The sequence below is a fragment of the Carex rostrata genome, chromosome 2 (genome assembly GCF_964058835.1).
Source record: "Carex rostrata chromosome 2, lpCarRost1.2, whole genome shotgun sequence".
Taxonomy (NCBI): Eukaryota; Viridiplantae; Streptophyta; class Magnoliopsida; order Poales; family Cyperaceae; genus Carex; species Carex rostrata.
Window position 1 is genome coordinate 8,673,855 of NC_135919.1, and position 142,436 is coordinate 8,816,290.

At 35.2% G+C, this 142,436-nt stretch overlaps 12 protein-coding genes, 5 long non-coding RNA genes, 1 other non-coding gene and 1 pseudogene across 30 annotated transcripts in view; 12 read left to right on the top strand and 7 right to left on the bottom strand.

The window, feature by feature from the left end:
* The window catches only part of LOC144572833 (Josephin family protein), a 3,496-nt gene extending 2,120 nt beyond the window's left edge, over positions 1-1,376 (top strand). The window contains exons 2-3 of the mRNA XM_078322510.1: positions 1-21; positions 711-1,376. The exon at positions 1-21 is cut by the window's left edge and continues 247 nt beyond it. Coding sequence (XP_078178636.1) covers positions 1-21; positions 711-1,105 — 416 coding nt within the window. The 3' untranslated portion in view covers positions 1,106-1,376. The remainder of the gene's footprint in view (positions 22-710) is intronic.
* A 12,327-nt stretch (positions 1,377-13,703) lies between these two features.
* On the top strand, positions 13,704-18,455 carry LOC144572942 (O-fucosyltransferase family protein). Its single transcript, XM_078322590.1, has 8 exons — positions 13,704-14,317; positions 15,781-15,853; positions 15,973-16,046; positions 16,145-16,233; positions 16,325-16,457; positions 16,538-16,767; positions 17,374-17,850; positions 17,947-18,455. Exons 1-8 carry the CDS (start codon positions 13,919-13,921, stop codon positions 18,149-18,151), a joined length of 1,680 nt encoding a protein of 559 aa, XP_078178716.1. The 5' UTR covers positions 13,704-13,918; the 3' UTR covers positions 18,152-18,455.
* An 18,935-nt stretch (positions 18,456-37,390) lies between these two features.
* On the top strand, positions 37,391-38,633 carry LOC144549469 (uncharacterized; annotated as a pseudogene). Of its 2 annotated transcripts, none has more exons than XR_013509687.1 (2): positions 37,391-37,594; positions 38,179-38,633. The product of XR_013509687.1 is annotated as an uncharacterized LOC144549469, transcript variant X1 (transcript). The 2 variants fall into 2 exon arrangements; XR_013509689.1 differs by having other exon boundaries at positions 37,391-37,572.
* A 367-nt stretch (positions 38,634-39,000) lies between these two features.
* On the bottom strand, positions 39,001-39,753 carry SOUL-1 (SOUL heme-binding family protein). The gene has a single exon (XM_078322521.1). It carries the CDS (start codon positions 39,688-39,690, stop codon positions 39,094-39,096), a length of 597 nt encoding a protein of 198 aa, XP_078178647.1. The 5' UTR covers positions 39,691-39,753; the 3' UTR covers positions 39,001-39,093.
* A 4,919-nt stretch (positions 39,754-44,672) lies between these two features.
* Positions 44,673-48,904, bottom strand: ILR1 (Peptidase M20/M25/M40 family protein). The gene is made up of 5 exons (XM_078322614.1): positions 48,585-48,904; positions 47,445-47,570; positions 46,597-46,911; positions 45,942-46,073; positions 44,673-45,233 (listed from the first exon to the last, which is right to left on the bottom strand). The coding sequence occupies exons 1-5, from the start codon at positions 48,840-48,842 to the stop codon at positions 44,835-44,837; spliced, it is 1,230 nt and encodes a 409-aa protein (XP_078178740.1). The 5' UTR covers positions 48,843-48,904; the 3' UTR covers positions 44,673-44,834.
* A 2,212-nt stretch (positions 48,905-51,116) lies between these two features.
* LOC144547541 (uncharacterized) lies at positions 51,117-52,325 on the top strand. Its single transcript, XM_078296218.1, has one exon. The coding sequence runs from the start codon at positions 51,117-51,119 to the stop codon at positions 52,323-52,325; it is 1,209 nt and encodes a 402-aa protein (XP_078152344.1).
* A 10,101-nt stretch (positions 52,326-62,426) lies between these two features.
* Positions 62,427-67,644, bottom strand: LOC144573010 (uncharacterized). 3 transcript variants are annotated; one of them, XM_078322680.1, is made up of 10 exons: positions 67,416-67,644; positions 67,201-67,309; positions 65,937-66,080; positions 65,796-65,854; positions 65,639-65,706; positions 65,472-65,523; positions 65,041-65,169; positions 64,660-64,790; positions 63,738-64,197; positions 62,427-62,870 (listed from the first exon to the last, which is right to left on the bottom strand). In XM_078322680.1, exons 1-10 carry the CDS (start codon positions 67,509-67,511, stop codon positions 62,655-62,657), a joined length of 1,464 nt encoding a protein of 487 aa, XP_078178806.1. In that variant the 5' UTR covers positions 67,512-67,644; the 3' UTR covers positions 62,427-62,654. The 3 variants fall into 3 exon arrangements, with proteins under 3 accessions (XP_078178806.1, XP_078178801.1, XP_078178815.1); XM_078322675.1 differs by having other exon boundaries at positions 65,041-65,172; XM_078322689.1 differs by having other exon boundaries at positions 65,041-65,172; positions 65,937-66,076; positions 67,416-67,515.
* Positions 67,645-67,762: 118 nt separating this feature from the next.
* On the top strand, positions 67,763-67,835 carry TRNAR-UCU (transfer RNA arginine (anticodon UCU)). Its single transcript has one exon. It is a non-coding gene; the product is annotated as a tRNA-Arg (tRNA).
* Positions 67,836-71,029: 3,194 nt separating this feature from the next.
* Positions 71,030-77,397, top strand: LOC144573027 (CMP-sialic acid transporter 4-like). The gene is made up of 14 exons (XM_078322703.1): positions 71,030-71,381; positions 71,984-72,017; positions 72,149-72,200; positions 72,533-72,683; positions 72,868-73,023; positions 73,237-73,337; positions 74,132-74,209; positions 74,533-74,578; positions 74,675-74,716; positions 74,991-75,112; positions 75,210-75,269; positions 75,963-76,011; positions 76,448-76,542; positions 77,060-77,397. Exons 1-14 carry the CDS (start codon positions 71,355-71,357, stop codon positions 77,118-77,120), a joined length of 1,074 nt encoding a protein of 357 aa, XP_078178829.1. The 5' UTR covers positions 71,030-71,354; the 3' UTR covers positions 77,121-77,397.
* A 229-nt stretch (positions 77,398-77,626) lies between these two features.
* Positions 77,627-84,394, bottom strand: LOC144572995 (protein HAPLESS 2-like). Of its 3 annotated transcripts, XM_078322658.1 has the most exons (18): positions 83,880-84,390; positions 83,657-83,800; positions 83,284-83,372; positions 83,129-83,168; positions 82,962-83,019; positions 82,813-82,873; positions 82,638-82,716; positions 82,114-82,248; positions 81,510-81,707; positions 80,258-80,338; positions 79,707-79,807; positions 79,488-79,605; positions 79,356-79,388; positions 79,180-79,273; positions 79,013-79,101; positions 78,789-78,904; positions 78,451-78,551; positions 77,627-78,287 (listed from the first exon to the last, which is right to left on the bottom strand). In XM_078322658.1, the coding sequence occupies exons 1-18, from the start codon at positions 84,057-84,059 to the stop codon at positions 77,860-77,862; spliced, it is 2,145 nt and encodes a 714-aa protein (XP_078178784.1). In that variant the 5' UTR covers positions 84,060-84,390; the 3' UTR covers positions 77,627-77,859. The 3 variants fall into 3 exon arrangements, 2 of the variants coding, with proteins under 2 accessions (XP_078178784.1, XP_078178775.1); XM_078322649.1 differs by having other exon boundaries at positions 79,356-79,605; positions 83,880-84,392; XR_013517857.1 differs by lacking the exons at positions 77,627-78,287; positions 78,451-78,551 and having other exon boundaries at positions 78,844-78,904; positions 79,244-79,273; positions 83,880-84,394.
* Positions 84,395-86,460: 2,066 nt separating this feature from the next.
* On the top strand, positions 86,461-87,528 carry LOC144547558 (uncharacterized). Its single transcript, XM_078296236.1, has one exon. The coding sequence runs from the start codon at positions 86,461-86,463 to the stop codon at positions 87,526-87,528; it is 1,068 nt and encodes a 355-aa protein (XP_078152362.1).
* A 410-nt stretch (positions 87,529-87,938) lies between these two features.
* On the top strand, positions 87,939-88,344 carry LOC144571328 (uncharacterized). The gene is made up of 2 exons (XR_013517487.1): positions 87,939-88,109; positions 88,193-88,344. It is a non-coding gene; the product is annotated as an uncharacterized LOC144571328 (long non-coding RNA).
* Positions 88,345-93,161: 4,817 nt separating this feature from the next.
* LOC144573033 (uncharacterized) lies at positions 93,162-97,079 on the bottom strand. The gene is made up of 7 exons (XM_078322715.1): positions 96,919-97,079; positions 96,292-96,544; positions 95,996-96,211; positions 94,475-95,914; positions 93,664-93,863; positions 93,501-93,585; positions 93,162-93,407 (listed from the first exon to the last, which is right to left on the bottom strand). The coding sequence occupies exons 2-6, from the start codon at positions 96,496-96,498 to the stop codon at positions 93,516-93,518; spliced, it is 2,133 nt and encodes a 710-aa protein (XP_078178841.1). The 5' UTR covers positions 96,499-96,544; positions 96,919-97,079; the 3' UTR covers positions 93,162-93,407; positions 93,501-93,515.
* A 5,087-nt stretch (positions 97,080-102,166) lies between these two features.
* LOC144549483 (uncharacterized) lies at positions 102,167-104,573 on the top strand. Of its 2 annotated transcripts, XR_013509696.1 has the most exons (5): positions 102,167-102,269; positions 102,866-103,003; positions 103,386-103,546; positions 104,081-104,156; positions 104,319-104,573. It is a non-coding gene; the product is annotated as an uncharacterized LOC144549483 (long non-coding RNA). The 2 variants fall into 2 exon arrangements; XR_013509695.1 differs by lacking the exons at positions 104,081-104,156; positions 104,319-104,573 and having other exon boundaries at positions 103,386-103,946.
* A 5,892-nt stretch (positions 104,574-110,465) lies between these two features.
* Positions 110,466-117,218, top strand: LOC144547571 (protein HAPLESS 2-like). The gene is made up of 9 exons (XM_078296246.1): positions 110,466-110,516; positions 112,968-113,111; positions 113,396-113,484; positions 113,600-113,639; positions 113,908-113,957; positions 114,054-114,132; positions 115,280-115,414; positions 115,822-116,019; positions 117,189-117,218. Exons 1-9 carry the CDS (start codon positions 110,466-110,468, stop codon positions 117,216-117,218), a joined length of 816 nt encoding a protein of 271 aa, XP_078152372.1.
* Positions 117,219-119,977: 2,759 nt separating this feature from the next.
* LOC144573093 (uncharacterized) lies at positions 119,978-123,378 on the bottom strand. 4 transcript variants are annotated; one of them, XR_013517878.1, is made up of 10 exons: positions 123,266-123,378; positions 123,032-123,094; positions 122,421-122,529; positions 122,230-122,318; positions 122,052-122,145; positions 121,847-121,872; positions 121,600-121,694; positions 121,350-121,449; positions 120,798-121,229; positions 119,978-120,345 (listed from the first exon to the last, which is right to left on the bottom strand). It is a non-coding gene; the product is annotated as an uncharacterized LOC144573093 (long non-coding RNA). The 4 variants fall into 4 exon arrangements; XR_013517879.1 differs by having other exon boundaries at positions 120,742-121,229; XR_013517881.1 differs by having other exon boundaries at positions 119,978-120,357; positions 120,742-121,229.
* A 5,277-nt stretch (positions 123,379-128,655) lies between these two features.
* On the bottom strand, positions 128,656-130,994 carry LOC144549489 (uncharacterized). Its single transcript, XR_013509697.1, has 5 exons — positions 130,960-130,994; positions 130,226-130,363; positions 129,683-129,843; positions 129,073-129,148; positions 128,656-128,910 (listed from the first exon to the last, which is right to left on the bottom strand). It is a non-coding gene; the product is annotated as an uncharacterized LOC144549489 (long non-coding RNA).
* Positions 130,995-131,260: 266 nt separating this feature from the next.
* Positions 131,261-134,318, top strand: LOC144573042 (uncharacterized). Of its 3 annotated transcripts, none has more exons than XR_013517866.1 (2): positions 131,261-131,429; positions 131,830-134,318. It is a non-coding gene; the product is annotated as an uncharacterized LOC144573042 (long non-coding RNA). The 3 variants fall into 3 exon arrangements; XR_013517868.1 differs by having other exon boundaries at positions 131,853-134,318; XR_013517863.1 differs by having other exon boundaries at positions 131,868-134,318.
* Positions 134,319-136,443: 2,125 nt separating this feature from the next.
* LOC144550648 (uncharacterized) lies at positions 136,444-137,996 on the top strand. Its single transcript, XM_078298634.1, has 3 exons — positions 136,444-136,523; positions 136,818-137,153; positions 137,881-137,996. The coding sequence occupies exons 1-3, from the start codon at positions 136,451-136,453 to the stop codon at positions 137,994-137,996; spliced, it is 525 nt and encodes a 174-aa protein (XP_078154760.1). The 5' UTR covers positions 136,444-136,450.
* Positions 137,997-142,436: the final 4,440 nt, after the last annotated feature.

Below are 142,436 nucleotides of genomic sequence, written 5' to 3' on the forward strand. Positions count from 1 at the left end.
GGACCATCTTCACCGTCAAAGGTTCCTCTTTATTTTGTTCCTTCATTTTTTTTCTTCTTATTTTCTTTTCTTTTTATTCTTTTCCTTCCTTGTTTTATCAATTTCGATAGTTTGCTTCCATAACAGTAGTATACGACCTGAAAATATACCTCATATGTGTGCTATTTGTAAAAATTTAGGATTCCATGTATGAGCATGACACTGCTGTTTACAGCTTAGATACCCTTGCTTGCATTGTGTATACAAAAGGCTCCTGCATTTGTTATATTCTTTGCATTATTTTAAAAACAATTTGGGTGTAGGTGCATAAATCTCGTACTTGTTTTAGAAAGAAATTAGTAGAGGAAGGTTTTTAGGTGATATCAGCTATTTTTTGTAGGTAGCTGTTGTTTTCTCTGCTTATCAGCATTAGGAGTAACACTTGCACAAGTTATTTTGTTTAAATCTTCTGTACTATAGGCTCAATGTTTTTTTTCTTCCTAGAATTAGACTACCCAGCAACCATGTAGTGTGAAATATGTCTCCACTAATCCACATCTTCACTGTTTCTCTCCGCATTAAACAATTAGGTGATAGTTTCCATTCCTATTAGGGGTGATATCTGTTAATCTTTAATTGCTAATTATGCTGTTCAAAAGACTTCTAACAGAAAATTGCTAATTGTGCTGTTCAAATATATGATAAAACCTAACAGAGAAAACCTAGTGCAGGTAATTTTCCCAAGGAGTGCAATTTATCTGCGGAAGCAGGGAGCGGGTTTGGGCAATGGCTGATGCCTGATGATGCAAAGAATATAACCGCCTCGTGCAACAAACAGCAAACGACTCGAACCCGAACTGCAGATATTGAAAAGCAGGAAATGGACATGCTCCTTGCAACAACAGAGGATGAGGACCTCAATGCAGCCATACTCGCTAGCTTGATGGATGCCAACAACAACAATCCAAGGGATGGGACCCACTTGTCAGGAACAGGTGAGGGTAGCGGCACAGTGGGGTCCGAGGACCCTGCGTCAGAAGCCGTTGAGGGTAGTATTAGACATGACAGAGACAATATTGAGGAGGGATATGCCTCAAGCGACCCTAAACCCCGATATGACCATTAAAATTGAAGATGATCCCATTATTCATGGTTAATTTCTTCTTCTTTTTTTCTTTCACAAGAGATAGGTTGCTTATTTTTATGGTCAAGCCTGTAGCTAGTTTTCTATACCGTGCTCAGATAATGCATATGATTGCATAGAACTTGCATGGCATTGCTAATAATGCGGATGATTTTCTTTGTCTTTTCCATTCATTCTTTCATAGGGATTTGGATGTACATAGATGTTAATTGATTGTTCTAATTCTGAGGATATTTTTGCTTGTTGCTGGAAATATACCTTGGTGATTGATGAAAACAAGTTTAAGTTTGACATCTGACAGTAATAATGAGATCCAACATGCTAAATTGCTAATGATATAAGAGTTCTTCTCATTTTTTTAGATTATCGAAATCTCGTATGCTTAAACAAAAGTCGCAGCTGATAAATTAGCATGTTTTACCAAACAAATGTTTATTGGGTTTTTTTCTTTTTTACTTGGGTTCCTATCAACTAATTGACTAGTGGATCCCCAAATACGATTTGGATCTTTAATATTTCATATTTCATATTTAATAAGCCACAACAGCCAACAGGAGACTTATTTAATACACGGAATTCAGAGAAATACATGTATAATATTTCCCTAGTTTATATCTGACCAGATTACCAGTTTGTATTTTTGGGTGTAAAAAAGTGCTTTCATTTTTCCACTACATCAGGTTTTCTTCTTGACAGTAAATTCTCACTTTTCTCCTTTTGTTCGCCATTAGTGCCTCACCAATGAATGACTGAACACATCATCTCATATCATTTTTTGATGATCCATCGTATAAATTCCTCTCCAATGAATGTCAATTCTAAAAGCGGTAATCAGCAGTACACAATCTCATTCTTTACTTTATCGTCTGTTAGTTAGGATCTGTTCATCTTTTCTAAATTAAATTCGGTCTATATTTTATTTTATGGATTGATATCATACATGCTTTACAACGCATCTGATCAAACATTCATCATATTTGTATCAAAGGTGTTGCTTCTCTTGATTACAATTCTGTTCCTCTGGAACAAAACTGCTAGAACACTTATTCAGCGATTCTTTTCTTCACTGTTTGCGTATGTTTGACGGGTTAATTTATTCATGTTTGGATTTAATTTTGGATGAAATGTTTCTTCGGGTCACTGCCGCTGGTACCAAAGATGAACATCTCGCAAGAAACGATCGACCAATTGGCAACTGAGGTATGTGCATTTTTTAATAAAGTTCTTTTAGGACCGACTTTAAGAGTTTATGCACTTTCCAGCATATTTTTCGGTTGGACGAACAACTGGACATGGGCTTATAATGGGCCTTCTAATTTTGGGCCTTATATCAATTCATTATTTATTTTTTTCATGATGTTTACAAAACATACGAGGAAGCAAAAATTTTGGGGAGAGTTAGGTGCTATGGATAGCATAGTGGCCTCTATGCTACGGCTCAATATTCGAGTTTTCAAAATCCAAATGGTCGATCCGAACTGTTCATCTTATTCTCCATATTAATATCTGCTTGGAGACCAAATTTTACATTTTTCTGAATTTTTTTACTATTTATTAAGTATTTTACAAAATTGTTGATCCAACGGTGGCTGCACAAAACAGTAAAACCGTTGGATTAGCGATTTTCAAAGTGGCTTAATAAATAGTACAAAAATTCAGAAAATTATAAAATTTGGTCTCCAAGCAGATATTAATATGGAGAATAAGATGAACGGTTCGGATCGACCGTTTGGATTTTGAAAACTTGAATATTGAGCCGTAGCATAGAGGCCACTATGCTATCTATAGCACCCCAGCCTAACTCTTTTGGGGACACAGCAAAAGAAGAAAATGTTTGTGAAAGGTGTTCCTGTGGTTTTGAATTTTTTTTTTTAGAAACCATAAATAAATAAATATATTTAACCAAACCAACTTGATTGCTTTGTTTTTTACAAAATCCATAAAAACCAAGATGCCATTTCGGTCCCATTTTTTTTTAGGACCGAAATGATAATTCAGTCCGAGACATTTTCACAGATTTTGAGAAAAAAATACTTTAAAAAATTGTGAAAATATCTCGGACCGAAATAAAATTTCAGTTCTTATAGGTTTTGTAAAAAAAAAAAAAGTAATCAAGTTGGTTTCATAATTTTTTTTTTTATTATGGTTTATAAAAAAATTCTGTGGTTTTAGCGGATTTTAGATAAATCACGAGGGATTGGGATTGATGTGATGTAACAACATATACAGGCGCATGTATATTCATATCCTACTAGTACCAAAGTACAAGCTAGGGCTTTGATGTTTGCTAGTTGCTAAAGTTTGTATATATTTGGAAGTTAGCTGTCATGTTTTTCTTATGAACTCAAATTGAAAATGAAAGCATATAGAGTATGGGTTAAACTCAGCTATTAAAATTGGAGCTGCCTAGCTAGAAAATGATATTATGCCTAGAAAAAAAAAACATAATTTATAGAGCCGTTCATGACAAGAAATTCAGTTGTGAGTTGTAGGTTGTGACTAGGGATTTATAGTGTGTGCTATAGGTGGTAAGTAGTTATCATTCCAATGAGGATTTTATATAGGCAGTAGGTACTCATTTTTTGTCTACCACCAACTTCAAATGCAATACTGTGATAGAGAATTAGAGATGTATACCTACTTGTTGTTCCAAGAGCAATTTAAGGTAGGTTCAAGGGTGTTAAATTGTCAATATATTACTAGAATTTAATTTCTTGAGAATTCTTGAGGAGGTTTGCTTAAGAAAATTAGATCAATTTGGATAACAAAGTTATTTGATAATATGAAATGATGAAATTTGATACAATTTTGAATAAAGATCCGGATTCAAATAAATAAAAATTAGGTTATCTCATAACATACTCACCTAATGGCTAATGGTAACCATAGTAACAAATGAATTATTTGGGTTCGGTTTGGCGAAGTCAAAAATTCGTGATTCGGGAATAATTTGGAAATAATTCGGGAATGATTCAGAATTATTCAAATCAGATATCTCAGTCTTGCAAGAGAGCAAAAAAATATTTAGGAAAAATTCGCGAATAATTCATAAAATTCGAAAAAAAATCGTAAAATTCGCCAATTATTTGGATTTAATTCGGTTAAAGTTTAGTTAACCGAATAATTCGACGTTCAGTTCGGCATCACCAAAAAACGAATTATTCGGATTTAATTCGCCAATCTGACTATGATGGTAACAGTGTCCATGCTGAGAAGGTCACCCCAAACTCCGTGTACTCTATTCCAAATAAAATAATCAATTAATTGATTGATTGTCTCAATTAAAAGTAAATTAATCAAATCATTTTAGTGCTTAGTGCTTAAGACTTAAAAAGTAAATGTCTTGGCCGAACATAAAACGAGTCAAACGTCAACGTCAACGTCACCTTTCAGAAATCAAACAATATCATCTCCAGTCGTCAATACTACAGGAATTTGAAAAGGACATCTCCAGTGATAGCGTATCTTCCGGAGAATTCTTAAATATTACCGATACTATTTGCTGGTTGACTATTTAATATTTATATTCCGATTGAAACTATATTTTACATTAATTCTCATTATACATAATTTTGTGTACAAGGATTTTCTTCATTGCTGCATCTTTTTGTACCCCGTTAAATTTTTATAATTTTTCACTGTTCATCTCAGAATTTTTAATTTAGAAATAAAATATTGTTTTTTGCTAGAAAGGAAAAGAGTCGGGTAGGTTTTCAAAAATTTGCAAACCTTTTTAATGTACTAAAAAATCATTAATTAGTTGCATTTTATTTTATTCCCTTACAATTTTATATGTTGGAACTAACAATCTTATATATTTTTTATTTGAATAATAAACATCACTATCATAAAATTTCAGCCATCTCACTTTCAAAATGTCTCTCCAGTCTATTTACAAAATTTTGTTGATTCTGCCACAAGCCCACAACCCTTTTGACCTAATTACCAAAAAAAAAAAAAAAAAAAGCTTCCAAGCTATCACAGTCTTTTTTACGTGTGCCGACTTGAAACATTTAATATTGAGTGTTCCCAAAATATCACTTTGTGTAACGAATCATGGCAGCGACCAACAAATATATTTGATCTTAAGTTCTACACACAACTTAGCGGACCCCACTCCCAGTGAACTGGAATTTTAGCAACAATACAGAGGTTGATGCAGAATTAAAGCTGATCCGACACGGACATGTGGACACTTTAATATCTCTCCTCCTTATTAAGGAGCTTAATGTCTAGATTCTGCAAGGGTTCTGATTTTTTTTTTTTTTTTTATAATGATGCTCAGCCGTTGAATTTTCAAATTGCACATAGATGAAATTTTCAAATTATGAGCTTCAACACTTAAGTATGCATTGGTCGCGCCACATATGGTCCCAGTGCTGTGCCGCATATGATCCCAGTGTCCGTAGACCGCGCCTCTGAACCACACACGGCACCTGCGGACCGAGCGTGTCCACCGCGCACCCTTTTTCTTTTTTTTTCTGCTGAAGGCGGGATTCGAACCCAGTTGGGTTCTGTTGGTGCCAAAATTCTTACTACTACACTAGAGTTCACATGTGTTATCTTTTAGATAAATATAGTATTTAACTATTTTTCTCTACAAATTTGATTTAAATTATCTCTCCTCCTTATTAAGGAGTTTAATGTTTTCTACTACATAATTTGCTCCCGTTGCTGTGCGCGGGCACGATTACTAGTAGTTAAGAGTGGAGCTCCAGTGGTCGTTGTTTCTATTTTTGTATTTTTTTTCGTTAAAATTTATATAGAATTAAAAATTGTGAATTTAGCGTAGTGATACAAGTCCTATCTTTTCTTGAGAGATAGATTTGAGAATAGCATCTAAAAGATACCTAAATTTATTCAGAGGTGGAGTCAGACTTTCAAACTATAAGAATTAAACATAAATGTATGTCAAGTATATTAAATTTTTCTACTACGAATGAGAATTAATTTCACACTATCCATAATATTTTAGTTTAAATTATATTATAAATAATATATTAATTAAAAATTAAAAAATAGAGATCAATTAACCTCATTCGTTATAAGTAGATTTGTCTCTTATTGTACTGATATCTTTAATATAAATGGGAATTATAAAAGTTGAAGAAAATACTCGATTTTTAGAAAGAATGAACAACAACCCTCTAGTTATATTTCAACCATATAAAAGAAATCAACGGTCAAAAGTGTAATTTCTTGTTTTGTTTTTTGGAATGACTTAGGTGTAAATTTAGGTACCTCAGTAATCATGAGGTCTCCGTTGATCACCATTATTATTATTTTTTTTATATATTTAGCAAATGGTAGTCAACTAGATCTAAGATCATCTACATTTTTAGTATTATTAGAGTTTTTAATATGATGTGGCAATTTTTAATCTTTGTCAAATATCTGAGAGAATTTCTTATTTAGAAATTATACAGTAAATTTTTTTACTAAGAAATTGTTTATAAACTTCATGCTGGCTAAATAATTAGCTCAAATTATTAATAAATTATTTATAAACTTCGTCAATTTTTAGAAAGAATGAACAATAACTCTCTAGTTAAATTTCAACCATAGGAAAGAAATCAACGATCAAAAGTTTTTATCAAGTGTAATTTCTTGTTTTGTTTTTTGGAATGACTACCTCAGTAATTATTAGGGGTGTCAACAGGTACGATAAGAGTTAGGTGAAAGTATTTTTATATCTGTATCCATTACAAATTGTTCTTACTCGTACTCTTTCTTTATCCGCTACGAATTACCTTATTCCCACCCTATTCTTATCCGTTATAGATGTCAGATAACGAAACGATAATGGATAAATAACAGATAATGCTATTACAATAAAAAAAATCATTATTTATTAGATAATACATTAAAACATTCATTTCACAAATATATATACATGTTTTATATGTCTAAATTTTATCGGAATTTGCTGAAATTTATTTACATGATTTAATAGTTAATTAAGTGTAACACAACTATCAAGAATAATTAGAGAATTAATATTCATTGCTCATTAATATATATAATATATATAATTTTTTAAATAATTACTCGCACGGATACATAATAGGCTTTATCTCTACTCTTACCTGTTTAGATAACGAAAAAAAATCTTTACCCGTATCTGATAAGTTTACGAAAAAAAAAATCTTATCCGTACCCGTTTTATCGAATACGTATAAATTGAATCGGATAAACAGATAAAAAAGGTGTCATTGTCACCCTAACGTTCATCACCATTTTTTTTTTCTTTTTCTTTCTTACATTTAGCAACCGGTAGTCAACTTGACCTAATCATCAGTCAACACTCCAAGTCTCCGATTGATTAATTCTTTCTTACCAATTCTACATTTCTATTTTAAACAAATTCACCCACCCAAATCTTGTCAACAGTGTCTAGAGAATTGCACTTATTAATGTCTGGAGAATTTTAACAGTGTACTTTTTCAAAGCTAATTGCATTTTTCTGCACTGTAATTGCCGCTAAAAAAATGCACTGGTAAGAATGGTTATTTTATAATATTGTGAGAAATAAAGTATGCCTACGGGCTTTGATGAAAAATATATATATATATATATATATAGAGTAAAACTAGCGTGTGACATGCTCACCAAGAAAGTTTGGTGAGCATAACTCCAAAAGTATATCGGATCGACGTCAAATGTCAAATCCAAACCGTTGAAATCCATGTACTTCATGAGTGATGCATATACATGCAAAATTTTGAAAGTTTCGAGTTTATTTGCTACACGGTCAAGTGGTCAAAGAAATAATAAAAATTGAATATATAAAATAACTTATAATAAAATGTTCATTTCTTTGACCACTTGACCGTGTAGCAAATAAACTCGAAACTTTCAAAATTTTGCATATATATGCATCATTCATGAAGTACATGGATTTCAACGGTTTGGATTTGACATTTGACGTCGATCCGATATACTTTTGGAGTTATGCTCACCAAACTTTCTTGGTGAGCATGTCACACGCTAGTTTTACTCATATATATATATATCGCAATATAGGTAATGGAAACAGAGTAGGTTCGATGGGCATCGGACCTACTTTGGTTCCAACAGGTTCAATCATCGTCGGATTGGCTTTAGGATTCGCGTCAGAACTTTTGCGTATGCTTTAATATTCGTGCGCACAAATCCTGAAACAAATTAGACGGTATATCTACCCATCGGAACCAAACTAGGTCCGATGGGCATCGGACCTACACCTTTCTCATAGGTAATAAGGGTGTGATATGTTTATCAAGAGAGTTTGGTGAGTACAATTCTAAAAGTATATCGAATTGGTTTGAAACGACGAATCCAAACCATTGAAATCCATGTATTTTATTAGTGATGCATGTACATGCAAAATTTTGAAAGTTTCGAATTTATTTGCTATAAAGTCAAGCGGTCAAAGAAATGATGAAAAATAAATATATAAAAAACAACTTATAAAATATTTATTTCTTTGACCGCTTGACTTTATAGCAAATGAATTCGAAACTTTCAAAATTTTACATGTACATACATCACTCATGAAGTACATGAATTTCAACAGTTCAGATTTTTCGTAAATGTAACGTTTCATACGGATAACATTGCTCTTTATTACTGGACTAATTAAATACAAATTAAATTGTGTGTTTTTTTTTGTTAACCAATACATTAAGTTAAATAAACAATAATTCAAAATACTTTGTTCTTCATAATTAAGAGAAAATTCAATTATTAATATTCTGTGAACTGTATATTTTAATTTTATTTTTGTACAACAAATATCAAACTGGAAATAGAATGAGTCTGAGGTGAACCATAAGACTTTCGGACTTAATTTAATTATAAAGGTCTCACTTTAAGATTCGCGCAACTTATATCGAATGATTCGGATCTAATCTAATTCTTGTCTGATCCGAATTCGTCACAGGCGTGGCCTTGTGGGTTGGTGGTGAAGAAAACGGAGGCTGTTGGAAGGCAATCATCAGTCAACACGTTTTCAAAATTCCAAAATTCCAAAAGTAATTAATGATCATGTACGATCAAATTAAATTATGCAAATGCTCTTAGTCTGAGCCTCTGAGGTAGTTGGAAAATAAAACTTTTCAGCTATCCTAGGGGATTGAATTTAAAAAAAAAAAAAAAAAAAAACGAACAGAGAGAGAATTAAGCCATGAAACTTGTCATCTCCCACTTAACAATCTCTAATTGTCGGTGCGGTTTCCACTGATTTTGTATCAATTTTTGAATAATTTGGACTCAAAAATCCAAAAATAAATTAACATGTTTTAATCTATGAAGTGACTCGTAGCTAATGTTTTTTTTTTATATAAACCATAATTTAAAAAAAAAAATTATGAAACTAACATGATTACTTTTTTTTACAAAAATCATAAGATTTGAATGTCATTTCGGTCCGAAATTTTATTTTTGGGAACCAAAATGGCAATTTGGTCCCATAAAAATGGCATCTCGGTTCTTATGATTTTTGTAAAAAAACAAAGCAATCAAGTTGTTTGGTAAATTTTTTTATTTTTTATTTATGGTTTCTAAAAAAAACTCATAGCTAATACCTGTATAAATTGAAACTAGTTAGGTCAACAAAGATGAAAGGGAAGATTTTCCTTGAAAAAAAATGGTAGAATTCGAGACGTGTTGGATTAAAATCAATGAAAATATCGGATTTCTTTTAAGTATACATCAGCCACATAAGGTAAAACTTTACTATTATATAGTCAGATTTTTATGAGGATAGATAATATTTATTATTAATTTTCTTTTTGTATTATATATCTTTTTTTTTAATATATTATTATATTCTCATTGGAAGCAAAATTGGTAAGTTTATTATGAAATCGGAATCGAGAGAATCAGTAGAAATCGGATAAATCAGAGAAAACTCGAATTTTTTATAAAAGATATGTCAAGATAAAAAAAAAATTGATATAAACTATTAAAATATTAAATTTTACTTTGAACATAATCAATAGTCTTAATTGTTAACTTTTAATTTTTTTTAACGGTCACGTCAGTAGTTTTTATTGCAGAAGAGAAGAGTCAATATAACAATGAAATTAACAGAATTAATTGTTGGCCTTCTATAATATTTTCTTGCAAAGAACATGGCAAGGCGCAAACTTGAAAAGTTGGTCTATAACTCGCTACATCTTCGGTGATACAAACCAAGTAACAAAAGATAATCTCCGAAAGTTGTCTGGATTTGGACCGTTTGGTTTCCATTGGAAAATTACAACAAAAAAAAAAAAGGAAAAAAAGGAAAAAAGGAAAGATAACGCCTATCAATAACAAAATGTCGTTTTAGATTGTAAAATGGGTCCAAATATGAACAGACGACACAATTGGAAAGATCCACATATGGTCGACGCATGATCAAAGAGAAATCCAAAAGACCAAAAGCAAGTCGTTTTTATCAAACTCATACCTCAAGCTTGGGGCACCTAGAGAGTAACCCATGCTTATCTTATTTGCCATTGATGTGATTAACATATCAAGCGTAATTAATTACGAGTTGTTACTATTAAGAATTAATGCAATGTATATTAAAAGTTTAATTGGGAAAACCATCCTTTAATCTCATTGTTGTAAAAAAAACGGCCGTTTAGGCCGATCAATCAACCGATTAATCGTTGGTGGTGATCAAACCATTACGGGTTTTTCCGACTAATCAGACAATTATAATTTCCGATTATAACCGATTATTTCCAATTATTTTCGATTAATTGTTTAACGGTACCATATCCATCTGACGAGTACATACCGTTATTTACAACACTGGTCTTTATTATAGTGGTAAAAGACATGAAGATTTTTTTTAAATATGAATGTTAAAAATTTAATCAAGTTTAATTACATTCTTCAGCGGGAGGTCGTCATGAAGATCGTGAATTTGAAATATGAATGAAGAGAATTTTTATGAATATTAGAATTTAATTAAAAGGCTATACTTTCATTTTTCAGAAAAAAAAGAGAGTCTAATACAATTTTATATAAAAATGTATTGTTAAGTGTATGTCTTATATTATATTAAATCTAAATCAAATTTCAATAGAAACTAAATAAGAGCTTCAATTTTGGATATAATGTAGAACAGTGAGTTTAGTGAAAGTGACACAAGCTTTCAGCTCTTTTTGAAAATACGCGGATTTAATTTTCAAAGATAGCATCTAAAAAATGCTGAGGTGTTAAGGAGCGCTATGATAAAAATAAAAATAAAAAATTGGATAGAATGCACTTGCACTTACATACTTATAATGAAAAAAAAAAAAATCTAACAGTGCATGTTAATAAAAATAAATGTTATCAAAATTTATTTATTTTATATACACGACTGACTCATACAAAAGCTAAAATAAAAGTATGAAAACGCATGTCATGTTTTTTTTTTGTTTATATGGTACGAAAGTTTATTTATTGGCTTGGTTTATTATAAATGAATTAAATCGTTTTCTTTCAGATTTTAGTGATAATGGTATCTTCATTGAAAGCTATAATAAATATTTCCATATAAAGATAGTTACGCATTAATTCAAGATTTTTTAGCCATATCACATCAGTGATGACTTTGTCCATTTGAGTTTATTCTCTCTCCTCTTTTGCTTTAATCACATGATTCATTTAAAAAGATGTGTATTTAGTGTATCCAATGTGCAATGTAAGCTCTAATGAAAGGAACCAAACCTTCTGCCCTTGCATCGTCGTCGGCAGAAAATTTATATCTCTAGAGTCACTGACAGATAAGTCCGGATAGATTTTGAGATAAAACTATATTTAATATTTAAATGTTAAAATTTACTTCGATCCACGTGTCAGTAACTTTAGAGGCAGAAATTTTTTATCCACAGAAGGGCAGGTGATATGATTCCCTAAAGAAATACAACTCTTTTGTGTTCCTCTGAATGAACTACCATGCTACAATATTATTTTTATATTATTCATGTTTTAAACGTTTAAGAAAATAATTGTTCTCATTATTTATTGAATTTGGAACTTATTTGTATAGAAATTGTTCTATTCTAAAAATTGGATTTTTTTAATAGATATTTTTTTCAGAACAAAGACCAAAAACAATTCTAATAAACATAATTTTCAGATTTAGAATAACATACTAAGTTTATAACAAGAAGGTTTTAAAGATTTTTGTATAGATCTTTAATTTTGAATTAAAATAAGTATGATATATATTTCATGATGTATTTGTTGAAGGTGATAGTATGCACTAAGCATCAAAAAAAAATTGATGGCTATCCCTATCTAGCTAATTGTGGAACCTAAAAAGGGTTCATTGGTAACAGGACCACTATATCACTAGAAAAATTAATGGTGCAAAAATAGATGCGACAAGCTTGTTTAAATATACAATCTCCGATTTTATTATTATATATTATATATATAAAAATGTACTGAGGATAAAAAAAATTAAGAATGGTTCCGAGTATACTTAGAGAATCAAAACAATTATGGACAAAATGATAGTTTTTTTTTTAAGAGAAATATTGATAAAATTATGTTTCTTAATTAAATGATGATGATGATGATGATGATATCAATAGGAACTACAAGAATGATATACTTGTAATTATTGGCGTAGTATTAATAAATATTTTTTTAAAGTGATAGTGATTCTAATTTAGATATAGTTTGTAGTCTTGCTCCACCAACCAATATCAATAATAGTGTCCCTACTTTCATGTTAATTTAAGCGTCACATTCCAATTTCCAAGCTTAAACTTTTATAGTATATTTCTCTCTGTGTAACCATAAAGCGCAATATATATTCTCTTAAATATATTAGATCTATACAAAACATGCTATATAATAAGAGGAGGGATCCACTTATATTTTTTTGGTGACACCGAATTATATTGCACATTTTTAAAGTCTTTAAATGTCAAATAATCAATCTGAACTGTTCAACGTGATTGATATATTAAAATGTGCTTGCAAATCAAATTATATATATATTTTTTGAATTTTTTTACTATTTATTAAGATGAGTACAAAAATTCAATAGCTTGAAAACAATGATTTTGTAAAATAATTAATAAATAGTAAAAAATAAAAAAAAAATGTAAAATTTGAGATGCAAGCACATTTCAATATACATCATGTTGAATGATTTGAATTTTAAAGACTTTGAAAATGTAAGATGTAATCGGATGTCACAAAAAACAATGTAAGTGGATCTCTCCTCCATATAAATACAACTAGAAATGTTTTTGGGTGCATTTGTGAATATGCAAAGCGTAGCTCTAAGAGATATATTGCATTAATATTTATTGGTAGAACCCAACAGCTTGTGATGACAGATGGATGCCCACACCCTAGTAAACCTTCAAAAAGATCAACAAGCAGCCTAGTAGTGCGTGCTTCCAATAATTAAGCATTAATTAATTATATATATCATGCATCAAACCATGATTTGTTATAACTTGTACATAACGTGAATCATGACAGTAACATGTATATATATAAATAGAAAGCTAGCATTGATGTATAAACTATCGTGCTGGAGAGGCGAAGCGTCGCTCCTCTCTATATCTAATTCTGGAGGGAGAAACGGTTACCAAAAATATATATATATATATAAGAAAATAAAAGTTGAAAAAGAAATACTAGGAGAGAGAAAAGAGAGAGAGAACCTTATTTCACCGTTTGTTTCCCGGGCTTTTCTCTCCCTCATCCATCTCTTTCTCTCCTCTCCCCCAAAAAAACTACCTAACCACCTCCCGTTAAAAAAAAAAAAAACGGATTAGTTTCCTTTCAAGGCCTTGAGAAAACCGGTACATGGCATCAATTGCTGGCGGCACCACGCCGATCACGCGCCGACGACTCACCGATTGTGAGAAATTGTGTCAGTCATCAGAGGAAGCTGAGGACAATTCAAATCATCAGGATTACTACGGCTATGCACCGTGCGCTTTCTTTAAAGAAAAACCTTGCAAGTGGAGAATTGTTTCATTAGCAAATTTGACCGATTGGATGAGGGGTATGGTGGTGGTGCTACTTTCTCTCCTTGTGTTAATGAGCTTTTTGTTGTGTTCATACCGGATTGGCAGATTTGGTTTCGGTGTTGATAAAGGGAAATTTGTTAGGAAGGTAGGGATTGGAGATCGAGTCGCGCATAGTTCCAGTTGGATGAAGGAGGAGAACTTGACCAGACCTGTCAGGAGACCCGAACCGCCGGTATGCATATATACACCTATATATATGACAGTTCATTGCATGGTGTTCAGTTTGATTCTAATGTCATATAAATTCAGAACAAGCTTAAATTATATGTGATTAATTGTTTCATATGTTATATTATTATGTGGGTCCCATCTTTTTGTGAAGTTCATTGGTAGGTTTGCATAGTAAACTATATTATATATTGCAATATGTGATATTATTATGTGGGTCCCATCTTTTTGTGAAGTTTCATGGATGGTAAAAGCTACTTATCATAGGATGGTTTCAGTGTGTGTTGTTGTAAATATGAATGTCAGCATAAATTGCAACAGTGGTAAGTGTTATAGAAGAACCAAACTTGATGTGGTTGTCACTATGGACGAGTTTAATTAAGCCTATTGTGATCTTGTCATCTTGACTAAGCATTAGATCATCATTCAACCAGTGAAGTATTGTGCACCAGCTTATGATTAGATTCCAGTTGGAATTAATATATATTTTTATGCCTTACTTTATCAGTAAAATTTGAAATCAACTATATATGATCCTATTTCTAGATAATTAAAGTAGTAATCTTGATGAAGTTCTCTAAAAAGCTATTATACTTAATAAGCAAAAGAGATAAGGTTATCAGTAGTATACTTCTACTTTTGGCATATATTCATTTAAACAACAGTATATTTAAAATATATAGTGCACACAGAAAGCATGACCCTTTTGAGTAATATATGGAAACCTGTAAAATAGTAATCATATATTTGCTTTTCTTTTGAGAAGTACCTAGCTGAAGTTAGTTACTTGGTTATTGTGGACTTTGCTTATTCAAGAGGTACTGGTGAAGCTGATTTTTCTCTTAAAAGAGAAAGTACATTTTTAGAACTATAAGCAAAGGGATCTCATTATTGTTAATTTATATATCTAGAAGCTTTTTTTAGATACCACCTGGTGCTTCAAGTTCATAGCAAAAAAAAAAAAAAACGGGGGGGGGGGGGCATAATTAATTGGAGTGGGTCCCACTTTTTAAGCACAACATCAGGAGATAATAGGATAGGGGTTCAGTGGTTCTGTACCAGGAGATATGGATAAAGGAAAATTAATTACCTTAACAAAGACACATTTTATATATTTAAAAGGACTTCTAATTAATGAAAATCAGCTCTTATGATTGGTTATACTTATTCAACGTTTCATGAAATAAATTAGTAAAATATTTGCTGACAATGAGACCCGAAGCAAATTCTCTCTGTTCAACAGATAGCATTCAATTTACAACTTCAGAAAAAAGGAGGGATTACAGTGTTTGGCTGTTTGCATAGAAGAAATTAATCTAGAAATTAAAATCAGCATTTAATTTTGATAGAGTCAAGGCAAAAATGTTTGATAGAGAATCCTATTGAAGATTTAATTGCATCAAAAATGTTTGATAGAGAATCCTATTGAGATTTAATTGCATAACTGACAAATGCTTTCTATGACAGGTACTTGAGATTTGGATGAAACCAAATCCTGATGGTTACAGCAAATGCATCGAACATCCAAAAATTAAACACAGTAGGCTATTTTCCCCTCTTTATTCCCTGAAAATGTTTGTTTTTTCTTAAGCAATAATTAAATTCAGATTAGTTCTTTCATGCATTAACTTGACATTGTATTGGCTAATCACACTCCAGGAACGAGTAATAATGCAACTCTTGGCTATTTGATGATTCATGCTAATGGGGGCTTGAACCAGATGCGAATGGGAGTATGCACTAATTCCCTTCATGTCTTTTTTTCACGCAACATTTAATTGAATTTTGGGTCAAATTTGAAATCTCTCACAATTTTCTTTTGTATACACAGATTAGTGACATGGTTGCCATAGCAAAGCTAATGAATGCTACACTTGTCATCCCAACATTGGACCATGACTCCTTCTGGACCGACCCAAGGCATGTGTGGAAGTCTCATAATATCAGTAAATTTGCTTTAAGAGAAAAATTAAAGATAGAAAATAATATTATCCACGATAAATTGTTGCAGTGAATTCAAAGATATATTTGATTTGAAGCACTTCATTGAAGTTTTAAAGGATGACATTAACATCATAGAATCTATTCCATCAGCCTTAACACGAATTAGGCCTCTAGTGCGAGCCCCTACCTCATGGTCTAGGGTCAGTGCATTGATCTCTGTTTTTTCTTTATTTATTTGAAGTTTCTAACATAATCTAGATTCTGACTTCTTATTATACAGGCCTCTTATTATAGGAACTTTGCAAAAACCTTGAAGAAATACAAAGTGGTTAAGTTTACCCACACTGATGCGCGGATAGGTAACAATGGACTTGCTCCTTCAATCCAACGGTTGAGATGTCGTGCCAATTACGAGGCACTGAGGTATAAGGAAGAGATTGAAGTGCTGGGGAGGACATTAGTTGATAGGCTAAGAAATGGCACCAATCATTACATTGCACTTCATTTAAGGTTGGTGAATTGTCTCAACATATCAGGGGTCAAAATGTAAAAAGCGGAAAAATTTCAGAAATTTTTAATTTTAAGAATTTCTACTAAACATATCATTTATGAAGAATCACTTCAAGATATCCTTTCAATCGTGTGGTTAGCCCAAATCCAAATCATGCCACTAATTTTCATCAAAAATTTCAAAATTCACCCCAAAGGCATACCTGACCGGTAGAATGAGATCCTAACCATTTATTTCAATATGGCACGAATCTCAAAAAAATGAATTCAGGTATCCGTGCATCTAACAACTATTAACTTTATCCACACAGACCAAACTACAGTGGTAAGAAAACAAATCAAGCTCGTATCTTTTGTACATAGTATATGGATGATACCAAACTTTCCTGCTATACTACCAGTAGAGGTCATACCTCTAGTACAAAAATATGCTGTTCCGTCCTACATAGTGCTATCCCTTTTTTCCCCTGCGCATGTATCATCGAGAATGAGTATAGTACCTACCAGTTGGTACGTATTGGTACAATAACAGACCAAGGTGAACGGAAATTTAAATTAATTATATGAAAGCCAGCTTTAATAGGAAAAAATAATATAAAATGACAGGTATGAGAAGGACATGTTGTCATTTACGGGGTGCAGCCATAACCTGACAGAGGAAGAAGGTGAGGAGTTAAGAGAGATGCGGTACCAGGTGCACCACTGGAAAGAAAAAGAGATTAACAGCAAAGAAAGGCGGTTGCAAGGCGGCTGCCCCATGACGCCGCGAGAAGCTGCTGTTTTTCTCAAGGCCATGGGGTACCCTTCAGATACAAATATTTACATAGTGGCAGGTGAAATTTACGGATCCAATAGCATGGATGTATTGAAATCTGAGTATCCAAATATTTACACCCATTATAGTCTGGCCACAACAGCTCAGCTGGAACCCCTTGAACTGTACCAGAACCGACTTGCAGCTCTGGATTATATAGTGGCACTTGAGAGCGATGTGTTTGTGTATACCTATGATGGCAATATGGCCAAGGCAGTGCAGGGTCATAGACGATTTGAAGGGTTTAAAAAGACAATTAACCCCGACAGGTATAATATATTTACATTTGTTTGATCTTTTATCATTTGAAGAAAATAACTATTTTCAACTCACAATGGACAATTTTTGTATCATATTTTTTCCAGGCAACAGTTTGTTCAGCTGATCGACAAATTAGATAGTGGCATCATAACATGGGAAAAATTTCAAAGCAAAGTGAAGATAGATCATAAAGACAGGCAAGGCGGGCCATATGAGAGAAAACCCGGATTTACGCCCAGACAAGAGGAGTATTTCTATGCAAATCCTTTACCAGGTTGCTTGTGTAAAAGATTACACACAAACAAGTGAAACTTGTTCTTTCTTTTTTGAATTAGGAAGGAAAAGAAAATTAGTTGTAAAGATAAACAGTGCATTGGGGCATAAGTTGACAGATTTTATGTGGATATCAGTTGAAAATAGTCTTATGCGTTATAGGGGCTCAAGGAGGGCCAATTACAGTTTTTTCCAAAATATAGTTGTTTATAGATGTAATTAGGTAGTTTTTATACTTCTGTTTATTTTTTTTTTTTCAATTTTCAATTTTGCTTACTTTGGCTAAACTACCCATTTTCCCACTGTGTATTATCAAATGTTGATAGCCTTATTTACTTTATCTTTGTTTCAAAATGGTTACTTCAAATTACAATTTTATTATGGTAGATCCAGGACCTTTAGATTTTAGTTTATTTAAATTATATAAAAAAATGCATAAATTATCGAGTGACAGATATGCAAAAATCAAATATGTATGTTGTACCATAACACTGCACATGCCCCCAATGGAATCCAAATACTAATCATCCCACCACTACCTAATACACTATCTAAAGAAATCAAGACGAAAAGAAACAGAATTGAAGCAGAAAAACCAAGGCCCAAATAAAAATTCACAACAGGAAGGTATATAGACCTGTTCCTTCAAATTGCCTTTCCAGAAAGTCTTGGTTCTTGTAAATTTCTGGCAAAATCAATAACTTTCACATCACCGCGGCTACAATTGCATCTCTGTATCCTGACCGGCCAACGTTGTGTGAGAAGCACATCCTCTGTACTAATCACAAACCCATCAAACTCCTGTGTAGTAATGAATCCTAAAAGTGCCATGAGTCATGATTAGAAGCATTATTATTACACCAAACCGGTGCCAGGTCATCCTTGGTATACCAGTAGTTGTCACTGTTGTAAATTTTCGTCAGTGTAAATGACTCAGCATTGTGGGGGGGGGGGGGGGGGGGGGGGAACAGTTTGTTTTCTGACAAAGTGTGTGTCATCTAACAGGAACTCATGCCCATGATGTGAGACCTCGATTATGTTTGATTCGAGCCATGCCGGCTTGCTGATATCGAGGGTCCTGTCCTGAGATTTCTACATAGGTTAGGATCAAAGAATATATCACCCCAAAAACTTTTTGAGATATTGATGGCCTTGAAAAGTGTCGAGTGCATTGGAATTTGTAGAATTTTCGAGTTGAATCGTGGCCTACAAGTTTTAACAGGGCAGCTTATGTGAATAGAGAGGAAATATACATTAAAAAAATTAAAGCAACTCTCTCTCTCTCCCCCCTCCCTCCTTACTGTTGGAATTTCGGGTAGGTTATAGTGCAACAATTCGAAACAGTTCAAGATTTGTTCACTACCCGAAAACCAGAATCCAAGTATAAAACTAATTCTAGGATTAAAACAGAGTTTACCACTAGACGCGCAGCGGAATCTTCAAGTCTAGCAGTAGCCTTCTTCTCCTTTCCTTCGTGTCAGATCCACGCAACAGCCTAGCAATCACGCCTCTATCAGTATCCACACGAACAAAGCCAAAATCAACAATCAGTCGATATGCTAGTATCAATCTGAAAGCCCCGTCTTTCTCTCTTTCTTTCTCTCTTACGATTTCTGATATCTGTGGAACAGAATTTCTGGAACAAACAAAAACCGAACTGCTGCATGTATATTTATAATACTTATGCATCCATTCAGTTGCACCATCTGGATGCATCTCTTCAGAAAACGTGATCTGATCTGAGATCAGATCAGATCAGATCAAGAATTTGGGCCTAGCCCAATAAGACTTAATATATTAATTCAGCCCATATTATTTGGCCTGTAGAACACTTCTTACAGTCTCCCACTTGTTCTAATTCCAAATATTAATGCATCTAATACATTTGTCTGAAATTAATATATATATTAAATTTGATTTCAACCTTGTTCTTGTGTGTGACCCAATAGGTTCATATAATGTTGGCAGTGAGCTGAAAGTCCTTTTCGGCACACAAATCATAAGCGGTCCCTAGCAGGGCATTATGACTACCCAAATTATATGAATGTCAATATCCGACAAGTACCTCACAATTATTTATGTTAATCCCTTTATCACTTGATATCTTGATTGTACTCAAAGTAGGATATGTGTCAACTTTGTACAGTACAATCTTTGATTTCTCATACCAAAGTTAGATTGACTTTCATATGATTGACTATCAACCATATAGCACGGCCATGCATTTTTCAATCTATCTTTCTAAAGGGGCCCAGAGATATCATACTCTCAATACATGAGAGGGATAAATTCCATCTTGATCACTCACATTTCTTCACATGATTCATAATACACCCAATTACTACCTTTATAGTTACCTGGTTAGGGCTAACGTTTGATAGCATTAAAGTATACAATCCTCATTGAAGAAATCAATGATGATCTCAAGTCAAAGGATTCAACAAAATATTGTATAAAATAAACTTATGACACATAATAATCCATACAGTATTTTATAGCGGGTCTGTCCAATATCATGTTTATCAAACATGTATCCATGTGATTGCATTGGATATCCCATATCAATGATCCGTAAAACCTGATCATCCACAATCAATCCACATACCAGTCCATAAATTATTAGTGTTCTGACTAACAATAAAGACTAGGGACTATTTAGAATAATATTGCATTCCATTATAAAGTTTTACGATCCAATTCATCGAATTGATGATAAATAATAAGCAATAAATTATTCAAGGAACATTATATTGTTTTATTCATAAAACATAAACATACAAACAAACATCTAAATTATAAACCTCTGTAACACAATAATATTCACTAGAGCCAATCACTCATGTATCTAATACCTATAGCTCTAGTATGCATATCATGCTTAACTTGCGAAAGAGGTTTAGTCAAAGGATCTGTCACATTTGCATCCGTTGCTATCTTGCATATTTTAACATCACATCTATTCACAATCTCTCGAATAAGGTGAAAACGTCGAAGTATGTGTTTGGATTTTTTGGTGTGATCTTGGCTCTTTAGCCTGTGCGATTGCTCCATTATTATCACAATACAGATCCACTGGATTTTCAATACTTTTAATCACACCAAGTTCAATAATGAACTTTCTTATCCAAACAGCCTCTTTTGCTGCTTCTGAAGCAGCAATATATTCAGCTTCTGTTGTAGAATCGGCTACTGTCTCCTGCTTGGAACTCTTTCAACTTACAGCTCCTCCATTGAGACAAAATACAAATCCAGATTGCGATCTAAAATCATCTTTGTCAGTTTGGAAGCTTGCATTTGTATAACTAGATACAACAAGCTCTTCCTCACCTCCATAAACAAGAAATGTATCCTTAGTCTTTCTCAAGTACTTAAGGATATTTTTCACTGTTATCCAATGACCCTCACCTGGATCTGACTGGTATCTGCTTATGACACTCAAAGCATATGAAACATCGGGACGTGTACAAAGCATAGCATACATGATAGATCCAATTGCGGATACATATGTGATGTGAATTTTACTACACAAGTAATAAATCCTAATTTACCCTCAATTCGGTTGCAAGTGTACAACCTTGTCAAGTAGTACTTAGGGATCGTCTCCACAGGGACAATTCGGAATATTAAACCTAACCTGCTAATTTAATTTAGTAAAAAGAAATAAAAGGAATTTGTTTGTTTTTATGATGGTTTGGTTTGTTGCTGATCAAATTGAATTAACTAAATTCTAGGTCTAAATGTGGTTTTTAAGCAAGAATGAGAAATCAGGGTCTCTTAGGGTTCCTATCCACTAATGTCACGATTAATTGATTTATTAAGGTTGTTCTTATAATTATGAAGACACAGTCTAATGTTATCGGTATAAAGTGATATCTCTATGTTAATACCGTCTTTAAATTAGCATAAATGTTACCTCTCGGTACTTAGTTACACTAATCCAAAGTATATTAAGTTCTTAACTGTCCCAATTGGTATATAAAGTTATTCGTCACCTCTCGGTACTTGGTACAATTTTCTAACCTATCGGGTTAAGCCCGTATAAGATAAGCGCCGCATCTCGGTACTTAGCCTATCAAATACCCTATTCTTTATGGTCAGGACTAAATACTCAATTTCTCAATTGTAAATACCGAATCCTAGGGTTTCATGCAATTTCGATTAAGTTATCACAATCAAATAATATAAAGAAAAGATCATACCAAGGAACAAGTAAATATAATATAAAATCAACTAATCCATGACATAAGTTTCAAGTCTAACCCTAATCAACCCTAGAAATAACCTTAGCCAATCATGGCTGAAGCACACAAGATAAATAACAAGTAAAAGAGTTCTAAAAGAAAGAAATCAATGTAACCGCTCGAAGAATTCGCTATCTTCTTCTCCCTCTTTTAGTCTCTCCTTTTTCTCCCTATTCTCCTGTGCTTTTTCTCTCTTTCTAATGTCTAAAATTCGTCCCTAAAACAGTTATCCCTTTTTCAGAAAGTAAAAACAACTAATAATAGCAAAAATCTCGCTCTGGAACTGTTTATTGCGGGCCGCAATAACCTCTATTGCGGGCCGCAATAATAATACAAATTTTCTGTTCTGCAAATCAGTTCTGACTAGTTGGTTGCGGCCCGCAATAAATTAATTGCGGCCCGCAATAAAAGTGAAAATTCGCCAGACTTCGTGCTTTCTTGCTCCAGATAGCTCGTTTTCCTCCGTTAAGCTCCAAGCACTTGATTGCCTACAAAATAAACACAGCTAGGGCAGTAACTTGAACTTTTAAATATTTCTAACCTAATTAAATTCTAATTTCAACAAAACTCAGCTTAATTTACACAACAAACCCTAGGTTTCAACATATATCATTTTGGCTTATCAAATTCCCCCAAGCCTAGTCTTTGCTTGTCCCAAGCAAGTCTAAACCCTCACAGGGATTCCCGGGTTTTGTCTATATATTTTAAACCAAGTTATCTAAACTATCCTAAAGACTTGAAAATAAAATTGGTCAGTCAAGGCAATTTAGAGTTCAAACAATTTAATTCAAGGCATGAGGGTTTCAAAAAAAATAAAATTATGCGGGTTTCTTTCAATGATCTTCTTCACCTCACAAACGCACGTTTCGAATTTAATTAAGCAAGTTTATATCTATATGACACTTCAGAATTAGTTAATCCTAAATTTTTCTCCCCGTTCTACAAGTGACAACCAATTCCAGAAAATCCTTTAAAGATTAAATTTTTGTTAGGGGTGTAGACTGTGCCTGATGCTTTGACTTTTTTCACTTGTGCATCTGTCTGTTTTTGGCTCACTCATTTTTTTCACTCATTTTTATTTTATTATTATATATATATATATATATATATATATATATATTTTTTTTTTTTTTATTATTCTTATGCGGATGTATCTGTCCTAAGGACTTCAATCCAACATAACTCACTTTTTTCAGTCTACACCTTTGTTCAATTAAGTCCAATTAGAAAGGATTTCTGAGTCTCGCGCAAAGTCTCCTACGGGCACCAAGCCTTTCGGAAACTCTTGGCATTGCGCGTTTGAGACTTGATTTTCAACATGTAGAGAGGTTCTAATTTAAGACCACAGGTACCAAGGTGTCATAAAACATAAACTTACCAACTATTATTCCAACTTGCGCCATGTGGTTATACCATTTACTTACCCACTTAGATTTTGACATTCTCTCAAGACATTCAAATTTAATTGTTTTTCCCCTAAATAGCACAGAACTTACCATTTGTTTTTTTTTGTTTTTTTTGTTTTTATGCGAACAAACAAATAAAAATAAATAACCTAAGATACAATTCCTACAATTTTACCCCCCCCCCCCAAGCCTAAACATTGGCACCGGCTCGGTGCAATAAACAAGCTAATGAAAGGTAAAAAGATGAGATAAGAGAGACTCACAAAGAAATCAGGCTGGTGGAGGTGGTGGAGGAGGTGTAGCAGTCCCCTGAGAAGATGTACCAGTCGCTGATGGTGATGGACGCGTAGGTCGGCGGCGACGCGGTATCGGGTCAGCAGAAACAAAACCGGAGTCAGACATATGCCCGTAGATGCGGTCCGTCCGATAGAAGGTGGCATGCTGCTGCTCAGCTATCTCATCTACCGTCCCTGCAAGGTCCGTGTACTGGAAATGCATGCGCCCCATCTGATCGGTGAGCCGAGTCATGTCGGAATGAGAAGTGCTGAACTGACCCGTCATGTAGGTCTTCTGCTCAGTAAACTGCCCTCCTATGTGAGTACGGAGGTCTGCAATCTGTTGATCTACAGAGTTGAACTACTCCTCCACATAGTCGCGCAGCTTTGTGATATTGGTGTTCATGGTCTGCATAAACTCGAACATTTGTTGCGGAGTCACTTGGTCAGGACCGGGAGCCCAAAATGGAGGAGGAGGCTGAGGCTGCTTAGGTCCAGGGATCCCAAATGGATCAACAGCGGCTTGTGCGGCAGGATGTTGCGGTTGTGCCATATCAAGGGGCAGAATCCAAGTGGAGGGATCTGCCCTATCGACCGGTATCGGGAGAGGCACGGGAATCTGCCGACCGCTGGAGATGAAGAAGAAGGAGTTTCCGACGTGAGAGAAGATGCCAGCCGACTGAAGGTATGCCATGTCTATGAACTCGGTCTGCTTTTGGAGGCGATGGGCAGGGACTTTGAAAACTGGCCCGTCTGCAGGAATGGCCCCATGGTAGATGGCAAGACGGGTCACAAAGCCCCCGCAGGAGATCATACCGCCCAGAGTGGCATTTGTCCTCACGTTCAGTAGATTGTCAATGAAGAAGCTGCCAACGTGGGGTAATTTCTCGGGACTGGTCAGGGCATGGATCATGGCGTAGATGAAGTATGTCTCGCACTCGCCCATGGTGCCCACTGTCTCACCGCGTGCAAAGATGGTGAAGGCGAGAGCACGCTGGATGTAGCGAAACACCGGGTGGCTGATCTGACTGGCCTTGTATGTCCGCCTCGGACCACCAATCAGCTGGCAGGAGAAGTCATAGAAGCTGGAATCCGGCTCCCAATTTGGCACCGTCACGGCATCAGGCTGGTGAGGGAACCCCAGGAGGTTGCTGAGTTCCTCAATTGTGATCTGGTACTCTGCACCGTCCAGATAGTACTGCAATAAAACGTCATCCTCCATGTGCAGTGTAGACAAAAACTCATAGGTCAAGGTGCGGTATGCAGGAAATGGTCTGGTACAGTAGTCCCAGATACCAAGGGAAGACATGAGGGAATGAACCTCATCCAGAATACCCAACTGCTGAAGGGTAGGTATGTGAACGTATTTGGGCTGGACAACCTTTTTGGTCTTAAGAATCTGAAAATTTGCACGTGCTTGTGGATGCACAAACCTAAGACCATAGTCAGTGTCACGGTTTTCAGGCCACTGACTTTGAGGTAAAGTGGTCTAGTCAGGCCGGTCAGACATTTCGATATCACCAGACCCACTATTGGTACCGGCTCCTCCCCTATATTGTTTGGAACGCTTTGGGGGGGATGAAATCTTCCTCTGCCACCTCCTTACCCTTGCCCCTGGTTTTTGGTGGCATGGTTGGTGTTCAATTGGTTCAATTCAATTACAATTCACAATCAATTCAATTACCAATTTGGTCGGTTGAATCTCAATTCACAATTTTACCAATTTGATTCAATTGAAGTAATTTAAATTAGAGAGAGTTTGAGATACAACCAAATGTTTGCAATCAAACTGATGTGAAGTGATGGAGTCGAGTAGAGCAATCGAGAAGTCCAAACGCCGAGTGTTTGCTCCAAATTCCAGAAAAATTAGCCAAGTAATGCCTTCTGTGAGTTTAATTGCGGGCCGCAATAAACCTGGTTGCGGGCCGCAATATGGCTGTGGAGACTGCTGGATGCTCTGTGTTTGTCGTTGCGGGCCGCAATAAATGGAATTGCGGGCCGTAATGGTTGGTGTTTGTTCTGATTGATGTTTTGCGGGCCGCAATGGTTCCGGTTGCGGGCCGCAATAAGGGTTGCGGTGGAGAAATGGGGTTTCGGAGGAGGGTTTCTGCGGGTCGAAAAGGTGGTGGCTGCGGAGGGGTTAGGGTTAGCGGATCGGGTTAGGGAACAGTGAGAGAAAGTGATTGAGAGAGAGATTGATAGAGAGATGAGGGAGAAATGGATTGAGAGAGAGATTGATAGAGAGATGAGGGAGAAATGGATTGAGAGAGAGATGAGGGAGAGATGAGGAAGAGATGGCGGAGGGAGAAAGAAGAAGAAAAGGCGGAGGGAGAAAGAAGAAGAGAACAAAATTTTTTTTTTTTTTTTTTTTTTGCAGAAAAGCCCCCCCTTTTATCACAATTTTCGCGTCTGTTGGGCCTCCATTGCGGGCCGCAAGATTTTTTTTTTTTTTTTTGACTCTGACTACTTGGTTACGGCCCGCAATAAATTAATTGCGGGCCGCAATTTACTCAAAAATTAAAACTTAAGCTTCAGAATTCTCTGGTTGCTTCATTGCGGCCCGCAATAAATTAATTGCGGCCCGCAAAGAAGGCTGAAATCTTCTGAAACACCTAAATTAACCTATCTAAATGCAAATAAATTTTAAAGTACGAAATTTAAAAATGCAAAAAGGTAAATTGCTTGGGTTGCCTCCCAAGAAGCGCTCTTTTAGGGTCTTGAGCTTGACCATTCTTCCTTTTAGTTCATTTGTGCATCGGTAAGGGAGATGTTAATCTTCCCTTCAACCGGTTCTCCATGATGGTACACCTTGAGTCTCTGGCCATTTACTTTAAATGCGCCAGTTCGTTCGCTCCAAATTTCTACCGCCCCATGTTCAAACACGCGTTTCACCTGAAACGGGCCACTCCATTTGGACTTGAGTTTGCCTGCAAAGAGTTTAAAACGTGAATTGAACAATAAAACATAATCACCAATATTAAACTCCCTTCGTATGATGTGCTTGTCATGCCATTGTTTTGTCTTCTCCTTGTAGATTTTGGCATTCTCATACGCATTGAGACGGATCTCCTCAAGTTCGTGCAAGTCGAGGATGCGTTTTTGTCCGGCTTGGTGCATGTCGAAGTTGAGGGACTTGATAGCCCAGAATGCCCTATGCTCCAATTCGACTGGCAAATGACATGGCTTGCCATAGACAAGCTTGAAAGGGGTCATGCCAATTGGTGTCTTGTAGGCCGTGCGGTATGCCCAAAGTGCATCATCTAGCCTCAAACTCCAGTCTTTTCGGGTCAAGCCTACAGCAGTTTGGAGGATATGCTTAATCTCTCGGTTCGATACTTCAACTTGGCCACTTGTTTGTGGATGATACGGAGTCGCGACTTTGTGCCTTACACCATATTTCTCCATTAGGGCTTGAAAGGAGCGGTTGATGAAGTGAGAACCTCCATCACTGATCACTACCCTTGGAACACCGAATCTTGGAAAAATTATCTTTTGGAAAAGGCGCTTGACGGTCTTTGAGTCGGCCCCTGGGCTTGGTATCGCTTCTACCCATTTGGAGACATAATCCACTGCTACAAGGATGTATTTGTTGTTGCATGAACTCGGAAATGGTCCCATGAAGTCAATCCCCCACACATCGAACAATTCGACTTCTAGGATACTTTGTTGAGGCATCTCATGTCGCTTGGTGATATTTCCCAACCTTTGGCACTTGTCACAAGAGACGACAAATTGCCTTGTATCCTTAAAAAGAGTTGGCCAAAAGAAACCCGCTTGCAGGACTTTGGCGGCGGTCTTGTTGGTTGAGGCATGTCCTCAATATGGTGATGAATGACAATGGTGGAGAATTGATTGAACCTTATCCTGTGGAATGCAACGCCTATGAATCCCATCAACACCAAGCTTGAAAAGATATGGGTCATCCCAAAAATAGTGCTTGGTATCCGCAAAGAATTTCTTCCGTTGTTGGTATGTGAGGTAGGGTGGTAGAACTCCGCATGCAAGGAAATTGGCAATATCCGTGAACCATGGGTATTCGATTTTACCCACTTGGTAGAGCTGCTCATCGGCAAAAGAGTCATCAATGGGTAAGTCTTCATTTGGTTCAGGTTTTATGCGCGAAAGGTGGTCAGCTACAAGGTTCTCGGTACCCTTCTTGTCTCTAATCTCCAGGTCGAACTCTTGGAGTAAGAGAATCCAACGGATGAGACGGGGTTTGGCATCCTTTTTCGTGAGAAGATAGCGAACCGCGGCGTGATCCGTGTAGACTATCACCTTGGAACCAACTAGGTAAGGTCTAAACTTGTTGATGGCGAAGACCACTGCAAGTAGCTCCTTTTCGGTAGTGGTGTAATTGACTTGAGCCTCATCTAGAACTTTGCTTGCATAGTAGATGGTGCACGGCTTTTTGTCAATTCGTTGCCCTAGTACCGCTCCAATGGCGTAATCGCTCGCATCGCACATAATCTCGAAAGATTCGTTCCAATTTGGTGGTTGCAGGATGGGAACGGAGATCAATGCTTCCTTTAACTTATTAAAAGCATCTAGACACTCTTGGGTAAAATCAAATGGAGCATCTTTTAGCAAAAGATTAGTCAAGGGCTTGGCAATTTTAGAAAAGTCCTTGATGAACCTTCTATAAAACCCAGCGTGTCCTAGAATACTTCTAACCCCTTTAACATTTGTTGGTGGAGGCAATTTTTCAATTACCTCAATCTTTGCACGGTCAACCTCTAAACCCTTAGCAGAAATAACATGACCTAAAACAACACCCTCTTGTACCATAAAGTGACATTTTTCCCAATTCAAGACAAGGTTTACCTCTTCACATCTTTGTAGGACTTTAGATAGGTTTAACAAACATCCATCAAAAGTGGTACCATAAACCGAGAAGTCATCCATGAAAACTTCCATATACTTCTCAATTAGGTCAGAAAATATACCCATCATAGCCCTTTGAAATGTTGCAGGTGCATTGCACAAACCAAAGGGCATCCTACGATATGCAAAAGTACCGTATGGACAAGTGAAAGTGGTATTTTCTTGGTCATCAGGGTGAATTGGTATTTGAAAGAATCCACTATAACCATCAAGATAGCAAAAGAAAGAGTGCTTAGCTAGCCGTTCAAGCAGTCGATCAATGAACGGAAGAGGGAAATGATCCTTGCGCGTGCCGATATTTAGCTTTCGATAATCGATGCACATGCGCCATCCCGTCACGAGTCGTGTTGCAATCGGTTCGCCATTCTCCCCTTCTATCACGGTTGTCCCTCCCTTCTTTGGCACCACATGGATTGGGCTCACCCATTTGCTGTCGGAGATTGAATAGATGATGCCGGCATCAAGAAGTTTCTGAATCTCCTTCTGCACCACCTCACTAAGATTCGGGTTCAATCTTCGCTATCCTTCAATGGTTGGCTTGTGTCCTTCCTCCATGAGAATGCGGTGCATGCAGATAGAAGGGTTGATTCCTTTGAGGTCATCAATGGTGTATCCAATGGCCTTTCGGTGCATCCTCAAGATTTGTAGAAGTTGTGAGGTTTGGTCTTGGTTGAGGGATGCGTTGACAATAACGGGATAGGTTTGGTTTGGACCGAGGTATTCATATCGAAGGGTCGAAGGTAATGGCTTAAGTTCAACCTTGGGTGCATCCTTCGAGGGTTCGGCAAAGTTGGGAAGAGTTTCGGTAGTTGAAACCTGAAGAATTGGGCTCAGAATAGGCTTTTTGTCAATCTGGGAAGGGTTATTGCGGGCCGCAATAATTTCTGAATTCTGCAGAGTCTCTGTCTGGATTGGTTGCGGGCTGCAATAAATTTCATTGCGGGCCGCAATAAAGTCTACAGAACTTGTTTGGTCGAATTTTTCGCACTCCTGATCCATCCAGTATTCAAAGGAACCCTTCTCCAAGTTGTTTATGAGTTCCTCATCTATCAACCTATCAAGAATCTCAACACTAAACACGCTTTGATCGTTAGATGGATATCTCATCGATCTTTTGATGTCAAATGTCAATTTTTCTTCACCGATATTCATTGTTATGATTCCATCATGGACATAGATCACAGCTTTTGCTGTATTGAGAAATGGTCTACCCAACAAAAGTGGTGTATGAATATCCTCATCCATGTCTACCATAACAAAGTCAATTGGTACAAAGAATTTACCAATTTGGATTGGCAAGTCCTCTACCACTCCTAGGGGTAACTTGACCGATTGGTCGGCCAATTGGAGAGAAATTCTAGTTGGCTTAAGTTCCCCCACACCTAACCTATCATAAACCGACTTTGGCATAAGACTTACACTAGCTCCTAGATCACATAGTGCACGTTTGAATTGGACATTTCCTATCGAACATGGTATGAAAAATTTACCCGGATCATCAAACTTTTTGGGCAATTCATTCATTACCATGGCACTACCATTTGAGTCTAGGGACACCATTTGGACTTCTTCAAGTTTACGCCTATTTGAAAGGATATCCTTGAAAAATTTGGTGTAAACCGGCATTTGGGTCATTACCTCAGTCAATGGTAGGTTTACATGCAATTGTTTCAACAATTCAAGGAATTTAGCAAATTGCCTATCAGTTCTCTCATTCTTAAGCCTACCAGGAAAAGGTGCAAATTTATGAGAAGGTATGTAGAGAGGTACCTGTGCACTTACCTTTGGTGGCTCATCTTGAGATGGATTCGCTTGAATGGCAGGGTCGCTTGGTGCAATTGGTGTAGCTTCCTTTGAGGCGGAATCCTCGTGTGTGGAGATGTGCTCATCATTGCTTCTTGTCTCTTCACTTTGCGGCTGTACATAGGCATGCTTTGGCATAGGTGGATCCTCATATTGCGTACCGCTGCGAAGCATGTGCCTGACTGCCTTGACATCCCTGGGATTGTTCTCGGGTTTTGGTGGAAGGGAACCCGGTTGGCGGGAGGATTGGGTAGCTTGTTGTGCAACTTGGTTTTCAAGCATTTTGTTTTGGGTTGCCAACATGTCTACCTTTTTGGTCAATTCATCAAACTTTTGGTTTTGACTTGTCATAAATGCTTCCATCATCAATTCAAGATTGGATTTTGGTTGTGCATTAGAATTATACCCTTGGTTACCATAACCCTGATTTGGTTTATTAAAGTTTGAGTTACCTTGGGTATTTTGGTCATTTTGTCTCCATGAAAAGTTTGGATGATTTCTCCAACCGGGGTTGTAAGTATTTGAGTAAGGATTGTTATTTGGTTTGAAATTGCCTTGGTTAATGGCATTAACTTCCTCATGACTAACCTCATTACCTATACCACAATTGAGTGCTAAATGATTGGTCCCACCACAAATTGAACAAGGAAGAGAAGAAGGATAATTTACCGATTTTACGCTCATTTGATCAATCTTGCGATTTAAAGCGGCAATTTCTGCGGCCATGCTTGAATTCGAGTTCACCTCCTTCATTCCCCGTTGCAGGATGACCGGGGTCTCCCTAGGGTTGTGCCATTGGCTTTGGTTGAGAGCCATGTCATCAACCAACTTGTATCCATCAACAGCCCCTTTGTTCATGAGACTACCTCCAGCGGCTGCGTCTAGCATACCCTTGTCTTGTGGCAGAAGACTGTTGTAGAAGATTTGCAACAGGTTCCACCCCTCGATACCATGGTGAGGGCAGCACCTCTGCAGCTCTTGAAACCTCTCCCACGCTTCGCTCATGGTTTCATCTCCTCTTTGTCGGAAATTGTGGATTTGATGGCGCAAGGAGTTTGTTTTGGATGGTGGAAAGAACTTGTTGAGGAAAGCATTCGCCACCTTAGGCCAAGTGTTCATGTTCTCGGGCCGTTGTCCCCTTATCCAACCTTTAGCCTTGTCTGCAAGAGAAAAAGTGAAGGCCATCACTTTAAGATCATCAGGAGAAACAGTTTGTACCTTGATTGTACTGCAGATTTCTTCAAAGTTGGCTAAGTGTTGCGTGGCATCTTCATGAGGCAGACCATGGAAGAGATTTCGCTGCACCATGCTAACCCATGCAGGAGGAATTTGGTATTCCTCAGCATTGATAGTAGGTGCAGTGTACCCCAGGTGGATTTCCTCAGCCCTAGGTGCCGTAAAGTCTCTCAAAGGGCGGTTGGCATCGGCTGCTTCAAGATTTTCTCTCTCTTGGTTAGCTGCCCTCAACCGTTGAAGTTCATTAGCCATCCGATCCCTTTCTCTTTGGAGGTTTTGAAACCTAGCATCATCATTGCCGGACGACATGTCTAGCCGGCGTGGATTCAAGGGAAAGAAAGGTCCCCTTGTCGGGTGCTTGTTTCTTCTATGGTAAAAAAGATGAGTTGATCCTCTCCTCGAAAACCACTCTACCAAATCTGTGGCGTCCGGAGTTGGAGGTTCCTCTGCCAGATTTCAACCTAAATCAAAAGAGAAAGGAAATAAAAGAAAATTAAAAACAATTACCAACTAAATTACTTAGGTCCGAAATAATATTCACCGTTGTCCCCGGCAACGGCGCCAAAAACTTGATGTGAATTTTACTACACAAGTAATAAATTCTAATTTACCCTCAATTCGGTTGCAAGTGTACAACCTTGTCAAGTAGTACTTAGGGATCGTCTCCACAGGGACAATTCGGAATATTAAACCTAACCTACTAATTTAATTTAGTAAAAGGAAATAAAAGGAATTTGTTTGTTTTTATGATGGTTTGGTTTGTTGCTGATCAAATTGAATTAACTAAATTCTAGGTCTAAATGTGGTTTTTAAGCAAGAATGAGAAATCAGGGTCTCTTAGGGTTCCTATCCACTAATGTCACGATTAATTGATTTATTAAGGTTGTTCTTATAATTATGAAGGCACAGTCTAATGTTATCGGTATAAAGTGATATCTCTATGTTAATACCGTCTTTAAATTAGCATAAATGTCACCTCTCGGTACTTAGTTACACTAATCCAAAGTATATTAAGTTCTTAACTGTCCCAATTGGTATAGAAAGTTATTCGTCACCTCTCGGTACTTGGTACAATTTTCTAACCTATCGGGTTAAGCCCGTATAAGATAAGCGTCGCCTCTCGGTACTTAGCCTATCAAATACCCTATTCTTTATGGTCAGGACTAAATACTCAATTTCTCAATTGTAAATACCGAATCCTAGGGTTTCATGCAATTTCGATTAAGTTATCACAATCAAATAATATAAAGAAAAGATCATACCAAGGAACAAGTAAATATAATATAAAATCAACTAATCCATGACATAAGTTTCAAGTCTAACCCTAATCAACCCTGGAAATAACCTTAGCCAATCATGGCTGAAGCACACAAGAGAAATAACAAGTAAAAGAGTTCTAAAAGAAAGAAATCAATGTAACCGCTCGAAGAATTCGCTATCTTCTTCTCCCTCCTTTCGTCTCTCCTTTTTCTCCCTATTCTCCTGTGCTTTTTCTCTCTTTCTAATGTCTAAAATTCGTCCCTAAAACAGTTATCCCTTTTTCAGAAAGTAAAAACAACTAATAATAGCAAAAATCTCGCTCTGGAACTGTTTATTGCGGGCCACAATAACCTCCATTGCGGGCCGCAATAATAATACAAATTTTCTATTCTGCAAATCAGTTCTGACTAGTTGGTTGCGACCCGCAATAAATTAATTGCGACCCGCAATAAAAGTGAAAATTCGCCAGACTTCGTGCTTTCTTGCTCCAGATAGCTCGTTTTCCTCCGTTAAGCTCCAAGCACTTGATTGCCTACAAAATAAACACAGCTAGGGCGGTAACTTGAACTTTTAAATATTTCTAACCTAATTAAATTCTAATTTCAACAAAACTCAGCTTAATTTACACAACAAACCCTAGGTTTCAACATATATCATTTTGGCTTATCAATATGGAATCTTACTCATGCGGTCTCGCTCATCTTGTGTCGAAGGACACTGATTCTTGCAGAGACTTATGCCACTTGACATAGGTAAAGATCCTCTCTTTGAATCTTGCATGTTGAATCTTTTCAACACCTTGTCAATGTATGTACTTTGGCTCAATCCAATTAGCCTTTTTGATCTATTCCTATAGATCCTTATTCCCAATATGTAATTTGCTTCACCTAAATCTTTCATTGAAAAACTATTTTTCAACGAAGACTTTACTGATTGAAGCAATGGAATATTATTTCCAATCAACAGAATGTCATCCACATACAAGACAAGAAAAACAAGTGCCCTCCCACTAGTTTTTTTATAAACACAAGGTTCTTCTTCGTTCTTGATGAATCCAAATTCCTTGACTACTTCATCAAAACGAATATTCCAACTCCGAGATGCTTGTTTCAATCCATAAATAGATTTTCGAAGTTTGCATACTTTCCTAGCATTATTTGGATCAACAAAACCTTCGGGTTGTGTCATGTACACATCCTCATTTAAGTTTCCATTAAGGAAAGCAGTTTTGACATCCATTTACCAAATCTACAACAAAATAAATATGCAGAAATTTAGACTTAAGTTTATGTTTTTAGAAAAACCTTTTAACTAAAGTTTTACTCCCACTATGTGTTTTAATGTCCCATATAAAACCACATAGCGGACCAAGATCCATATTTCACCAAATTCAAGTGAGTTTTGGCATCACTGCTTGAATTTAGTTATTTAGGTAAGCACTCCCATGCTAATTACATCTAATATAACTCTTGGTTTGTTCGAGATGACATTCCATGTCCCGGCTCCTCAAACCTATGCCTCAAGGCCCAAAAACGTTTTGATAGCCTAGTTAAGTGAAACCAATTCTCTATATATAAGTATCCAACACTTACATCCTACCTCATTAAGATAACTAATGATACCTTGCTTTGGCAAGCCCATCAATTAGCGATCGAAACCTTGATAGGTTAGAGATTTTGGAAAGGCATAAAACTTAATTTTTCTTTAAGGGACTTTGTTATTTATTTTGAAAACATGCTATATAATAAACAATTAAATAATAACATGAGCCCAATTCATAAGTGAAATAGTATGATCCATGGCATGACAATCTCCATTGTAAGACTCCACTTGACAATAGCCACCATCCATCCTTCATGTAATCTTCTTTATTCTAACCAAAATAACTACTCTAATGGCAATAAAGAAAATACATACATGTCCTAATTTTAACGGTTCGCAGACCGTATAAATGATATATAATAAGCGACATGCAAGTCACTTTTAATTATATAATAAATTAATTCATGGGGCACCTTAGGCCGCATTTACACACATCATTCATTCATTTATTACAACATATACACACAAGGCAACGGGATCATACTATTCACATATTCCATAACTGCAAAACAAAGTTAGATATAGAATATAATTCTAAATATGGGCTCATGTATAAAGCAATACGAGGGGGTTTCCTTACCCCGTACATAATATCGGCGGTTATTTTTCTGTAATACAGTATATATTACTTAAACAATTTCTCTTCAGATTCATAAAATAATCATATATCAGAATCAGTCTAACTGATTCGGTTTTCATAAAACAGAACTTTCAGATTAATTTTAATTAACCTAAAATTCGAATCAATCCAACTAATTCAATTCTGCCAGAACAATCTAATTGTTATGATTATTTAATTATTCCTTAACCCACACATAAATCGCCAAATTAATTCGTATAATTTTAATCAATCCAATCGATTAAATTGATACGTTAATCTAATTAACAATCAGAAATCCATAATTAATTCTACACAAGTGGCTCTGATACCACTGTTGGGATTTCGGGTAGGTTATAGTGCAACAATTCGAAACAATTCAAGATTTGTTCACTACCCGAAAACCAGAATCCAAGTATAAAACTAATTCTAGGATTAAAACAGAGTTTACCACTAGACGCGCAGCGGAATCTTCAAGTCTAGCAGTAGCCTTCTTCTCCTTTCCTTCGTGTCAGATCCACGCAACAGCCTAGCAATCACTCCTCTATCAGTATCCACACGAACAAAGCCAAAATCAACAATCAGTCGATATGCTAGTATCAATCTGAAAGCCCCGTCTTTTTCTCTTTCTTTCTCTCTTACGAATTCTGATATCTGTGGAACAGAATTTCTGGAACAAACAAAAACCGAACTGTTGCATGTATATTTATAATACTTATGCATCCATTCAGTTGCACCATCTGGATGCATCTCTTCAGAAAACGTGATCTGATCTGAGATCAGATCAGATCAGATCAGATCAGATCAGATCAGATCAAGAATTTGGGCCTAGCCCAATAAGACTTAATATATTAATTCAGCCCATATTATTTGGCCTGTAGAACACTTCTTACACTTACTCCCTCGTTTTGTTTCTCAATGTTTGTTTGTTTCAGCTTTTACAGTGTTGTGATAGATATTTGTTTCATAATTACACATATTTGTTCCGTATGAGAAACTAAAATAGATAAAGAGGGATACGTTTCCTTTCTAATTTCTTCAATTCTTATCACAGACATCAATTGACAATAAGCATTATTTCAGTAAAATTTACCTAAGGAATTAGTACAAGGAGCGAGTTTATATAGGTTCTTTTTTTTCTTCATTAAGTGAAAATGAGCTCTATAAGGCTAAGATCGTAGCGAAGTATGATGCGCTCTTGACACAAACAGAAAAAAGAAAAAAAAAAAAAAAAAAAAAAAAGGGTAGAGAATTTTTAAAGATACCTGTTTTAGCATATCAATGGTGATATCAGACTTCACGAAGGAATCTTGTCACACTTTCTTACGGTACCAGCCACCAATTTTCTCCTGTCCGTTTCATCTGAGTCGTCTTGGAGGAGCTGCATAGGAAAGGGAAGGAGGGGGAAGAAAATGGATTGTATTTGGCAGGAAGCGAGAGACGGAGAGAGGATGGGGAGCATCCCTCAGGTACCGCAACTGGTAGAATGAGCTCCCAGCCAAACGATTGGATTCGAGCCTATAGTGTTTAGCTTTAAGATTCGTTCCAGATTGAAACTGACGACCCAGATCTCATTCTAACCGGTCAGGTATTTCACTGGATCAAATCTGAATTTGAGGATGGTCTTTTCGAGGGGAGTGCGTATTATCTCAACTTTTGCGTGACCGACGTGTCCGGTGCCTATTCGGGGTGATGTAGGGGGTCAGTATTATGTGTGCTTCAAGATTGGTGTAGAACCTATTTAAACGGTTAGGATTTTCCATAAAGTCACGCAAAGTTTGAGATATCTCAGAGGATACGAATTCTTTGGAGGGAGGGAAGCCATAGCCGGGCCGAGTTATGGGCTGAGGCGCGAGAGTTTTATTAGGCTTTTTGGGCTATAATGGGTTTGGATGAGGATCAGTTATCATATAAAACTAAAAATCTAAAACTAGGCGTTCGCTTTGCTCGGCTTATTTAACTTAACTAGCGCTTAAAGAATAGATTTGGGTAGCAAAAGATGAAAAGAGCATCAAAGTTACAGGGGAGCGATATTTGGACTTGGGTTTTTCTGAGCTGATCCTTTATCGCGTCGGCATCGTTCTCTACAACTGACCTCGCCAAGATCGAACCGAAGGCTCAATTCCGATCGCGGGATCTCCAGTCGCTACTAGGAGTCTTACACCGGTGAACTTTCAGTGAGTTCTCCATCTTTTCCCTTGAGATAAATGCGTTCTTGTAAGATCTGATCTGGAGATTCCTTTATCGATTCAAGATAGCATCGTGATTTGCCTGGCCTTTTGAATTAGCGATCGTCCCATTTTGATTTGAAAATTCTAAGTCAGTGCAATTAGTCATTTTCTTGTTCAATTAGGAAATTGATTTTCTTTTCGTTTGTTACATGTCGAGTAACAGATTATTGCATAGGCTAATTCTTTTTTCCTCGGGCATATTACCTTCCTTTCTGTTGGAATTTTGTAACTGGTAGATGTAATTTTTCCGATCTTTGCAAATTTTAAAGGAACAATAAAGATGAGCACCTTGATTCTCTTTCAATCAACTAACATCTCAACTTCATACTCGTTACAAAAGAGTGTGTATGTGTGTGTCAGTGTGTGTGTGTGTGTGTGTGTGTGTGTGTGTGTGTGTGTGTGATAATTGGATGCCATTTCAGTCATAATTTGGACTATAATTAGTCTTTTTTTGGTTGAGTTAATAAGGGCAGCGTTGTAACTTCTACATTTCAATACTTTGAGAGCAATTGAATCTAACAATTTCGTAGGGATGGGTTTGTGGACATTGCTGGAAGGATTCTTACTACTGGCAAATGCACTTGCTATACTTAATGAAGAGCGGTTTCTGGCACCAAGAGGTTGGAGCTTCTCTGTGGTATCAACAAGCGGTGGTGCCAAGTCCTTGAAAGGCCAGATCATCGGTCTCATATATGCTGCTCAGTACCTACGCGTTCCCTTGATTGTTCTCAATGCCATCACTATCTTTGTAAAACTCCTCTCTGGCTAATTTTTAAAAAAAAATTAGCTTTGTTTGATTGACAGTTTACAGTATCTTACATGTAGCAAATGTGAGATATTTGCATTCTGGTGGATTTTTGTTGGATACCAAATGTAGCTTGTTGTGGTTTTTTTCGGTTCTTTTTATTGAATTCAAGTTGGAGGTATTAGTGGCAAATTATGAGATATCATTCATCATATTTTTTTTATTATGGTAACTATGGTTTCATATTTGTTTCTTGGTTTTCTAACATGGCGTAGTGTATAGAAAAATGTTTATGTCAGACAGACTTGAAATTATATTTAATTGTGAGGATATCTAAAAGAGTTGGAAATATTTTTTTGACTGAGGATATCACACTTTGGCTATCAGCACTGTTATCAGATCTGATCTTTTGTCAAATGAACTCTTTTATCAGTTTGATGCGCTAAATCATAATATTTTTGGTCCTCATTCTGCTGTTGTGAATTTAATAGTAAATCAAGACTCAGATCAAACTTCTTAGTGTTACTTGATTTTAATTGGTGCAGGGAATTTAAGCACGAAAACATTTCTATCTCAGAACAGTTTAATCACAAATGACAAAACCAAGAGTAAGAAAAAAAGTAAAGAGGAGATTGATTACATGTACATTACTAAGAAGTTCAGAAGTAAGACAAAAGTAAAAAGGATCTTATGTTACATATCATTCTACTGGAATCATGATCTCATTGGTCCGAAACGGCGGGAGGGTCCATGGCGGGTTATACCTTGCGAGCAAGAAATCGCCTACTCCCTTATGCCCGTCTCTCTCTAAACTCTCTTTCACTTTCCTTACCTTCTCTTCCACCACTTTATCGGTTGCCACGCCACTGAATTTTACAACCGCGTACTTCTTCTCTCCCTCTTCCTTGATCACCACCCTCTCATCCGTCGGTTTCGGTGCATCGTCCACTTTTTGATATTTTGAAGGCAGCACAAACTGCATTGTTACCATACCGTCTCCTTTTGTGATAACGGGTGCAGTCATGGCAATCTTTTCGGGTTCTGGAGAGGTTTTTGTAATGACAGGTGCAGTCATGGCAATTTTTTCGGGCTTGGAGTTTTGGGGTTGCCCTAGTACACCTATGTAATTTGCCAGGATCATGAAGCCGCCGTCTTTGTCGCCTTTCAACTGTTTTGGGTCATATGTGACCTCTGCCACGACCGATGGGCTGTAGCGACGAATCTCGTAATCAGGGCATGAATGGAGAACTTCAAATTTCGGCGTCTCGACTGTGATTTTTCCGAGTATCATACCCATCTTTAAATTGAACCGGGAAACTCTTAAAGTGAATGATTTTGATGTTTAGGAGATGAATTAGGGGTATATTCATAAGTTCTATTCACTTGAGAACTATTTATAATCAGGTCAGGTTTCATTTGTGGTGGAGATAAGATAGCGAGGTGTGGCTTTGGTTGCTCCACGGATACTAATATTCTGTTATACTATTCTAGTGCTTTCTTCTTTGACAAGTCACAACTCTCAACTTTTTTATTTATTTTTTAATCTTAAAGTGGAAAGAAATGATACCTTTGTTTCGAAGTATTCTTTATACGGAAGTCGGGACTCGGGAGGGATCAGAAATAGGGTAATTTCATGTATATCTCTCAATATTACATATTTATCCCTCTAAAATTAATAATTATATAATTATCCTTAAAAATCATACAAACTAACATATTTATTTAATCTAAATCTATGACACTAACACATCAAATATTTCCAAAAATAATTAAATAATATTTTTTTAAACTAAAAATATATATTTTAAGAATTAATTAATAATATGTTGACTATTATGCTTTTCATTTTTATCTCTTTAGTCTGTCTAAGTTCTCTTCTCTCTAAAGCGTCAAACCTCCCGTCTCTCTCCAAATGAAAATAGAAAATAAAGCAGGGAGGGACGGCATAAATCTGTGAGAGGGGAGGCGACTAGAGAAGGCGGGAAGAAATATGTGATTTGGCGCGCTTGGAGAGAGAGGCGAGGGAGGAAGAGAAATCTGTGATTTGGCGCTTTACAGGGAAGAGAACTCAGACGGACTAAAAAGACCGAAGCGCATAATGGTTAACATATTATTAATTAATGTTTAAAAAAAATTAAAGTTTTAAAAAATATTACTTAATTATTTTTAGAGATATTTGATATGTTATAGAGTTAGATTGGGCAAATATGTGAGTTTGTACAATTTTCAATGATAAGTATGTAATTACTGATTTTGGAGGGATAAATACGTAATAATAAAACTTTTGAGGGATATATATGAAATTCCCCCTTTAATAATTATTTATAATGAGTTTTTAAATTAATTTAAATAAAGTTGAAAGTTAAAAAGTAAATATATGTATATAGATTTATACAATTTGAGTATTGATTGAATATTCATAAAAAAAAATCGTTAAATTTCGACGTTGAAAATTCAAATTATTCGATGAACAGTAAAATATACAGTATTAAAATTATAAATAATTTTCAATATTATTAGTTAATCTCTTCATTTAAATTATACTCTAAAATACTCCTCTAGTCCTCTTCTCTATCCTCTTGAACTAATTATCCACGTAAAAGAGTATCTACATCCCAACAACTCAAATGAGTTTCAAAATAACTGTTAACTGCATTATAAAAATTAAGATATTTAAAGTTTCTAACTTTCACATCTTTGAAATTAATTCTAGAGTTTTTATTAAACCACGTCAACAATAAATTCAAATGAGAAATAATTAAGTTAATTATTTAATCAGTATGGAATTTATAAAATAACTTTTTAATAAAAAAATTCTGCATAATTTTTAAATAAAAAAACTCTTTAATATTTCTGAAACTAAATTAAAAATGTCACATCATATTAAAAACTAAGAAAAATTTCCAATATGCCAGTCAAAACTTTTAAAATAGTCAATTTTCCCATGAAATCACCATAATATCTATTATCCCATCAAAATTTAATTTTCTTTCTTTCATTCCCTTTCACTAATTTAACTTTCTATTTAATTATTTTAAAACTTTAAATGACCATTATACCCTTTAACTTTAAACAGAGTGTCCTTCCAATTCTTTTGTTCTTCCGTCTTCTTCGTACTGAGATCTCCATGCTCTGAAAAGCCAACTCTGGCAATTGATGGAGTTCTCTCCGAATAGATATCAACCAATCCGTGAACTCAGTGTTGCACTAACAAGTCGACATGGATTTGGAGAGAGAAGATGTGAGAGTTGGGAGCAGGAAGAGTGTGTGTGTGAGAGAGAGAGAGAGAGAGAGAGAGAAAGAGAGAAAGAGAGAGAGAGATGGAGAATAAAGGCAGAGAAGCAGGTAAAGCATTGATATGGAGAAGAGATTTTAATAGTTGTTTGATGAGTACATATATTATATATGAGGTTCATGAGAAGAAGGAGAGGAAAAAAAATGAAGAAATGATAGTTTTTTTTTTAAATCTGATAGTTGCATGTGAATGTGTACATTTATTAATTTTTTTTTTATTCAAACCCGTAGGCATTCTTGAAAAGTAAAAATAGAGTTTCAAGTACATACTGCTAAGAAATTAAAATACGTAAAGCAAAAAATTAAACCTAGAATAATCTAAAAATATCCTAACGAGCCATTACTGGTAAAAATATCCTAACAAACTAGCTCCTTAGTAGTTTTTACCAGTAATGACTTGTTAATAGTGTTTATCCTAATCAAATTTTACACTTTTTCATAAGTCTTAATAGTGCTTTTAGGATTTTATTGAGGATGGTTCAAGTGTCTCCACCGTGTCTTCATTTTAAAACGTTAATAACTCAAAACTTAAATCATAAACTTGCAAAATAAAACAATTAGATATGATCTATATTATTTTCTCTCTGTGCTCATAAAAAATTATCACATTTCAGTTTTGTTTATATGTGAATCTATAAGTTAAAAAAATCAACGTTTAGAAATTATTCACATTAGTATTTTTTTTACAAACTCTTGATGATAACCAATACAGAGTTGAAATGTCATAATTTTTTTTACACATGCATAGATAAAATGATATATATCATATCTAACGGTTTGATGTTGACTTTTAAATTTTAAATTTTGAGTTATTGAAGATTTTAAAAATGGAGACATGATGGAGCAAAAAAATAGAGTCATTTGAACCCTCCTCAATTTTATTAGTTATTTTAATAATTTTTAGAAAGTCTATTTTACGGACAATTTTATTAGTTATTTTAATAATTTTTAGAAAGACTATTTTACGGAGACCGTGATATTTTCTCTAAATTCTATATCATTCTATTGTCGCAAGTTAAATTTAGTTAAGAATTTTGTAACTTTAAATTTACATTCTTACAATTATCATTACAAAATGACCCTCAATTAACTTGTTGCTATTGTCATGTCACTCTTGCAATTTGTTTTGGCAAACTGCCCGCCCGTAGGACATGTCATCAAAATTTGGCTCACACGAAGACAACAATGCACAAGGGCTTTGCGCGGTCCACAGAAAACTGAATTTTACGGTAAAATGGAAGACAACAGTCTCTCTCTAGCCAAGACCTTGCAAGAGAGAGACTGTTGTCTTCTGTGGTGCGTGAATTTTTCTTTTGACGTGGTCTTTCAGATAAAATTCGTGCACCACAGAAAACTGAATTCACATCCTTTGCGCCTTCGCGTACTGTAAAATAGAATCTTTTAGAATTATTGAATCCAAAACCGTTTTTTTTTTAACTTTGCACGAGTCTTAAAGCCCAAATAATACTGCTGTCTGTCTCAATCTTAAAGCGGCTGAGAGTAAATTTCAAACCGTAAAGTGAAGGAAATCTTTTACACATATTTAATAGAGGAACACAGAGATTATATTAAAAATATTAGTAAGTATAAATTATAGGAATTGATTAACAATATAGTGGTAGTAGATAGAAGATATTTTTAGTGAAATTATTTAGAATTAATCATAGTCAAACATATAAACAAACTTAATATCAATGTAATCAAACACATGAAATCAATATAAATTTTCTCCTTGATGAAATGTTATAATATTGAGGAGGATACTCTTTCAAGAAAATTACCGGAATGGGGATGAGATAGGAATCATATGTATACTCTTTAACTTTGCACAAATCTCAAAGCACAAATAATACTAGCCTTTGTCGCCATCTCGAATAGACATTATTTTTCAGATAATATGAAATCAAGGACTCCACCGTTTAATACTTAAAAGAATACTTGTCCCCGATAGGAAGACGTTGGGGACAGAAAATCTGAGCACCGTCATATTTTCTCTTTTTTTTTTATCATAATCTCTACTAATAAAAGGACCGTGATAATTTATCTTTTCTTTTATCGCAATTTCAATTAATAAATTTATTTGGTTAAGGAAACATAAGCGAACAAGCCAGCCAGAGTGCCACTGCCACCACTAAAAATTATACTAATTACGACATTGCCAGAGAGCGGATTCGGATCTCCTAAAATTAAATCGGAATCATTCGTTATGCTATGCCTTGACACAAATCTCATGTCAGCTTCCTCATAATTTCAAGAGTATTTTATAGCTCTGATCTAAACTAAACAAGAGGTAAAGAACACACATTTTAAATTTCAAGTTCGCGACGTCCTTTTTCAAAAAGGAATATCAAATTCTTCAGATACCAAGGACAACAATTTCTCGTAACAAAGGTCTTCTTGCAAAATATCAGGAATTAATAGGGTCCTTCATCCAATAACTAAGAAGAAAAGGGTTCAATTTGTATTAAACAAAATGAAAGGACAACAGTTCTAGCAACTGAAAAATTGTTTCACCCAACGAAGTAAATAGTAAATGAGTGAAGCTATGGTACTATGCATAGTGCTGATCGATCTGTACTACATGTCAATTTGTTCATTTTCAAAGTATAAATAATCGATTCTAACTACTCAATATGATCTTCATATCAAAACATACATGTAGATCAAATTTTATATATTATTTTTTAGATATATAAAAAATCACTACTTTCAAATAGCCCAAAATCTTTAGACCGAGTGATTTTCTACCTATTTACAAAATTGGTAAAAATATTATAAAAAACGAATATAAAATTTGGTCTACGAGTGCATTTTTATATGGAGATCATGTTAAATAGTTCGGATTGACTATTTCGACTTTAAAAATGAAAATATTAATTTGTAACAGAGATCGATCCACGCTATGCATAGTACCATAGCCTCACTCTAGCAGATTTATTGAAATGCAACTGCAACACCTTGCATTGGGCATTTGGGCCATTCATATAATCTTCTGGTACTAATTTCTTTTTTTATTAATTGCACCTCTTGAAAATTGTTCAATATTACACCAACTGGAGAATTTCTATGTGAACCTGTAATATGAGGCCCTTGATAATTCTTATTTAGCCCCTTAAAAATTTTCATGTAACAATTCTCAAATTCACTTTAGGTTACCTTTTCCTCATTTGAAGGAACATTTTTTAATTTTTTATCCAAATACTCAATTGCAACTGCAGCATGCAAGGCAGCACCTATAGATAAGCTTTTCTCATTAGCAAAAAAGTATGGGGAATGACATGAATGGACTTGGTCCACAGTCTCACTTCCTACACCAATACAGAACATGGCAGCTGGGATCTTCTGTGAAAAGAAACTGAAGTCCTCTGAACCCGTTATCGGGTCCATCAGCAAGACATTGGCCTCACCAAGCAGTCTCTCTCCTACTGCTTTTACGTGGTTGTACATCGATGCATGGTTTATCAATGGAGGGTATGGTATGAGTGTACTCTCCATGAAGTCTACACTTGCAGTACATTGATGTACAGATGCTTGCATCTCTATAATCTAAAAAAAAAAAATAAGTAGGTTATTTTAAAGGTCGATCCAAGATGATTGCATCTCTATAATCTGAGAAAAAAAAAATAAGTAGGTTATTTTAAAGGTCGATCCAAGATGATTGCATCTCTATAATCTGAAAAAAAAAAATAAGTAGGTTATTTTAAAGGTCGATCCAAACCGTTCAACATGGTCTCCATATGAATATGTACTTGTAAACAAAATTTTACATCTTTTAGAATTTTTACTATTTTTTAGATGGATAGAAAATCACTTGATTCGAAAATTCTGAACCATTCAAAAACAGTGATTTTCTATCCTTCTAAAAAAAATAGTAAAAGAATTCTAAATAATGTAAAATTTAGTTTTCAACTACATATTCATATTTAGACATGTTGAACAATTCGGATCGACCGTTATAATTTTAAAAACAAAAAAAAATTATCCATAGTACAGACCAATCCGCGCTATGCATAGTACCATAGCCTCATTCTTAATATTTTTACAAACTTCAGAAATTTGTAGTAAAACAATTTAAAAGACATTTCGTCTCAGATTATTACCTGATAGACTGGTATATAACTAAGAATTGATCTTGTTTAGTAATAATTCTCATTCCTACCTAGTCAATTAAGAATTTACCTTCTTCTTTTTTTTAATTATCATTGTCGTTCTTATCATAGTTAAAAATAAAAGGGATAAGTTATGGAATGGTACCTCTTTGATCCTCTGTTTAAGGTAGGAGAAACCTTCAGTTGAGAAGCTCCTAAATGTACCCCCAAAGGTAGCAGTCTCAGGAATTACATTGTATGCTCCTTCTCCTGCTTTCACAAACCCGACTGATACCACCTGAGCATGAAACACAGGTAAAGTTTAATACAATATGCTCCATATATATATATATATATATATAGGAATATGCTAGCATGCTATGCATAGCATAGAGCCCCTCCATGCAACGGCTCGGATTTCGAGTTTTCAAAATCCTAATGGTCGATCCAAACCGTTCATCTTGTTTTCCATATTAATATGTGTTTGGAGACCAAATTTTACATTTTTTGGAATTTTTTTACTATTTCTTTAGATTTATTGAAAATCCCGGTTTTCAACAAATCTGGACCATAAAAAAACAGCGATTTTTAATAAATCTAAAGAAATAGTAAAAAAATTCCAAAAAATGTAAAATTTGGTCCCCAAACACATATTAATATGGAGAACAAGATGAATGATTCGGATCGACCGTTAGGATTTTGAAAACTCAAAATCCGAGCCGTTGCATGGAGGGGCTCTATGCTATGCATAGCATGCTAGCATATTCCTATATATATATATATATTTGTAATAAGCCAAGTGATCAGTATAACAAACTTACTCTACTTTCAAGTGGGTCAGATTCTCTCGAAACAATTTGCTGCAAACCAAGGATTGCAAAAGAGGCCGCTATTATCGGGTCGATGGTATGATGGGGTCTAGACCCATGGCCACCCTTTCCCTTAATTGTAACATGAAACCTCCCCGAAGCCGCCGTCATTGGGCCCGGCTTTGACTTGATGGTGCCCGCAGGGATATCAGGTTCCACATGCATTGCGAACATGGCTTGCACGTCTTGCAAAGCGCCTTCTTTTATCATGTGGTATGCGCCAGCATGACCTTCCTCTGCTGGTTGAAAGAAGAGCTTCACTGTTCCCTTCATGATCCAAAAAGAAAACCAGGTAATGTTAAAATGATAATAATATAAAAAATACTTTCAAGTTTCAATAAGAAAACTTCAGAGACCAAAATTGTTGATTTTGATTTTTCTCCTATTAATAACAAAATCATAGGATTGTCAAAGGCTGTTGATCTGAGCAGCCATTAGAAGCAAGTGCCTCAGAACAGTTTTAATTAAACAATTGCCTGATTATTTAATCAGTTTTAACCAAATTGTTTCCAGATTGTAAGGACAGTAACATGCCATATCGTGTACTTGGACAGCATCACTGATAGGTTGGCCATAAATTCAGGGGCGGAACGGAAAATTGAGATGGGGGGGTATTTAAAGATGAAAAGTTTCAATTTATATTGAAAATTGAATTTGAGTAAGGGTATTTAAGATGGTATTGGAAATCATTTGAACTAATTTAGTTAAAATGGTATTCAACATAATTATATCATTCTGCTAAGATTAATTAACTAATACGAAAATCTAAGATAATATTATGGGTAGTAACAAGGTTGTACCTTGAGTTGATCCTTGTGTTGCTGGAGAAGGCGAGCGGCACCGAGAAGCATGGTAACATGTAAATCATGGCCACAAGCATGCATCTTCCCATCCACCTTGCTTTTATACTCCCATTCTACCATTTCCTTTATTCATTTATCAATTAAGAGAAGTTGTATCAATCAAATATATCAGCTTCCACATAATTTCAGGAGTGAGGCTATAGTACTATGCATAGTGCGGATTGGTCCGTACTATGGATCAATATATTTGTTTCCGAAGTTTAAATAATCGATCTAAACCGCTCAACATGATCTTGACTAAATTTTATTTTAGTTTTTTTACAATTTTTGTACTGTTTTTTTAAATAGGTAGAAAATCATTTCCATTTAAAAAATTGTAAAAAATGTAAAATTGAACGAGTATGTTTTCATACGAAGATCATGTTGAATGGATGGTTCAGATCAACTGTTTGGACTTTGGAAATAGAGATATTGATCCATAGTCCAAATCAATCCGTGCTATGCTTAGTACCATAGCCTCACTATAATTTCAGAGGAGTTTCTAGTTCTGATCTAAACTAAAAGAGAGAAAAAGAGAACAGCATTTTAAATTTCAAGTTCTTGATTTTTTTTTTCAGAAAGGAATTTCAAAATTATTCAGACACCATTATACCAAGGACATCAATTTCTCATAAACAAAGGTCGTTTTGCAAAATATTAGGAATAAACAGAGTCCTTCATGCAATAACGAAGAAGAAAAGGGTTCAACCTGTATTAACAAAAATGAAAGGACAACAGTGCTAGCAACTGAAAAGTTGTTTCACCCAAATAATTGCCTTTAGAATAGTGAGAAATTTTAGGGGCTTAAATGTAAGTTGTTTGCACTAAAAAGAAAAAAGTTGGACCAAACTGCAAAATGTACTACAATATGTTGGAAGCGTATCTCTGCGGAGTTTTTCTGTGCGGAGCTTTTAATCTTGTCCGTTCGTTTCGGATCGGACGGATCAGATTAAAAGTTCCACAAATTTTGAGAATTTTTTTTTTTAAATTCGGACAAGATCTGATCTGATCCGTCCGATTCGAAACGAACGAACCAGATTAAAAGTTCTGCACAGCTCCGCAGAGGATACGCTTCCACAGTATGTTACGAAGAGCAACCTGTAAAGGAAGCGCATCCATGTCGGCTCGGAGCCCAAAAACCGGGCCTGAACCGGACCCGATGGTCGCCACCAGACCGGTCTTGGCAACAGGCCACGTGTACTCAATCCCTAGCCGGTCTAGTTCGGACCGGATCAACTCGCTGGTTTTCACCTCCTGAAAAGCCAACTCTGGCCATTGATGGAGCTTTCTCCGAATAGATATCAACCAATCCGTGAACTCAGTTTTGCGCGCCAAGTCTAACAAGGAAGTCAACATGGATTTGGAGAGAGAAGATGTGTGAGTTGGGAGGAGGGAAGGAGACAATGAGAGAGAGAGAGAGAGAGGGGGGGGGAGAACAAAGGCAAAATAAACTGAAGAAGATAGTTTAATATTTAGTTTATTAAATTTACATCCAGTGCAATACCTGAGGTGCAATGATTAGATCCTGGACCGTTTATTTAACCTGACACGAATTCAAAGCGGAACCCATATTTTCCATAGGCACTGAATTAAAGTTTGGTCTTGACTGAGATTAATCTGGTCCGTCCATTTTTTATTGTACCCCACCAATACCTGAGGGGGGACACACACTCTGTGAATATGTTTGGATCTGTCAAGAGTAGAAGCTATTTGAGAATATGAGCTATTCGGAATAGCAATATACATTCAAACAATATTTTTGCTATTCGGAATAGTTAGAACAACCGTTATTCTTTATTCTTTGTAAATGTTGAAATAACTACTATTTGAAAGTGTGAAGAGAGAAAAATATTTTTTTATCGGATTTTCGTCAACATAGTTTCGAAATGACAAAATTAGCACTCATTTATGCTATCTCCACATTGTGACAATTCGTTTAAGACCACATTTACCTATATTTTCTCTTAATTAGCACCTTATTAACACTATGACTTCTCAGTTACAGCTATTTACTATTCCAAATGTACAATCCAAACAACATTTCTATTAATCCAAATAGTATCATTTTCACACTATTTTAAAAATCACTATTTTATCTCTATTCTCATTTACTATTCTCAAATTTCATTATTCTAGCTAGTTCTCTCATCCAAACTTACCCTATATTATGTGAATGCGTACATTAATTATGAATCATTAGGTTCGTGAGAGAACAAAAGAACAAGAAGAAATGGATAAATTTGTTTGTAAAGGCAGCAATTTTTATTATTTTTTGATAAAAGGGGCAATAAATTAGCTAAATTTTTGAGTATTTTAAATTTAGAAGGATAAGTTATTATAAAATTGAAATCGTTTTGTCGTATAAGTCATTATAGTAATTAATTATTGTTTTTTTGGGTAAATTAAGTACTTTGTTAATTTGAAATTTGAAATTGTAATTGGCAATTACAAACTAATTGTAAGTCAATCGATATGACAGTTTTAGATATATAGATTATTAATTAAACATGTTACAAAATTAATAATTATTTTACCTATATCCAGACAATTAAAATTGTAATAATTTAATCAGCTTTTACAATTACTTTACTAATGAGAAAAGAAATGTTTCAAAAAAAAAAACTTATGACAAAGCTCAATGATAAAGAAAATTTTGATTGGTTCTTATGCGCCCATTCTACCTTTTTCTTTATTTAATAAAGAGATGTTGTATCAATCATTGCAGTTTTCCTCATAATTTCAGAGTAATTAAAATCATTGATGGAGCTATCTCCTAATTAATGTCAACCAATTTGACATTAAAATCATTGATGGAGCTATCTCCTAATTAATGTCAACCAATTTGACATTAATTTGGAGAGAGAATAAGATTTGGGAGGAGGGAGAGAATTATATAAAGTTAGGTGCGGATACATAATTTCTATCGGGAGGGAGAGAGATAATAAATTTTTGAAAAATTTTCCACTGATGACCGATTTCAATTGGACCCGGAGGACAATCTAGAAGACATTGATGACATTGATATAGATGATCTCAATTTTGATGATCTCGATACAGAAGAGATGGCGGATCCGGATATCAGAAGGGATCCGATAATTGATGACGAGGTCTGATTTTGATTGCTTTGCCTCTAAGTGTTTGTTTTTTCATTGATTGTGCTTATTTCGTTTTTAATGATTTTTGCAAAATTTAAAATTTTCTCATGGAATTGTAGAGGTCTAGGCCTATTAGACAAATGTAATGTTGTTAGAGAGACAATCCGGTCCTCTAGATGTGATATCTGTATGCTTCAAGAAACCAAGTTAAATGAAATTTCATTAAGCTATGTGTTGAAGTTTTTACCTTCTTATTTTAAAACGGATTGTGTATATAACCTTGCTGATAACACGTCAGGGGGTATTTTAATTGCTTGGAAAAAAACATTTTACCTTAATCAAAAGCTGGTCAACCAATCACAGTACATCTGCACTACTGCTAAATCAGAAAACCGGTCTGGAATTCTGTTGTACAGTCGTGTATGGGCCAAGTGTTGATAGTGAAAAACCACAATTTATTGAGGAATTACGGTCTCTTACAAATTTAATTCAATGGCCGTGGATTGTGGCGGGAGATTTTAATTTGGTACGTTGGATGATTGATCGATCAGGGGGTATACGTGCATACCCTCTCATGGATCTCTTTAATGACTTCATTCAATCAGCGGCACTAGTAGACATTCCATTAAAGAACCGATCTTTCACGTGGTCTAATAAGAGACCACAGCCTTCTTTTTCTAAGATAGATAGAGCTCTAACTACACCCGAATGGCAAATTCATTTTCCTGTCATAACTTTAGAAATGCTGGTTTCAGATCATGCCCCTTTGATCTTGACTTTTAAAAACAATGCACCAAAGCCTAGATGTTTTAAGCTTGAATCATTCTGGTTCAAATATGAAATGCCTAAACAAATGGTGCAACTGTTGTGGGAAGGTCAGCCTGGCCGACCTCAAATGTGTGTTCAGAAATTCCATGAAAATACAGAAATTTTACATAGAGCATTGTCAGCATGGCATAAGGAGAATTTTTATGCAATGGAAAATAGACTAATATTTTGCAAAAGTGTTATCCTATTTTTTGATAGGATCGAGGAAAGAAGGCACTTGGCCAGATATGAATTCATGCTAAGATGCAAAGTCAAAGAGAAGGCCTATGAGTTGGCGAATAACATTGAGGAAAGATGGAGACAAAGGTCCCGTTGCAATTGGTTGCAACAAGGGGATAAAAATACACGTTTTTTTCATGCAAAAGCCTCGGGGAGAAATAGTACTAATAGGGTTCTCTCAATTCAGCATGGTGAAAATCTGATCACTCATCCTTTACAAATTCAGGGGGTATTTCTAAACCACCTAAGGCAGCAGCTGGGAACCTCCCTTCCAACCTTGGAATTTAACCCATCAGATCTCTATAATCAGAACATGGATTTATGGAGTTTAGATGATCCATTTACCCAAGCCGAGGTAGAGTGTGCAGTCAAAGACCTTGCCAAGAATAAGGCGTCGGGTCCGGATGGTATCCCGAATGAGTTTCTACAGATTTATTGGCCTCATCTGAAAGGACAAATCATGGCTATTGTTGAAGGGTTCTATAACAACCAAGTGCAATTAGAAGAGATTAATAAAGCAAATGTGGTTATGATTCCCAAGAAGGATTCCCCGGATTCGGTTACGGATTTTAGACCGATTAGTGTGATCAATGTCATTCCAAAATTGCTATCAAAGATTCTTGCTAATCGACTCAAAAACAAGATGCCGAACCTAATCTCTTGCAACAAACCGCATTCATACAAGGTAGGCAAATAACGGATAACTTTGTAGCTACAAGAGAGCTTCTGCAACACATAGCAAATACAAAAAAAATGGCAATCTTCCTAAAAATTGACTTTGCTAAGGCATTCGACTCGATAAATTGGGATTTTTTGCTACTTGTTATGCAAGCCAGGGGTTTTCCATCCAAATGGATGCAATGGATTAAGATCTTGTTGCAATCAGCCTCCTCAAGGATATTAATTAATGGAGGGTCATCGGATTATGTTACTCACAAGAGGGGACTTCGACAAGGCGATCCGTTATCACCCCTTCTATTTAACTTGGCGGCTGATGTATTTCAGCAAATGATCAAGGCCGTTAATACAACCCTACCCGAGGGTATTTCGAGAAAAATAAGAGAATCCATTCTCGCATTTCAATATGCGGATGACACGGCGGTAATTGCCAGGGCTGATGTACTCTCACTAATCTCCCTAAAATTGATCATTAGAATATTTGCCTCAATCTCGGGTCTGAAGGTAAATTTTGAGAAAAGCATCTTCGTGCCATTGAATGTTAGTCAGGAAGATATGCCTTGGGTTGAAGCAGTAGTGGGATGCACTAGATCGAACTTTCCGGTGCAATACTTGGGACTTCCACTAACTGTTAAGAGTCCCACCAGGGAGCTCTTCATGCCATTAATTGAGAGGGTGGAAAGAAAGTTAAGTGGATGGAAGGGGAAGCTAATCTCAAGAGGAGGAAGGCTACAGCTTGTACAATCGGTACTTTCTTCCATCCCGGTTTATCATATGATGTGCTTCCGATTGCCACAGTGGGTCATTCAACGTATCGATAAAATACGAAGATTGTTCCTATGGGGGTCTTCAACGAAGAACAGGAGGGCTATCTCACTAATTAATTGGGCAACAGCATGCAAGCCAAGGAAATGGGGAGGGCTTGGGATTTCTAATCTCAACATCACAAATATTTCATTACTATTAAGGTGGTGGTGGAAGTTATATGAGGAACCTAGTGGATTATGGACAATGGTTATTAACCAAATCCATAGGAGGCAGGTAAGAGATTGTCAGGTGAAATTTTGGTTAAAGGAAGGGTCATTTTTCTGGTATCAATTACAGAAGTTGACCAATTTATTCATTTGGAGTACTTCTTGGAAAATTGGGGATGGATCAGCCATATCATTTTGGTTTGATGCATGGGGGGATCAACCTACAAGACATATACTGACGGGGACTATAACAAGGCCATTTATTTCATTACAAGAGGCATGGCCAGAAAGGCATCGGCTTGATCCAGAGCTAGACAGTACCATTCGGGTAGAGTTTAGTACAGAGACTGATCAAATTAAATGGAATTGGAGCAAGGATACGTATTATTCAGCTAGCTCAGTTTATAGAGTGCTAAGTGGAGGAGGGTTAATTGGATGGCAGTTTAATTATCTTTGGAAGACCAAAATGCCCCCAACAGTGAAATTTTTTGCTTATATGCTATTACAGGGTAAGATACTCACAAGGGATGTGTTAATCAAACGTGGATTTAGGGTTGACCGGCATTGTGTTTTATGTGCTAACTGTCCGGTAGAATCACAGCTACACCTTCTATTTCTTTGTCCTGTGGCAGTGCATGTTTGGTTCAAAATCTCCTCTTTGCTTGGGAGAACCATATATAAATGTGCAGGTTCGGTACATGAAGTACTGGAAAATTCATGGGAAATGGTACATTCGCAAGGGGGTATGTCTCATAAAGAATGGTCGGTTCGATTTATATGCACGGCGTGGAATATATGGAAAGGTAGAAATGAGATAATTTTTAGGGGGATGGCAGCAAGGCCTGAATCTATCGCCTACCGGGCTTGGCAGGAAATGAAGATGTGGATTAAGTTCTGTTAAGCAAATAGCATGTAGATTGACTGCAGTTAAGCAAATAACATGGGGATGTTTAAATTTGTTTTCCTTTTTAATTTCCTTTTAATTCTTGGTCAAGTAGATGTGGCTATTGTTAATCAGTATACATTGTAGGTTGTAATTTTCGGATAATGTAATACATGGCAGCTGCTGCCAAGTTTTTCAAAAAAAAGAAAAATTTTCCACTAAAATAAAAAAGTCGAAATCTAGAGGGGGCAACTACCTTCCGTGGATAAATGTGGGTCCGCCCCGTTATAAAGTACAAAGGGAATTCATATCACCTAAAGTAACTCAAATTATGAGTATAGTTTCAAACCATTGGATTTGCTCTGGTGCGAATATTAAAGAGACCATGTGCATTTCACCTTGGCCGAATTGGTTCATAATCTAATTAGACAATCCGGATCCAGACTCAAAATTTGAGATACTTCGTAGCAGTTTTGTAAAACCCGTCCATTTAGATCGATTAATCGGTTGATTAGTTGTTGGCATTGACCAAATTATCATGATTTTTTCCGAGTAATCAGACGATTATTCCCAATTAATCGCTTAGCGGTACCTTATAGTCCGACGACCACATACCGTTATTTACAACACTGCTTCGTAGTATTCACTCATACAAAGGTAGGTAAATATATCAACAGAGTAGATTTGACTTCATGCAGCGTATCAATATATATTTTCATTTGATTATGTCGTTCCTATCAAGTTAAATCAGCTCCGTCCATATCTTTACCTTAGAAAGGCAGACAAGCAGGTAAGGCAACAAAGTGGAGAAGAAGGTTTAATAGTAACTTGATAGTGTACATTATACTAATGAGGTTTATACAGAGAGAGAAAGAAACAAGTTTATTTGGTGAAAAGTAAAAGTTGATGTGTTGGGACTTGATGAATTATTTGATTAGAGCACTTTCGTTTCAGAAATTTACCAAAGATGATTAATTTGTCATAGCAGTTATTATAGCAAATTAGCAATTACTTTTAATTAAATTTTATATTATGATTATTTTTTGCAATTGATTTTAATTTTAAATTTAATCCTAATTTTGTAATTTAAAATTTTACATTAAAATTGTACGTCGAATGATATTTTAGACAGATTATTAATTAAACAAGTTACAAAGCTAATAATTATTTTGCATTCAGACAATTAAAATTATAATCATCATATCAGATTTTACGATTATTTTCTTATTGAAATATCCCCATCGAGCAGCCCCACCCTCCCAGCTCCAAATCGCAACGAATTTGATTTGCTTTGATTCGAATCTGACGGACCAAATCACATATGATAGTGACAAGAGTGCTACGGTACTATACATAGTGCACTTTGGTTCATACTTCATACTACATATCTATATTTGTATTTTTAAAGTCTAAATAGTTAATTCAAACTGTTCTCCATGATCTTTATATAAAAATGTACTTAAAGACCAAATTTATGTTTCTTTGAATTTTTGTACAACATTTTTAGATAGGTAGAAAATCACTACTTTGGAATAGTCTAGAATCTTTAGATCAAGTGGTTTTGTACCAATTTAATAAAATAGTAGAAAAATGCTAAAAAATGTAAAACTTAGCATTCAAGTACATTTTCATACGGTGATTATGTTGATCGGAATGAATCGACCGTTTGAACTTTAAAAATAAAGATATACATCTATAGTACGGACCAAAATGCACTATATTACCGTATAGTCTCACTCTATTTCCAATACTTTAGCTACTCTTGATGTTTTCAAGATTCCTATTATATCACATTATATATATCTCCATTCCATTATTAAGCACGTTGGGTGTCCGATCCGCCAACGGCTACGGTTGAAAGATGAAACATCGGATTTAATCTCAACCCTCCAAGTACATTATTTGTCTTCTTTTGATTAAATACATTTGATTTATGTATAGAAGTCTAAATTTAGTTAAAAACATACTCACTATTAGTGTAATAATCTAGAAATCAATAATACGATAATTGATTATATATAAAGCTTTGTTCATGAATTGGATGATTAATATCATTTTGTTGCCTTGAGTATTATTGCATTTATGGATCATTTCGAGTTCATGACTGAAATTGTGAAACTCCATAATATAGATGATATATACTCTTAAAAGGTCACTGACCAAGGTAATTAGCAGGAACACTAATTACTGCTGTAAGGTTAGTATGTGGATTAAATGATGGTCAAGTTTTACAGACCATAGACAAGGAGTTGTCATTTTAATCACATAGATATATGTTCCAGGAACATGATATCTGACAGACCCCGAATGAAACATTATACGGAATTGTGTTCGTGTCATTAATGTTTTCATTCAGTGTTAAGTTCTAAAGTATGAGATATTCATCTTTCCTACTAAGAAATGTATATGTGTGATTGTTATCAAACGCTGTCGGTAAAATGCAGTTATAACGGTAGCTCTTCGGTATACATGGCTTAGCTGAGGTAGTGATGGTTTACCAAAAGTACTATTGTCCCTCGTATCTCTATACAAGCTATAGCATCACTGGGCCCCTTGATAGAGTAAGATTATCAGCGCGCGGTATGATTACAAGAGTAATCATATTTGATAATCTGCTCAAGATCAAGAAAAGATTAAGTTTACAAGGATGACACACACCTACCTTGAAACTAATCTGATAGCTATGAGACAGAAGAACAGACACAAGTAAATTGTTTACTGGATCGTGATATTGTACTGTACAGCATCATCTGTGTAATTGGATGGTCATGATGCGTTTTGCCAGATGCCTCTCATGATTATAGAAGTTAAAACAGTTTTAATTCTATTTACCAACATAACACAGATCCTATCGGGTCACACCATATAGGAGTTAATCGGAGAATCTTATTGTGATTGATTATAATTAATTATACGTGTTATAATTAAATTATAAATGTTATGTAAAAATAACAAGCAAAAATATTGGTTAATTTATAAACGTGTGTGACAGTTGTATAAAAGTTAACCGGTTAATTTATAAATGTGCAGGACACGTTGTATAAATTACCGAAACAACAACCGCAAGAAATATAATTGTTCAGAATAATTATATGAATATTATTTGTATTCGGGCCGAGGGCATTTTGGTCTTTTCACATGTCATCTAGACAATTGCTAAAACTCGAACGGGTATGACCCGTTTTACCCGACCCGTACCCGTTACCCGAGGTACCCGTACCCGTGCCCGGGTATAGGCGGGTAAACGGGTACACGGGTACGGGTTTGAGACGGACCGGACTCAAGGATTCGGAAAAAAAACCCGCCCAACCCGTACCCGTCTTACCCGTACCCGAAACTCGCCTACCCGCACCTGTTTTACCCGTACCCGCACCCGTTTACCCGACCAACTTTACCCGTTTACCCGTTTTTTTTAAATTCAAAATTCAAAATTATTTTGTCGCAAAAAAAAATAGTATTAAAAACAGAAAAAAAAAAAAAAACTAAAAAACAGAAAAAACAATATTAAAAAACGAAAAAAACAAAAAAATAAAATAAAATACCCGTACCCTACCCGCCCTACTCGACTACCCGTTACCCGAGACGGGCACGGGTTTGAAACGGGTAGGGTACACTCTTTTAAAAACCTACCCGACCTACCCGTACCCGTCTATCCGACTACCCGTCCTACCCGACTACCCGACCCGGGTATACCCGAGGTACCCATACCCTACCCGTTAGCAAACCACTATTGTCATCCTTATCCACATGACACGTCATCGATCTTATCCATATGACATGTCATCATCCTTATCCATTCAATGGCATATCTTGTAAATAGGCATATGTTGAGGGGTATTTTGGTTTTTTGCGAACCTCCTCAAAAGCCTATAAATAGAGGGGTGCATGTAGAGAGAAAAACCACTAATTCACTCGTATCGTTTCGTGTCGAAACGAATCGGTATTTTCTCTCTTTCTCGGTTTCTCTGCCAAATAGTGTTTCGGTTGAGAAAAGAAAGTTATACGTAGTTGACGTATAATCTTGCGGGTTGTTGTGAAGTATATTTACGGGATCGGTGAATAGTGTTTTCCCGAATTTCGCGGTATGTCAGTTTTGCTTACTTGTGAAACTGAGTAGCTGAAAATTCGTGTTTACGGGTTTTCGTCTTTTCCTCGTGAATAGTGTTTTTGCATAATTTCGCGGTTTACGGTATTTCTGGCAAAAGAAATAAACTGCTCTCTGGTTAGTCCTGGTGGATAACCTATAGAGGCACCATACGTTTGGTGCTCCGAGGAGAATCATTCCCGTGATGTAGCTCTACTCGCTCGGTCTGCATTCCAACTGTGATTTGGAAACAAGGTATAAATATGTTATATTAATCTATTTAATTGGTAAGTAGATTAAAGTTTTAGAAATCAATCATGGAGTAGATCTGTAAAAGGATTAAATTAGGTTTTGATGCCAAAGGAATACTGAAGGTGGACCGCCTTGGAAAGTTTCCTGACATAGCCCGTTTAATCCTTGGCTTAAGTTAGAAGTAAAATTTTTGTTTTACGTTCTTTCCGCAGTTTAAGCCTAAACGGGTTTTGGTTACCCCGAAACCCAACACTCACCACATGTACTGTCACACGATACATTACAATTAAAATTGAACAGACTCTAAAATTTAGCGATATATTTCTCTGTTTTCTTATTTCTTTGTTTCCATATTTCTCCTTTTCAATTGAGCAGACTCCACCTTCTATTTTCTTATTTCTTTGTTTCATTCTTCTTCGTTTCTATACAGATCACAATGGAAATCAATCTTTTTTTATTTTCTTATTTCTCTTTCTTTGTTTCTATATATATTGTTGTGGGCAATTTAAAATATATTTTCAATATAGAATATATCAATGTGTGTGTGTGTGTGTGTGCGTGTGTGTGTGTATATATATATATTCTAAATTGGAAACAAAGAAGAATATAAATTGGAACGTGTGTGTATATATTTCTCTTATAATGTGTGTGTGTATATATTCTATATATACAGGCGATATCACTTTTAATTATGTTTTTTTGACATCATATTATATGTCGATATTGTATTGTTGTACGATATTTGATATTAGATTCGAATCGAACTATTATTTGATACCATTGGTACTTAAAATTAAAGAATCATCACATCATCAAATTATTATCAAAGATTACGATTCAAGTTAATTAAAAAATACAAAATCATATAAATTCTCTGTTAACATATCTCTTAATTTTTCGATAATTATTATTTTCATTGTTATATTTTTTATAAACATATCTTTTTTCTTATAATATGTCCCCGTTGCAACGCACGTGCATGATACTAGTATATATATATATATATAGGGCACGGCTAATTTGCTGCCAGCAGCATTTTTGCCGGCGGTGTTACCGCCGTTTTTTTTTATTTTCTGATGTCCAAACAACAAATCCAAACCGTTAGATGTTTAATCTATACTATAATCTACTTGGAGACCAAATTTTATATTTTTTGGAATTTTTTTACTATTTATTAAGCTGGTTTGAAAACCGCTGATTTCAATGCTGCAAAAATTTACTGAAATCAGCAGTTTTCAAACCAGCTTAATAAATAGTAAAAAAATTCCAAAAAATGTAAAATGTGGTCTCCAAGTAGATTATAATATAGATTAAACATCTAACGGTTTGGATTTGTTGTTTGGACATCAGAAAATAAAAAAAATGGTGGCAGCACCGCCGGCAGAAATGCTACCAGTGGCAATTTAGCCATGCCCTATATATATATATATATATATATATAGTAGAATTAGGGTGCTCTTAAGCTCACCAAAGTTTTGGTGAGCTTAACTCTAAAACTAATTAAATTGATTTCAAATGACGAATCCGAACCGTTGAAACCCGCCTACCTTACGTGTGATGCATCTACATGTGAAATTTTTAAACATTCGAATTAATTTAGTATAAAGTCAAGCGGTCAAAAAACGTTCAAAAATGAATGCACTAAAATTAATTTATTAACCTTCTAATTTTGACCGCTTGACTTTATACTAAATTAATTCGAATGTTTAAAAATTTCACATGTAGATGCATCACACGTAAGGTATGCGGGTTTCAACGGTTCGGTTTCTTCATTTGAAATTGATTTGATGAGTTTTAGAGTTAAGCTTACCAAACCTTTGGTGAGCTTAAGAGCACCCTAGTTCTACTCATATATATATATAGAGAGAGAGAGACTAATGCGCATTTGAATGTATATGGGCCGAAATACATACGGTCCAAATTCGACTTTTCAAAATTCAAACGGTTGATCCCAATCGTTCATCTTATTCTCTATATTAATATGTGCTTGGAGACCAAATTTTACATTTTTATGAATTTGTTTACTATTTATTAAGTATTTTACAAAATTATTGATCCAACGGTGGCTGCTGATGTTACTGTTTTGTTAAGCCACCGTTGGATCAACAATTTTGTAAAATACTTAATAAATAGTAAAAAAATTCAGAGAAATATAAAATTTGGTCTCCAAGCACATATTAATATGGAGAACAAGATGAACAGTTCGGATCGACCGTTTGGATTTTGAAAAGTCGAGAACAAAATGCTTGTTGTAACTTGTTGTAACTTGACCCCTCCTCATAATATATATATATATATATATATTATGAGGAGGGGTCAAGTTACAACAATTTTTGAGTTACAACAAGTTACAACAAGCATTTTGTCCATTTTCAAAGTCCAAATTGTCGATCCAAACCGTTAGATGTGATCTCTACAATAAAATGTGCTTGGAGACCAAATTTTATATTTTTTGGATTTTTTTTACTATTTATTAAGATGGGTACAAAAACTAGTCAAATTCATACCATTGAATTTTGTACCCATCTTAATAAATAGTAAAAAAATTCCAAAAATATAAAATTTGGTCTCCAAGCACATTTTATTGTAGAGATCACATCTAACGGTTTGGATCGACAATTTGGACTTTGAAAATGAAAAAAATGCTTGTTGTAACTCAAAAATTGTTGTAACTTGATCCCTCCTCTCTCTCTCTCTATATATATATATATATATATATATGAGATGGGCTATGGTGCATTGCATTGCATGAACACCCTTGTGCATTGGACTATAAATCACACATTCAAAGTCCAAATGACGGATCCAAATTTTACATTTTAATCACCTTATTGATCTTTTGATCGAGTGAGGCTATGGTAATATGTATTTTACGGATTGGTCCATATTACTATGAATTCATATATTTATTTTCAAAAAGTTGATCCGGATAGTTAAACATGATCAACATATAAAATATGAGGAGGGTTTAAATGCACCCAAATTTTTGTGCACCCAAATGCACCCTATCCCTTTTCTCCGTTTTCAAAGTCCGAATAGTCAATCTGAACCGTTAGATGCGATCTATATATTAAGATGTGCTTGGAGACCAAATTTTACATTTTTTGGAATTTTTTTACTATTTATTAAGCCCCTTTGAAAATCGCTGATCCAATGGTCCAGAAAATATAAAATCAGCGATTTTCAAAGGGACTTAATAAATAGTAAAAAAATTCCAAAAAATATAAAATTTGGTCTCCAAGCACATCTTAATATATAGATCGCATCTAACGGTTCGAATTGACTATTCAGACTTTGAAAACGGAGAGAAAAGATTTGAAATATAGGGTGCATTTGGGTGCACAAAAATTTGAGTGCATTTGAACCCTCCTCATAAAATATACTTACAATATTTTAGAATTTATTTACTATTATTTTTAATAGATAAAAAAATCACTACTTTCAGATAGTCCAAATTTTTTTGACCTATCTAATAAAAAGTAAAAAAAAAAAATGGTATCAAAATGCATTTACATTTTCAGAAGATCATATTTAATGGTTTCTAAAAAAAAATGGTATCAAAATGCATTTACATTTTCAGAAGATCATATTTAATGGTTTCTAAAAAAAAAATGGTATCAAAATGCATTTACATTTTCAGAAGATCATATTTAATGGTTTGAAACAACTGTTTTGAATTTTGAAAATAAATATATTGATCCATAGCAAGAACGGATACGTAATATGCATATTACCATATCCTCACTCCTTTGAACTTGTACAAAACTACAAATAGGAAGCATAGGTTAAATATATTACTACCTTTAAAATTTATGTACATCCGACTCCGAATACATCTCGGGTTTGGTCATACATGTTCTGGTATATGCTGGGTTTGGGAAATGAAACACGGAACAAAAGAGAAAAGAAACCGAAAAGAAGTACAAATAGAAGGATAAAAAAAAAAGCTAAATGGTAAATTACTAAACTAAGAGTTGTATACAAGTACAAATGAAAACATGAACACATAAAAATATTATTATTCTCTGTTTAGGACCGATGGGGACTAAAAAACAAGTATTTATACAGTAAAACAAAGATATAATCTAATAACTGTGATTTGCTATAAATTCATCTGGATTAAAAGTAGTATAGGTACTACTGAACAATTTTGTTTTAAGAAAAAAGGGGGAACTTTTGATCTCCCATTGCATAAGAGATAATATTCTTCTTTAATGGCAGGATATATTGGGCTGCGTGAAAACCCGTTGCCCGTAAAATATTAAGAGGCCAGAAATCGACCGAGTAAGCCCTTTGAAAACCATCAAGAACTGCCATCATAGGTATGTTTGATGTCTTTCTCTGCCTCTCATATTTCTTCAGCAATGTTAGCTGTTACAAAGCAAATAGTGGGTTCAATTTTAAAAGAGGCAAACTCTTGTGCAACAATGCATAAATTTATATATTATATATGGGAAGTGATGCGACAGTACTATGCATATAGCGCATATTGATTCATACTACGGATAAAGTCCAAACGGTCGCCGTTCAACATGATACATATGAAAATGTACTTGTACACTGAAATTTACATTTTTTTTTTATTTTTTTACTATTTTTTTAGATAAGTATAAAATCACTTAATATAAAGATTCTAGATCATTAATAGTAGTGATTTTCTACCTGTATAAAAAAATTGTAAAAAAAATGTAAAATTTAGTTTTCATGTACATTTTCATATGGAGATCATGTTGAACGGTTCAGATTGACCGTTTGGACTTTAAAAACGAAGATATTAATCTATAGTACAGACCAATCTGCGCTATGCATGATACCATAGCCTCACTCTATATTATATATAGGTTTATATTGTAATTCCCTGTAGGTTTTTGCAAGGCACAGGATAAATTTGGGTACTACTAAATTATAAGAAATTTTTCTTAAACCCTTCCTTTATTCCTGGTTTGGTATCAGACCTTAGATAAGGAAAGAACATCATCTTCTGGTTATAGAAATAAAATTAGAAAAATGGAACTATATGCACAAGATATATTTGATATTTTCCAGATGGGCATATGAACTTCTTCGAGTAACATTACAGAGCAGATATAAATTTTAATTTTTCTTATGAAATATTATGAAAAGACGAATTAAATGCATGTTCAAAAATACTCCAGAAGGATACAGAAGATAAAAACATAATGTTTAACAAACTAGAATATTATAAAAGACTATGGTCTCATATATTAAAACATATACCTGGCTGATATCAGCACCGACTGAGACACCTTCAGCTAAAACCCTTGCCAGATCCGACACGTCACCAAACCCTAGATTCACACCTTGACCTGCTAGAGGGTGGACAGTATGAGCAGCATCACCCACTAGAACTACGTTTTTTACGGCATAGCTATTTGCATGTTTCAGCCCCAGAGGAAATGCCATTATATTTGACACCACCCCCAAAACCCTAGGCGGTACCTCAAATTTTTCTTTTGTGGACATCGCTGTACCAGCAATAGAGTCAAGTAAATTACTCAAGCTGTTCGACTCAGGGTGCGGCCCATAGCCATTATTCAATGCATGGTTCACAGAGTTTACAAATTTATCTTTGTCCATGGATTTATGCTGTGTAGCTTGGTCCGGGGACATGGTCCACACAATATTGCTGTAGTTGTCACCAATTGGGAGAAGCGCAATGGGGCCTGCAGGGAGAAACCTTTGCAATGCAAGATTGCGAATCTTATCAGTAAAATTTAATAAGCATTGAGTTTCATCGGTTAATACTTGATATAAAACAAATCTGCAAAATTTTCAACTAAGACCCCCAAAATTTTCTTGATATTTGCACATAAAATCCAATATCAAACTTAAGTGAATTGCTATATAACTGAAACAGGCATTAGGGTTGACCACAAATATGAGACATGCAAGGTTGCATTTGTAAATATTAAAAAATATTGAATTGCAAAATGGTTATGGTTACGTATGCGAGAAAATATGGTTACCAACATTTAACTAATACCATGTCATACAGAGAATCTAACTTTCAACTCAATAAATCTAGTTCCCTTTTGTATTCTGTGAATGCCTCTTTCTGTAAGCTCTTTTGAGTTTTATTGATGAATCAACATTTTGCTGCTTTATTTAGTTTTTATGAAGCGTGGACAATACATTTAACCTTTGCCATGCACAGTGATTTTGTGAAGAGTGTTCAACTGTGCAAATTATGGCACTCTGGGGGTAATTCCAGCCAGTAGTTTTTATACCAGCCGCTTCTCTGACACGCGAGTTTGACCCGTCAGCCCCCACCTGAAATTAAATATACGATGGATAGGTTAGGTGGAACTATTTTCATACACATCCCTTAGAAATTTACTAATAGTAGGTACGCTGATCCATGATTGATTGATTTCATTTGGGATTGCACTTTTAAGGACAACTTCAACTGTTTTGGATTTAGTTTTGTTTATTTGTTCATTTATTCATCAAATTATTTGTCAACAAAGGAAGAAACAGTAAGAGAAAGCATATAGTTAAAGGAAGAAACAAACGAACATACCACCAATTTTGCATGCAGAGTTTCTCCATCAGTCAAATTTAACTTTGCAAATTTACTGTGGTTTACTTCTGACGGTAGAGTCAGTGATACCAATCTAGTGGGGTGTATCATATTCTCAAAGCCTTCCTTCTTCTAATGCAAACAAATAGAAAGCAGTAATAATAATTAAAATTAGATAAATTAAATCTCCAGTGCACTTCTTAAATAATTTTTAATTCTACAAACAACCAAGATTGTATTTACATGGCATTAGAAGACCTGGCGAATATGGTAAATACTGTACAGTATTGTTCACCTCAAAGCTTGAATAACCTCCGATTTAGCAAAAATTGCATAAATTCAACCTCAGATGGGGAAACAAACCTCACAGTAAAAAAGTAGAAAAAACAATGATAGAAAAAAAAAAATTAAGGGAAAGAAATGGTTAAGACCTGTAAAGATAAAAGAAGAGAGTTGCAAAGCACTTTGTTCTCCACAACACACCTAAATCCGCATTGATATTAAAAAAAAAATTGAGCACTTTCAGAAAATCCAGAAAAAATAGAATGCAAGAATTGAAAATTCTGGATTTATGAAAAAGGAGAAGTTTCTAAATTACCCAAGGTATTCTTTTCCCACATCTCTAGCATTATATCTAGTGTACCCCAAACCAGTGTAATCCCACACCTGAAATATCAGTGTAGTTAAAATAATAAATACAATTATGTAGGCAAATAATGTGAGGATAATTGCATAATTTTTACAGAAGTATTAACCTGCATTTGGTCAAAGAAAGCATGCCTCTGGTGTAGAACATGCTCCCATGCATCAATCTCTGTTCAAGAATTAAATAATGTTCTTCAAATGAGTAGAGTGATTAGAGGTTACTAATACAACTTTGAAAATTACGTTCTTACCCTTGAAAAGGTTGATAGTAGCTGGAGTGACCGTACTAACTCTAGAATCGGGCATTTGATCCCTTTTTAAATAGCCTTTTGAAGCCAAGAAAGGGTTATCATCTATTACTGCTACCCTTAGATGCTTTGTCAAAGACATACTAGCTTGTTAAAATAAGAAAAAGAAAAAAAGGAAGGTAATTAGATTATATTCCTGTTCTCTTAGCAAACATTGACAGATGAGTGAGGCTACGGTACTATGCATAGCGCATATTGGACCATACCATCCTAAGACTTGCACGCACTAAGTCACTCTTTTTGCAGCATCTAGATGTGGTAGATATCGATTTTCATTTCCTTGATCAATATCTCCATTTTCAAAGTCCAAGCAATCAATCTGAACTGTTCAACTTGATCTCCATATGAAAATGTGAGACTATATTTTACATTTTCTAGAATTTTTTTACTACTTTTTTAGATAGATCGAAAATCACTTGATCTAAAGATTGTAGACCATTCAAAACTAGTGATTTTTAACATATCCAAAAAAATAGTAAAACAAGTACATATGAAATTTTCATATGAAAATTACATTGAACATTTTAGATCGACTATTTGGATTTTGAAAACGAAAATAATGATCCGCAGTACAGACCAATTTGCACTATACATTGTGCCATAGCCTCACTTCGTCTCATAATGACAGGTGCATTCTAACTTCTAATTCTCCACTGAGTCAATTTTACTTGGACTACCAATTCAAGACCCGATTTTCATTCGGTAGTCTATCGCTCAGCAAAGGTAACAGGTGCAGGTAGAAACCAGCCGGTACATAGATTACACACAAACTTAACAATGGTTCTTTGGACAAATATAAATATCAAACAGTGAATCTCATGAATTCAAATCACCCGAGGTAACATGTAATTTGTGAGTTCGAAACCAGTCCGTTCGTTATATACTAGCACGAATCTTAAAACGGCCCATGCATTACATGCTTGGATTCTGATCTGATGGTCCGGATTGAAATTTAAAAATTCATTTTCAGATGAGTAAGGTATTAAGCCAGCGGTACCATACCAGCTGGAACTGGTACAGACTGGTACTGAAGAACAGACAGACCTGGACCGGATTGGCTCGGATTCTGATCTGACGGTCCGGATTGAAATTTAAAAATACATTTTCAGATGAGTAAGGTATTAAGCCAGCGGTACAATACCAGCTGGAACAGTCCACAGACTGGTACTTTATAAAACAGAATTAAAGTGAAATTAAAAAAACCTACACAAAGAGGAAGCGAGAGCAAGCCCGACCATGCCTCCACCAACAATAGCCACATCACACTCTTCTTGATTTTTCTCAGTTTTCGCACCATCGCATTTCAATCCCTCTTCCTGCAACCACCACACGTAGTTTATATATGCAATTTGCACTACTTTTTCCAGACTACAGTGCAAAATATAAGCATAAATGCGAAAGAGAAAGAAAAGCGAAGCTCACAGAGGAGAGAATCCGAGACGAGTGTAAACCCCTACGCTGCGCAAAGAACAGCTCCCGTAGACCTGACCTCCGCAACATCAGTGTCGCGTACCTCATTCTTTCTTTCTCTCTGTTACTCCTGGTTTAACAAAAAATTGTACCGTGTCTAGGTATCGCCAGTTCAATTTCCGACGAAGGAGAGAGGCTGAAGTTTTGGTTGTTGTCGAGGAGGAAATCAGGCGAAGAGGTGTTAGTCGGTTAATGGGCCGAATTGGAAGTTAAAACCCGAATCCACTTCGACGTGTTGCAGTCTTCCAGTTAGATTAATTTATATTAAATAAAGATAAATCCTTTGAACAAACAATAAAGCGCCCGTGGCCTAATGGATAAGGCGTCTGACTTCTAATCAGGCGATTGTGGGTTCGAGTCCCACCGGGCGTGTTCATTTTTTTTTTTTTTTTTGGTTTTTTCTATTTCTTTTCTATTAATTATTCATCTATTCAAATAGGAGGAGGGTTCAAATACACTATCATTTTGGTGCTCCAATATACTCCATATCTGTTATCTCCATTTTCAAAGTCCGAACGGTCGATCCGAACCATTCAACGTGATCTTCATAATAAAATATGCTTGGAGACCAAATTTTATATTTTTACACTATTTTTTAAGATAGACACAAAATCAAATATTTAAGGAGATTCTGGATCATCCAATAAAGTCATATTGTACCTATCTAAAAAAATATAAAATTTGGTCTCCAAGCATATTTTATTATGAATATCATGTTGAACAGTTCGGATCAACTGTTCGAACTTCAAAAATGAAGATAACACATGTGGAGCATATTGGAGCATCAAAATGATGGTGCATTTGAACCCTCATCTTCAAATAGATGTCTAACCAAAATTTCCTTCCGCAAATTAAGCAACCATGAGACGTTAAAAAAGCTGAAGATAAATTGGATATAACAGATCATGTATTGCAAATTTGCAGTTATAGAAAAGGAAAATGGGAGCTACAGAAGAATCTCTGCTAGTAATACATTTAGTTTAAAATTTTGAAGAAAAGGACAATTTTTAATGATTTTGTTCAGAAAAATCATTTTCTCAGTTCAAGAGGCTATATATTTTTTTTATATTGGAATAGTCATTTTGTTAGTTAGGATTAGTCACTCAAATATATAATCTTCATATATCAAGTTTAAGAAAATGTCGGTTGTAAATTAATTAATATCAATGAAATTAAATCATATGTAGCAGAGTTGTCTAAAATACTTGCAGGAGGCTACATATATATATTAGAAAGTCATCACTAGTTAGCTTTATGATTAAGAGGGATTTGATCCTCTATTAAAAAAATAAAAAATATATATATTGCTCATATCAGATGGGGATTTCATTTTTAAAGTTAACATGTTCCTTTCACTTTCTGCTTTCAATAGTAAAAAAATATTCTTGAGAAAAGGATCATGGACTAAAAATATTGAACTTTTCATTTTTACTAGTTCAAAAACCAAATCAAGGATTTAAAATATTTGTTTTCTTCCCACCTGTTATGACAACCCGAAAAGGTATGTAAAGGAACTCATTAGAAAATTCATGAGAAAATAGTCAAAATACTGTGAATAAATAACAAAGATTGGATCAAATTCCTACGAGAATAAAATTTCTTTCCAGAGTAGGATCAGCAACTCAAATTAAAGCTATGAAACAAGTAGATGGAAAATTAAAATTGGAATCATAGAGTTAGAAGTCTTTTCACAATTTGCTTATGCCCTTGATAAAAATACTCGGAATATCAATTGGCAAGAGTTGCTCAAACAATCCCAATCAGAACCTTTAACAGTGGAAGATCAAATAGCTACTATTTATACAGGAACAAATTTTACTCTTTTAATTTACATAAAAATAATATATATATTTTCTCCTAAATTTTTAAATTAATTGAGCTTTGAATTAACTACAATTTTCTATTGTATACAGTAATATTTTTCCCAACCATTTCAGATTGATCTACAAACCAAACCACAAAGTAAACATGCAATATTTAAGTTGCTAAGTACAGTTAATATTCACTCAGATTTATTGAGAAAACGATGTCTACAGCTAATAAATCATATGATCGCTCATAAATATTTTCATGTAGATGTGTATTTTTTTAAGTTGCTAAGTGACCAATGATATTAATCCAACCTGCTTGGTGTGAGCATCAGAGTTGAGAGCAATTGTTGTATCTTTCAAAGTTCCTGTTGAGCTTCTAATGTCATGGGTTGCTTCTTAGCCTGTCTAAGTTTGAGCAATGATATTAATCCAACCTTCAATTTCTTCTCCTCTTGCAGTTCAAAAGCACTGAATCTGAAAACACCGTCATTCCTAAGCCAGGGTTCCAAGAGAGCTATGAGTTAACAGCATTGGCACAGATTGTTCCCTGTTGGAAGAATTCAATGTCAGTTGCGATTCTAACAATGACCATATTCCTTCCCGTGGATTATTTGTGATTCTCGAAATGGCAAAAAAATGAAAGCAATATAATAATTCCTTTGTGAAAGAGAAAATTCAGCCCGATTAGATTTTTCACAAATCAAATAATCTAGTTTCTTGACGGATTTCACATGATAAATTATAATTTATCATAACTTCTGTAAGGGGAGACAAAGCTCATAGACATTAAAAATTGCACGAATTTGTTATTATTATGCATATCAGATAACATAGGAATTGTTATGTCGGTGCTTAAGCATTCACTCGGCTAAGTATCAAATTTCGTACGAACAGCTTTATGATTACGCTTATCATATTCACACGGATCTTGATACGGATCGAACGTCTCTGATCAAATGGACCAAATTTAACGCCCCCACACCTTCCTTGCCAACTCATGAGTCGAGTTTGAGTTCGGTTCAGTGCGGTACTGGCTCGATTAGTTAACAAAGTGATTTGAATTATTGATTATATTTTGATTAATCTCCGTTAATATGTACTAGGGGTGTTCAAATGGTTCGGTTTATTTGGTTTTGAACCGAACCGGTAAGATTCGGTTTAAATGGTTCGGTTGTTCGGTTGAATTGATTCGGTTCGGTTGATTTTGTGACTTAGTTTGGTTTAAATGGTTCGGTTCGGTTTTGATTTCTCAAAACCGAACCGACCGATTTTATTGATAGGGTCAAGACTTCTAGTATTATTTTGGTTCATTAATCAAAACCGAAGTTTAAATTGGTTCATTAATCAAAACCAAAGTTTAAATTGAGTATTATAGATGTATTGAGTTTTGATTTTTGAGAAAGTTCGGTTCAACCGAACAAACCGAAGTTTAAATCGGTTTAAATGGTTCGGTTTTAATTCGGTTTGCTATTTTAGTTCGGTCGGTTCGGTTGGATTTTCAAACTTCGGTTTTAAGTTCGGTTTGATTATTTTAGTTCGGTTTAAACCGAACCGACCGTTTGAACACCCCTAATATGTACCACCTTTGGTCGAATCCATATCCTCTGAGGTAACAGAATATTTCTGTTCTGATCAAGACTGTACAATCGGAATCCGGGCCAATCCGGCCCGAGATGGAACGAACGGGACTGCTTTACTAGTCGTGGTGATTCCGATTGAACGGTCCAGATCCAAAAAGAATTGTTCTGTTACCTTAATCCACCACTCTTTTGTTCACTTCCCTCATCATCTCACTCTCTCGCATTGCTCCTCCCGATCGCAAAATCCACCCGACCACCGCAAACCCGCGACTGACCGGCGAGATCCGGCGCACCCGCTCTCCGCTGCTACCCGACCGCTGCTCGCATTGTGCCAACTCGTCACGCCGCGTTGTCCCAACCACGCGTCGCGCTGCGCCACCCTCCGCGTCTCACGGAGCCAGAACGGAGCCCCTAGCACGAGCCATCAGACCCCGACGGGTAAAAAGAAAGCAAGAGAGAGAGAGAGAAGAAAGTAAAAGAGGGAGGAATCGGAAGGGAGAATGAGGCGAACGTTGGATAGTGGTCTGGTACATACAATTTTTTATGTTTATTTGCAATGTGTCTTAGATATTTTGTGAGTAGTGAACGATAGGCAGTGCTATTCTGTGGTAATGTAGCTGTTATATGTAAAAATATCAAAGATTGATACCAGTGTGTACTAGCCTTTTATATTCGATTTCAGTGGAATCCGTTAGGAATGACCTCACTGTCATACAGAAAAAATTATTTGCAATGTTGGATAGTGGTCTCTTGATTTGTTTACATTTAAAAATGTAAATGAGGATAGTGTTGCCTTTAACTGATTTGTATGTGAAATCTGTGTTTATGTTACTCTGCAAGTACCAGTTCCTGTTCTTGTTGCTCCAAAACCTTGTATTGCATTTCTGCTTTGTAAATTTCTTTGCAAATAGGCATCTGACAAGGTTATGATATGGTATAAGCCATCCTTTTTTTTTATTGAAGTGAGGTGAAAAACCTGACAGATATCTATTGAAATCAAAGAGTTAAAAGGGATTAGATACCAAACATAGCATCTTTGCTGGTACAGGACATGTACCAGCATTCATCATTTCAAGTAATCTCTCTGAACTACTACTGATGCTTGAATTTTGAAACTTGATTGTTGTAGGAGGATGCAGAAGCGCAGGCACCTCTTTCTGGCAGTAAGTTTGAATTCTATGACACACTATCAGAAATCACTTTTAACAAAAAGAGATTTAAAAATCTCTACCTTTTTTTTTTCCTTGTGCTTATTTTCTCTCTCCCTTAGCCTATCTATCTAAATATATTGCAGGTGCTCCCATTGCAGTGACAACTTCACCCAAAAAAATAAGCTGGAAGTTAAAGTAATAGTTTTTCCTTACAAATATCATGTATAGAACCTTTTTTTGTAACGAGTTCAATTATGGTAAACATTAAATTTTTTTTTTTTTTTTTTTTGCAAATATCGAGTATCAAATTCAACTATTCTACTAACGCTTTGTGTTATTACTGTGGATAAAGTTCATGACAGTATTAGACCTTAAATAGTTTGATTTAACTGTAGTTCAAGCCAATAAACAAACTAAATATCAAAGACGCCCAAAAGAAAACTCTGACATGTGCCCTTGCTCAGTACCAGAGAGATCCATTATTGATTTTGAATGTTTATTAATTGTTAATTCTATCATTCCTTCAGGGCATTTGTGATATGTGCTCTGACTATTCTGACAAGTTCTCAGGCTATACTTATATATTGGTCAAAGCAATCAACAGCTAGTCCAAAAGATCCTACACAGGATGAGAAACATGCAAAGTACAAGTACAGTGTCACCACCTCAAATTTCTTGGTTAGTAAATTTATAATTTTCTTATGTAACTTTGAAATTTGGATTTCATATCTGGATTTCAGTTCAATGATTAGGAGTTCTTACCATGAACGGCACTTTGGCTTGGCACTAGGCATTATATCTGTTACCATACTTGAATTACTGCTATATATGTACTTATGCCTCTCTCTCGCTCTCTCTCTAGGTAGAGACAATGAAATGTGCCATGTCATTAGCAGTTCTTACCAGAATATGGAAAACTGAAGGCGTTTCCGAAGATAACAAGTTAAGTACAACATTTGATGAAGCAAAGCTGTATCCAATTCCTGCACTTCTCTATATGGCGAAAAATTTATTACAGGTGCTTATTTCTACCAGTGTTTATTGATGCCGTCTTCTGGTTCTGTACTGGTAGAATACTGGTGCAATTTTAACTGTTTCAATTTTTTTTTTGTTGATCTGGTCTTAACCTTTCAAGTATTCTTCAATTTCATAACTGAAAGTTTATTCTTGGATTACTAATCAATTAAAAAACATCAGTGGTTATTTGATAATATGTTTTGTTGCTTGTCAGTACTACATATTTTATTATGTGGAGGCTCCTGGGTACCAGATTCTGAAGAATCTTAACATCATAAGCACTGGCATCTTATACCGTATAATTCTCAAGAGAAAGTAAGCAACCACATTCTGACCTGGCTTGGTTTATATCCTGATTTTCTTATTTCTAAAAAATTTTAATCTGTCTAGCATAACCTGCCTAAATTTAAAGAGAAATATTTGGAAGCCATTGTCTTCAACAGACCAGCAATCAGGCTCTTTCAATAGGGGTGTTCTTTGGGTCAGTTCGGTTAAAACTGAATTAAAATAGTCAAATCTAAATTTTATTCGGTTTCAAAAATCTAACTAAACTAATCAAATATATTTTGTCAACAGAATAACAATCGAACCTAATAAGTGAAGTAAATTTCGGTTTGTTTGGTTGAACCAAAATAAGAGAGATTAAAGTGTAAAAGGTGAAAACTCAATACATACACAAATACATTTAATAATGATAGAAATAAATATCAAGATATCTATCAGTCGAACCAAAATAAGAGATTAAATCGAACCAAATATATAAAAAACTGAAGTAATTCAATTAAATATCGATTTGTTTGGTTGAACCAAAATAAGAGACATTAAACTGAACCAAATATAAAAAACCCGAAGTAATTAAAAAAATCAATCGATCCGAACCATTTAATCCAAAATTTGTCAGTTCGGTTGAAAACCAAATAAATCGGATTCAATAAACACCCCTAATTTCTGCCTGGAGCAGCTTGAATTTGAATCATTTTGAACCCAGGCATGACTGAACCTAATCTGATCAGACCAAAAGGTCAGGGTTGGTACCAACTACCAAAATGTGCTAGAACCGCTTCGTTTGGTTCTATACCAGTAATAATCCTTCTGGTTTCTTATTTCAGGCTAAGTAACATTCAATGGGCTGCTTTTCTTCTTTTATTTCTCGGCAGCACTAATGCCCAACTCCGGACTAATCCTACGTAAGCACTCTCAACTTGAAAATTCACTATTGGCATCATATTTCATGTCGACTCTTTTCTGGCAAGTCTGAAATTGTAAAAATAATGCCTTATATTTGTTCGGTTATGACTAAATTGCCCTTACCTTGTAAGCCAACACAAGGAATTCAAGCCAATATTGCCAAATTTTAATGGAAATATCCCTTTTTCAGCACAACCAAAAAAATTTGTGTATTTTTTTTTTCTTTTTCAAATATCTCTAAATGATACAAAATTGCAATTTTGTATAATTTTTTTTCTATGCTATATGAGCAGCTTAAATTTAATTGTTGCATCAAATGCAGTGCCAAGGAGGATATGTCAAATATATATGGTTGGGCTTATGCAATTGTGAGCGTCCTAACTATTTCTTGATTATACCTTTGTCTATTATTACAAAATTATGCCCAGATAACCTAACCACCACCTCAAATTTCAATTTATCAGATTATGGCACTCCTAAGTGGCCTTGCAGGGGTATACACTGAGGTTTGTTCTCTTACTATAGTTTACTTGTCTAACACTGCATAGGGATAGGGCTCAGGTTGGGCTATTATTTTATATTTTTTTTAATATGTATACTACATCCAAAGATATACACTGAGGCTTTCGTATGCATTAATATGTATACTTCACAAAGAATTATAATCAAGCACAAAATGTCGAGTTAAATCTTGACCCTGACCAACTAGCAGATATAATGTGATTTTTTAGTTTCTCATTTTCACTAGCAACCAGTTTTTGGTGTTTATCTCCAATACAGGCAATTATGAAGAAGCGGCTTTCGAGAAATATAAATGTGCAGAATTTCTGGCTGTATATCTTTGGCATGGCATTCAATTTCATCTGGATTTGGATTCATGATTTTGATGACATTCTGGAGAAGTAAATATCTTAGATATTGATATATAACTGCATTTGTTTTACGAATCACTATCTACTTTCATCTTATTTACATAACCTTTCTCTGAATTGTAAACAGAGGCTTCTTTCATGGCTATTCACTTATCACAGTTGCCATGATCATGAACCAAGCATTCAGGTTATTTTTCTTTGTTTAAAATTTCTTGGGAGGTCAGTGAACAAAAATTCATATCACCTGAGTTAACTCAAATTTTGAGTTTAGAGCCGTATGATCTGCTTTAGCACGAATATTAAAGGGCCCTGTGCATTCCATCTCGGGTCGGATGGCATCTGATTGGACAGTCCAAATCTAAACTCAAAATTTGAGTTACTTCAAAGGATCTAGACTCAGTGAACTATACCTAATGCCATTACTCGTACAGTCATACCTCAACAGATTTATCCCGAAATTCAAGTGCTTCTTTCCTCATTTCTATCTACTTCCGACTCCTCCATTGCCCCTTCCTATCTATAAAAGTAAAGTTCATTGGCTTTGAATTCACATCACCTGAGGTAACATAATTTTTGAGTTTGAATCCGGTCTGTTCGTTATATACCAGCATGAATCTTAAAGGGGCCCTGTGCATTACATGCTTGGGCCAGATTCACCCAGATTCTGATCAGACGGTCCGGATTGAAACTAAAAAATTCTGTTACCTCAGAGGATGTGGTCTCATTGGCTTCATGGGGACAGCTAAGTGAAAAGTCCTAAGAAAATTTTTCCTTTTTGTATTTGCTATTCTAGTTTTACTTTTCCAATATAGTGATTTCATTGAAATCAAATGTTAATAAATGCTAGTTAGTTTAAAATCATGATAATTTTTTTTTGTAGTGGGCTTGCTGTATCAGCTGTCATTAAATATGGTGACAATATTGTCAAGGTAAGATCCCTTAAAATTAAATTGCATGTAAAGAACATAATAGCATTGCTGCTTTATTTAATTATTTTGTTTTGACATAACTATTGCCACAACTTTCGAACTTGTAAAATTTTAATTATAGACCTTTGTCGTCTTTTCAAAGAAACCTAGCATAATTTTTATTGGTTTCATACTTAGAGGTCGTGAGCAACAGGGGCTAGTGTTATACTGTTTTGTTGTTTATGGGAGTCTATTCCCTTTGACGCTGTAAAATTCCTGTTGTGCTTATTTCTTTATGCAATAAAGCACCTGGCAGCCACTGCCTGGTTTCCTTCAAAAAGGAAGTTTAATATTACTAACTCCTAAATCACCCCCATGTATTCTTTGAAATCAGAAAACACTTTTGCAGTTTAGTTTTGACATTTTGGAATTTTGTCTATATTGTAAACAAATGCAGGTTTATTCTACCTCGGTTGCTATATTTCTGACGGCCTTTGTCTCCGTACATATGTTTGGGTTCACACTAACCCCGACCTTCTATATTGGTACCATGTAAGTATCTTTCTATTTTTTTCACATTTTTATACATATAATGTTAACAAAGCTATTTGAGTGAGGCTATGGTACTATGCATAGCGCGGATTGGACCGTACTATGGATCAATATTTTTGTTTTCAATATCCAAACAGTTGATATGAACCGTTCAACATGATCTCCATATGAAAATGTACTTGCAGAGTAAATTTTACATTTTTTATAGTTTTACTATTTATTTAGATAGGTAGAAAATCACTACTTTTGAATGGTCTATAATTTTTAGATCAAGTGATTTTCTACCTATCTAAAAAAATAGTAAAAATAATTCTAAAAAATGTAAAATTTGATTTACAAGTACATTTTCATATGGTGATCATGTTGAATGATTTCGATCGATTGTTTGGACTTTAAAACGGATATATTTATTCGTAGTACAAACTTAAACTGTTTGCAGTGTTCTTTTCTTGTTTTATATAAACAGAATTAATAATTATGGCAATATGCTGACATATTTCATAATACTTGCTTTCAGGATTGTTTCAATAGCTATATATCTACACTACGTAGGCAAACCGCAGCAACCACAGAAATAAATCAATTATCCAAACACAGTTTTCCTTTTGGCTCAGAGAGTATTGCAAAATAACCGCATTTGTCTTTTGTTCAAATTCTATGCTAGAGTTCTCCTGATTTATACAGATTAGAGGAATATGTTGGAAAGCAATTTGATGTAGATTTTGGTTGAGTGTACAATTTTTTTTTTTTTTAATTTGATGCGAGTTTTGGTATATGCAAATTCCTTTTCAACAACTTTGTACAAGATTTTTATTGAGCATCCTAATCAATCTATATCAAGTGTTAGTCGACAAAGATGACATGGCTGCAAAATATGAACGACATACAAAGCATTATGAAAGTTGAGGCAACATTTTTTCATTCAGTTTGATCCAACATAGGATTTAACTTCTAGTACTGAACCAGTCTCTTTTATCTTTTTTTCTGTTTTTATTTTATTTTATTTTTTTATTTGAGGTTCTGTAATATTTTTTTTCTTTTGGTTTGCAAATACATCATGCACAAGCCCAAAGGGAGAAAAAGGGATAGAAAGACGATCAGCCTGATTACCCTAATTGGCAGTTGCTAAACATCAGTAATTAAAACAGTACTGCTCAAAAAAGCCCCTGACAACAAATTTACAAATTAAGCAAAATACATGAATTTACAGAATACAAAAGCAGTACTTATCCTAAATATTTTAAATTTGCATGATCTCGATGCAACCTATCGCGACTTTGTACAACCCTCACCTCTTGCCCATCCTTCAACAAAGGCTCATGTGTTCTCTCTCTGTACACTCTGGTGAGCCATAGGTGAAACCCTAGAATGTCTGTGCTTGTGCTTAGGTCCCTCCTTGTGTACTCGAAGTGAGTCGTCATGTCTCGAACGGTAGTGATCTGCTCCAGTTCCAAATTCGGCATGCTTGTGAAGCAAATGGTGACCAGAATGGTCAGTTCTTTTCCTTTTATGTGCATGGGGAGAATTTGGCATAATATTCTTATGATGCTCATGATGATGATGATGGTCATGCCGGTGGGGGTGGTTATGATGCTTATGATGGTTTCTTTGAGGGGTTTTAACAGCTTTCTTGTGCTTTGAGTAGTACCTATTATTTTTGTCTCCTGACCCAAAGCGGTCTTCCCAGCAATCATAAATTGGGTCAAAAAGGCCCTTTTGATGTAGCAGCCATAATAGTACTATAACTACAAGACAAACGTGAATGAATTAGGAGCATGGATATCTAATATAAAGCCAACTGAACCATTAAGCACATATAAACGACCAGACCAACTGTACCCAAATCAGATTTACCAAAGACTTAGAAAGATAAAAGAATAAATTAAGAAGCTAATTGATGAGATGTACCAGTTGGTAGAATTGCTATGAATAATCCAAACAAGACGATCCAGCTTATGCATAGGTATTGCATGTGGCAACTGAGGTTAAAAAAACTCGAACATTTCCTCCTATTTCAAAATGATAAAAAAGTCTCATAGAATCAGTGATAAGGTTTAGCATAGGTTTAATTGCATTCAACCACCCTCAGTTTTTCAATTTTAACAAAAAACCTCCATATGATTAGTTAAGGGCACAGATTAGTACACCTAAAAAATTAAGATTGAGGGAGGAATGTGCAATCCAGCATTGTCTAGTTATGATGAAGCATTTCCAAAGTTATAAAATTAATAAAATTCAAAATTCACCTGCACGCTTTTCCGGTAAAGAAATCACCTAAACCGTTCCACATGGCATTCCAGAAATGTTTGATTGTCTCAAAGAAACCCTTTATGCCCTTCTTATCTTCAGTAGATACTACAACCTTCAAAATTATGAAAAACATAATTAATCATTCAATGGGCTAAAAGTGAAGAAGGATATTATTAGACATGAAAAGACATTGTATAAGCACATATATATAAATAAAAACCTGAGTGCCATTATCCAGAACAGTAGCCGTTGTAGTGAACTGGCACTCAGCCCGATCAACCTCAGCAAAGTTGGAAGCCTTTAAAATAGCTAGCAACCATTAAGAAAATCATCATCAGACAATATTCCACATACTTTTTGATTCACAAATCTGTTAATATATTTGACCTGAACATTGATACTTTGTTGCTTGATCAGTTGTTGGATAAAGATAGAAAGGTCGGGTGACAACCTCTTCAGGTTTCATTATAAAATATTGCTCCTGTAAAATTAAGAACAAATTGTGAAATTATTATTCAATTACAATTTCTATATTGAAAAGTTCTTTTAATAGAAAACAGTACCTCCATGTAACTAACGCCACTCATGCAGTCAAACTGAAAAGGAGAAATCATAACCAGTATTGATAGAAACAATAAATAGAAACTTTTCAGATCCAAATATTTAACACCTAAATAATTGCTAAAAGAATTTACCGTCAAGCTATAAGAAGCTTCAAGTTGGCCAGTATTTTTGGCTGTGACCGTAGCAGTTCCAAATTGTGTCAAGGCCTCAAATGTTGGTATATTGATGCTGATAATCTTACCAGGGCTCCTGAAATAATGCAAATTCAGTTACATTTATAAGTATCGCTGTATGATTTATATGTACATTTATTACAGCGCATGAAAGAATCCATTAGCAATTATTAATACCTTTGATAAACAAACTCAATGTCATCGGCACCTAACTCTACTACTAAATTTGTATTTAGAACCTCAGTAATACCAATAGAAAATGAGTGGGTCCCTGCATTCTGCATAGAATTGCAACAATTAACAAAAAAGTCAAAACAAATGAAAACATTCAAAAAAGAAAAAATAAACAGATAAGAGATGTTATATTAACAATAAACTTATTTTGACAATTATGACAACCAATAAAATGGTTATCACAATCAAAACAAATAGAAAGTTATATTTTTATTCTGTAGTTTAGGCAGGTTGTACATAAAATTTGGTGTAATTGGGAAACTGATTGACCACTTATTGAGGTACTAGAAAAATGAATGGTTCAATTTTATAGGAACTTGGGATGACTGGAGAAGTTTCAAATTACCCCAAATCTGATAAACAGCCTATCTAAACTACAAAAAAACATTCAAGATTTTTTTTTTTATGACAACTATAGTATTAGTTGTTTCAGTTGTAAAATAAGCTTGGTTGTCATATCCTTCACGATAGATAATGGATTGAGTTAGCCTAACCGGATGTTGGTTGATGCGTTCGAAACGACCCGCAACAACATACTGAGGTGGTTGATTCCTGCTTAGCCGATTTTGATCAGCCTGTTGGAAGTATAATTAACAATAATGTCAAATAACAAATAAACAGAAAAAAAAAATATAGGGCAAGACTCCACATCTATTTTATGGTACATTCTTTTAATACTTTTGACATTTGGCATCATCAGGATTGTGCAAATAAGAAAGAGCTTTGATTTGTCATTCACCATTCAAATAAGGTATTTGTCAGTATTGATCCATTTGGAAGTTGTAAGATCATTATTCAAAAGAGACATTAACAATAAAAAAAATTGAAATTTTCAAAGAAAGCTGAGTGACGTTCAAATTGACCAAAATTTTATACATGCCTTATTTAGATAATGATGGACAACACATCTACAATTCTTTTTGTTTGGACAATTTTTTGCCAAATATCAAATGGATGCACCATAAAAGATGGCTGCATAGTACAACTTCCCTAAAATATACATGTCAAAGGGAAAAACAGAATTTTTAAGATGTCATATTTTATGTTCTTTTGCAAATAACACCAATTGGTTTGGGATGCTTCAAATAATCAGTCATCCCCAACATTTTCAAAGAAAGCTAAATTTTGTACATGCCTTATTTAAATATTGATGGACAAGACATCTACAATTCTTTTTGTTTGGACAATTTTTGCCAAATATCAAATGGATGTACCATAAAAGATGGTTGCATAGTACAACTTCCCTAAAATATACATGTCAAAGGAAAAACATAATTTTTAAGACATCATATTTTTATGTTCTTTTTGCAAATAACACCAATTAGTTTGGGATGCTTCAAACAATTCGTCATCCCCAAATTTTTTGAGGTATTGACTCAACATTTAGATATAAAAGATAAAAAATGGGCAACTCATTAGATGTCTACAGTTTATTTATGATAAGACTTTTTTCCTTGAAATCCAAATAAATAAACAAAAGAGCATTATGTGATTCCTAGTTTACACATGCTAGTTAGAAACAGATTTGGTTAAATCAGGATAACAAACTTGGTTGCAATTCCTCATTTTTTAGTAACTCAACATTTGTTTAGCATTTGTTGTTATTTGCAAATACCAAAAATATATTGGGCGCTAGTCGTGTATATGAGAGAGATTAGTTTCTTTTCACATGTATAATGAATTAGTTATTGTCTGGTAGTTTGCAGAACCTATATTTCTCAATTAAGAAATAACTCTCTGACTTACTTCCCAAAAGTCCCACAGTTGATTGTGCAAACAACTCCACAAGGGAGACGTACAAAAATCAGGTTGCGTACTATAGGCCTCGTAGCCCACACCAATTTTGTTGCATTCAAGCCCGTCTAGAGTGAATCGAACCCTCTCCAATAACATCCATCTTGAGAAATCTGTTCCTAGGTCTTGGGGCTGCTCTGCATTCACATTCTTCAACAGATAATATAAATAATTAGACAGGCGATCATCTACTTGGACAGGAGAGCAGTAACTTAGCCTAAACTAGTGGTTCAGAAACATAACATCAAGTAAATAACTAAACATTCGGTATATATCAGGAAAAGCTCAAATAGCAAATGGAGAAAGATTTTCTTAAATAGTGGTACAGTGAAAATATTAGTGAGTTTGACTTGCAAAAGCCTCAAAGTAGTTACAAGACAAAATTAAAGATTGTTTTCTAGTTTTAATCATTTCATTGGCTGTAGATGCAAGGGGCCAAGACAAAAGGAGATTAGTTAGACTTAGAGATGTTAGGTCCATTCACAAACACAAAAAATATATGGGTATGAGTTTGAAAAACATTAAAGTGTCAAAACAAGCATAGACATATACATACCAATCGTGGGGTCACAAGGTAAAAGTCCTCAAAAGATGGGATGCTTGTATAGCCAGCAAAATCACCAACTAGATTTACTCGCAAGAAGTTGTCATCTGATATTACAGTTCTGTTCTCAGGACCAACATCTACCGCCTTGAACAATGAACAAAGAGCGAAAAAGTAATCACTTCTAAAATGCATAACAATGACATACTCAAGCATGAACTTGTCATGTGTGTCCAGCATTTATATATAGGAGGATACTTGTATCAGACTATTACTATACAGTTCCACCAATTAGCATCAACTCTTCCCAATTACAAAATTAAGCCTATTGTACCTAAGCTTGTAATCAAAGGCCCACAAATAAAGAGAAAAGAAAAAACTGAGACAAAAAGGACCTTTTGGGTTAAAAGGTAAAAAATTTATCAATGGATATCAGCTCCGAGTGAACCGGACCTCTCACTTAGCCTATATACTAAAATCCAATAACAGCTCATTTCACACTAGCATGATTAATAAAAAGGAGTTGTAGAGAGTACCGATATAGAAGAACCCTTCTTCACTTCTATCCTCACATTGAAGCCCAAAGATCTTTTTCCAATTCCAAAAACATGAAACCTTTTTAAGAAAGCATTTATCAGGCATTAACAAATAAGGGCAATGAGATTAGTCCATGATAATACAAACAAAGAAATTGATATCTAATGGTCATACCAATCACCTGGAAACCGAAGGCAATGAGCTGTATTTGGTTTTCCTTTGAGCAATTTATCAACTGTTTCAAAATAATGAAAATCAGTGGTAGATCATCTCTAACTGTGTAAGCGACATAAAAGATAAAAACAAACAAAATCTGGACTTACAAATGCTTCCACAAGACGTTGGTACTCGTCTTTGGGGACCACATGCACAGCAAATAGGCTACATCATTGAAGTTATTAACTAATATTTCACATCTCAAGTACCAATTAATTACAGCAACAGTGAAGCACATTAAAAAAAAAATCATTCCATCCAAATAAATAATTACCTGTGTGTGCTCAATTATGTGGCCACTTTCATCTCGCAACCTACAAATATTAAGAAAAGATAAGAACAAAATTATAAACAATAAACCAAAGAAAATTTCTCAATACTGGAACAAATAAATTAAAATGTCAATGTAAAAGATTAAATTAAACATACCTTTCACACATTTCAACCACATCAGAACTAGCATCTGGCTCACACTTACGAGTCTTCACATAGAACTCTTCTGGCTTGAAAGCCACATCCTGAAAAGGATAAATGCAAATATTATTAAGTTTCTGCATTGTACATGGAAAACTAACATATAAATATGCCAACATGTAAATTACTATTTACTGTACAAGTTATTCACAAAGGAATTTTTTTGCCAGCCATAACTGGCATGAAAATACTGCCACACTATACCCCTGGCCAGATTATATATATTTATCATCTTTATTTATACAACAAGTATGTTTGGTTCTTAATGGTCTAAATATAACATATAAAAAAGGAAAACAGAGACAAAAGTGAGAAAATCTTATACTACCCGAATGTATGTCAGTTCATAGAGAGCATAAGCTGCCGATTTGTTAATGGTGATTACAGGAGGAGATCGAATTGTTTGCATAGTTTGAGTGTCATTTTGTTCTACTTCAACCAGTTGAGCCACAATCGATGCCTCCCCTCCACTCTGCCAAATCCAAAAAAAATCTTTTTCCTCAAATTCTACAAACGATATTCAAAATTAGAAATTACTATTGGTTCCTTACGGATCCACTAGGCACAGCGATATTAAGCACGATTTTGTTCTCGCACTTGAGATTTTTGAATGGAGATTCGGAGTCTCTGATACAGCGCTCCAGCCTCGACTTGGCGAGTATCTCCACTGCTCTTGCGGTGGAGAAAAAGACGAACAGAATAATGGCAAAAGTCGCTACGCGAGAAAACATTTTGATCTGAACGGAAAGAAAATCGTTTCTTTCTCTCCTTTCTCTTTTGCGTGAAAGAAGTAACCACGATGAGCCTTTATCTCTCCTCTTCGTTTCGTCCCTCTTCAGAATCTAGGGTTTCGTTAGATGGTGTGCGAGAGGGGTTTGAGCAGAGGCTATGTGTGACATAGAAGAGGCGGCGAAGGGGGGTCAGGGGCACGGAGGGGAAAAGGGAGAGAGGCTAAGTAGTCTATTATGTTGGCGAGAGGGGAGAAGGTGTTGGCGAAGAGAGAAGAGGGAGTGGTGTTGGCGAACGAAGAGAGGAGAGGGAGAGAAGAGAGGAGAGGTCTACTGGAGAAGAGCGTTGGCGAAGAGAGGAGACGTCTACTAGAGGAAATTTTCTGTACTGTTCCAATTTTACCCATTAATCAATTAACGGTTCTAATTTGTGGGTCCATATTTGCTGCTGTAGCATCTGTCCATAGAAGCATCACTCAATTTGTTATGGTTACGAAACAATTTGTAAGAGATGATTTCTGTTATGTTGTTAGTGCGATATCATGTCCTAATATTAATGCTTTAACATTTAGTTTTGAGACAAATCGTTATTAGATGAGTATTGGTTCTCAATATTTATTTAATGGTGTGTGTGTGTGTGTGGGGGGGGGGGGGGGGGGGGGGGGGGGGGGGGGGGGGGGGGTCTGTACCACTCAAAATATATGAAATTACATATATTTATCCTCCAAAATTTATAATTACATATTTACCATTGAAAATTATAATAATTCACATGTTTATTCAATTAAATGAAAAATGATATTAATTAGGTTTAATTAATCTGAATTGGGACAATGACACAATCCGAAATTTTTAAATATACCATTTTATAAAAAATGTTAAACCAAAACACCAGTTCTGGCTGTTTTTTACAAAAATCGCATGGCCGCTTCTGAGGGAAGCGGCCACCAGGAGCTGGGCCGCTTCTGAGCGAAGCGGCCAATATATTGGGCCGGATTGAGGCCCAGCGGGGTGGCCGCTTTGGGGGGTAGCGGCCAGGGCCGCTTCCTGGGGTAGAGGGCACCCTGAATACATAAAAAAGGCAGACAGATTCATTTGACATTTGACGGAGAGAGATTCATTTGACGCACAGAGATCATATGCCACTAGTGCCGCTTCAGCTGTAAGTATTTTATTTTCTTTCTTTTTAAAAAAAAATTTAGTATTTATAATTAATTTAATTAATTTTTAAATTTAGGTTTTCTTATACTCATACCAAATGGCTGTTATGGTATCTATTTACACTGGTGGTGAGATTTTAACAGGCCCTAATGGGGTTTATTACAGTATCGGGCCTGTTTCTGTGATACCTGTAATCTCGGGTACTGATTTGTTGGTTCTGAAATCGATTATTTCTCAGAACCTCGGATTGAATCAGGATCGATATGACCTTGATATTCAGGCCAAAATTAGCATGCCCACTGGTTCAGGCCAAACTTGGTTCCAACTTTTTCCTGTTCAGAATGATGGAGTCTGGCAGGTACTGTACAACCAGACAATTAGTTTTTCTGGGGGTGGATACAAGATAATTGAACTCTTTGTGGAGATTAACCGAGTCCAGCGTCCTAACCCCCTTGCAAGGTTAATCCGGGGTGCTATTCGGGCTAATGCCTCAACCTCCTCAAGTCCAGTGTCCCAACCCCCTTTCCAGATTGACATGCCTGAAAGTAGTAATGCCCCAGTTCAGGAGGGCCGACGGTCTACTAGTCGGCCCTCCCGTCGGTCCCGAATCCCTTTGCCGATTGACATGCCTGAGAGTAGTCAAGCCCCAGTTCAGAGGGACCGACCGTCTAATAGTCAGCACTCCCATCGATCCCGAGCCCAGCCTTGTGATCCGGAGGAAATTGAGGAGACGGTGGATCCGGAAATACAAGAGGCAGAGGAAAATTGGGGGGATGTTGATCCTGATTGCATGAGCGATCACAGTGACACAGCAGATACGAGGCCTGTGCTCGGGCAGACAAAAAAATTCAAGGTTGATAAAGGGTTTCGGATAATGGGTCGGGGGGTTGAGCACCCGATTGCAGCTTTCAATGACCTGTCAGGTTTTCAGGAAGCAAATGTGGGGTTATTTGGTAGACATGCAGAGTTTGAAAATGAATTGTCAGAAGGACAAACCTATGATTCAAAGGAGGAAATGAAAGCTGCAATTTACAAGTTTCACATTCTTTGTAATAAAGAGATTAAGAATACGCACAGTGACAAACAACGGATTAGGTTCAAGTGCAAGGACCCCAGATGTGGTTGGTACATTAATGCAAGGGTCACTGGTTTTGGTACACAATGGAAAGTATCCAAGTGCCCAACAAAACATGTTTGTCATGCGGATGCCACAAGAATAGATCATGCACAGTTGACCGCTGCTATGGTTGCCGATTGCATCTCGGCGCACATGAGAAATGACGTAGATTTAAGTATCACTTCTGTTAGAATAGCTTGTGCACAAACGTACAACGGTCAGGTACCAGCGTACAATAAATTGTGGCGTGGAAGGGAGTTGGCAATTGCCCGCCAATTTGGTAGTTGGGAGGGGTCATATGCACTTATAGTCCCCTTATTGGAGGCAATTAAGCGAAAAAATCCAGGTACATTGTTTGATGTTACCTCATATCCAACTGGTGAGCCTGGACCTTACAGGTACTTTAATAGGGCGGCTTGGGCATTTGGACCATGCATAGAGGCTTTCCAACACCTGAGACCTGTCATCACTGTTGATGCTTGTTTCTTAGCAGGCCGGTACAAAAGTAAAATGTTGATTGCAACCGGGTACGATGCAGAAAATCAGCTCCTCCCGTTGGCTTTTTCATTGGTAGATACAGAGAATTTTGAAGATTGTGCATGGTTCATGCAATGGTTGAGGCGCAATGTAATTCGCTCCAGGTTTGTGTGTGTCATCACTGATAGGGGTAAGGGCATAAAAAAGGTGTTTCGACAGGATGATCTGGGATGGAATGAGGAAGATGAGGATGAGTGCGTTCACCGTCTTTGTGCTACTCACATAGCAGAAAATATGAAAAAGAATCATTGCAATGAAGAAGCAATCAAGTACTTCAGGATATGTGTGGCGAAGAGAAAGATGAGGAGATATGAGCAAGGAATGCAAGCAATGGGAGATGTATGTGATCGGGCTCTGAATTGGTTGGATGGTGTGGGTAAGTATCTAGATCAAGATGAGAACGAATGTCCTAAACCATGGAAGATATTCCAGGCGTTGGATGGGGGTTTCCGTTGGGGAATTATGACGACGAACGGGTCCGAGTCGCTCAATAATGTTTTTAGATCTTCTCGTAGGTTGCCGGTAGCAGCAATAATTGAGGACACGTTTTACAAATGTCAGCAATGGTTTGCTCAAAGGAGGGCAAAAGCGCAATTTGAAGCAAGCCAGGGTCAACAGTTCTCATGCCGTGTGCACGAGGTATGTTATTTTCATTAAATTATTTTATTTTTGTAATTTTTATTAATTTCAAGCAATGTATTTTTCCTAGTTGATTAACAAACGGTGCGGGAGGTCACAATCTATGACGACGCTCGGTGGATTTGGCAACTGGAACGAGTTTGAGATAACATCCACACAAGAGAAAGTTAATGCATACATGAAAGACGCTTCTGGCCGGTTTACCAAAGCGAATTATAAATACACGGTGGTAATCATGGATGAGAACACGGTTACATGCACATGCCAGAAGCCGCAATTAAACAGAATACCGTGTTCTCATGTTCTGGCAGTGTGTCGTCTCCGAGGCATTGACCCTGGAAGGTTTGTACATTACTACTACCACATACAAACACTTATCAACACATGGCTGGGTGAATGGCATGTGTATGACAATCAGTCTGATTGGCCGGAAAGTGAAGGCCCGATCCTTGTTCCAAATGACAAAAATATTACCTTGGGTCGAAGGAGAGTTAATAGGATTCCGATGTGGCTTGATTTACTTCATAATAGAAGGAGAGGACATCAGACTCGCCGGGATACACAAGAACAACAAAACAGAGCTGCTCGAGATGCACGAGGTAGTTAACTCATACATTTTTGTTATTCAATTTTCAAGTTGAGAAATAGGAGTAACAATACATTTTTGTTATTAAATTTTCAGGTTGAGAAAGAGGCAAGCAATGTATTTTTATCCGACGGTCAAGTTTAGATTTGTATTAACATGCAGACACCTATTTAGGCAAGCATTACTCGTTTATTGTATTAACATGCAGACACCTATTTAGGCGCACTATTATTGTTTGTTTTGATTTATTTGTGATTTATTTGTTGTTTTATTGTTTGTTTTACAAATCGTTACGTTCGGATTTACTATGACGAAAAATAATGAAAGATAAAAGCAAAATAGTACAATAAATAACAACATAAAAGAAAGATAAGCATCATGATATAACAAATCATAGTATATGACAACACTAGAGTAAAAAAAATACAAAAGCAAACGGTGCGCCGGCTGGAATGATACTATGAACGGTGCGTTTTTTATGTATTCAGGGTGCCCTCTACCCCAGGAAGCGGCCCTGGCCGCTACCCCCCAAAGCGGCCACCCCGCTGGGCCTCAATCCGGCCCAATATATTGGCCGCTTCGCTCAGAAGCGGCCCAGCTCCTGGTGGCCGCTTCCCTCAGAAGCGGCCATGCGAAATTTGGAAAATCCAGCCGAAAATGGTGTTTTGGTTTAACATTTTTTATAAAATGGTATATTTAAAAATATCGGTGACACAATTGCACAACTAACAACTAGTGGCCCGTCTACCTGCTTCATCCCTTCGCACAATCTCTCGCGTTGGTTTTATTGGTCGTGGCATTGTTACACTATGACACTAGCCATAACCACCAATTTTGGTATAATTGTTTGTCATGGAGCAACCTGAGGCAAATAAGCTCCTCTCTCAAGTGTTTGGATAATTGGATCTTATTGAATGCAGCATAGATAGCTTCAAAATCCTGAGTCGAAGTACCGTTTGCTTACATGTTCTTTGTGACCAATGTGGCCCCTTATTCTTATTTTTATTTTTTTAGTAGATGTGCTGACATTTGAAATTAGGTAAATAAAAATGTAAGATATAAGAAGCAAAGTACTTTGGAAGTTAGGAAGGGGAGGGAGGAAGGCGAAGGGCGTGTTTAATCACATGATCATCGTGTTTTATATATGAATAAATAAATTAATTTTGATTTTTAATTAATTGAATAAATATGTAAATTATTAAAATTTTAGATGGTGATACGTAATTATAGAATTTGGAAGAAAAAATAGGTAATTTCATAGTTTTGAGATATATATGAAATTCTCCCTAATTTTTTAAAGACATGGCGTTACTGTTATGATGCAGTACTTACATATATATCCAGCAATTATTCATTAATGCATAATGCAGATTCTATCAAAACTTCAAGTTCGGACAGTGAACAGCTGACTATTTACATAACAAGTCACCATGTTGCACCAAAAAAATTATCTTTACCTCATTTCTGAGAAAAAAAATTTCACAATACATAATTAATAGCATTAAAACAACATCGACCAAGTGTAGAAGAAAATTGACTACAAAATAATATTTTCGAGGCAAAAATACTTAATTTCAAGAACCATTGTATTTTATCATACAATGCGCAAATGTTTTCCAGGATTTGCATATGACACATCTTCACATCATCAAAAATTAATACTATATATCTTTACAGAATCATATTATATACTTTACACAGTGCTTTAAAAATAAACAGACATTATGAATTAAAGCCTATTATGTTTGTTCCCCAGTTCATATCTTCACGGATGATCAATAGCATGACTAATCAAAGATGTCTCATTGATGTCCAGAACACAAGTGAAAAAATAGCTATACAACAGAAAAACAAATTGCCAAAATGCAACTGGTGGCCAAAGATAATTCAACGACCATGACTTGGTAACCTGTTTTTTGTATGGTTTTACTTTTCTTTTTTCATTTGACATAGCCTATTTGTCTGCCTATGCACTGACCTTTTTTCCAACCCAGTACAATTGGTTATTTCTATTTTTCACGTGATACAAAGTACACAAAAAACAGCAAATGAAATGTGAAACTGTATTATATTGTAAAATTGCCAAAAGTAGAGTTTTGATAGAGAGATTAAAAGGTCTTATAATATGCCTCCTCTTTTTAATTCCTAAAGTGTTCCACCAAAATTTTCCCAAGTATGATATAAAATGAGAATCCCAGTAAAATAAAATAAAAGCAAGAAGATGCTAGTAATACCACATGACATAATTGCTGTACAGACAATTGAAAAATCAATTCAACAAGTAGAGCAAAACCAAAGCTAAAAACCTGATGTATCTTATGTCAATACAATAGCAAGTGAGTTTGTTCTTGTAGGCATTCAGAGGTTACTATTGCCAGTACAACTACAATGCTACCATATTTGGGACCCTTGAAATACCCGGTCTCTACAAAACTGATCCTACTTTTAACATCCATTGAAAATTGTATGTAAATATTTATCATAACTTGATGATGCGGAGCCTGCCATTGATGGAAACATTCCTTTTAGTGAATTTATGATGTAGTTATTTACATCAGTACCCACATCAGTAAAGTAGATGAATTGATATTTCCTCACAAGTGATATGGACGCTAGAAACATCATTTATATCAACATCAACTAAAAATAATGTTTAGATTCACTTCAGCATGCATGTTATGATGACATGGATGCTTCCTTTTCACTTTTTTTTTTAACTATAGGTCCAATCAGCTATGGATTGCAAACTTCTAAAGACCAAACACTAATTTCAAACAGTTTAGGGACCAAAATGGAAGCGACTTGAACATTGATGATCATTTGTGCAAAGTCACTCATTTTCTTTATATTGGGCAGTGAAAGCTGTCTTGACTTATCACTAGTCATTTAACTACTGATGCCTTCTTCTGAAGAAATAACAATTTATTTGGTTATATGGTGTCCATTGGTACCACAAAAGCCATGGATATCTGTCTTTCATATTTTTCAATGCTTCTTACAACATGTAATTAGAGGATAAATATACAAACAATATACTCAGCAATCTGACAACTCTAGTCAAGTAGCATATACCACAATCTACCCAAATATACCAGAAAATACATCATAACCTTACAGTTAAAAAATTATATTATTGGTTCAGTTCTCTTTACATGTGTAATTAGTGTAGGTTATAAGGATTTGTGCAAATTGTTTGCACTTATACACTAGCTTATTTGCTTCAACAGATTTTTTAAGTATACCCCCATGCACCCAATATGTAATTTATTGTGTCATCCCACTGAGAGGATCATTCCTCCAATTTGTAGGTCCTAAGATTTACATTAAATTCAGAGTGAATTGCAAAGAATGCTTTTTAAGTATTATCTACTTCCCTTTGCACTCTATAGATTATCCCTATGCCAGTATATTACCATTCACTGTGTATATCATTTTTCGGATCAAAATGAGAACCGCAGAATGCTAGACAAGTACCGTTCATGTAATTTACCATAAGTACAATAAAGAGTATCTAATATGTGTTAAAATGGTAAGTGGATGAGCTATATACAAGATAAGTAATCTAAAGAAAGCAAGGGATAAATTCAACGGTCTTACCCAAAGCGACAATTGTCAAACTGAGCAGTAACTGGAGTAGGATGGATTGAGTCCACTCGAGCAGTTTTCTATACTTTTTACATTCTGCTTCGACATAAAACAACAAACAAAAATACAATTCAAACTTCATGCTATGAAGTCCTTCCCAAAGTATTAATGAACTGTCCAAGAGAAGCTGAATAATGACTAGATACAAGATCAAAATGGGTCACTGTTTTAATTTGTCTCGGGTTAAAATATATCAAAATTATAGAAACTAAAAAACTCTATTAAATTATAAATGTTAAGCCTACCTCTATTTCATGACAGGTCAAATCTCAATCAGTGTAGTAATTATAACGTTAATTTATGAGACTATAGAGCACAGTACTCCTTCATTACCCATACAGTTACCATTAACGAGTCATACAAATTGCAATTTCCCAGAGTAGGGACACATATTTATTAATAATGAGTGCTTAGCCCATCATTCCAACTATTGCTACACTTGACTAAATGATCAAATGGAATTGCAGAAATGTTCTCACTACACTACCCAATCCCAATTGCTACTAAATTAAATTCCACTCCCACGATTTGCATCTGGATAAGTTCCAGTCTGGCCTCTTTAATACATTTTTTTTTCCAGTTCACTTATTTGCATTGTTTCATATTTAAGGATATACTACAGTGTTCATGTGACAACTCCTAAAAGGTCTTTGCCAATATGATTGTTTAAACTAATAGAAATAAAGAAACCAGATAACCCCTGAAATATTAGAGCACACATTACAAAATATATGATAACTAGAGTGATTCACATTCAAACATGAAATTAAAAGACATGCAACCATCCAATTAACAAATTGAATCAGCAATTAATGTATTACGTTAGCAGGTGAGCGAGAGATCTTCTGTAAATATTATCACATTTATCACATATTAGTAACCTTTATTTTCCTTCTTTGGAAATCTCCTCTCAACTTCTTATTGTTTACTGTTAACTGACAACCTTAACAACTAGGAATGTTAGTTCTAAAAAAGGAACAAACTCTACTGTTACCAAAGGTCAATATTTCAATTTCCCTCACCCCCCGCCCCCCACTCCCCTTTCCCCTCCTTTTAGAATTGAAGGTCAACATTTCTTCTATGTTGCACAAACAGTTTGGTACTCAATACGCCTCTCATGTCTTTTTTCCTTTATGGTGCGACCTTTGGAAGTTCATATTTAACCATATGAACAGCATCTCTAAAATAGATCCCTCCATTACCCCCGTCAGTAAAATGTATTGTGTTTTCAACCCACATATTTTATTGAAGTGCATCATACAGTTTCTAGGGGAGTTAGTTGTTTCACCACATCAATATTTCTCATATATTTGCAACAGAAACTTTCAGTTTTTTTCATGCATCCTTGTGCAACATAGATCTGTTTTTAGGATTCAAGAAAAAAACACCTCAAAATGGCAACCTAATTAACAATGACAGATGCAACTAAAGAAAGAGCTCTTATATAAATGCTGCATGTCCAACAAGTAACTACTGATGAAAAACAACAAAATTTGAAAGCAGGAGAGAATTAAGCTATTCTAAGACCATTTGATGAAAAGATGAAGAAAAGAGAAAGATAAGATAGCATATAACTGCAGACCATGAAGCAAAAAATAATAGAAGCAAGCACATGCATCTTCCTGCCAACCAAACTCTTGACTCTAGCCATCCACAGAACTGCAATCTGAAAAATAAAATCAAACAAGAATGATAAGTGATGATTCAATAGGAGCCCTAAAAGGTAAACTCAGTTTAAAAAAAGGATAAGATAGCATACCAAAAATGCCTATTTTTAAGTCATGGTATCCAACTCCACCTGATCAGAACCACCCTTCACATCAGCCACTTCATGCTCAACCATCCTATTCAAAAGAAAATAGAGTCCTTGCGAAAAACAATCCAAAAGAAGCATAGTTAGATAAAATACAAGTGTTACTTACAATTTAGGATTCTTGGAGACTTGTTGCTTGATGTTGACAATCATATCCAAAGCCATCATTTTGTGATCCTTAGACTGAGAATGAGAATCTAATCCCTCAGGAGTGCCACAATCTATCTTACATATGCGACACCATCCCCCCGTTAGAAACCTTCTCTTTCTTGAGCGCTCAATTGAACTACCTTTGCCACCAGGAAAAATCTAAAGATGGTAAAGAAAGTTATTCAATGCAATTTGCCAAAGGAAGTATTCAAATCCCTGCTTTCACAATGATCATAAAGTTCATGATTACAAGAAAAAAGGGAAATTTTAATACTTCAGTATATTGGATAAGTAAAATGAATGAGATTATGTGTTTTTCTCAAGTCTTTCCATTATCTGAGAATTCTCTTGCAGAAAATTATTTTTGTCCATTTCTCTCTTCTCTGCTCTTAATTTCTTTTATAGAATCCAAAATAGGACTTCAAATTGGTCATTTTCATAGTTTATTTTAAACCATCAACATAAGATTCTTTCTGCTTGTCTAGTTTGTTATTTTGCACTGTCCTAGTCTACAACCAAGTGATTTGTGTACATTTGAGCCATCCAAGTAGGGGCATGTACTTGATGATCTGGTAATTTGATTAAACTGTTAAGATGAAGCCTCAGCAATAAGACCTGACTCTGTTACCAAGAAATTAACAAAATGAAAGAGGTACAAAATCATAGCCACTTCGGGCCCTGCACCGTGTAGTACCAGACCTCAACAGTGAAAAATCACCAGGACTGAAATAATTTATACAGTCCCGAAAAAAAGGGTAAAGTTTACTTACTGCACCAATGTTTTCAGGAGGAGGTATGTGTCCAGGCCCGCCATACCTGCTGTATCCAACAGAGTCACCAAACCGCTTTGCACCAGAGCGGCCACCAGGTCTTGACCTCTCATAGTCTGCACCAAATTTGTTTGATGGTGCACCATCATACTCTTGTCTCCCAGGGCCTCTGAAGGATGGGGGCCCACGACCATATTCAGGACCACCTCTTCCGTAAAATTCAGGCTGACTAGAGGGATACGATGATCTTTCATACCTTGATAATCCCTCAAGTGGCGGCCTATGGTACGGCCTTAACCCCTCATCATACAAAGGGGCATGTGCCCCGTTCGATCGCATCATACCTGGCCCAGAAAATGGCGGCTCAAATGGTGACAGAGGTAGCCACCTCATGGGATCAAAAGCATCCGGTGGGGTCTGTGGACTAGTGCCCATGGATGGGCGCATAGAGGCCTCACCGTAAGGCCTTACACTACCATTGTAAGGCACACGAATCTGACCCAGCTCATGCGATGGGATGTCTGGTGAGTGTCCGTAAGGAGGATACCTCTCATGAGGTAATGTGGCTGGAGGTGTATTTCGGCTTGGAATGAGACCTACCTTGCTTGTTGCTTTATCATCGGATCCTCTTTCTTTCAGAAATTCTTTGAGTTTACCATTGGTTTCGTCAGTAAATGCAGGGTTTAATGAGCCAGAAGGAGATGGCTGGAATTGAGGTGGTGGTGGGGTGCCGTGGTTCAGTCCCATAGGAGGTATACCTGGCAGAGCTTGGCCATGCAGATAAGGCGCATGGGGGCCTGATCCCATTGGATGTAACTGTTGATGTACCGCCATTTGCTGAGGTGGAGGTCCATACGATGGAGGCCGGGCCATAGGATGCTGTGGGGGCGGCATATGCATGAGAGGCTGCTGAGCTGGGGTATGCTGGGATTGTGGATAAGATGAGTAACCTGTCACAGCAGATTGTGTCGGGTTATGGCCCTGCTGAGTAAGTTGCAGTTGTGAGTGTGGGGCAGGAAGTGGTTGGAGAGGAGGGTGCTGAGGAAGTGGTTGTAGTTGCGGTGGCTGGTGCTGGTGCTGCTGGTGCTGCTGGTGCTGCTGCTGCTGCTGAGGGGGCAGGTGTGGTTGTGGAGGTAGATTTTGAGGTGCTAACTGGGATTGGGGAGGTTGCATTGCTGGAGCTGCTTGAGGCTGAGGCTGCTGCGGGTACTGAGCATATGGGTCATACCCAGGGTATTGTTGGTAGTATTGCCGCTGGTACCACTGATCGGCTGCAGCTTGACTCGTAATCTCTGGAGTTGACGCTGGGACGGGAGCCCCGGTAGTGGCAGCAATAGCTGTTGGAGTAGCATATGCATTCTGTCCAGCAAATTGAGTTGCAGCTGCTGCTGCCTGAGACTGGGTGGGGTCCACAGTCTGACTCACTTGAGATGGCAACACCTGCACAATCCGAAGAGAATTAAGTACAATGACTTAAACTAGGATTTTTATTTCATTTTGTTTTTGACAATCGTTACTTACAGGGCAAACTTGTGCATGCTCCTGCACTTGACGGTGCATAATCTGAGTACCACACCGGTTACAGAGGACAGGAGAGTTACCATAGGCACATGTTGCACAGTGGACTATGCAATCAGATAAAGTGCCTTGCCATTGGCAACTACTCCTGTAATATAGACAGTGCACCTGAACCTTTCCGATAGCATCAGCAAGTGGCTTGTTCAGCTCCATCAGCGGCTGTACGCCAACAATTCATGAAACCAATTATAGAAGATTGCTTCAGAGACACTGATTTTGTAATTAAAAAAGCTACAAACCTTAGAATCAGCTTCGGTGACAAGATAGCCGTCATAAGGGCAGGCTTGGGTTGTAGCTGCAGTATGAGCAAGGCATGGTTTACAGTAGAGATGTGTGCATTGAGTTTGTAAGGCTTCGGTTGGATAGATCAGTGTACGACAAACAGGACAGAAATATTCGCCGGGAAGTGAATGAATGTTCGCGATGCATTCATTGTCAAAGCCCATTGATATAAGGCTTTAAAACGAGCTCCAGTAGCAATCAATTTCAGATCTGAATGAAGAGTATATAAAATTAGAGAAGATAAATGCAGAATTGAAACAATTACATTATAGAACCAAGCAAAACAGTACCTGCAATTCTGAGCAAGATTTAAAGGTACCAGTAAAGTTAAGTAATCAGCACATTTATTCCATGAGTAATCCAAAAAAAAAAATTCCCTAATTCCGTAGAGATTAGATATGAAGTTAAATCTAAATTATATCGAACCAATGTGTTACGCGATTGGGAAACCTATGAACCCATAATATCTAACGACATGTGGCGAAACTAAACCAAGGGCGACTGGTAATGTAAAAGAATAAACTAAACCCTAATTGCTTTGAGTTAAGATTAAACGGAGAGGAATCAAGGTTGAAGAACTGTACCCAATGACTTGCGATCGAGAGGCTCAAAACCCTACAGAGAGTAACAAGGCCAGTACCAGACTAGGGTTTTGGAGAGATTCTTTTTTCTGATAGATTGCTTACTTGTGTACAAGAGACTAATAGAGAGGGACGGTGAAAGGAGGAGCAGAGAATTAAAGAAAAAAAATTGAAGGAAAAAGGCCTTTTTCTATTTCGTCCAGTTTAATATTTTATTGAGATGGAATTATATGAGTAAAGTTGTAGTTGAATTCATTCAATTATTTAATATTTTTATTTTATAATAGAAGATTTTTGTATCTGAATTTTAAATTTATAACTTTTCACATGAAGACTATGTGATTTTGCTATTAAACTAAAAATTAGTCCTTGAGATAGAATTTTATAAATACTAAAATTCACAAATTAACTAATTTGCGGAATCTCATATTTTTTTTCACATGTGCTAAAAGAATTGTGAAAATGTGCTAAGTGCGTATTGAGTTGTAACGTAAAAATATTTGTGATTTTTTTTTATAAAATATTCAATAGCAATAAAATTAATAATAACTACTATATAGTTAAATAAAGTGATTATATAATTATATAACAATACTTATTAATTATTATTTTTAAGTATTTTTCTGTTTATAAAATTGTTATTTAATTAAGTGGCTCAAAACCATAGAAGCCAATAACAAAGTTAATACCGGAATAGGATTTTGGAGAGATCTTTGTGGTCATATTTAATTGTTGAGTCGACTTACTTCGGATTATATTGTTTATTTTAAATTAAAATAGGTTGAATTAATTATGCTTGGTTGAAGTTTAGTGGAGTAAATATATGAAAAGAGTGAAAATTATAAGATGAATGTTTTTTATTTTGAATTCATTATTATAGCTTTTGTTTGGGTGAAAAAATTATGCACTTTTTCGAATTTGATCCAATAATTAGGTGCGTGAAGTAATAAATAATATCAACACTTTAAATAATGTTTATCGCATCATATTGGAATGATCGGAAAAACGACGCTATTGTCATATTGTGCCGCTATAGCGTGCTATAATAGCGCCGATAATGCTATAGTTTTTATGGTCCGAAAACGCTATAGCATGCTATTTAGAACCCTGAATAATAGTATGTATATAGTGGTCAATTTTGGTGGTTTAATCACTTGAAATAATTTAAAACATCTACAATAGATGCGAAGTACTGTGAGTGATGTATGACAGTTGTTGCTTTGTATTTTCTAGCTTTTGTTTGCACAAAATTTGATGTATTCTATCTCGAAATTTTTAAAAATATTATTTTCGGAAAAAAAAAAACCAAAAAACCATCATTGTTGAGAAATTCCAAATCCACCATGGCCTCAACTAGGAAATGCAGCCTCTTTTATTGAAGGCCTCAACTAGGAGATGCAACCCCAGGAAGGGGGCCTTATCTAGGGAATGCGACCCCTCTTTTTTTTTTCAGATGAGGTTTTTTTATTTATTTGGGTTTTTGTTATTTGTTACGTTTTAATTGTTTTGATTTTTATTATGTTTCATTTGTTTTGGTTTCTGCAAATAACAACAAAGCTGATTTATTTTTGTTTTGAATGTCGTTTTGATGGGAAAAAAAATGAAGAGGCCATAAATAGAACAATATCATGCTAATGTTATCATTATTACAATAAAAGTATGTCTAACAAACACGAAATAAATAATATTCTTGAAAATACCTCGTGAAAAAAATTCAATACAACTAAAAATGTAATTGGTTAAATACCTCATCAAATAATAAAAACCTAAATAAATAAATAAATCTCATATGAAAAAAAAAGATCTCGATAATAATCCCCGCAGCTTCATCCCCGCAAAAAACCCCACATATACTGCCAAAAATAATCATGGAGGGGACCGCTCAATCATTAATACTCCGCAGAAACTGTTAGTATTTAACTTGAAACATCAAAGTATTTATCTTGAATTTTCAAAGTATTAATTCCTTTGCAATGATATCTATTTATGAAAGAATAAATTAATCCATTAGTTGTCCCCGCACAAAATTTTTTTTTTTTTGAATCATCCCCGCATAATTGGGGACCATTAAATAAACAATCCCCTCATAAATACTTGTCATTTTATCCCCGCACAAATTTTTTTTTTTCTGGATTGTTCTCGCACAACTAGAGACCATTAAATAAACAATCCCCTCACCCAATGATAAATACTTCTCAGACATAATGATAAATATTTTATGTTACATAGATAAATACTTTATGTTACATGGATAAATACTTCTCAGACATAATTGCAACTTTCAGTTAAACATCAATGATAAATACTTCTCAGACATAATGATAAATATTTTATGTTACATGGATAAATACTTCTTAGACATAATTGCAACTTACTGTAAAACATCTGTGACAATGATAAATACTTCTCATATATAATTCTTGGACTTGTCAATAAGTAATGTTTAATCAAATTAATGTATCATCATGTCAGGGACAATGATAAATACTTCTCAGACATAATGGTAAATACTTGTCAGAAACAATGATAAATACTTTTTTGAACTTTGTTCTTGGACTTGTCAATAAGTAATTGATGACACCAAAACATATAGCGAAAATCACTACTTTTAAGTACGAAAAATGGTGGAAAAGCGTATGCAAAGTACCCATTTTTCTAAATTATTCACCGCAAATGTGTTTTTAGGCTATTTTGGTAGGTTTCAGAGAAAGTTGCGAATTTAGGCCGAAAACGGAGCAAAAATATCATATTTAGGACAATTCCGAAGAAGGCGTCAAAATATGACAGCACGAAGTGCACAACATGCAACATGACAAAATTCACAGAAATTCGGCTAAGTACAGTGCCCTACGACCTCGGCTATGTCGCATGTGGCATAAAGACCTATGCCGCAGGGCACACGGATTGAATCTGTGGACTGTCTAGTTTGGATTAAATCTCAGCCGTTGGACAGCAACCTTCTAGAAGGACGAACCTGCAAATGTGGCAAGCTTTGCTTTGCTTTGAAGTCTACTTTTAGCACTCTAAATATAGCATTTTATGCTATATTTAGCACCCATGATCCCCATGTTCTCCATGATCTCCATGATCCTCACGATCCCCATAATCTCCATGTTCTCCATGACTCCACACGCCTTAGGCTAGGCTATATAAACCCCTCTTGTTTTTAGAATTAGTGTGCATGTTTTAGTTGTGCAAGCTTCTGATTGCGCTCCATCATAGTAGTCATATTCCCTAGTTGCTGAGTCATCCATGTGATATTCTGAGCCATGTTGTCACCTTGTGGTGGAGGCTGTGAGGGTTCAACCTGAGCAGAGGAGCCTGCTTCAGCATCATCTTGCTGTGGAGCTCTTGGATCCCAATACTGGTTGGGCAGTGCATTCTCTCCCCAAATCCATGAGTTAACGGGTAAGTCATTTGGAACCAAGTGAGGAATTCCAATAACTCCTTTTTCAACCCATCACAGACTGGTCAACTCCTCACACGGGTTCGAGGGAGAGTGTATTTCAAGATCTCCAGGTATGGGTATGTTGTTAAGGTCCAGGATCCTGTGAATCACATAAGCATACAGGAGGTTGTGTTGGTTGCTCATGAAGGCAGTTTTCATATGACGGATGATGATATAGGGAATGTTGAGTTGCAGTCCATCGAGGCAAATGAGGTGACGAAGATAGAACATACCATTGAACTATAGATTGGTTTTTATTCTAGCTTTTGGGATGAGCATGTTATTTATAAACATGCGAGCCAAGCGGTGAATAGAAGGAAAGAAGGTAACATATAGACTTCCGAGGGGTTGGTCTCGGTTGAACCACCTTCGGTAGTCAATCTCGGTGCTAATGGCCGGGGGTTCTAACAGCCATTTCTTGTGAACATACACTTCGGTACCGGAGTTTGGAAGGTTTAACCAAATGGACAGGTTTTCGAGGGACAGATGGATCAGTTTACCACAAATGTACATGGTGCAGGTAAAAGGTTCCTCAATCGGTTCAAAGTTGGCATAGAAAAGCCTGGTCAACATCTCAGTACACTGGGTATTACACTCAATCAGTGATCTCCACTGCCAATGATCTATATACTGGTCAATTCTTTCATCCTCAGGGTTAGTAAAATCTTGAGACTTGGTGAAATAATAACAATTAACTAGTTTTTGCTCCCCAATACCACCAACAAATTTCATGAAGGCTTCCTCACTCCTAAACAAATACTGGTTATCACTAGCAATGTTCCAATTTTCGAGTACAGGTGACGGTTCACAAGCCTGTTTGGTGATCCGACTTCTTGGTGCCATTGTCTTGAGAATTGCTGAGAGACTTACCAACTTGAAGTAGATGAGAGTAGAGAAATGTGATCGGATCGTCAATCCAACGGTCGGATCGTCAGAATTTTGAGGTCTTGAAATCTAGGGTTTCGGTGGAGAGAGAGAATGGCGACAGGATTTTGCAAATAGAGGGTAGAAATGAGTTGAGAAGAAGGAGAGGAGAATGGGTGTTTTCTCGGTCAATTTGGTGCTTCAAATGGCTCAGACGGCGGAGTGGAGGAGAAGAGAAACTGAGAAGAGAGGAAGAGATTGGGTTTAAGAAAAAAGGAAGAAAGGAAAAGAAAAGGGGCTTAAGTCGCGCCTCTCCGCTCGACCGTTATCACGGTCCATCTGTCGTTGTCACGGTCCCTTGAGATACTGTAACGCATGTGCATTAAATGCATTTAATACAAGAGTTTTGCATTTAACGGTCATCTACCGTTGTCACGGTACCATCACGCTGATTCTCTGTCTGATGAAGCGTGGTCATGACGCTAATTGCTAATTTTGGTATTCTTTTTACCATTATCATGGTATAGGCACCGTTATCATGGTACTTGAGGAATTTTGAACTCTTATTCTGTAATTATGTTCTATATGAACCGTGGTAACGCTTCAACTACCGTGATCACGGTAGAATTAAATATAGTTTATTTTCATTATTTTTGCATGTATAATTCATTTTTAGTGGTTGCTATGCCTTCTACCTATTTGATTTACTCTATTCAGATGTTTTCTAAGCCACACTAAGAAGAAGACTTTACTAATTAAAAACTGATGTTTTATTTAATTACTCATTAACTATTAAAAAATGAATTTAAATATGGCAAAGGCTTCTATGGACTAAGTTTCAACTGGGACTGTTCATTTTCGGTTAATCAAACGGTTCAGATTATTTTGCTACCATTATAGATTTTCACTTCAAATTTTCGTCGGGAGGGTAAAAAGGTAATTTGAGGTACCTCTCCTCTCCCGCGATCTCCTTCTCCTCATTTCAAAAAAACGGCGACGCGATCTCTCTCTCTCTGGCGACGCGATCTGCTAAACCTATACGGTAAATCCTAGACCGGATCGTAGAGATTCATTTTATTTTAAAATCGATTCTCTTCATCTCCTCTTTCATTTCTGTAGCCTCCATCCCAGCTAGGGTTTGAATGCGATTGTCCTAAAAATTGTGAATGGCGATTTGTGGATTGAATTTCGTGTTTTCTTATTTGATTATGGGGATTTGATAGGGTTTTGTCTGATTTGATGTGTACAATCTAGTTTTTATAATTATCTAGATTTTCCCTTTAATTTTTATTTCCCAAATTTATCTTTCATTAAATTTTTTTGTCCGAGAGCCTCAATTTTGCCTCAATTCATTCCTAGAAGCTGAGTTTGTAATTGATAATTTTTTCAGGTATATGAACTTTCTTGCTTCACAATTTTTAGTTGTCTGTAATAGTTTTCTGGTTGAATTTTTATTTCTCTGAAATTAGATAAAAACAAATTCAAGGCTATCATATTTCCATGATGTACTTTATTATTTATGCATTGATCAAAACCATCAAATAAATGTTGACTTCATTTTTCCATGATGTACCCTCAGCAATGCAACACTAGTTTTGATTTCTTTTTTTAATACTTAAAGCTCTTATGACTTTTTAGGTGTATTTTGAGTCTGATGAAGTGAATGCATGCATTGTTACATGTGGCGATTTGTGCCCTGGACTTAATACTGTCACTAGAGAAATTGTGTGCGGCTTTTATGACATGTATGGTGTCAGGAGAATCCTTGGCATTGAGGTATGCTATTATGTATTACATATTGTTATACTGAAATTGTTGGTGACAGAAACAATTCCACACCAGCAATGTAGTGTGGTTTCTGGATTGCAATCTCATTTAGGGAGACTGAGTAGGGTTAATTTGATTTTCCACAATTAAGTTATTGCATTTAGTTCAATTCCACTAACTAATTGGACTCGTGTTTGGATCAAGCCAAAATCGATTTGGAAATTGAAATAGCTTGTTGTTTTTAATTAGAAACCGAAATAGGTTTGGGTGTGTACCAGTCAGCTATTATTAAACTATTAGTATTAGGGTCCTAGGCCAATTGTTGACCTGAGGTCATGTACAATGCCTATACTTATCAATTGTTTAAAGTTTTGCTTTATCTTGGTTATAGGAGTTATTGGCCTTTTGTGAGAGAATTAGACAGTAAATACTGGCTTGTTTGATGCTGCCTTGTCAGAATGCCTGGAGAGAAGCCAGTATGTACAAACAACTTCTCACTTAAACTTGCTTGGTAAAAAAAAAGAAGGTGATATCAAGTGCAGTATATGTCAGGTATCACAATATTTGTTTATAATATTATTCGCAGATGACATTTATTGTCATTCTCATTCACAGAAAGCATGTGGTTTTATATAGTGGTTGCAATAAAGCACTAATTCTAAAAGAGATGAGGAACGGAACTACTGACAAAAAGTCTGATTTCAATTATTTTCCACTTTGATTATCCTTGGTACAATTCATGGATAATTTCAATTATTTTTAAATAAACTACTCCATTTGGTACCGATTCTAGAACACTGAGGCATAGAAAGGAAAAATCAATTGAATGAGAATATTTTTGTTGGCACGTACGGGAGTTATTAATGGGTTCAAATTTTGGACGATACAGTCATCTTTACTTTTTCTAACACCATACCAGTTTTTCTATCTACAAATCATTAATGCGAAGAAAGATTAATTAGAAAGATGAGAAGAGAGATTAATTAGACAAATGACTGCCTACATACGAATAACTGCTTATCAAGTATTTGAAATGCCTCTTTGTGATCTTAAACTTCTTTTTATTAATTTGCATGTCCCTTTCAGTTGTACCTCTATTAAATGGTTGATTCATAGGCTGGGTGTGGGGGCTAACTCCGGCCGTGCTTCCAGTGAAGAAAAGGTAGTATCAGTTGTTTAGACATGGCATAACTTCTTTTTTCAATCAGAATATATGGATGTTGGTTTTCATAATTGCAACAAGAGCAAACTCCCTAGTTTATTGGGAAATTCTGCATGACAGTAGAATTTCATGTTAATTTCATGTTGGATAAACATTTTCCAGGAGGCCAGGATGATGTAATACTATTTTCTGACAGTGATGAGGAACAGGAAGAGTCTGTGTCAGTTAAGAAGAGGAAGGTCAATGTGGGAGGGCCTACTCGTAGGCAGCATGTCAGGTGTCTTGCTGTCCCAGTCTGGTATTTTGCATGATATGGGTTTCGTTTTGTTATATACTGTTTCTTTTAATTTTCTGGTTAGTTCTGTACCTGTAGTTGAGACTGGTGCTCACCTAGTCAGGTAAGATATCAGTACTATAATATTAATATTATAGGTAGAGGCGAAGCTATGCATAGCGTACATTGTCCGTACTATGGATGCATATCTTCATTTTTAAAGTTCAAACAGATGATTGTGTTCCGCTCACATGATCTTCATATGATAAAGTGCTTGGTGACCAAATTTTACATTTTTTTTAGCATTTTTCTACTATATTTTAAGATAGGTACAAAGTCACTTGATCTAAAGATTCCAGACTATCCGAAAGTAGTGATTTCTACATATCTAAAAAAATAGTAAAAAAAGTTCTAAAAAATATAAAATTTGGTTACCAAACACTTTGTCATATGGAGATCATGATGAAAGGTTCGGATCAACTATTTAGACTTTGAAAATGAAGATATGAATTTGTAGTATGGACCAAAGTTCGCTATGCATAGTATCATAGCCTCACTCCAGTGTTTCTTTTAATTTTCTGGTTAGTTCTGTACCTGTAGTTGAGACTGGTGCTTAACCAGACAGTACGATATCGGTACTACAATATTATGGTATACAGTGGCAAAATAAAACACAGCTGTTACTGTACAGGTATGGTAGGATATATGTACTATATGTACCAGTCTGGTAGGATATCCTATTATTTCTTCAAGAGATCAGCATCACAAAGTAATTAAAATACAAAACCAAGCAAGACTAACAGCTTTCTGAATTCTTTGAAGTTTGTAGATGGAAATGGCGTGTAGTGTTGAAATGTCTCTTTGTGAAATCTTCATAGACAAATGAGAAGAAAGATTAAGAAAGCTTTGTCATAGGAGATGAATGCATGAAGTTTTGTGAAAGCTTTATATTGAACTTACCTAAATGAGTTAAAGAAGAAAGCTTGATCATTCTAGAAAGGTGATCTGTCGTCCGTTGGTCGATCGGGACCGTTGAAATCGAAAAGCACTTCATTTATTGTCTTCCAACCAATTTTGATAAAATTTTATTTTGATTTATCATTCCATCTAGTTGATCGAAAATTGAAGCATCGTATGACCGTGAGCACTTCTCGTTGGATTGAAGTTCATACATAATAAAATTTTCAAACTTTTATGTTGGTTATCTTCAATGTCATATCTTGATCATTTTAGATCAGATATTGAATGATTTTGTTGAAGATCGACCGTTGATTTTCCGTGTGAAAACGAACGGTCCGAAAAAGTTTTCTAAATTTAAAAGGACATATAATGTGTTTATCTGGTCCAATCTGACGGGCTTAAAAATTGAGGCCCGGCCCGTCCATGGGCTTTCCCATCATTTCTACACCTGCCTATGTCAATGAGTTGCCTTACTCTGCCCGGCCTACCTGGTCTCATCCAACAACAATTTACTGAATTAAGTAATACACTAAATTTTAATTTAACAGTAAAATACCATACAAATTAATACAAATAGTATACACAATTAAATTTCACAAAATACAAATTACCACTAAAATCCATAAAAATACAAACAGTACACAATCAAATTATATAAAATAGAATTTAACACTAAAATAGCATAGTTTAACACTAAATAACATAGTTTAAACACTAAAAAAGATTACACAAAGTATCTCCACTACTCTTGCGGTGGGGAGAAGGCTAACAGATGAGATGGAGAAAAAGACGAACAAAATGATGGCAAAAGTCGCAACTAAGTGAGAAAACATTTTGAACTAAACGGAAAGAAAGTCGATTCAGTCTTTTTCTCTCCTTTCTCTCGCTGTGGCAGTGGGGAGTTGAAGTGGAGGCTTGCGACCCAATTTTTTTTATTCATGGCATTAAATGTAGCAAGGACGGTATTCGAAACAACGGCCAGGTGCCCAGTAGGAAACACAGCGTCCATAGGGCGGACGATACGAAGGAACCCGATCAGCCCTGAACGGAAGGAAGCCGCCAGTGTGCAATTGGGTCCAGTTTTTAACTCTTTTGAAGCACACTGCTCACCGTAGTTGCGTCCTTTGCGCTATGAGGGGCGTGAAGCATTGGGGCGAATAGAATGGGAGAGGGCGCTTGGGCGGAAAAATTTTCTTTTGTTAAAAGGGGCTTGATGGTTGGATCTTGTCATTAATGGGCGCTGAACGAGATTCAGATCCAGTACAATGCTGACTAGGAATGGTCGGCCAATGCCACAGGTATTTTGTCAAATTCAGACCTAGTTAAAAACTAATGGCCGTCTGTCTGGTCCAATCTGACGGGCTTAAAAATTGAGGCCCGGCCCGTCCATGGGCTTTCCCATCATTTCTACACCTGCCAGTGCCTGCCTTCCTATGTAAATGGGCTGCCTTACCCTACCCGGCCCGCCTGGTCTCATCCAACAGCAATTTACACAATTATGTTATACATCAAATTTTAATTTAACAATAAAATACCATACAAATTAATACAAATATTATACACAATTAAATTACACAAAATGAAAATTACCACTAAAATCCATACAAATACAAACAGTACACAATCAAATTACACAAAATAGAATTTAAAACTAAAATAGCATAGTTTAACACTAAATAACATAGTTTAAACACTAAAAAAGATTACACAAAGTATCCCCACTGCTATTGCAGTGGGGAGAAGGCTAACAGATGAGATGGAGAAAAAGACGAACAAAATGATGACAAAAGTCGCTACTACGCGAGAAAACATTTTGAACTTAATTTGATCTGAACGGAAAGAAAATCGATTCAGTCTCTTTTTCTCCTTTCTTTCACTGTGGCAGTGGGGAGTGGAAGTGGAGGCTTGCGACCCGATTTTTTTATTCATGGCATTAAATGTAGCAAGGACGGTATTCGAAACAATTGCCAGGTGGTCGGTAGGAAACACAGCATCCACAGGGCGGACGGTACGAATGAACCCGGTCAACCCTAGACGGAAGGAAGTCGCCGGTGTGCAATTGGGTCTAGTTTTTAAATCTTCTGAAGCACACTGCTCAGCATAGTTGCGTCCTTTGCGCTGGGAGGGACGCGAAGCGTTGAGGCGAATAGAAGGGGGGCGGGCGCTTGGGTGAAAATTTTTCCTTTTGTTCAAAGGGGCTTGACGGTTGGATCCTGCCGTCAATGGTCACTGAACAAGATTCAAATCCAATGCAATGTTGATTAGGGATGGTGGGCCGTAGCCACAGGTATTTTGACAAATTTAGACCTGGTTAAAAATTAATGTCCCATCTGTCTGGTCCAATCTGACGGGCTTAAAAATTGAGGCCCGACCCGCCCATGGGTTTTCCCATTATTTCTACACCTGCCAGTGCCTGCCTGCCTATGTCAATGGGCTGCCTTACCCGGCCAGGCCCGCCTGGTCTCATCCAACAGCAATTTACACAATTAAGTTATACACCAAATTTTAATTTAACAATAAAATACCATACAAATTAATATACACAATTAAATTACACAAAATACAAATTACCACTAAAATCCATACAAATACAAACAGTACACAATCAAATTACACAAAATATAATATAACACTAAAATGGCATAGTTTAACACTAAATAACATAGTTTAAACACTAAAAAAGATTACACAAAGTATCTCCATTTCTCTTGCGGTGGGGAGAAGGCTAACAGATCAGATGGAGAAAAGGACGAACAAAATGTTGGCAAAAGTTGCTACTACGCAAGAAAACATTTTGAACTTAATTTGATCTGAATGGAAAGAAAATCGATTTAGTCTCTTTCTCTCATTTCTCTCGCTGTGGCAGTGGGGAGTGGAGGCTTGCGACCCGATTCATTGGTCGAAGAGCACTTCATTTAGTGTCTTCCAACCAATTTTGATAAAATTTTATTTTGATTTATCATTCCATCTAGTTGATCAAAAATTGAAGCATCGTATGGCCGTGAGCACTTCTCGTTGGATTGAAGTTCATACATAATAAAACTTTCAAACATATGTTGGTTATCTTCAATGTCATATCTTGATCATTTTAGATCAGATATTGAATGATTTTGTTGAAGATCGACCGTTGATTTTCCGCGTGAAAACGAACGGTCCGAAAAAGTTTTCTAAATTTAAAAGGACATATAATGCGTCTGTCTGGTCTAATCTGACGGGCTTAAAAATTGAGGCCCGGCCCGTCCATGGGCTTTCCCATCATTTCTACACCTGCCAGTGCCTGCCTTCCTATGTAAATGGGCTGCCTTACCCTGCCCGGCCCGCCTGGTCTCATCCAACAGCAATTTACACAATTATGTTATACATCAAATTTTAATTTAACAATAAAATACCATACAAATTAATACAAATATTATACACAATTAAATTTTACAAAATACAAATTACCACTAAAATCCATACAAATATAAACAGTACACAATCAAATTACACAAAATAGAATTTAAAACTAAAATAGCATAGTTTAACACTAAATAACATAGTTTAAACACTAAAAAAGATTACACAAAGTATCTCCACTGCTATTGCAGTGGGGAGAAGGCCAACATATGAGATGGAGAAAAAGACGAACAAAATGATGGAAAAAGTCGCTACTACGCGAGAAAACATTTTGAACTGAACGGAAGGAAAATCGATTCAGTCTCTTTTTTCTCCTTTCTCTCGCTGTGGCAGTGGGGAGTGGAAGTGGAGGCTTGCGACCCAATTTTTGTATTCATGGCATTAAATGTAGTAAGGACGGTATTCAAAACAACGACTAGGTGGCTGGTAGGAAACACAGCGTCCACAAGGCGGACGGTACGAAGGAACCCGGTCAGCCCTGGACGGAAGGAAGCCGTCGGTGTGCAACTGGGTCCTGTTTTTAACTCTTCTGAAGCACACTGCTCAGCTAGTTGCGTCCTTTGCGAAATCATATATACGATGAAACAACCATATGAATGCTAATATACAACCATATATACAATGAAACAACGAGCAAAAACATAGATAACCCTTGAGAAAATAAATATGAATGCTAATCTCGAATGAATCGTGGATGATAAAATGTCACGAACGGGGTTTCGAGATGGAGAAGACTTCCATCAGATCCCGGATGAAGAAGTTTTATAAATGCAAGTCCGAGAAGAGGAACGCGTTCGCCAGATCCCAGAAACGGACATACGTCCAACTCGAGTTAAAGAAAAAGAAGACTTTTGTCCAAGATGTCAGCAATACGAAAAACGTGACGACATGATCATATGCTTCGAATGTAAAGAAGCATTTCATCCTCCATGTATTACGAAATATCTACCACGAAATATGGATGATTCGAGATGGAGACACTTCATTTGCCCACCTTGTGCGTTAGAAAAATCCAAATGACTTAGGATGAAACGATGACGCAAACAACAATGGCATTCTGACTCTGAGTAGAATATTTACATTATGTTTTATAAAGATGTCGCATATTTTCTCTATCAAGTCGAAAGACAGCTCCTAATATGTAGCATGACTAATTTGAAATTAAAACATTATTTTTCCCGGGATGATTCTGAATCCTCTTTACTTCTAATTATTGTTATTGCTTAAGTCAAAAGCATCTACATGAGACACATTTTGACTTCGGGGGCTAATGATAGGGCCAAGTTTCTAAGGCCTTTTTAGCTCCAATATGGGTCATGAACAAGGCCAGAATTCAGACCTTGAATAAAGGCCAACCTGGATTCAAATGCACAAGTCTGTATTGGAGTCCAACTCGCTGAAACTCTATGCTGCCCAGAATAAGTGGGCCAGAAGAACAAGTCTACCCGGCTTTGAATGATAATAAACCACCTATCAGGCGACATAACCACTCGCGAGGTCGGTTATAACATAACCGCTCGTGAGGACGGTTATGACACGATTGCCTGTGAGATCGGTTACGACGTGGCCATGATACCACAATTACATAGCTGTCCCATGGATCTGTGTAACTCCTCTATCTGTGAGGCGGTTCATTAGACAGAGGGGAGACTATATAAAGCCTTTTTTTTACAAGAAAAATGGCGAACGATCTCAAGCAACACACTAACACTCTGAGGGATATTACACAGGTTAGAGTACAATATCTCCGAGATCACCCCTCAGTCTCCAAGGTCCGCACTCGACTCTCAAGACCTGAGGCCATTCATCCTTCTCCGGGGTCCTCCTCTGATCCCTGAGAACCAAGATCATCACCTGATCTTCAGCACTTAGTGATTTCTTAGCCTGCTACCTCTAGCAGGAAGAGCCCAGCCCAAGTCCATTTTAGCATACGGCCCGCTGTCCCGAGATAGCCCGTATCAACATGGACATCTCATAAAATACAATTTTCTTTCGATTACTCAAATTAGAAACTCTCCATCCCTTAACATTACTGCTTGATATGTGTTTGGTAAATTTTGTATGGATTGGATGCATCTCCCTTTTTAAAAAAGCCTAAGAAAAAAAAATTTCTTTGTATGTCATATTTCTATCGTTAGTTTTGCCAGCACTCGGTAAAATAACAAATATGCATGCAATATCAAAAGGTAAACAAAAATATCAATCTATATCAATTTTCTTTTTCAAAAATACATGCCATACGTGTAACATATATATAAACTTCTCAACTAAATTTCAAATGAATTATGTTTTATTTTTAAGAATAAGCTTACATGACACACAATTATGAATTTAACCACATACTATACCAAATTTATAGTTTTTTATCCTCTGTAAATTGACGTAATTGTAGTGTCTAGTGTGCATATAATTTTTGAAATTGTATCGACAAAGCTTAAAATATACAACGTAGGTATTAGGATTTGTCAAAACTCTCAATTTACAACATTATATGATGTACAGAGTCTGCATTAGGATTTGTTGAAATTTTCAATTTACAACATTATAGATGGGTTTGAATTGTAAAAGTAGTATCCTTTTTGAAATAGTGGTGTTTTGATTGCATTTTGATCCATAGTAACAACACTATTTCAAAAAATAATATCATTACAAATGATTCTAACATATCCTTTATAATTATTTTATAATAATATGTACTCTATAATGAAAATATGTATTACATATATTATGTATATATAGGGGTCTTCATTGGGTCTGGTTTATTCGGTTTTGAACTGAACCGAATTAGTTCAGTTCAAATGGTTCAGTTTTTTCGATTTAATGGTTCAGTTCGGTTTGCTTTTTAAAATCGAATTATAACTTCGGTTCGATTTGATTTGAAAATTTTCAAAACTGAAATAACCGAACCGAAACAATGTTAGTCAAGGAATATTAGGTAGATATCTTGATAATAAGATTTATTCAATTAACAAGATCCAAAGAAATGGATCACATAGAGGTGTTCCCCAACATTGTATTAAAAAACACACCACAAATGAAAGATAAGTCGAAAAATGGTAGTTATAAGATTCTAAAAAATGATCAATACTCAAAATCAACTAGAAATGTCAATAGGTCTTTATCCCTACACAATGCTCAAGAATCAAATAGATCGAATTCTAGCAAGTCACTTCACAAATTAAACTTCAACAAAATTTATTCGTCTAAATCCATAAATAAAACAAAATCAATATCGTGTCACTATTGTTGTCAACTAGGACATACCTTAATAGAATGTTGGTTTAGGAGAAAGAGCAACATGTCGAATGTTGTTTGGATGCCTAAGTCAATAATTAACTAGAACTTGTATAAACATCTCCCAAAAATACCTGAACAAGTGAAATGATTGAGGGAGAGATGAATCTAACATGTGTACTAGTATCCCTTGACTAGTATACATAAAACATATTATAATACACTTATATCTTTCACCTTATATATATTTAAAGAGTGATGCTTCTATGGACAGTTGCTACAGTAGCAAATATGGACCAACAAATTAGAACCGTTGATTGATTAATGGGTAAAATTGGAATATTACAGAAAATTTAATTTCCTCCAGTAGACTCTTCTCCTCTCTTCGCCAACACTTTTCTCCTCCAGTAAACCTCTTCGCCAACACCTCTCCCTCTCCTCTCTTCGCCAACATAATAGAATACTTACCCTCTCACCCTTTTCCCCTCCGTGCCCCCTGAACCCCCTTCGCCGCCTCTTCTATGTCACACACAGCCTCTCCTCAAACCCCTCTCGCACACCACTTAACGAAACCCTAGATTCTAAAGAGGGACGAAACGAAGAGGAGAGATAAAGGCTCATCGTCGTTACTTCTTTCACGCAAAAGAGAAAGGAGAGAAAGAAACTATTTTCTTTTCGTTCAAATTAAAATGTTTTCTCGCGTAGCGACTTTTGCCATTATTTTGTTCGTCTTATTCTCCACCACAAGAGCAGTGGAGATACTCCCCAAGTCAAGGTTGGAGCGCTGTATCAGAGACTCCGAATCCCCATTCAAAAATCTCAAGTGCGAGAACAAGATCGTGCTTAATATTGCTGTGCCTAGCGGATCCGTAAGGAACCAATAGTAATTTCTAATTTTGAATATTGTTTGTAGAATTTGAGGAAAAGGATTTTTTTGGATTTGGCAGAGTGGAGGGGAGGCATCGATTGCGGCTCAACTGGTTGAAGTAGAACGAAACGACACTCAAACTATGCAAACAATTCGATCTCCTCTTGTAATCACCATTAACAAATCGGCGGCTTATGCTCTCTATGAACTGACATACATTCGGGTAGTATAAGATTTTCTCACTTTTGTCTCTGTTTTCCTTTTTTATATGTTATATTTAGACCATTAAGAACCAAACATACTTGTTGTATAAATAAAGATGATAAATATATATAATCTGGCCAGGGGTATAGTGTGGCAGTATTTTCATGCCAGTTATGGCTGGCAAAAAAATTCCTTGGTGAATAACTTGCACAGTAAATAGTAATTTACATGTTGGCATATTTATATGTTAGTTTCCCATGTACAATGCAGAAACTTAATAATATTTGCATTTATCCTTTTCAGGATGTGGCTTTCAAGCCAGGAGAGTTATATGTGAAGACTCGTAAGTGTGAGCTAGATGCTAGTTCTGATGTGGTTGAAATGTGTGAAAGGTATATTTAATTTAATCTTTTACATTGACATTTTAATCTATTTGCTCCAGTATTGAGAAATTTTCTTTGGTTTATTGTTCATAATTTTGTTCTTATCTTTTCTTAATATTTGTAGGTTGCGAGATGAAAGTTGTCACATAATTGAGCACACACAGGTAATTATTTATTTGGATGGAATGATTTTTTTTTAATAATGTGCTTCACTGTTGCTGTAATTAATTGGTACTTGAGACGTGAAATATTAGTTAATAACTTCAATGATGTAGCCTATTTGCTGTACATGTGGTCCCCAAAGACGAGTACCAACGTCTTGTGGAAGCATTTGTAAGTCCAGATTTTGTTTGCTTTTATCCTTTATGTCGCTTACACAGTTAGAGATGATCTACCACTGATTTTGATTATTTTGAAACAATTGATAAATAGCTTAAAGGAAAACCAAATACAACTCATTGCCTTCGGTTTCCAGGTGATTGGTATGACCATTAGATTTCAATTTTTTTGTTTGTATTATCGTGGACTAATCTCATTGTCCTTATTTGTTAATGCCTGATAAATGGTTTCTTAAAAAGGTTTCATGTTTTTGGAATTGGAAAAAGATCTCTGGGCTTCAATGTGAGGATAGAAGTGAAGAAGGGTTCTTCTATATCGGTACTCTCTACAACTCCTTTTTACTAATAATGCTAGTGTGAAATGAGCTGTTATTGGATTTTAGTATATAGGCTAAGTGAGAGGTCCGGTTCACTCGGAGCTGATATCCATTGATAACCCAAAAGGTCATTTTTGTCTCAGTTTTTTCTTTTCTCTTTACTTGTGGGCCTTTGATTACAAGCTTAGGTACAATAGGCTCAATTTTGTAATTGGGAAGAGTTGATGCTAATTGGTGAAACCAGTGTTATAAAATGCGGTATGCGGAAGGTCACCGCATACCGCATATACGGTATACGGCCGCATATGCGGATTTTTATGCAGAATTATATATGCGGATTCTTTCATTAAAAATTAAATATTTAAATCATCTATATCAAATATATTAAATATTTGAGTCATCTATATCAAATATATTAAATATATTGAAATTCTTATAAACATATAAGTAATATTTCTCACCTTTTAATATTATATTGGATTATTTATATAGATCATCTATTCATACCGCATTTGCCACAGAGAAAACAAAACAATTGAGTCAAAAGGTAAAGCAAATCAAATTGTTGTTCGTGAAAACTTTTTTCTCTTGGGCCAATAGCGCCAAATTACATTTCCTATTTACATAAATGGGCCAGCTGCACATGAAGGTGAAATGGTGAATAGAAGCGCTCCCCTATTAACGGTATATAACTAATACGCTGGACTACTGGAGCGGAGCAAATAGTCCCACAATTATAAAACAAACAATTCAGAGTGCTGAAACTCCTATAAAACAAGATAGGGAGATGCTAGAACAATTACCTTGACATCCGGACTCAAATAATGGGTTTGGAGGTCATTTTTGGGCCCGAACTTAGATAACGGGTTTGAAAATTTTTGGATCTGAACTCAATAATGGGTTTGAATCAGTGGAACCGCATATTGGGATCGCATAATGAATTTTTATGCGGATTTCAACCGCAAACGCATATGCGCCGCATAGGTTCGCATTTTACAACACTGGGTGGAACTGTATAGTAATAGTCTGATACAAGTATCCTCCTTCGATATATAAATGCTGGACACACATGACAAGTCCATGCTTGAGTATGTCATTGTTATGCATTTTAGAAGTGATTACTTTTTCGCTCTTTGTTCATTGTTCAAGGCGGTAGATGTTGGTCCTGAGAACAGAACTGTAATATCAGATGACAACTTCTTGCGAGTAAATCTAGTTGGTGATTTTGCTGGCTATACAAGCATCCCATCTTTTGAGGACTTTTACCTTGTGACCCCACGATTGGTATGTATATGTCTATGCTTGTTTTGACACTTTAATGTTTTTCAAACTCATACCCATATATTTTTTGTGTTTGTGAATGGACCTAACATCTCTAAGTCTAACTAATCTCCTTTTGTCTTGGTTCCCTTGCATCTACAGCCAATGAAATGATTAAAACTAGAAAACAATCTTTAATTTTGTCTTGTAACTACTTTGAGGTTTTTGCAAGTCAAACTCACTAATATTTTCACTGTACCGCTATTTAAGAAAATCTTTCTCCATTTGCTATTTGAGCTTTTCCTGATATATACCGAATGTTTAGTTATTTACTTGATGTTATGTTTCTGAACCACTAGTTTAGGCTAAGTTACTGCTCTCCTGTCCAAGTAGATGATCGCCTGTCTAATTATTTATATTATCTGTTGAAGAATGTGAATGCAGAGCAGCCCCAAGACCTAGGAACAGATTTCTCAAGATGGATGTTATTGGAGAGGGTTCGATTCACTCTAGACGGTCTTGAATGCAACAAAATTGGTGTGGGCTACGAGGCCTATAGTACGCAACCTGATTTTTGTACGTCTCCCTTGTGGAGCTGTTTGCACAATCAACTGCGGGACTTTTGGGAAGTAAGTCAGAGAGTTATTTCTTAATTGAGAAATATAGGTTCTGCAAACTATCAGACAATAACTAGTTTATTATACATGTGAAAAGAAACTAATCTCTCTCATATACACGACTAGCGCCCAATATATTTTTGGTATTTGCAAATAACAACAAATGCTAAACAAATGTTGAGTTACTAAAAAATGAGGAATTGCAACCAAGTTTGTTATCCCGATTTAACCAAATCTGTTTCTAAATAGCATGTGTAAACTAGGAATCACATAATGCTCTTTTGTTTATTTATTTGGATTCCAAGGAAAAAAGTCTTATCATAAATAAACTGTAGACATCTAATGAGTTGCCCATTTTTTTATCTTTTATATCTAAATGTTGAGTCAATACCTCAAAAAATTTGGGGGTGACGGATTATTTGAAGCATCCCAAACTAATTGGTGTTATTTGCAAAAAGAACATAAAATATGATGTCTTAAAAATTCTGTTTTTCCTTTGACATGTATATTTTAGGGAAGTTGTACTATGCAACCATCTTTTATGGTACATCCATTTGATATTTGGCAAAATATTGTCCAAACTAAAAGAATTGTAGATGTCTTGTCCATCAATATTTAAATAAGGCATGTACAAAATTTAGCTTTCTTTGAAAATGTTGGGGATGACTGATTATTTGAAGCATCCCAAACCAATTGGTGTTATTTGCAAAAGAACATAAAATATGACATCTTAAAAATTCTGTTTTTCCCTTTGACATGTATATTTTAGGGAAGTTGTACTATACAGCCATCTTTTATGGTGAATCCATTTGATATTTGGCAAAAAATTGTCCAAACAAAAAGAATTGTAGATGTGTTGTCCATCATTATCTAAATAAGGCATGTATAAAATTTTGGTCAATTTGACCGTCACTTAGCTTTCTTTGAAAATTTCAATTTTTTTTATTGTTAATGTCTCTTTTAAATAATGATCTTACAACTTCCAAATGGATCAATACTGACATATACCTTATTTGAATGGTGAATGACAAATCAAAGCTCTTTCTTATTTGCACAATCCTGATGATGCCAAATGTCAAAAGTATTAAAAGGATGTACCATAAAATAGATGTGGAGTCTTGCCCTATATTTTTTTATGTTTATTTGTTATTTGACATTATTGTTAATTATACTTCCAACAGGCTGATGTACCGTCCGCCCTGTGGACATAGATTGTCACACCCCGAGACAACCCGCCACGTAATGATACGTAAGGCGTGTGCACATCACATACATTATCAATAATAAATACTCATGCAATATTTAAAAGTCAAACGAAGTCTTTTAACACCACAAGTAGTTCAAACACACAACATAAATTCCACATGAGATCAAGACAAACATGGCAAACAAACCGATAATTGCCATGTCAGTCAATGTATCCACTTCTAAAAAGAGAATTTAAAGTTTAACCAAATAAATTAAAAAGATGCTTGAGCTGTCAGCTCATCGACTTCCTGATCCGTATCCCTCCTATTCGTGCTCCTCGTCGGCTTCATCATTTCCTGGAACCCACATAAGTGGAAACGGGTGAGAGATCGAACAGTCTCTCAGTACGGGATTTAGTTCCAGTCCCGGAATTTGTCAAATTTACTTATTATTACAAATATAATATAATTATTATATCCTCACATGTTATGCAATATTTAAAACACACACACACACACACATACACTTCTTTAATTATCTTTCAAGTTTTCTATTAATCCATTTATTTGCCAATCCAGTGGGAAATCCATCCAACACCGAAAGAACGCCACTCCGCTGGGAAATCCATCCAACAACGGAAGACTTCTCACTAGACGGGGAATCCACCCTACGCTAGATATTGGCTGTCTCACTAGACGGGGAATCCACCCTACGCTAGGTCTTGATCTGTGACGGGAAATCCATCCAACGCCACGTTGACGAGGGGTCTAGTCGAACCTAGACCCAATGTATACATTCCAACATGCATTCAACACATGTTGGCCCCTTTCCTTTAGCATATCCGTTACCTTTTACGTTCGTCATTTAACACTACACGATATTATGCTCAACACACCCTACTTACAAGTCTCATGATCGATATGAAATAATCCTATTGTAATTCTAAACAAGCCAAAGGGATCGTTCGATTCAACATGCACAATTCCAAACAATTGAATAAATAATATGCATACAAAACGGTAAGTACAATTTGACAAGGTCCAGGAAACCCGTACCTGATTTCTGAGTAAGTTCCTGATCGTCTCTTACACCTCCTAAATCTTTAAATATCGAACCTAGTGAATAAACATACTTCTAATTAGAAATATTTACTTGTTCTCATATCCTAATATTCCTTAATACTAAGTATTACTATTTCGCATGTTATTAATCTCAACTCTTATAATATTGTGTATCATATACTTGGCATAGAATAATTTTATATGAAATTAATGAGAACGTATCTCAGTTATTTTTACGCTATTAATATTTATTTCTAACTTTAGATATAAGGAGATATCAAAACCTTAGTATCGCAAAATATTTCTATATAATAAAATTTCCAGAATTTATTATAATAATTTATGTATCAAATTATATTATATGATCAGGAATGAATGTTACTTTAAAAAAAAACATTTAATAATAAAGAATATTTTCATATTTTGATAAACCCAAAGATATACTTTATTAGTGATTTATATTTTCAAATTTTGATATCATAGAAGGAAGTAATTGTTAAATAAGGAATTTTCCAGATTTTGTAACGTAAGAAAAATACTGATCTCTAATATTAAATATCAGGTATTATTAAAATAGATACTAAAAATCATAAGGCAATTTTAAAATTCTAAATTTTTTTATATCCTGACTTATAACTAGTATCTACTAACAATATGTACTTGAATAATATCAAATTAGATATATTAAAAGGAAAATTTCATATTCAAGTTATAGTTCAGAAATTCTTGATAATAAATAAACTTCAGATTATAATTAAAGATCTAATTATTCATGTTTTCATACAAGTAATAACAAAATCTATTCTAACTAAATATAACAATATAACGTATTCTAATTAATTACTTTATGCACCAAAATAATGAGATCTTTTAATACCTTCGGTGCAGAAAATTTCCAACCAAATGGAAGACTTCAGAGGGTGCGGTTTGGGAGAGTCTTTTTGGACTGCTGTGAAAGGAATAAGATATGGCAGGGAGGAGGGTTGGCTTGATTTATAGGAAGGGCGGAATTATACGAGACAGAAGTTGGAAAGACACGGCTGTTTGAAAGGGTGCATAGTTGGTTACTAGTATCGTGCCCGTGCGTTGCGACGGGGACATTATAAAATTGAATAAAATATAAAAAGATTTTGGTTTGATATTCATACAAAATTAAGAAAAAAAAACAAAAGATAAGGCAAATAATAAACTAACAGTAAAAGAAAGAACAATAAATGAAAAAATGATCAAATATAACATGAAAAAAATTCTTGAAGTATCATTGCCATTGACCCTCTTCGATGTAGTCCAACATTTCTGAAATTGAATAAATAAAATATGAAAAAGTAGATTATAATTGTTCAAATTGAAAACATATAATAAAATTAGAAATGTTAAATTAATACGATACTTCAAGAATTGCAGCTTAAGTCTTGATCATTTATTAAAAAAAAATCTGAAATGTCAAATTGCAACTGTTAAAGTTAAATGCATTTAGGCATGTCTAATATAATAATCAAGACTATGTTTAATATAATGACCATGTAGTTATTAGTTATATACGAATCATGTCTAATATAATGATCAAGACTATGTTTGTGATGTAAAATATCACATATTCAGAATTTTATATATGAAAAAGAAGTAGGTTTGACTTTTTCTAAAAAAATTGTTCACGCACTTATTACAGATTTGAAACCGAACAAAAGATTTGAAACCAAAAAAAAAAAAAACGAACAAAAGATTTGAAAGGAAATTATAATTATTGCCGATTTTTAGGACAAATGAACTAATAGGAATTATCAAAATAGTTAGGATTTCGAAACTGGCCTGTAAATAAACTTAGCACTATCTAATTCTATAAAGCAACTACTCAATTTTCACCACTCAGGCGGATGAACTCCTTCCAAGGTAAAGATATTCTCACAATTACTACTACACGATAGATTATTAACTCGAGAAGTACTCCTGACAAGAGGCATCCAAGTTGACAAATATTGCGTGCTATGTGATGAGTGCGCATTAGAAACTTCCCACCACCTCTTCTTCCAGTGTAGTAATGCAAGAGCTGTGTGGGCATAATTTGTAGATATCATGCTGGAAATGGATCCTGTAAGTGAGACTTGGGAAGCATCAAGGCAAAATTACTGTACCAGTGTAATGAGAAAAAAAGAGGAGTGGGTAGTAAGATTCATGTCAGTTCTATGGTCGTTATGGAGACAACAGAATGAATTAATTTTTAGAGGGTACAAAGCTTTCATCTACGCTTGTTGCAAACAGAGCAGAAGAGGATGCGAGAATGTGGCTGAAAATTTATGCAAGGCGCAATGTACCAGTACCATGGGCTGGTATAGTGAGTGGTACAAGAAGTTCAAGTGCAAATGATGCTATTACATAATCTTTGTATTACTATAATTTAGTATTTGTTGTTGTATACAAGTTTATTAATGCATTTTTTTGGTAGTCACTACCAAGTTTTCAAAAACAACAACTCAATTTAACTAACAATTCTGAGGCCAATTTCCATCTTCTCAGCATCCAAACGGTCTGATATAACCTGACCTGGAACAGTACAAACTGACAGCGCAATTCCCATTGTCCCGACCAGCTCAGCTGCATGCTTTGCTTCTCCAGCAACCTCTATAAGCGACAGTCCTGCATCTGCAGCTGCTCCCTCAACCTGTCGAACAATTGACCAAAAGTTTAGACGGTGCAATAAACAAGAAAGGAGATCAAAACTTGCACACCTCCACTTTGTAACCCTCAGACTTCGATTCTTCAGCTGGCAAGCCAAAATTAAGACTATCTCCTGTGTAATTCTGATATATCCCTGTAACTAAATACCAGAAGAGCAGGGTAAAAAAATACAAACCTTAAGAGCCTCAAAAAACTTAATTGGCTGTATAACAGTTGAAATTTTTTCAAACCAAATAAAATATTACCATACCAAAATTTTTGGTGACATCTGGTGCCAGTATTTGTATGATCACTTTCCTATACAACAAGTCACAACATCACATTTCAAAAATAGATCATCAAAGATAAATGAAGAACTACTAACAATAACAACAATTAAGAAATAAATAAAAATCCACATGTTTTCTAAGCACGGACCTCAAGCTGTTTGTAGATTTTGATAAATAAGCATTGCAGGACCGTTTCTGCCCAGAAAGTTCTCTCCAACAAAAAAGAGCCACAAATTCAGAAGTATATACTGCATTGAAAATAATGGGATTTAGATAGAGCAACAAAACAAATATATCAAAGAAATGTGCAACACCCATAGATTTTATGCAAATAATGGGATTTAGATAGAGCAACTAAACAAATATATCAAAGAAATGTGCAACACCCATAGATTTACCATAAAAGATGACATCAGTTATTTCGAAGCATGTAATACAGTTCGCAATATGAATTCTCCCAATCCAGGCTTCTTTTTTCTAAAAAAATCCACATCTACATAAACAGAAGCACAAAGAAAGAAGCTCAGAATTGTATGTACATAACTAATACCCGAAACGTAATAAAATCAGTAAATCCATAGACAGATAGCAAATTTATTAAATCAATCAATTGAAATTCTATTAGAAGACAAAACAAATATCTACCTTTTATGTTTCCCAAGAGCGCAGATCTGCAATAGCAAAGAAGTAAAAAAGAAAAAAAAAAGAGTCAATGAGGCTCTTTTAATAATATATTCTATAAATACCTGAAATTTTTTGAATGAGTCATTTTGACTGTAAGGATGCACGCACAAGTACTTTCTGGTACAAATGGACATTCTATGACTAAATCCTTAATTAAGAAACATACCGACTGATTTGAGGCCCAGCACTCATAATAATGCATGCATGTATCTTTCAAGGGAGTTCTTCGCCATCTCTCTCCTTTTCTTAGTCTCATCATACTACAAAAGGCCAAAATATTAAAAATACAAGTTCACATCTAGAAATTAAATGAAATATCAACAATAAAAAAATAATTTACATACCACTCCTTCCTTCTTGGCTCTCTCATAGCTGTTGTAGGAATAAAATCCACCAGTTCTCTCTCTATGAGACTGCCATGAACCAAGACAACCTATTAAAGCAAACATTAGCTTTGTTATTACTTTACAGAGAATAACTTACAAACAGTCAAACCTAAAAGTTTCAGAAATTAATTAAAAAATCAAATTTGTACCAGCAAAACTAAAATCTACAAGGAGGGGTACGAGTCATGTACATGCATCCCTGATTCTTCTCTATTGGTCTTTTGCACTTTGGGCAGGGCCTTGAGTTTGCCAAAAATCCTAAACATCAAATAACAAATATTAACTATTAGTATTGAAAAAATTGTTAACAGTAAAATAGAAGCGAATATTAAAAGGGAATAATAAAGAAGTGATTCAGCAATTCATGTTCTCAGACTCAACACTATTCTTAATCAACCACTTAGTGTCAGTTTCACAATCCACAGGACGATGTGCCTTCTCAGTACACTGTAATATTATAATGGAAAACATAGTGACCAATTTAACCTTAAACAACATAATGTTACGGCACTTCCCTACCAGTCCATGCATAGCACATATTGGTCCGTACTATGGTAACAAACAAACCTAATTGAAGAGTTGTTGTAGTTTCTCATTTGTCAAATTTAAACAATATTGCTCAAAACCCATTGGGGCTCTTGTTAAAAAAACAGTAAAATACAAATAGATAAAAACTATACCACTTATCTCACATAAACAATTCGTCAAATTAAAAAAAAAAATATGCAGAAATAAAATTTAAAAAAGTTACAGGACTAACTCGACTGAGATCCGCTTTCTCCTTGGTTAAAGCCGTGACGTGTTCTCTCTTCTCCTTTAGCCGCTGCAAAATTTAACAAAATGAATCAGGTGTCTTCAAATAAAATAGAAAGAAATAAGGAAGTATCTATAGAAAGAAAAAAATAGGGAAAGAAGAAAATGTTTTGATTTGAGAGATAAGTGGTATCTATAGAAAGAAAAAAAATAGAAATAAGGAAGTGAAATAGGGAATAACCATCGGAAAGAAAGACATAGGAAAAGTGTTTTGATTTGAGAGAGAGAAACAGAGAAAGAAAGAAATAGAAAGTTCAAATTTCGGATCCGTCAACTGTTTTGATTTCCATTGCCGGTTTTTTTATTTTTACCCAAAAATATTATTATTTTAATTAAAATATTCAGCTTTTCGCCGGAATTTTAAAAATACCCAACCCGTGGAATTTTTCCACGGGTTGAAATTTGAATTCCCACCGTGGAAAAATTCCACGGGCCAGACCCAATTTTTTTTTTTTTTTTTTTTTTTTTTTTTTTTTTTTTTTTAAAACAGAAATTTGTATTTATTTTTTATTTTTTGTATTGAAATATTAGAAATATTGGATATATTTCTTTGAAAATAGATGGAATACAATATAATTTGATTTATTAGAAAGACTGCAACAAATAACCCGGATCAATATTTTTCAGATCAGATTTTTCGCGGCTGTAAGAAAAATTAATATATTTCTTTATGTGTTATTGGAAAAAAATAAAAATGCTTAGATTCCGAGTTATTGATCCCGGTTCAAAAGTCACTTCTATGTAATTTAGAAAATATTATAATCTTTCTAGTACATTTAATTTATTAAAAGTTTTATCTATTTTGAGAATTATTTTTGAATAATAATCATTAAATAAATTAAAGTTTTTGTTTTTTTTTCAAAATAGATATAACTTTTAATAAATTAAATGTACTAGAAAGATCATAATATTTTCTAGATTACATAGAAGTGACTTTTGAACCGAGATCAATAACTCGGAATCTAAGCATTTTTATTTTTTTCCAATAACACATAAAGAAATATATTAATTTTTCTTACAGCCGCGAAAAATCCGATCTGAAAAATATTGATCCGGGTTATTTGTTGCAGTCTTTCTAATAAATCAAATTATATTGTATTCCATCTATTTTCAAAGAAATATATCCAATATTTCTAATATTTCAATACAAAAAATAAAAAATAAATACAAATTTCTGTTTAAAAAAAAAAAAAAAAAAAAAAAAAAAGGTCTGGCCCGTGGAATTTTTCCACGGTGGGAATTCAAATTTCAACCCGTGGAAAAATTCCACGGGTTGGGTATTTTTAAAATTCTGGCGAAAAGCTGGATATTTTAATTAAAATAATAATATTTTTGGGTAAAAATAAAAAAATCGGTTTCCATTGCCATCGGAAGAAATGGAAACAAAGAAACAAAGAAACAAATTATGTCGTATCTAATTAGAAAGAGAGAAATAAGGAGAGAAGTAAATAAGGAAACAATACAGTACAGTACGTTTCAATTAAAATTAAATTTGAGAATATAATTTTTTGTGTGACAGTATGTGTGACGAGTATATTTTGAGTTAAATTTAGACTTCTACACATTATTCATATGCATTTAATCAAAAGAAGGTAGATTATCTAATTGGAGGGCTGAGATTGAATCCGAAATTTGAACTTTCAATCGTAGCCGTTGGCGGATCGGGCACCCAACGTGCTTAATAATAGAATGAAGATATTTTGAGTTGGTTATTTTGCTAGAGGGAGATATATGGACTACTGAAATCATTATTTTAATTTGAAGCTTTGCATATTCGGATGACCTATAATTAGAATTATATGGTGTTCTAATCCCTGCTGAATTTCGGACTACACAAATTATATTCAAGGTGTCTATTTGGTATTCTTATTTAATTAAGGAAAGAAGAAAGATATTTAAATCATTTTAATCGTACCTTAATATTGTATTTTGATTTAACGTGGCGTTACATAATTTATTGTTTTTAAAACTAAAATTTTCAATTAGATCGTACGTACCTAAAATTACATGACGTTACATAGATAAACAGAAAATCGGGTCGCAAGCCTCCACTTCCACTCTCCATTGCCACATTGAGAGAAAGGAGAGAAAGAGACTTAATCGATTTTCTTTCCGTTCAGATTAAAATAAGTTCAAAATGTTTTCTTGTGTAGTAGCGACTTTTGCCATTATTTTGTTCGTTCTTTTCTCCATCTCATCTGTTAGCCTTCTCCCCACCGCAAGAGCAGTGGAGATACTTTGTGTAATCTTTTTTAGTGTTTAAACTTTGTTATTTAGTATTAAACTATGCTATTTTAGTGTTAAATTTTATTTTGTGTAATTTAATTGTGTACTGTTTGTATTTGTATGAATTTTAGTGGTAATTTGTATTTTGTGTATACTATTTGTATTAATTTGTAAGGTATTTTATTGTTAAATTAAAATTTGGTGTATAACTTAATTGTGTAAATTGCTGTGCGATGAGACCAGGCGGGTCGGGCCGTGTAAGGTAGCCCATTGACATAGGCAGGTGTACAAATAATAGAAAAGCCCATGGGCGGGTCGGGCCTCAATTTTTAAGCCCGTCATATTAGACCAGACAGACGGGCCATTAGTTTTTAAGCAGGTCTGAATTTGACAAAATACCAGTGGCTTCGGCCCACCATCCCTAGTCAGCATTATATTGGATTTGAATATCGTTCAGCGCCCATTGACAATAAGATCCAACCGTCAAGCCCCTTTGAACAAAAGAAAAAAATTTCCGCCCAAGCGCCCTCCGCTCTTCTATTTGCCCCAATGCTTTGCGCCCCTCATAGCGCAAAGGACGCAACTACGTTGAGCAGTGTGCTTCAGAAGAGTTAAAAACTAGACCCAGTTGCACATCAACGGCTTCCTACCATCCAGGGCTGACCGGGTTCCTTCGTACCGTCCGCCTTGTGGACGCTGTGTTTCCTACCAATCACCTGGCCGTTGTTTCGAATACCGTCCTTGCTACATTTAATGCCATGAATAAAAAATCGGGTCGCAAGCCTCGACTTCCACTCCCCACTGCCACAGCGAGAGAAATGAGAGAAAGAGACTAAATCGATTTTCTTTCCATTCAGATCAAATTAAGTTCAAAATGTTTTCTTGCGTAGTAGCGACTTTTGCCATCATTTTGTTCGTCCTTTTCTCCATCTCATCTGTTAGCCTTCTCCCCACCGCAAGAGCAATGGAGATACTTTGTGTAATCTTTTTTAGTGTTTAAACTATGTTATTTAGTGTTAAACTATGCTATTTTAGTGTTATATTATATTTTGTGTAATTTGATTGTGTACTGTTTGTATTTGTATGGATTTTAGTGGTAATTTGTATTTTGTGTAATTTAATTGTGTATATTAATTTGTATGGTATTTTATTGTTAAATTAAAATTTGGTGTATAACTTAATTGTGTAAATTGTTGTTGGATGAGACCAGACGGGCCTGGCCGGGTAAGGCAGCCCATTGACATAGGCAGGCAGGCACTGGCAGGTGTAGAAATAATGGGAAAACCCATGGGCGGGTCGGGCCTCAATTTTTAAGCCCGTCAGATTGGACCAGACAGATGGGACATTAATTTTTAACCAGGTCTAAATTTGTCAAAATACCTGTGGCTACGGCCCACCATCCCTAATCAACATTGCATTGGATTTGAATCTCGTTCAGTGACCATTGACGGCAGGATCCAACCGTCAAGCCCCTTTGAACAAAAGGAAAAATTTTCACCCAAGCGCCCGCCCCCCTTCTATTCGCCTCAACGCTTCGCGTCCCTCCCAGCGCAAAGGACGCAACTATGCTGAGCAGTGTGCTTCAGAAGATTTAAAAACTAGACCCAATTGCACACCGGCGACTTCCTTCCGTCTAGGGTTGACCGGGTTCATTCGTACCGTCCGCCCTGTGGATGCTGTGTTTCCTACCGACCACCTGGCAATTGTTTCGAATACCGTCCTTGCTACATTTAATGCCATGAATAAAAAAATCGGGTCGCAAGCCTCCACTTCCACTCCCCACTGCCACAGTGAAAGAAAGGAGAAAAAGAGACTGAATCGATTTTCTTTCCGTTCAGATCAAATTAAGTTCAAAATGTTTTCTCGCGTAGTAGCGACTTTTGTCATCATTTTGTTCGTCTTTTTCTCCATCTCATATGTTAGCCTTCTCCCCACTGCAATAGCAGTGGAGATACTTTGTGTAATCTTTTTTAGTGTTTAAACTATGTTATTTAGTGTTAAACTATGCTATTTTAGTTTTAAATTCTATTTTGTGTAATTTGATTGTGTACTGTTTGTATTTGTATGGATTTTAGTGGTAATTTTCATTTTGTGTAATTTAATTGTGTATAATATTTGTATTAATTTGTATGGTATTTTATTGTTAAATTAAAATTTGATGTATAACATAATTGTGTAAATTGTTGTTGGATGAGACCAGGCGGGCCGGGCAGGGTAAGGCAGCCCATTTACATAGGAAGGCAGGCACTGGCAGGTGTAGAAATGATAGGAAACCCCATGGGCGGGCCGGGCCTCAATTTTTAAGCCCGTCAGATTGGACCAGACAGACGGCCATTAGTTTTTAACCAGGTTTGAATTTGACAAAATACTTGTGGCATTGGCCCACCATCCCTAGTTCAGCGCCCATTAATGACAAGATCCAACCATCAAGCCCCTTTTAACAAAAGAAAATTTTTCCGCCCAAGCGCCCTCTCCCATTCTATTTGCCCCAATGCTTCACGCCCCTCATAGCGCAAAGGACGCAACTACGGTGAGCAGTGTGCTTCAAAAGAGTTAAAAACTGGACCCAATTGTCTATGACAAAGCTTTCTTAATCTTTCTTCTCATTTGTCTATGAAGATTTCACAAAGAGGCATTTCAACACTACACGCCATTTTCATCTACAAACTTCAAAGAATTCAGAAAGCTGTTAGTCTTGCTTGGTTTTGTATTTTAATTGCTTTGTGATGCTGATCTCTTGAAGAAATAATAGGATATCCTACCAGACTGGTACATATAGTACATATATCCTACCATACCTGTACAGTAACAGCTGTGTTTTATTTTGCCACTGTATACCATAATATTGTAGTACCGATATCGTACTGTCTGGTTAAGCACCAGTCTCAACTACAGGTACAGAACTAACCAGAAAATTAAAAGAAACACTGGAGTGAGGCTATGATACTATGCATAGCGAACTTTGGTCCATACTACAAATTCATATCTTCATTTTCAAAGTCTAAATAGTTGATCCGAACCTTTCATCATGATCTCCATATGACAAAGTGTTTGGTAACCAAATTTTATATTTTTTAGAACTTTTTTTACTATTTTTTTAGATATGTAGAAATCACTACTTTCGGATAGTCTGGAATCTTTAGATCAAGTGACTTTGTACCTATCTTAAAATATAGTAGAAAAATGCTAAAAAAAATGTAAAATTTGGTCACCAAGCACTTTATCGTATGAAGATCATGTGAGCGGAACACATCATCTGTTTGAACTTTAAAAATGAAGATATGCATCCATAGTACGGACAATGTACGCTATGCATAGCTTCGCCTCTACCTATAATATTAATATTATAGTACTGATATCTTACCTGACTAGGTGAGCACCAGTCTCAACTACAGGTACAGAACTAACCAGAAAATTAAAAGAAACAGTATATAACAAAACGAAACCCATATCATGCAAAATACCAGACTGGGACAGCAAGACACCTGACATGCTGCCTACGAGTAGGCCCTCCCACATTGACCTTCCTCTTCTTAACTGACACAGACTCTTCCTGTTCCTCATCACTGTCAGAAAATAGTATTACATCATCCTGGCCTCCTGGAAAATGTTTATCCAACATGAAATTAACATGAAATTCTACTGTCATGCAGAATTTCCCAATAAACTAGGGAGTTTGCTCTTGTTGCAATTATGAAAACCAACATCCATATATTCTGATTGAAAAAAGAAGTTATGCCATGTCTAAACAACTGATACTACCTTTTCTTCACTGGAAGCACGGCCGGAGTTAGCCCCCACACCCAGCCTATGAATCAACCATTTAATAGAGGTACAACTGAAAGGGACATGCAAATTAATAAAAAGAAGTTTAAGATCACAAAGAGGCATTTCAAATACTTGATAAGCAGTTATTCGTATGTAGGCAGTCATTTGTCTAATTAATCTCTCTTCTCATCTTTCTAATTAATCTTTCTTCGCATTAATGATTTGTAGATAGAAAAACTGGTATGGTGTTAGAAAAAGTAAAGATGACTGTATCGTCCAAAATTTGAACCCATTAATAACTCCCGTACGTGCCAACAAAAATATTCTCATTCAATTGATTTTTCCTTTCTATGCCTCAGTGTTCTAGAATCGGTACCAAATGGAGTAGTTTATTTAAAAATAATTGAAATTATCCATGAATTGTACCAAGGATAATCAAAGTGGAAAATAATTGAAATCAGACTTTTTGTCAGTACTTCCGTTCCTCATCTCTTTTAGAATTAGTGCTTTATTGCAACCACTATATAAAACCACATGCTTTCTGTGAATGAGAATGACAATAAATGTCATATGCGAATAATATTATAAACAAATATTGTGATACCTGACATATACTGCACTTGATATCACCTTCTTCTTTTTTACCAAGCAAGTTTAAGTGAGAAGTTGTTTGTACATACTGGCTTCTCTCCAGGCATTCTGACAAGGCAGCATCAAACAAGCCAGTATTTACTGTCTAATTCTCTCACAAAAGGCCAATAACTCCTATAACCAAGATAAAGAAAAACTTTAAACAATTGATAAGTATAGGCATTGTACATGACCTCAGGTCAACAATTGGCCTAGGACCCTAATACTAATAGTTTAATAATAGCTGACTGGTACACACCCAAACCTATTTCGGTTTCTAATTAAAAACAACAAGCTATTTCAATTTCCAAATCGATTTTGGCTTGATCCAAACACGAGTCCAATTAGTTAGTGGAATTGAACTAAATGCAATAACTTAATTGTGGAAAATCAAATTAACCCTACTCAGTCTCCCTAAATGAGATTGCAATCCAGAAACCACACTACATTGCTGGTGTGGAATTGTTTCTGTCACCAACAATTTCAGTATAACAATATGTAATACATAATAGCATACCTCAATGCCAAGGATTCTCCTGACACCATACGTGTCATAAAAGCCGCACACAATTTCTCTAGTGACAGTATTAAGTCCAGGGCACAAATCGCCACATGTAACAATGCATGCATTCACTTCATCAGACTCAAAATACACCTAAAAAGTCATAAGAGCTTTAAGTATTAAAAAAAGAAATCAAAACTAGTGTTGCATTGCTGAGGGTACATCATGGAAAAATGAAGTCAACATTTATTTGATGGTTTTGATCAATGCATAAATAATAAAGTACATCATGGAAATATGATAGCCTTGAATTTGTTTTTATCTAATTTCAGAGAAATAAAAATTCAACCAGAAAACTATTACAGACAACTAAAAATTGTGAAGCAAGAAAGTTCATATACCTGAAAAAATTATCAATTACAAACTCAGCTTCTAGGAATGAATTGAGGCAAAATTGAGGCTCTCGGACAAAAAAATTTAATGAAAGATAAATTTGGGAAATAAAAATTAAAGGGAAAATCTAGATAATTATAAAAACTAGATTGTACACATCAAATCAGACAAAACCCTATCAAATCCCCATAATCAAATAAGAAAACACGAAATTCAATCCACAAATCGCCATTCACAATTTTTAGGACAATCGCATTCAAACCCTAGCTGGGATGGAGGCTACAGAAATGAAAGAGGAGATGAAGAGAATCGATTTTAAAATAAAATGAATCTCTACGATCCGGTCTAGGATTTACCGTATAGGTTTAGCAGATCGCGTCGCCAGAGAGAGAGAGATCGCGTCGCCGTTTTTTTGAAATGAGGAGAAGGAGATCGCGGGAGAGGAGAGGTACCTCAAATTACCTTTTTACCCTCCCGACGAAAATTTGAAGTGAAAATCTATAATGGTAGCAAAATAATCTGAACCGTTTGATTAACCGAAAATAAACAGTCCCAGTTGAAACTTAGTCCATAGAAGCCTTGGCCTAACAAATATATACCTTCGCTCCTTTGATAAGGCCGACCGCCCGAACAAAAATTAGTTTCGCGGAAGGCCCGGCCCGGCCCGGTTCTGCAACTTGAAAAGGGTTTTCGGCTCTTTGCTCTTCGCCGCCATCTTATACCCCTGGTTCTCCCAAGATGCCTAGGGTTTATTCTCCAATTTAGCCTCTGTTGAAGCGGGTCAGGAACAATGCCGGTGCTGACGTCGTCCGGTCGAGATCCCGAGGTACTTAAATCTGATATTTCCTAATGCATTTTTATAATCTCAGATCTGATGGTGCCGTATACTTCTTTGATAAGTAACAGCAGCTAGGTATTATTTTCTTAGCCCGGCTCTGGTATGTACTTAGTTGTTGATCTAACATTGTGCTTGAATCTTAGTTATCGAACTCGATACTTGATTCAAAAGCCTCATAGTGCCTTTAACGATCCGATTTTCAGGTCATTAATTTCTTGGATTTGCATTTTAAAACCTAATAGGACCAGTTACCAGTTCTCTTATATAGAGTAAAATATTTGATGATGCTAAAAAAATTATCAACAAATTATTTGGTGTGAATAGGCACTTTTAGGTAGCAGTTCTTTTTAAAATCTTGGCTGCTCTAGTGCAATTATTTACACTTGAGGCTGTATTGTTTTTCAGTGGAAGCTGCACGTGTTCAAGCTTGAATAGGAATTAAAGTGTGACGAATGATCAAGTAGCAGCAACAAACTTTGAGTATTGGACTGCAGAAACTATTGCGTTGCGTGATGGTGATCCCATGGTGTTATTGAGTGTATTTCCATTTGATACGAGGTAAAGATAGTTATTTCTTACATTTTTGTAGCATTTTGATGGCACGAGCGTGTTAAGGTTGATCTTGGATTTTTTTTTTCCTCAATGCTAGAAAGATTGTCAAGATAATTGATAATCATTGTTAGGAGTCCTCCAAGAGAGAATTTACTGTCATGTTTTTGAGACATTAACCATGTGATGTACCATTAAGTAAATGATATAGTATTGTTTTTTTTTATAATACACCATATAATATATAATTCGGGTTCTAAACATTGCTAACCCTTGCATCTCGAGGAAGTATTGTGCGAGGTAATACTCAATGTATGTATCAAAAGATTGGATTTTTAATCTCTTTTTATTGACATTTTGACCCTCTAGTAGATGTATGTTAATTGCAGTAATTCAAAATTAAAATTTAATTTTCATTAGATGTTTATAATGATTGGTTTTTAAAAAGTGAAATACATTGCAAATTTGATCCGAGTTTGTGGTTCTTATTGAGCAGTTTAAAATGGATACACGAACCCTTTCATTTTTATAAAAAATATAATTCAATAGCTTTGAGATTAACTGCAAACGAGTTGGTGATGTCATTTTGACAAAATCCAACATCTCTATATATTGAAACAATATTTCTATCATACCACAATTCCACAATTCCAAAGTTTGGAGAGAATTATCACTCATGTACACATTCACAATTTCTTGTTTGGAAAGTTTTTCATACCTTTCTGGATGTTTAAAATTTTTGAATTCAATATCATGTGTGCTGAGCAGTTGGAACAAAAGGATTTGTTTTTTTTTTGAGATTTCTTGGCTTAGGAAGCATCGTGCTTGAATAGATAGTCGGGTTGAATTTTTTAAGCTAAGAAATCTCAAACGATTCTGCAATGGGTCTTTTTTTCTCAAGACAACCGCAAGTCTAATTGCTCAATACATATGGTATTGAATTCAAGGATTTGAAGCAACGTGAGAAGTATGAAAAATTTCCAAATGAGAAATTGTGAATACTGGATACATTTGTGAAAATTCTTTTAGAACTTTGGAAATGTGGGATGATGTGGAAATGTTGTTTCAATGGATAAGGATGTTGGATTGTCAAAAAAACACTGCCAACTTATTTAAGGTTAATCTTGAAGTTATTTGAGTTTACCTTCTATAAAGGTGAAGAGACACTTGTATTTTTCACTATAGGGACCACAAGCTCATTTGCGATCATTTTGTGTAGTTCATTTTAAAAAAATTGATTCTTATAAACTTCTAATGAAAATTAAATACCTATTTTGGATTGTTATTACGAATAATATTTATTCACCTGAAGGTCGAAATGTGAATGAAAGCGAAATAAAAATCTGGTTTTCCGATATACATGTACAGTATTAACTCACACAATCATTTTTCGAGATGTAAGTATTAACAATGTTTGGTAATCAGAATTATATATCATGTGGTGTATGACAAAACAAAAGTAATAACCCAATATCATTTATTTTATTTTTTCACCAAATGTTTAAGGTCTCTAAAACTAATTGCGGTGGTAAAATCTCTCTCGGAGGTCTAATGATAGTGATTGTCAATTATTTTGAGTTAGTCCTTTGTGGCCTTTGAAAATATAAGAAAACTCTAGTATCGACTTCAACACACTCTTGTTGCCATCAAAATGTTACTAAAGTTTAAAAATTATCTTTATCTAGTCTCACATGAAGATCCGCTCAATGTATCCACACATGATACGCCACTATCACACAATACAAGAATCGGTTGCTTCAGTCCAGTAGTCAGAATCTGTCGCTGTTACTTCTAGAAAGGACACAACAAGAGTTACGATCGCAATCATCACAGCTGCAGGAGCAATCAGAAGGTGAACTTAACTGCTTTCTCAAGGGTCTCAACTCCCAAGAGGAAACACAACAGATGATTGCACAAGTAGTGATAAGTGTCAAACAAGTACAAATGGATGTCTCTATCCTGAGCATGTATGGCATGTTGCAGTTAGTGTACAATTTTTATATGACTGAAGACTACTCACCTAGCCCACCTCAGTCACCTGTCTCTAATTTTGTTTGATTGTTGCATTGGGGACAATTCAATGTTTTAAGTTTGGGGGAAATAGGAAATTGTATCTAAGATTTGCATTTATGGCATGAGTATTTGCACGATAGGTTAGTGTTATTGCATATATGGTTTGCATGGGAACCGCATATAGGGGTAAATTATGAGTGAAATTGCAAGAAAAAATTAGATAAATTTTTTTTGGGAAGGTAAAAAAATTTAGAAACAATTTGTGGTACTTTTAATAATTTTTGCTACCATCATGATGAATGAAATGGTTATTTTGATATATACTTGATTGATAAGTCTTATACAAATTCTTAAGGTTTAAGGGTATTAAAAAATTTCCATGTTTTGCCAAATTAACCTGGGAATATCAAATGGGGTGTTTTATAAATTAAAAGAATAGAATAGAAATTTGCGTTATTGATGAGTATGGATGAATATTTGTGGATGTGTGTATTCATGGTATATGTGTCAATAAGCTGTATCTTGCGAATTAAAGCTCAATTTTTTGTGCGCTAGTGTTTCTTGCATGGATTTTCGAATTAAGGGCTCACTTCTAATATACCGAGTATTTTTTTTTTTTTTTGAATAGAGTGGGGAGTGTCCCTGTTTCTTATAGAAACAATAGTTGTCCTTCAAAAGCCAAGGATTATATCCATTGATATAGAAGATCTAAACAACTGAAACAACTGTACTAAGTATCTTAAATAGAAGTAAGCCTAAGCCTTTTTTTGTTTTCAAAATTGTTGCTGGTGAAATACAAAGTTATGAGTTTTGACTAGCCTATATCCCTTGATAGTACTATTGGACATGGACTCGAAGGACAGAGTCAGCTCCCTGTTGGATTCAGACGTGGCTCCTTCTCCTGGTTTAGAAGGATTGGATCTAGATGGTTATCTGCATGACAGGGCGATATATGATACCATCGATGCAACAGTTTGATTATTGTCTTCTGATTTGTCTTTAGTTGATACTAGCTCTTCTTCCACTAGTGTGATTGATATTAGTGACATTTAGGGGATTCTCGTATTTAAGTATTTGTTTATAGTCCGACCAGAATACAAAGGGAAATTTTATAAACTACTATTTTTCTAAAAAAAATATCAAACAAAATACCCCTCCTTAAAATTTAAAAACAAAGCAGAGAAAATTAATGCCCACGAAAATCTGTATACTATGCATACAATATAAGTGTATAACTACATGTGTACAATAAATTATACGTAAGAAAGATATTATATTCCTGTATATATGTGTGGTTGCCCGCCTACCCGGTCTATAGATGAGTCAATATCCTCTTAGGTAACATGATATTTGTGTTTAGATCTGGACCGTCCAATGACAATCTGGACCAAAGTGTAATACACGGCTCCCTTTAATATTCAAGTCAATTCTGATCAAATTGTGTGGATCTAAACAAAAACATGAAACATTACGTTACCTTAGGTGATATGAATTCGCATATACTTAAGTGTGGCTTGTCGTGGTAGCCATGTTTATTAGCTGCATTCCAGGAACTATTATTATATATATTTTTAGCATGTACATAGATTGCATTCAAACATTAATTATTTTAGTATTTCTCGAGCAGCTTTTGCAAAACTGGGTTTCTTGGCTCCCACAAAAACATTTAATTAGGAAGCTGTCAAAAGACGAAAGACGAACTGAAAAAGTATTATTAGTGGCACGCACGGCGTAAACCTTTTATTCGTGCATTTTTTATTTATTATTATTGATTTAGGAGTGTTTGGTATTAAGCGCACTACGCAACAGTTGTTTTTTTCGTTTATATATTTTTATTCTATTAGAGTCACAAGATTTGTTATTAATTATACAAAATTCAATTTTCATTTTTTTTTCACAAGATTTGAAAAGTAATATATTGACGTTATAAATAAAAAAAAAAACTTGAGTTTGTCTCACGCATGATAGAAATTCAGAACTTTTATAATTTTCAAATGAATGTATTATTTCATTATTTTAGAATAGAAACAAGATCGCAGTTACTGTTTGTTAGTTTAAATTTTAAATTCTTAATGGAAAACGGTTGTGATCATGGGGACCAAAAACATAGACACTAGATTTTTCCTCTTTATTAATATAGTGCACGTTATGTTATGCATTTAATATAATTTTTATGAGAGAAAAAAATATTCAATTTTTTTAATGGAAGGAAGAACATTCATTCATCTATATTCATTTTGACACTGTGGTTCAAATAATATAAAAATGAATTATATTAAACAAAATTTGAATATTGTACGAGCTATTTCTCTATTTAAGTACCTCATGTCACAATTAGCAAACATCACCAGCCTCTTTCATTTCTTAACTCGCTTCCTACAAAATATAACAAGAGAAAAGAGAGAGAGATAGATCAAGGAATCAAAATTCTTAGAAGGCAGAATCAAATGGCTTCCTCTTCCCTGATTGTTTCTCTCTCTCTCCTTGTCTCCCTCTTTCTCGTCCTGCCCTTGGTGCACGGTACGACACATTTTAATTACAATTTTATTCAGGGGCGGAGCCAGACTTTCTAGCTATGAAGGTCAATCATATAAAATTTTATTACTGCGAATGGAGATCAATTTTACAGTATCCATAACATTTTACTCTAACTATATAGAAAATTTTACCTAAATACAAATTTTTTGAAATTAATAGAGGTCAATTGAACCCATTACAATATTCGCCTTTGATTTTACTGTTAAAATTCAGATCATGCACTTATTACATTTCTGTTTAGTATATAACATTATCAAAATAATGTTTTTGTCACAGGCAATGGAGCTGGTGTAATATGCGAGGAACTGCCGCAAGACCTGTGCGCATTCTCTATCTCGTCATCTGGAAGGCGTTGCGTGTTGGAGAGCTCCATGAGTAAAGGATCAATCAGGTACCAGTGCAGCACATCCGGTGTGGTGGTCACAAACTACATGGCAGATTGGATCGAGACCGATGAGTGCGTGAGTGCTTGTGGCCTGGACCGCAACACGGTCGGCATCTCCTCTGATTCTCTTCTTGAGAGGAATTTCAGGGAGAAGCTCTGCTCTACTGCTTGCTACCAGGGCTGCCCAAACATTGTCGATCTCTACTCGAACCTTTCCTCCGGTGAAGGTGAGAATTTTGTGCTGCACTTGATAAGTAACTGAAACAGAACTTTTTTTGTGTTCAAATTAAGTTTAGAAAATTACTTAGGCTGGACTTAATTTTAAATAAAATTATAGAAGTTCTCAATGCAGCTTGATTTTTTTTTTTTTTTGCTGATTTTCTGCTAATACCAGAAGATATTAACAAACATAATTTAAGTAATTTATATACGCACATAATTTTTTTTTTTTTGTTGAAACCTTTGCAGTAGTTGGCGCACATATTTTCTGCACTTCTCTCTTTGTTAACATACTTTTTCTTAACATAATGAATATTTGAAATCTCGCTGAGGAAAATAAATTAAGGCATGGCACGCACGAACGCATTCAGCCATTCAGGGGGTTTCAACCTTCAACTTTGAATAATAAAAAAAAAAAAAATAGAACGAATAAACCAGGGAGTTTCGTACCTGGTATTGGATCCTTTGGTTGGTACCAAGTCGGCCCAATTACACATTCTGATGTTCGTTCAATCTGCATAAAATTTCGTGCGCACTTAATTTGCACGAATTTTAAAAATAATTGTGCGAATCGTAATACGGATCAAATGGTTTTGCCCGGATATCAGACCAAATTCATCTGAATTAATTTGGAACATTGTTGGTTTCATTGGCCATAGAATGAATAAAATGAAGGCATTGCAATCCATACACAAGATTAATTAATTAATTAACTTGTTAATCAATGTATGATAGGTGTGTCTCTCACGGTAATGTGCAAGGCGGTACAGGGAAGCAGAGAGCGCATCTTGTTTGAATCCTTCTCTGGCGCTAAAGCTTTTGCTCCAGCTCCAGCTCCAAGACATCATTAATTATATCCTCTCAAATTAAGTATCCATATATAATATAATAATAATTATATTGATGTATCCGCGCGTGTGGCTTATCGGGGTTGGATATTCAATCGTTTTATTTTTGGATTGTTTCATAATATTTAATTTATTTAATTATTTGAAAGACAGAGATGGTTTCTTGCGATATAATTCTGATCATGCTTATATATAATATATGTTGATGATATTTTGGCTCTATGTTATTCCAATGTTTAAGAAGGCAAATATTTTTGTATTGAATATGCATATTGTTATAGAGGTTGCAAATTCTAAAATTAAATATCTGTTATTTATGAGAATAAATTTTTGAGAGGTTTAATATGTACTGATCATTTCATGTTTAAAAGAGATTATATATTCAATATTTTTGGAACCCTATATTGTGAGAAATGTCTTAACATTGAAATTAGTGGATATAATTTATTTTTATAACTTTAGTATCTTAGATCTTCAAACCAAAATGACTTTTTTACTACACTTTTTTGTTTTTATCATAAGAGAATGAAACTCGTTACAACAAAGAAAATTTATTTTTCTGACTCGTGTCAATGTACAACTCACAACATAAAATTGACGAAAATCTTTCTCTACACTACCCACAGCACAAACAAGTTGTTTAAAGAGCAAATTAATCAATATAACATATCTGATATCTTCTTCGTAGAACAACATAAAATCCCATTTTTGAAAAAAAAAAACAAAACAAAGAAATGGCGCATGCCTACTGATCGAATCAAGAGAAATTAATCTTCTTTACATTAAACCTATGGAAAAATTACTGGTGCGCATTCGGAGTGGCGAAAAACATACCTAATACGGTATGCCTGACCAGGAATGGAGATATCCATTCCGAATTTGCTAAAGCAAGCAATTGAGAGAATATTCACAAGCACGAGTCCAATAACTTCAATCTATAGTACCTCACGAGTAGCATCAAATCAATTTGAGTAACAACCACAAATCAATTTGAGTAACAACCACAAATCAAATTTGGTATATTTTCAAATCTTCCTCTTTGCAGAATTCTGATTTTGCGTATTTTCCAATTTCGCTAGATTTTCCATTTCCTGCACTTTTCTCCACAAGAAAGAAAAGAAAAAAACAATGCGCGTGTGGGCCCATTAATATCCTAGACGTAGCCCGCCCTTTTCTCAAATTTGTAGTTTTGGGCCCACTTACCAGAACAATTATACTGCATGAACTTCCTTTTCATATAAAAATGAAATAAAGAAACTTTTTCCCTGAAACTTGAAACGTTTTTCATCCGTCTATGACATATAAAATCACCATAAACAAGGTTGTCAAACATATCTTGTTATATATATATATATATATAGGAATATGCTAGCATGCTATGCATAGCATAGAGTCCCTCCATGCAACGTCTTGGATTTCGACTTTTCAAAATCCTAACGGTCAATCCGAACCGTTCATCTTGTTCTCCATATTAATATTTGTTTGGAGACCAAATTTTACAGTTTTTGGAATTTTTTTACTATTTCTTTAGATTTATTGAAAATCGCTGTTTTTTTATGGTCCAGATTTGCTGAAAACAGCGATTTTCAATAAATCTAAAGAAATAGTAAAAAAATTTCAAAAAATGTAAAATTTGGTCCCCAAACACATATTAATATGGAGAACAAGATGAACTGTTCGGATCGACCGTTACAATTTTCAAAAGTCGAAATCCAAGGCGTTGCATGGAGGGGCTCTATGCTATGCATAGCATGCTAGCATATTCCTATATATATATATATATATATATAGAGTACGGCTAACGCGCTTCCTCTAGCATATGGGCCGAAATGCTTCCGGTGGAAATTTGAAATTTCAAAATCCAAAAAGTCGATCTGAACCGTTCATCTCCTTCTTCATATTAATATCTGCTTGGAGATCAAATTTTACATTTTTCTGAAATTTTTTACTATTTATTAAGCCACTTTGAAAATCGCTGATCCAATGGTTTTACTGTTTTGTTAAGCCACCGTTGGATCAGCGATTTTCAAAGTGGCTTAATAAATAGTAAAAAATTTCAAAAAAATGTAAAATTTGATCTCCAAGCAGATATTAATATGAAGAAGGAGATGAACGGTTCAGATCGACTTTTTGGATTTTGAAATTTCAAATTTCCACCGGAAGCATTTCGGCCCATATGCTAGAGGAAGCGCGTTAGCCGTACTCTATATATATATATATATAGGATTTGGCTAATATGCTATGGGTTGCATAGAGGCCTCCCATGCTACGGCTCAATATTTTTTTTTTATATATATATATATATATATATATAGGGTCTGTCTAAATTGCTGCTGGCAACATTTCAGCAGAGGTGCTGCCGGGGCTATATTTAGCCGTGTGATGTCCAAACAACAAATCCAAATCGTTAGATGTTTAATCTATATTATAATCTACTTGGAGACCAAATTTTACATTTTTTGAAATTTTTTTTACTATATATTAAGCTGGTTTGAAAACCGCTGATTTCAGTAAATTTCTGCAGCATTGAAATCAATGGTTTTCAAACCAGCTTAATATATAGTAAAAAAATTCCAAAAAATGTAAAATTTGGTCTCCAAGTAGATTATAATATAGATTAAACATCTAACGGTTTGGATTTATTGTTTTGACATAACAAAATAAAAAAAAACAGCGGCAGCAAATTAGCCACAGCCGTATATATATATATATATATAGAGTACGGCTAACGCGCTTCCTCTAGCATATGGGCCGAAATGCTTCTGGTGGAAATTTGAAATTTCAAAATCCAAAAAGTCGATCTGAACCGTTCATCTTCTTCTCCATATTAATATCTGCTTGGAGACCAAATTTTACATTTTTCTGAAATATTTTACTATTTATTAAGCCATTTTGAAAATCGCTGATCCAACGGTAGCTTCTGATTTTTACTGTTTGGTAAGCCACCGTTGGATCAGCAATTTTCAAAGTGGCTTAATAAATAGTAAAAAATTTCAGAAAAATGTAAAATTTGGTCTCCAAGCAGATATTAATATGGAGAAGAAGATGAACGGTTCAGATCGACTTTTTGAATTTTGAAATTTCAAATTTCCACCGGAAGCATTTCGGCCCATATGCTAGAGGAAGCGCGTTAGCCGTACTCTATATATATATATATATATATATATATATATATATATATATATAGAGTACGGCTAACGCGCTTCCTCTAGCATATGGGCCGAAATGCTTCCGGTGAAAATTTGAAATTTGAAAATCCAAAAAGTCGATCTGAACCGTTCATCTCCTTCTCCATATTAATATCTGCTTGGAGACCAAATTTTACATTTTTCTGAATTTTTTTACTATTTATTAAGCCACTTTGAAAATCGCTGATCCAACGGTGGTTTAACAAAACAGTAAAACCATTGGATCAGCGATTTTCAAAGTAGCTTAATAAATAGTAAAAAAATTCAGAAAAATGTAAAATTTGGTCTCCAAGCAGATATTAATATGGAGAAAAAGATGAACGGTTCAGATCGACTTTTTGGATTTTCAAATTTCAAATTTCCACCGGAAGCATTTCGGCCCATATGCTAGAGGAAGCGCGTTAGCCGTACTCTATATATATATATATATATATATATATATATATATATATATATATATATATATATATATATATAATCTATATTTGTTATTGTTCTCACTCATAGTCACATAATCCTTTATTTTCATGTGTTAATGTAAACTTGTATCTTTGAGTTCAATTTATACTTTGATCAAGTAATTGAAAAATGAATGTATCTAGTAAATTATGATAGATTTATTTTAATGCATACATTTTTCGTCTACTTGATTTAGTATACAATGAAATTAAGAAATTATAAAATTTTAGGTGGACACATGCAGGGCCGGACCCAACACTATACGAGGGCAGCCACCTCCTGGATTTTGAGTTTTAGTGGTGATCTGTCGATACTGATCGACTTTGCCTCTCTCTGGAAATTTTTTTGCCCCCCTCTAAATGTTTGATTTGTAATTCGGGTTAAATTTAGTGTTAAAATCAAAATAAATTTCTTAAATTATGTTATAAGTTAAAGAATCAGAAATTACAAGTCAAAGCATTGAAAAATATAAGTCAAAGCATTATTTTTTTTTATCGAGTATCTAATTAGTTAATGGGTTTAAATCTGATTAGCTATTTAAACCCAATTCGATATTTGTTTGACCCCCGACGAAAATCCTAAATCCGCTCCTGTACACATGGCTCATAAATATGAAGTAGATCATGGTTTGTATTCGACATTTGGAATTCAAAACAAAAATGAGGTATTAGCATTTTGTGGTATTAGAATCCTGCTTGAAAGTATAAAAATGTTGTTACTATTTGAACAAAAGAATTTTTTATTGCCGATTATGACCACATGCTGATTAATATATATTTTTTTATATTATGAAGCA

Excerpts from the sequence above, each read along its gene's own strand:
- LOC144547571 (XM_078296246.1), top strand. The coding sequence starts at position 110,466 with ATGGCGAACGATCTCAAGCAACACACTAACACTCTGAGGGATATTACA. Across the intron at positions 113,958-114,053 it reads CTTCGGTTTCCAGGTGATTG|GTTTCATGTTTTTGGAATTG; the intron begins GTATGACCATTA and ends TTTCTTAAAAAG. Across the intron at positions 114,133-115,279 it reads AGAAGGGTTCTTCTATATCG|GCGGTAGATGTTGGTCCTGA; the intron begins GTACTCTCTACA and ends TCATTGTTCAAG.
- LOC144547541 (XM_078296218.1), top strand. The coding sequence starts at position 51,117 with ATGATTGATCGATCAGGGGGTATACGTGCATACCCTCTCATGGATCTC.
- LOC144547558 (XM_078296236.1), top strand. The coding sequence starts at position 86,461 with ATGGTTGCCGATTGCATCTCGGCGCACATGAGAAATGACGTAGATTTA.
- LOC144550648 (XM_078298634.1), top strand. The coding sequence starts at position 136,451 with ATGGCTTCCTCTTCCCTGATTGTTTCTCTCTCTCTCCTTGTCTCCCTC. Across the intron at positions 136,524-136,817 it reads CGTCCTGCCCTTGGTGCACG|GCAATGGAGCTGGTGTAATA; the intron begins GTACGACACATT and ends TTTTTGTCACAG. Across the intron at positions 137,154-137,880 it reads GAACCTTTCCTCCGGTGAAG|GTGTGTCTCTCACGGTAATG; the intron begins GTGAGAATTTTG and ends AATGTATGATAG.
- ILR1 (XM_078322614.1), bottom strand. The coding sequence starts at position 48,842 with ATGTTGACTTCCTTGTTAGACTTGGCGCGCAAAACTGAGTTCACGGAT. Across the intron at positions 47,571-48,584 it reads TGGATGCGCTTCCTTTACAG|GAAATGGTAGAATGGGAGTA; the intron begins GTTGCTCTTCGT and ends AAATGAATAAAG. Across the intron at positions 46,912-47,444 it reads AACACAAGGATCAACTCAAG|GGAACAGTGAAGCTCTTCTT; the intron begins GTACAACCTTGT and ends TGGATCATGAAG.
- LOC144573010 (XM_078322675.1), bottom strand. The coding sequence starts at position 67,511 with ATGAGGTACGCGACACTGATGTTGCGGAGGTCAGGTCTACGGGAGCTG. Across the intron at positions 65,707-65,795 it reads CTTTCTTTGACCAAATGCAG|GTGTGGGATTACACTGGTTT; the intron begins GTTAATACTTCT and ends CTGATATTTCAG. Across the intron at positions 62,871-63,737 it reads TCGGTGCTGATATCAGCCAG|CTAACATTGCTGAAGAAATA; the intron begins GTATATGTTTTA and ends GCTTTGTAACAG.
- SOUL-1 (XM_078322521.1), bottom strand. The coding sequence starts at position 39,690 with ATGGGTATGATACTCGGAAAAATCACAGTCGAGACGCCGAAATTTGAA.
- LOC144572942 (XM_078322590.1), top strand. The coding sequence starts at position 13,919 with ATGGCATCAATTGCTGGCGGCACCACGCCGATCACGCGCCGACGACTC. Across the intron at positions 16,234-16,324 it reads TCCTTCTGGACCGACCCAAG|TGAATTCAAAGATATATTTG; the intron begins GCATGTGTGGAA and ends AAATTGTTGCAG. Across the intron at positions 16,768-17,373 it reads TACATTGCACTTCATTTAAG|GTATGAGAAGGACATGTTGT; the intron begins GTTGGTGAATTG and ends ATAAAATGACAG.
- LOC144573027 (XM_078322703.1), top strand. The coding sequence starts at position 71,355 with ATGAGGCGAACGTTGGATAGTGGTCTG. Across the intron at positions 72,684-72,867 it reads TCACCACCTCAAATTTCTTG|GTAGAGACAATGAAATGTGC; the intron begins GTTAGTAAATTT and ends CTCTCTCTCTAG. Across the intron at positions 76,012-76,447 it reads ATGGTGACAATATTGTCAAG|GTTTATTCTACCTCGGTTGC; the intron begins GTAAGATCCCTT and ends AAACAAATGCAG.
- LOC144573033 (XM_078322715.1), bottom strand. The coding sequence starts at position 96,498 with ATGGGCTTTGACAATGAATGCATCGCGAACATTCATTCACTTCCCGGC. Across the intron at positions 93,864-94,474 it reads CTCCTGAAAACATTGGTGCA|ATTTTTCCTGGTGGCAAAGG; the intron begins GTAAGTAAACTT and ends TACCATCTTTAG. Across the intron at positions 93,586-93,663 it reads GTCTCCAAGAATCCTAAATT|GATGGTTGAGCATGAAGTGG; the intron begins GTAAGTAACACT and ends TCTTTTGAATAG.
- LOC144572995 (XM_078322649.1), bottom strand. The coding sequence starts at position 84,059 with ATGTTTTCTCGCGTAGCGACTTTTGCCATTATTCTGTTCGTCTTTTTC. Across the intron at positions 83,020-83,128 it reads ACATAATTGAGCACACACAG|CCTATTTGCTGTGCATGTGG; the intron begins GTAATTATTTAT and ends TCAATGATGTAG. Across the intron at positions 82,717-82,812 it reads CTTCGGTTTCCAGGTGATTG|GTTTCATGTTTTTGGAATTG; the intron begins GTATGACCATTA and ends TTTCTTAAAAAG.